General features: G+C 40.2%; 2 protein-coding genes across 7 annotated transcripts; one reads left to right on the top strand and one right to left on the bottom strand.

The window, feature by feature from the left end:
- Positions 1-8478: 8478 nt before the first annotated feature.
- Positions 8479-101999, bottom strand: IKZF3 (IKAROS family zinc finger 3). 4 transcript variants are annotated; one of them, XM_027517825.1, is made up of 9 exons: positions 101909-101999; positions 98245-101634; positions 76168-76221; positions 74083-74184; positions 37768-38028; positions 36560-36727; positions 34418-34534; positions 24130-24246; positions 8479-14744 (listed from the first exon to the last, which is right to left on the bottom strand). In XM_027517825.1, exons 2-9 carry the CDS (start codon positions 98249-98251, stop codon positions 14041-14043), a joined length of 1530 nt encoding a protein of 509 aa, XP_027373626.1. In that variant the 5' UTR covers positions 98252-101634; positions 101909-101999; the 3' UTR covers positions 8479-14040. The 4 variants fall into 4 exon arrangements, with proteins under 4 accessions (XP_027373626.1, XP_027373627.1, XP_027373629.1 ...); XM_027517826.1 differs by lacking the exons at positions 34418-34534; positions 36560-36727; positions 37768-38028 and having other exon boundaries at positions 101909-101987; XM_027517828.1 differs by lacking the exons at positions 34418-34534; positions 36560-36727; positions 37768-38028; ... (2 more) ...; positions 98245-101634; positions 101909-101999 and adding an exon at positions 24481-24606.
- Positions 102000-102096: 97 nt separating this feature from the next.
- Positions 102097-111844, top strand: ZPBP2 (zona pellucida binding protein 2). 3 transcript variants are annotated; one of them, XM_027517829.1, is made up of 8 exons: positions 102097-102336; positions 102483-102548; positions 103694-103819; positions 104464-104625; positions 106408-106626; positions 107441-107523; positions 109791-109971; positions 110685-111844. In XM_027517829.1, the coding sequence occupies exons 1-8, from the start codon at positions 102288-102290 to the stop codon at positions 110777-110779; spliced, it is 981 nt and encodes a 326-aa protein (XP_027373630.1). In that variant the 5' UTR covers positions 102097-102287; the 3' UTR covers positions 110780-111844. The 3 variants fall into 3 exon arrangements, 2 of the variants coding, with proteins under 2 accessions (XP_027373630.1, XP_027373631.1); XM_027517830.1 differs by having other exon boundaries at positions 102120-102227; XR_003506775.1 differs by lacking the exons at positions 106408-106626; positions 107441-107523 and having other exon boundaries at positions 102132-102336.
- The last annotated feature ends 14796 nt before the right edge of the window (positions 111845-126640 follow it).

The raw sequence follows: 126640 nt of genomic DNA on the forward strand, positions 1-126640 counted from the left end.
CTGGGAGACCCAAAACAGTCTCATTTACTATGGCTGGTAGTTGGTACTCATGCTGCCTAGACGTGCAGCTGAGGTTTTTCACCAAAGGTCTTTGATGCTCCTTCATTTGAATCTTGGAGAAGGCAATGGCACCCCACTCCAACAGTCCTGCCTGGAAAATCCTTGGACGGAGGAGCCTGGTAGGCTGCAGTCCATGGGGTCGCTAAGAGTCAGACATGACTGAGTGACTTCACTTTCACTTTTCACTTTCATGCATTGGAGAAGGATATGGCAACCCACTCCAGTGTTCTTGCCTGGAGAATCCCAGGGACGGGGAAGCCTGGTGGGCTGCCATCTATGGGGTCGCACAGTCAGACCCGACTGAAGTGACTTAGCAGCAGCAGCAGCAGCATTTGAATCTCCTCCTAGGGTCTTTGAGCTCCTCACATTATAGCTTTCGGATTCTAAGAAAGTGCATTCTACTAGTGTTGGAGGGTCTCCTGTGGAGGTGTGGGTCGGCACTGGCAGCAGCAGTCCTGGAAGGGACCCCTTGGCCTAAGTTCTCTTCTCAACTTTGTTTTTAAAATAACCTAGAGGTTAGGGGAGAGAGTGTGAGCATAGTCATGACTATGCGTTGACACTGTTTGAAGCTGGGTAATTGGTACTTGGTGATGGGCTTCCCTCATAGCTCAGTTGGTAAAGAATCCACCTGCAATGCAGGAGACCCCGGTTCAATTTCTGGGTTGGGAAGATCCGCTGGAGAAGGGATAGGCTACCCACTCCAGTATTCTTGGGCTTCCCTTGTGGCTCAGCTGGTAAAGAATCCGCCTGTAATGTGGGAGACCCCAGTTCGATTCCTGGGTTGGGAAGATCCCCTGGAGAAAGCAAAGGCTACCCACTCCAGTAGCCTGGCCTGGAGAATTCCATGAACTGTATAGTCCATGGGGTCGCTTCCCTGGTGGCTTAAGAGGGTAAAGCGTCTGCCTGCAATGCGGGAGACCCGGGTTTGATCCCTGGGTCGGGAAGAACCCCTGGAGAAGGAAATGGCAACCCACTTTGGTACTCTTGCCTGGAAAATCCCATGGACAGAGGAGCCTGTTAGGCTACAGTCCATGGGGTCGAAAAGAGTCGGACATGACTGAGCATACATGTGATTCGGTACATGAATGAATTGGTACAATGAATCAGTACGTGCGATTCATTCTTTAATTTTGTATAAGCTTTGTCTTTTCAATTGGTTGGGCACGACGTGGTATCCCATTTTGCAGGTGAGGAAACGGACTCCTCAGAATGGCCCCAAATCACAGTGGGAGAGCCAGGTCCTGGCTGTTCTTTTCCCCCACGACTGCCTGACTGCCAGGTGGAATTCCTAAACCGCCGGTAGGGGATCCTCCCTGGAGAGCCCCTCCTTCTCTGCAGCCCTCCTGCTGGCAAGTGGTGTTGTCCTAGGGGGACTTTGAGAAGGACCAGCCACCACAGCCAGCCATCAGGCCAGACTTGGCAGGCCCAGCGCGGCCACCTGTGACCGAAGCACCCCAACCTTGGCTAATCCTGAGGAGAGGAGAGGCCGGGGAGTCAGGCCTTTCAGACAGAGATGGGCAGACAGGCTTCATCCATGCTCAGCCTGGAACCTGCTGGGGATTTACCCTGAAGAAAGTACTGCAGTCCAGAAATGAGAGGGGTGAAGATTTTGTTTCTTTTTAGCAAGATCTGAGGAGCCAGGGACCAGTGCAACCTGCCACCTGCCATGGTTCCCAGAACCATCTCATCAGTGGCTGCTCCTTGGGCTCGAGCTGGCTGGTACTGGCTTATGTGCTGGCCATGGATGCCCAGCACCAACTTCCAAAGTATGGGTGCGAGGGGTCCAGGCTGGGGTGAGTTACAGGGTTAGAATGAGTCACTTTTTTTTTTTTTTTAGTTTATTTATTTGGCTGGGTTGCAGCACGCAAGATCTTTCCTTGTAGTGCATGGACTTTCTAGTGGTGCGCAGGGTTAGTTGCTTCACAGCTCGTGGGCTCTTAGTTCCCCAACCAGGGAGCAAACCTGTGTCCCCTGCATTGCAAGGTGGATTCTTCACCCTGGACCACCGGAGAAGTCCCCGAGTCCCCTCTTAAGCATGTCCAGGTATTTAGGCTGCATAAAGATAGCACACAGTGACCTCTCATCGCCTGAGGCACAGGGCAGGAGACCAAGCCTTTCTATGTCAGGCAGTTAGTTGGAATATGTGAGGTAGATATCATTCCCATTTTACAAATGGGAAACTGAGGTTCAAGGAGAGTCCCCCCTGCCCCCTGAGGTCATAGATACAATTAGGGACAGAGGTCAGGCTCAGCCCATCTCACGAGTGGTGAACACAGTCCTTCCCTGCCTTGTCCTTTGTTCTCTGTCCCTATTCTTCTCAGTACTGGCCCCTCTGACGAACCTGGGCTGCTGGGGGCCTTTGGAGGTAGCTGGCTCAGCCTTGAGCTGGATACTGGAAATCAGCAGCCGGACGTCCTTGGTGACTGGCTGAGATCGCTGGCTTGCTGGAGGAGAGCCAGCAGTTGACAGTGTGGGGGACGAGGGACCCTCAGGTCACAGAGGGACTCAGGGCAAGATTCCCCAGCTCCAAGGATGCAGCATGACCCGCAGAGGCCAGACAGCAGAAGGGACTGCCAAGGAGAGCTGCCGTGCCGGATAGCGGAGGCCTGTGGTTATAAGGAAATCTGGGCTGGTGGAAGAAGGTAGAGGAAGTACAGGCTAGAGCCTCAGATAATGTCTTTTCAATTTTAAGTTATTGGGTTTGATTATCTTTAAAAACGTGCTTTTTAAAGAACATTTCAGAAATCAGAAAAAAGCTGTGGGAAAGGAAAGGAAATTCCCCATATGTCCCCCTGCTGAAGAGGACGCAGGCCCTGAGAGAGGGTGATGTGGGGCCTATGCAGCGGGTTGGCCCTGAAAGGCCTGCTGCACATCATGGACACATCATAGACACCAGCTCCTGGGGCTAGTGTGGCTGCTGTGAGCTGGGCACCAAGGTCTAGAGCTGTCCTGGGTACACCTGGACCTGTGGGAAGGTGTGGCCACAGGGTGGGCCTCCCTGCCTGCTCACGTATGGAGGTCAGAGAGGGCTGGTGCCAACTTTCTGGACTCTGGGAACAGATGCCCAGGATTCTAGGGGAGCCCACCTCTCTTAGGATGTTCTGGGAAGGTCGTCCAGACAGACAAAGCTCTGGCCAGTTCATTCTCTCCCTGCTCCCCAGACACCCTGGTCAATGAAACGTAGGCAGCCTCCAAGTTCATGGGTGGAGGACCTCCCAGTGCAGGCCTAAGGGGTCAGCTTCGGCTCAGTGGCCCTGCCTGGCTCCTTCCTCTTGCTCCAGTGCCAGGCACATTGAGGAGGGAGGGAGGGAGGAAAAGAGAGCGGCAGGGGAGTCCAAGGCCACTGGGAAGGATCCTTTCTTCTGAACCAGCTACATGAGCACTTTTCTAACAGTGTCTGGGAGCCCAAGGGTTCCAGTAGGGGTTTTAGGGCAGGCTGGGGAGCTCTGGGGGGAGCACTGTCTTTCTATCTGGGAGTTTGGCGTCATGGTGTATTTAGAAAAAGTTTTCAAGACTGAACCATTGATCTGGTCTGGCAGGCAGAAAAGATGACCCAGAGAGGTCAGGGATTGGTCCAACTTGCCCAGCAGTGGGGTGGGGTGAGGGGTCAGTGGCAGAACCTCAGCTTTGGGGCTGGGGTATGAGGGGTGCAGTAGTCTCTTCCCACAGAGCTTCCAGCTGGGGTGGGGAGTTGGGGGCGGGTGGGGAGAAGGAGGAACTGGATCTTAGGGAAGTTGGGTGTTGAAGACTGGAATCTAGGGCCTCAGGGGAGTGGGTGATCCTGGGGGCTGAGGCTGGCCCCCAGGGGTCCCCCATGATCTTTATACAGGAAGGGGTGTTGGGAAGTGGGGGTACCACTTGGGCTGAGAAGTGTTGTGCTGTACCAGGCCCTAATGAGGCCTGAAATTCAACTGCATATGGGTTGAGCTGTGATGGCCTCTGGCGTCCTCTTACAAGCCCAGGTCTGTTCCACTGAAGGGGCCAGTTTTTCTTTGCTGGGCATCTGGAGGGCCGTTTATCAAAAACTGTGTTTTCATGGCAAGCAGTTTGTTTTTACTTGGATTGGGTTTACCTCGAGGTGGTTTGGGGGAGACTGAGGAAGAGTGGGAGGTCAATGCTACTCCTTCCACCCCATGGGTCCCTCTAGGGATCCCTGTAGTGGAGCTGGGCCCTGTGACCTTTGAGTTTGAGGGGAAGCTGTAGGCAGGGACAGAATGGGCCACCGACACCCCACAAACCTGCAGCCAATGGGCATGTTCCTCTGCATCTAGTGCCCAACTGGTGCCCTGAGTTAGATCCACAGCAGAGTAGAAGTGGGCATTCCTATCTCGGTTTTCCAAAAGATTCCAGCGTATCTCCTCTCTCCCAGCCTTGGACCACCCACAGCCCTCTTACATGGATCAGATCAGTCCCATACAGGTTCCCACCTTTTGGTTACCTTCTCCCAAGCTGGTCTGTCCCAAACATCCAAGGGATGAGCTAGGGGTGGGAAGGGGCGCCTGGGTGAGTAGGAGTCATCCGGGGACTCAACCAGCAGTAGCTCTGGCTCCGCAACACGTGATCTGCACCCACCGCCCGCCCTTCCTTCTCCCTTCTCCCCTGCCTCCTCTAGATCTCTGGCGCCCGACGGGCCGAACCCTCGCGGAAATGCGGGCGTCTGGCTCCAGAGAGCCACCTCCGCCTCTGCGGCGGAAAGGCCGGCCCGCCTTGCCAGGGGGCGCGCTGGGTTGGGGAGGGCTGACTTTCAGCTCACCGGGCCCCGCCGAAGCCATCGAAGATGCGCCTTTTATTCCCGGGCCAGCAGCAGGAGGCTCGCGCGGCGCCCCAGCAATGAACCCATCCGTCGCGGAGCAAGGGGATTATTAGTTTGCTCTTCATGGAGAGTCGGTGGGCTGGGTGAAGGCCTTGAGAGATCGGGTGGGTGGAGGGAGGTCTGAACACCGCATCCAAGCACCACGGGGCCTCTAGGGGCGAAGCCCAGGCAGGACCCCGCGGGCGCGGCAGGCTCGGGTCTGCCCGCTCCCTGGGACCCGCGCCGGGTCCTCCCGACGGCTCCGAGCCGGCTCAGCCGCGCGGCTGCAGTGACACCCAGTGGCGGTGGCGGGAAGTGCAGGCGCCTGTCCCTCCGCTGCAGTTAAGGTCCGCGCCTCTCGAGGTTCCCACTCGTGGTTACGAGCGGGCACCCCCAGGAGAGAAGGCCTCGCTTTGCAGACTGCCCCGTGGGGCACTTCCCTTTCCCCTCCCCCAGTTTCCTCCCCTGCAGTCGCCCGAGCACTGGGAGATCCTGCAAGGCTGCAGTGCCCGGAAGGGCGGGGCGGGGCGCAGCGGCGGCGCTGGGCTGTGACCCTGAGCAGTTTCACTTCTGGATCCTGCTTGGGGTGTGATGGGAGAGTACCTGGGCTGGGGGAGGAGGCGGGGGACACACGGCTCGCCGAGGTCCAGCGCTCAGGACCCCGAGTAAAGGATGGGTTTTTACTTCTGGGGTGTCACGCGACCCACGCCTTCCTCCATTTTCCACCCCGCCCCACGGGTTCCACTCCGCTGTCCCCGGAGCTACGGCTCCTCCCCAGCAGCCGCCGCCTCCGCGGGGGCTGCCGACCCCCGGAGAGGCCCCGAGCGGCGTGGGCGGCAGGAGGAGCGAGCTGTGAAGCCGCAGGCAGGGGGTTAGGCTGCGGGCTGCTGAGACGCCGAGCTGTTTCTCAGAAGTGCAGTTGCCCCTCCCCTCACACCCCCCTCAGCTCCCACCTCGCACCGCACCCCTTCCCCCTGCCCCCACCCCGGCCTTCGCTGTCCTCTCCCAGGAAACCCCAACCCGGGAATCTGGTGTCTGGGTCCACGAAGATTTAAGAGAAGGTCCTGAGAGAGGACGGCGCGGGCAGGGCCGAGGTTCAGACCCAACCTCTCTGCTCATATTCCCAGCCTCCCACCATGCCACTGCCCTGTCCCCACCCCACCCCCAGCTTGTGGGCCAGGGTTGGAATTTTATAGAACGGGTTCCTGTGACCACTTGGGAAAATCTTAGGCCTCCAGTCTCCTGGCTCCAGCGCCCCACCTCCCTCCCAGTGCCTGAGTTTTGGGGGAGAGAAGGAAGAGCGGACAAAACCCTGTTTCTCTCCTATTCTTGTTTCTGGACAATGGGAAAGCCCTGGCTAGAGCAGTGGGGTTGAGGCCAGGCTGAGTCTGTTGGAAAAGAACTTCAGAAACCCCTGACTCCGGGCGGGGTAGGGTGGGGGTGGAATCTAGGCGCAGAGAGAGAAACCAAAGTGCCCAGGGTGACCCAGAGAGCGGCAGGGCTGAGGTTGGAACCCAGGAGTCTGGACACTCAGCTGGAGTTAATGAGGCCGGCGTTTGTTTTTTGGAGACTTCAGGGCTCTGCTGGATTCAGTGATTTGGTCTGCTTTCTCCCGCTTTCCCCCATCGTGGGCACACACACACAGTGTGTGAGGAGAGGGAGGTGGAGGTGCTGAGGATGTGATTCCAGTGGGGGTGGCATGGGGATGGAACCCCTGGAAGGATGAGCCTGGGGGAGGAGGCGGCATCTGCCCCCCTACTTCCCATCCACCAGCCACCCCCAGAGCTGTGGTTTATTTGACTAGGCAGCCCTTCTGGGCCCGGGGGTGGGGGGCGCTGGGGGGTTGAGGGGAAAGGCGAGGTGATGGGAAAAGGCTGCTCTGGGGCTCCCTGCCCCCTTAGTCCTGGGGAAGGGGGATGCTTGACATTACCCGCAGGCCCTCTAACCCCATTCTTTCCACTGCAGGCTCTTTCCTTGGGTATGTTCAGTTATTCTGGGGGAAGGTCTGTTATTTGGGGGGAAGGGAGGCAGCTGCCTACTTCACAGGTCAAGACAGAGTTAAAAACAAAACCGCAGCAAATTCAACACCCCGTGTCCTTCAGGGACTTTCCATGACACCTTCCTTCCCCCTCTCCCCTCAAGCCAGGGAGTACCTCCCCAGAGGGCCTCCCCACCCCAGGTGCAGTGGCTTTTGGCTTTTATGCAAACAACTGTCTGACTGGGAATGCTCTGCAGCCTGACCTTGTGTGCCCTGCCGCAGGAGCTCCTCTGCCAGCCCTCAGCAGGCCTGGCCTTCCCAGGACTCTCACCCTTTGCCCCCAACTCTTCCTCAGACTCTGGATTCCAGGGGATGGGAGGGAGGCCAGGAAGCCAGGTCCTTGGCCCTCTGCCTGCCCTGGGGTGGCAGTTGCCTGCAGGTGGAGGCTTGCACCGCAGCAGCCAGCAGCCAGGGTGAATGGCCTGGTTGTGTGGAGAGATGGGGGAGGGGGAGGGTGCAGGTGTTGGGTGGCCTCCAAGGCCAGGCCCACCCTGCCGCCTCTAAAGCATCCACTCAGTTCCTAAGAATTAGTAAAGGAAGCTATCCACAGGCTGGAAGAAAGGAGCCCCAACCCCAGCACCAGTCAACTGCTCAGCTGGCTCCTCAGCCAAAGGGGAGTCTCCCTGCCTCCTTCTCCTCCTTTTCTCTCTCAGCTGCTTCGGCTTTGGGAAGGGAGTGAGGATGGGAAAGGCCGCAGACCATCCTCTCCAAGGCTACCGAGCGGCCATTTTTAAATGTATTCAATGCTCCCAAACACGAGCAGGCTGCAAAGCTGTTCTTCCCTCCCTGGCCTTAGTGTTCAGATTGGAAAACCAGGTGGAGAGCCTCAGGACAGCCTGGTGATGCTGAAGGGAGGGAGATGGTGCTGAACACAGAGCCATGAAAGCTGCCACCAACCTGGCCCCATGTTAGCTAGTCCTGACCTTCAGCAGCGTCTTCCTCCCACCTCTTCCCCAGAGGAAGGGAACAGTGCTCTGGGTGAGGCTGAGCAGAAGGCCAGACCAGCTCTCAGACTCTTTTCTGAGACAGAATAGAGGATATCAAGACAGGAAGAGAGCCACATGATCCCAGCACCATTCTCCGAGGAGTCAGCCCCACCGGCACCCAGCTTGGGCCTCCAAGTACCTACAGACTACATCTCAATGTGGTGGCTGAGTTCAACTGCAAGTTGAGTTTCCCAGAGTGGATGTTTCTGAGACCCCAGAGATGGAAAAATCAGGAGTTGCCTATCCTTTAGGAAGGATCCCTGCTGGGAAGGGAGGGCGGGGTCGTGTCTTGGAACTGGGAGACACCATGCCCAGTGTGTCTGTTTGCCATGCCCAGGCCCCCAACCTCCTCAGGTCCCTTTAGTGAACTAAGGGCCAGTGGACCCAGAGTCCCACCATGGGCACACGGGGCCAGCAGCAGGACACCAGCGGCAGGTTGAGCAAGACATCAGGCAAGATGTTTTAGTTCAATGATAATTCTGCTTATCTAAGTATCTGAACTTTAAGAAAGAGCCAGAGGGACTAGATTAAGAAAATATACCTAGGGGCAGAAGGAATTCCATTTTCCGACAACAGCAGCAAGTGACAGGCATGCGCGAGGATTAAACACACCAGTATTTTTTATTTCATTTTTCAATGTAAAAATCAAACATAAGAAAGAAACTTTGAAAACTATCAGCAGGGTTGTTTTCAACGCGGGAATGCACTCATTAGGGTTCTGGCAAGGTGAGCATTGCTACATTTCAGAAGCTGAACCTGTACAGTCTTTACAGAGGAGTAGGGCGCTACAGTGCTCCAACGGGTCGGACTCCAGGGTCAAGAGGGAAGGTCACTGCTGGGCAGGGAGGGCATTTCTGAGAAACCCAGACGAGAGTGCTGTGAGCACAGGCTGTGTCAAAACCACTCGGCAAGGTCTCCCTCCCTCACTCCTGGTGGGAAGGCAGCCCTGAGCCCCAAACCACGGTCCCTTCTCCGCCCCCTCCCCCACCCCATCATTCTGCAGACAAGGGTCATCCACAGACCACACGTGTGGTGGCTTTGGCAGCCAGAAATTAAAAATAAGCTACGGTTTTTCCAGTAGCCAAAATGATCCCTCACCAAAGCTTACAGACTGAGAACTTGAGCATGCAAAACCACAGTCTGGGTAAAGGGATGTCTGCTTTTCAAATGACCTGCTAATTCTTTGCAACCCACAGTAATTTGGTTTCTGTGAACCCACAGAAGCAGGCTCACTGAAAAGGGCCTTGTCTGCTAACCTGGAAAAGTCCTTGTGTAAATGAGTCACTGGCAATGGGATCAGTCATTTTTAAGGCTGCCCCATTTTCCTAACATGTCAAAAGGTCTCTTCTCAGTCTTCTTAGGAGAGGAAGAAGCAAAGCTGCCCCCACATACAGAAAATGAAGTAGGCCCCACAGATGTGTGACTTGGGCTTGGGAGAAGGTGGGTGACATCATGGGACTGCTCTTGGGCTTTCTAGAGTGGGATTGATGGAGAGATGGATGGTGAGGGCCACTTGAGGGAACTAAATCGCTGGGAGAATTAATGGTGGAGGGCTCATAAGATGGTGAGGGAGCAAAGCCAGTCTACTTATCTGACAGCAAAATCATGAAGTTTCTGTACCGTGTGGTTCATACCCATTGGTTCTAAGGTTCAGCATATTCTTTACTCTTAGGCATTAAAACAATATGATGCAAACTGTGTGTTCGGGATCAATTGCCTCTAACAGCAAGTGAATTTCTATCATGGTCTTAGTATGATTTTTGAATATTTTCCATGTCTTTAAATCCAGATACAGAAATACGTGGAAAATCTACAGCCACCCAACATAATCCACCCCCTTCCCCCCAAAAAACAAAGTAATGTTACCTAATAGACAAAATTACATAAAACCTCACAACATCCTTGGGAGGTAGATATTGTTATGTCCTTACATTTTTAAAAATCAAAACATTAACATTCCAGTTTCAAATAACAATTCAATATCAGCATATGACAGTTCACTATTGTAATATTCAGAGGAAACTTGCATCCAGCTTCTTCAAAGTGCAAAGACCTGTTTCTCATGTTGACGACACGGTGTGGGACAGGCTATATACAGCTTGGGTCAACAAAGGCACAGTCTTGTGCTAGGAGCTACACAAGTCGAAAGTCTAGACCTCTCTTCTAGGCTCTTCCAAGTCCACAGTCACTGATCATTCTCAGACCTTTTCAGTCGGTTAGGCTTAGAGACGAGTCCTTTCCCTGGGATGGCCCAGGTTTGGCTTTTGGTTTTAGGTCAAAATTGTCCTTTTCACAGGCACTTAAATCCCCAATCATTCTGCTTCCTGAACTCTGCCTATAGAGAGTCTCTGAACTGTACTGTCTGAGCACAAAAATAGCTTTAAAATTCTTTTAAAAGATGAGGAAGATCACTGCGTATCTCTTATCTCCTGCACAGCCTGAGTCCATTTTCTAGGGCAAACTTTTCATCACTCCCCTTTCTTTTCTCTTCTTGAGCTCAAACTTCTAATTCTCTTTGTCAAAGAGCCTGGACACTCCGAGGACTCAAATCTTGAGTGTTTCCAAATCTCCACTAGAGGCCAACGTACCTACTCATAGTGGGGTACACTTTAAAGTCAGGACTTCAAACACTAAACATTTAACATTTACACTGCAGTCTTACTGCCGGTCCTAGGATATATATCAGAAGTATTGCTTTTTCCCCCTAAAAACATTCTAAACCTCACATTTAGCTGAGGGAAAAAAAAGCAGAGGAGGGGAATAAAAAGTGATACAGAAGCTCCTTGGAAAAAGCATTATGCTGATGCTAGATTTGTTACTAACACAGTGTTTCAACTGAATAAAATGTTGTGTTTTTAAACATCTCTCTTTGCAAAAGAAATCTGAGGTCATTTTACTTCTGGGTCTGGCAAAATGTTAAATAAACCTTGCCTTTAAAAGGTGAGACATTTTGTCACTGATAAAGTTGGAAGCTGAGTCAGGAACAGCTTAGAATGGATAACAAAGCATAACATTAGCTAGCTTATCTGTGTCAAGGTTAATATCTTCTTGGAAGACTGACTTAAGGAATCTAAAGACTGGTGGATTTATTAACATTTTTTCCTGGTGGTGGTGTGGAGTGTAATAGGGGAGACACTTCTACCAGGGAACTGAAGGAGGGAACACAGGCAACACTTCCAATAACAATCAAGAACGTTTGGGGAACAGCTCTCTTCCTTTTCCACTCTTACCACCTTGGCTGTAAGGGAATTTTTCACAGGTTTGGTTGCTCCTCAGATTTCGGCCTCCTGGGTGTGCCGTGGGGGCCTGGCTAACAAGAGGATTGGGGAAAGTGAAGGAGAGAGAAAACCTACACAGCTCACAGTCACAGGGACTCTGGCTGAGAAAAGAACTGTGTTGTCAGAAGCTGACGAAGACCTCACTGTAAGGCAGGGTCAGATGTAAATCTTAACCTGCCCTCCTCTCTAGGCATCTTGCTAAGGTTCTTCACCTCCTTCCCAACCCCAAGCGAGGGAGAGGGGTAAGTAGGATAAAGAGTGTCTGCAGAAGTGTTTACCTGTGTTGTGGCAACTGCTACATTCCACCCTGTTCCATTTCAAGATTTAAGAATGTGGAGTTTCCACATACACATTTTCTCTGGACTTGACATGTCCCAATCCAAGGCTCAAAATGCAACAATGAATGTGCAGCCTGTGTGAGGGGTCATCTCACTCATAAAACTGACCTCAGAACGATGGAAATCATTCAGAAAATCCATTAGTCACAGAGACAACCAGGGTCATAGCTGCAGAGTCCCCATCTTGGTGGGAAGGGCTTTAGTTTCACTATCCTAAGGTGCAGAAGACGATGTCTTCTCTAAAGACTCTCCCACTAATCTGGTGGAAATACTCGCCTTCCCTAGCTTTCTCTTCTGCTAATCCTTGCTTCCGAATTCTCTTCCTTTTGTCCCCTGAAGAGTCAACAGGATGTGTGGTATTTCAAAAATATAACAAGCAGGTCCTCTTTCACAATGGGTGTAAGCAACCTGGTGTGGCTTGGGGTCTAGGATCACAGAGACACAGGGATGTTCAGGATCCCGCACACTGAAATCCAGCTAGTCTTCTGGCTGAAATCCCAAACATGTTGGGACTGTTGCCATGGAATTTCACAAAATCTTTTTTTCCTGAGACAGACGCCATGCTACAAAGAAGGATAAGCCATTTGTGCAGTCTGAGGTGGAACATTTAAATTACTGGCAGCACACAGACGCATTGAGTTTGAGCCTAATGCATAAAGCCCTTTCGAAATATCAAGGCAGATACATAAAACACTGTTCTACCAGGAACTGGGGATTCTTGCCTCTGCTAGAAATGTTCACACAACTGACTCTTAATTTGTAAAGAGGCTCCATGAAGTGGTCCCCGGAAGCAGCATTGATTTTTCCTAACACGGTTACTTTCAAAGGAGAGAAAAATAAGGCTCTGTAAGCAGCCGCAGGCGCCAGTCTGTGCGCACACTCGGGGGCAAGATCAAGATGCCTTCCTGTTTTTTGTTCCTCCCCTTCACACTCACAACTCAGTGGTTACAGGAAAAACTTAACAACACTACCATTTTCACACCAAAGAAATGTGGAACATATATTCACATACACTTACTCTTCTGCTCAATACCCATACACCAAGAGGCTCAAAAAGAAATAATTGTGGTTACTACACAATCACATAAATGTAAAGCTGGAAAAGACCTTCAGAGAACATCAAAATCCAATCCAACCCCTAACTCTATGGTTGAGGAAACTTAGTTTTAAGAGTTAAGTGATTTGCCCAAAGTCATTCCGCTAATTAGTGGCAAACATGGAATTCAGCTAACAGATTGTGTGACCCCTATTCCACTGCTAATTTTACAATTATCACAACACTTTTCCTTGACAGCATGTCTCCCATAATTAATGAGAAAGACGGCCAACACATCTGCAGAACCAAGAGCAAATTTTTAGGAAACTGTGGAATACAACAGCTCCATTTAAAGTGTGTGTGGGGGGGGCTGGAGCCCCCAACCTGCCTGATGGAGGACAGCCGCCGGCAGAGCTGCTCTCTCCTCACCCATTCTGAAGCTCAGCTCTGATCATGGTGTCTAGCCTTGATTCCTTCCTGTGGGGTGGGGGAGACTAAGTCATACTTTTGGTATGATTCTTTGGTTTTTGTTTTTTTGTGTTTTTTTTTTTTTTCAAAAGTCATTGGCAAGTTTGCTTTGGGTTTGTACACCAATACTCCACGAAGGAGATAAAAAACTTCCGGGTGGGTTGTTCCTCCCTCCCTCCATCCCTGGTGATGCTGCTGAATCACTCCCCCTTCAGAACCACGCCTGCCAATCTCCATCGTAGGAAAAGGATGCCATCATCCAAGCAGACAACCTCCTGGAGTTCCAATGACAGACAGTCTATGTTTAAACCACTGGTTCTTCTGATACAGAGTTTCTTCTGTGCATGGTTTAACCCAAAGCAGCTTTAATGGGACAGGGGAGGATAAAAAGTAGAAGTGGAAGTATCATCGGAAAACTTGGGTTTTTTTGCTTGTGTGATAAGAGGTGGATCTGATGCTTGGAGAGTAGGGGCTTTTGGTAACTTATTTTATGGCTGTTCTTTTCCTTACTGTTAGACTGTAATTTGGGATGGAGAGTTCACATTCTAACCCTTCAAACTTGTGTGAAGTGCACATGGGCTGGTTTCCCAGCAAGGTTAGCTGGTCAACAGTTCTTCTCTGTGGACCCGAGCATAGGACTATGAGGCTTTTCCACAAATGGCCAATGTATTTAGAAAACAATGTCTCACACAGCACAACCAGGGGACTCTTCTGATTGGCAATAGACTCCAAAGAACGCCTGTCTATTGCTACAAAAGATTATGACCAAATATTTCATTGGCTTTTAAATATAAAATTCATTGGCTTTTAAATTTCCCTGATGGGAAAACACAGGTTTCACAAAAGTAGTAACATGATATATCTGCAAACGATTTCTGAATGGGGACAGCATTTCTCTGCTGCCCACGTGAACGTGATCCTTTGGACACTAAAATGTTGTGGAAAGGGGTTTGGAACTGAGTTTGAGAGTGATTTGTTAGGCATTATCAGTTTTTAAAAATGATATGGAATGATCAGGTGACACTCATCTCTGGGCCTGGGTGTTCACTTCAGCATGGCTCTGTGTTCTCCTCTGGCTATATGAGACGAGAACTCATAACGATCATGGCTTCGATATCCACACATGTTACACTCAAAAGGGTCACGAAAGCCATGGCAACCCATGTGAATAGTGAACATCACATAATCCAGGAAGAGGACTCGGCAGTGGTCACACCGGTACACATCCGTCACCTCCCCTTCTTTGTTGATCACTTTGATGGAGTCTCTTGGGCAGATGGGTGGGGGCTTGAGGAGTTCATAAGAGCGGGGGCCCTCCTTCAGAAGTGGCATCCCATTGCGGGCCCGAGGAGGGACCATGGGGTTTTGCTGATAGATGTGATTCTGGCGTTCCTCGTGGTTGCTGTCAGTGTCCGTGGAGTCGTGGCCACTGTTGGTGGGGGATAGACCTCTTTCAGAAGGCAGGCTCTTCTCTGGCAGGTGGATGTTCTTCTTTTCCAGCTCCTGGGGGGCACCATTTGGCATCTCAGAGCGGGTGAGGGCTATGGGGTACATGCTGCTGATAACCGGGACCATTTCTGAGGTGGGAGCAGGTGGCGTCTGGACCAAGGGGCGCAGGGCTTCGGCCCCGAGATAGCTGATGGCGTTATTGATGGCCTGGTCCATCATCCGGGTCTGGATCATCTCACTCTCCTTCTCGTACATGTAGCTAGGATTATAGCTGACATCAAAGCAGTGGCGCTTCTCACCTACAACAAGGGAAAGAAGCGGTGACAAAAGGAACAGCACAGAGGCACAGAGTTTTTAAAATGATTTTCTGGAGTCCTTGAGAAATGAGGAAGGACAAGTTGCCTGCTTAAGAACACTCAGCCCAGGTGAAATGGTCCTGCACGGTGCTGAAGTCTCAAGGGACAGTGGTTGACAGCACATGTTTGGACAGTCAAAATAACTGAAACCAGCAGGCAAGAGGGAGTCAGAGATGTCACTAAGTTGAGGCTACAATGTGAGTTGTTTCCACTGCTCATGTCAGAGGGGAACCCTGGAGAAAAGAAGCAGGAGAACATCAGGAGGGGGCTTAGGAGGGGGTGGGGAGTTGCCAGTGTCAGGAGCGTGGGGGCTTCTGTCTCTCTACTGTTCGTGAACTCTGAAGATGCAGTCCATTCCTGAACTCTTAGTTTGCTTGTTCTTTTCTGCTTGTAATAGTAGGGAGCCAGGGGGCCGGATGTGCTGCAAAAAGTGGGGATGCTCTGACTTCGGCAGTTTTTTAAATAGCTGCAGAGGCAGAAAAAACAGCCCCCAAAACTCCAACTTACCACTCCTGAAACACATCGGTTATTAGATGGACTGAGATTTAAATAAAAGCGCTTCAAAGGCAGGGAGTTTTAGAAAGGCTCTCTTGATGAAAGATCGTGATGTTTGTCCTCATAAAGTGTGTTATTCTTCTTTTGTTTGAAAAGATGTGTCATTGATACATATGTGATCATTAGGACTTATCTCACACTTAACTGAAAAATTTATTTGTGGTCACCCTCTCCTACTTCTCATGTCAAACTGCTGAGAAATTTTGAAAACAGAGTTTAGCCACCTTCAGGGCGTGTGGGTGTTCTGTTAGAAAACAGGCTCTTTGGCCACAGGGAAGGCACAAGCTGGGTCTGCAGTGATGGCAGGCGTGCTCGATGGTGAGTGGCTGGTGGACGCACGAGAAAGTGGGGAAGACGTGTCAAGGGCTGGGAGTGAGGTCACTCCTGATGCTTTTTCATTCTGTAGACACTGGATTCTGAGAGATCTGGCAAACGAAAACCTCTCTTCCCTAACATTTCCGAAGCATGTTATGCTTGTTCCAAAACTTGTCACTGCCACACAGTAAGGGCTTCAGGGAGGAAAAAACACAAAAAGGATTGAAAGAACCAGCTTCTGTTCTTGAGGACTCTCCAACCTAGGGAGAGAGAATAGTTGGAACTGGGGAAAAATAAATGCTAAAAGTTTAGAAAGGGCTGCCTTGCTCTACAGAAGCTTATATTCTAAATGCCATGTTTGAGGCATTTAAGCGGGGGTCGGGGAACATGTCTTCTGTATAAAGGATTATAAGGCAAAGGCAGGGCAGTCTGGTACAAACTATCTATTTAAATGTTAAGGGAATACAAAAACTTCAGGAGTACTTTCGGAAGGGAAAGTATTCTTGGAAAATCTAAATTTTGAGAAGGGTCTTGATGAACTGGTTGGATTTAGATGTTCAGAGACACAGAAGAGAAATCCTAATTAAGACAGGAGCATGAATCAAGACAGACACGAGGGACCATCCAAGCTATGAGCAGGAAGGAATGAGAGAGTCTGGATACAGCAGTATCAGGAAGTATGGAATAAAGGATTTCTCAGACTCCACTTATCCCTCCACACTGTGCAGCAGCAACAGCCCTGGGCAGTGCAGAGGCTGCGAGCAAGAGCTCTAGAGTCAGATGGATGGATTTGATGTTGCCTCCTCATTACTAGTGGTGTGAGCTTGGGTAAGTTCCTTCACCTGTCTATGGCTCCGTGTCCTCATGTAAAATGGGGATAATAATTGTATCTACTTTAATTAATAAGAGCTTAGAACAGTACCTGGCACACTGAAAGCACTTGGTAGACATTAGGGTTTTTTTTTTGGTTTGAATCGGCTTGTGTTTTCTTTCTTTCCTTTTTTGCTAAAAGAAATTTGTTTTTTTAAGGAAACTTTATATCACCAACATAAATGGAAAACCAGAGTCACTTGCCACAAATAGAAGGTAACTATGAAAAATAAAGACAATGAAACACAGCAATTTATTAAAGTTTGATCAGATACTGTAAGTACCTGTAGACAAAGATCCCCTCTTTCTTTGCTAAAAATAGAGTTTACGAGTGTGCGATTAGTGCTGAAGACAACTAACATAAAGTCAAAATCTTTCTTCTTGGTATAATCGGGAAGATTCAAAGAGAACTAAAAAGAAAATCATTTTCTAGCCATGTAGATCAAGGTTTTCAAATGCCCTGTGAGCCTCCCAGCCTTTTGCCTCCATTTTGGGGAACGTTGAAAAAAGGTAACACATGGTGGGACCAAACGATACCCACTCTGAACAATCAACAGTCGGGCTTAGATCTGGACAACGGCAAACCTCTAATGCTTTGGAACAAGAGAGGCTTGCGGTCAGAATGTTATTTTAAGGATATTAATGTAACAGCAATGTGTAGGGTAGACCAGAACAGTGAGAAGTTGGAGACAGAAAGACTTGCTAAAAGACCTAATCAGACCGATTTGTCCTGCATCCCCACTACCTTAAGGCCAACTTGACAGCTTCCAGACAAATACCTCAGAGAAAAAATATGTTAAGAAAATCACCATGCCTTAACTACTCAATAAGTAGTAGGAAGACCTTTGCCAAAGTAATCAATAGTTCTTCTTTCAAGTGCCAGACTGGCTGTGTCTCTGATCAGAGCTGTTTGGAAGAATGAGACTGGAATACAAAAGCTGGCTTAAGTCACAAATATTCATTCCCCTGAAAGTGACACAGAAATGATGAACTTTGGTTTCCTGGCCTTTTCAACGTTACTGATGATTTTTCAGTGGAGCTAACTCTACTCAGTTCCTCCAAATACCAGGACTCTCTGGAAGTCTTCTTTTTGCCTATCAGAGAGGCTCCAAAAAGTTTCCGAGATGGGGCAGGCACATCCCAAACTCTACTTTTATTCTTTCTCCCAAGAGTTTGTTTTGCCTACTTAGGCCAACGATTTCACAGTCTCTACCACCTGCAGCACATGTCAGAAAACAGCTGAGTGCTAAGGTTGTAAAAGGCAAAACAGCAAGAGGAAAATCAGCTCTGGATGTGGAAATATGTGACTGAGTTCTGTGGTTAACGCAGACCATTGTTCATTTTTAAGAAGATGGGAGAGCCTCAGATCTTCACGTGCACGCAACCTGCCCTCATCAGATCCCCTCATCTCCGAGTTACGGTAACTTGAATAGTGCAGATGATTATCAGTCACCTGTAGACACGATGACTCAATGTGTATGAAACTCAGGAGGGGTAAGCTACAGTAATTGAAAAGCCAGCAGCTCACGTTTCTTTAGTAACACACTCATAAAAAAGGTTAGTCAAACCACAAGAGTGTAACTGCTCCCAAACCTGCTCAGAGCCTCCAGTCCAGCTTCTAGTCAAAATCAAACCACACCTCTGCGTGATTAATGAGAGCAGCTTCGGGCTGAAGTGGAGGTTTTCTTCCAATGAGAATACAAATGGCAACAACAAGTGCTAAGTTTAGAAACCCAGGCTGCCTCATGGGGCTGTTCCCTACCTGTGATTCCTTTTAAAGGTGTCAATCCCTACTGCCTAGGCTTTTGGTAACCCTGAACTGAGCATCTGCCCATCCTGAGTTGTGGCAATGTGGTGAGGGCATATGGTTTTTGGCTGCTAAGTGCCAACCTGAAAGTACAGAATCACAGCCTAGAGCTAAAAGGGACCTTAGCTGGGCACGTGGGTTCAGACTTCTGCCCTGGGCATCCAGGGACAAGATCCACCCCTCCAACCTGTTTACTTCTCTACTTCACAGTACCAAGCACTGGGCCTTATGTGTAAATACTAAGAAGAATAGCTACTATTTATTGAGTCCTACTATATACCCAGTGCCGTCCCAGGTACTTAGCATATTGTCTCATTTAACCTAAGATGAATTATCATCTCTTAGTCAGATGAAGGACCTAAGGCACAAACAAGTTGACTAATTCGCACAGGTTGCTCAGCTGGTAAATGGAGATGTGATCCAAGGGCCCATGTATTTCAGTAAGTGTTTGAGCATTAACTGTTTCCTGGCTGCTACCTTACCCGTGTCTCAATCTCACCACCAGCAATGACTCTGGATTCTCTGCTGGGATGGTTCCCATAAGCATAGAAAAGCAACTAAGCTTTGTTCTATATGGACCAGTACCATGCACTCAATAAAGATCTAGATGCGTAGAGTTGTCATGATGTCCATAAGTGCTTAACAGAGTACTGGCACATGTGAGCACTCAATAAGTGGTAGATCTATTATTATTATTGTTGTTAGCTTCATACCATGTTAGGTGCTTTGAAGAATACAAACTTAGTTGCAATCCAACAGGAGATGTAGCATGTACACAATTTCATTACACACTAGTATCCTTAATACTATGTGGTGGAACAAAGTTTAGAGTAGCCAAGATAGCAGAGAGAGGAAAATACATACCACACCTCAAATATACCAAATAACATGGGACAAATATTAATTTATTCTTCCTCTAAAGTCTGCTTGAAATCTGAGGTGGTGGAAGTGATGGTGGTGGAGACAGTTATATCATGAAAAGCAGACTGTTAAACCCGCCTGGATTGCAGGGGGAGGACAGAGAGAGGACTTAGGACAGTATGGGAATGTAGACCACGTGGAGGTTTAGGGCAGATGGGAGGGAGGGCATTCCAGACAGTGAGCATGGAAAGAATGATAACACAGAAGTGGGAGTAGTTCATTATGGCTGAATTAAAAGATTAGTTGGCTGAAATGATACATTTAGAAAAGACAACTTAGAGACAGATTGTGAAAGCCTCAGAACGCCTGGGTGGTTTAGATTTTATTCTGATGAGAAGCCATTGAAAGATTTTTTTTTTTTGACGAGGAGGAGAAATGATTTTGACATTAGAAAAATAACAATTCCGATGTGATAGTCATCACAACAGGGTAATGTGAAACACCAGGGTTTTCATTAAGTCTTTAAGCTTCTTCAAATCACTTAACTGTATCTGCTGATACTTCATACCATTTCCCACGTGTATCATCACTTACTCTTACTCCAAGCACATATCCTCCCCCTAAAAAAGGGCAGGTAAGTAGGGTAAATGGAATATCTGATGATGGTGATGGCTCTGATCTCACTCTAAGTGAGACTGAAGTGGCTAACACCTCTTCCAGGAGGAGGAGAACAGAGGGTAGGAAGCCACAGAACAAGAAGCAGGAAGGAGGAGAGAGAAAAGAGAGAGTTGTGGGGGTGGCAGTGAGGAAAACTGAGCTGGAGACCACGTTCGGTTGCTGCAGAAGCCTTTGTCCTCTGTGAGTCACCATGAAGTGCTATTTGGTTGTCATCTGCCCTGATGGAGTCACCACAGCTCTTTTCTCAAGAAAACACACCCTTAAGAGAGAATGACTGGCCTTCAAGAATTTTTCTTCCACCAGCTTTCAGTGACGAGATCCTCCCCTTTTCAAAGCCCCCATGTAGCACACACGACATGTACGGCTCTGGGTGACTTTCTGCGGAAGGAAGGCCTTGGACTGCAGCACATTCTAGACCCAGGCTCTGGCCCTGCTCTGTCACCCACGAGCTGCGTCTCTCCATCTTTCCCATCCCCCTTCCTCCCTTAATGAACAAACTTCACCTACTGGATCCTAATATTCCTTCAAGTTCAAAAAGGCCATGACTTTTGGAGGCTTATAGGATTAGGGATTTTGGCCCTTTGGGAAGGGACAGGAGAAGATACTTTTTGCTTTTAGAAATAGGCATTAAAACTGCTTCCTGTCACTCTGTTAACCAAAGCAGACAATTTCTCATTAGTTAGTTCACAGGGAGAACCGACAGTGTTTGCTGAAGTGTCAAAACCTCACGACATGTTTACCGGGGGTGAGTGAGATCTTTTTTCATGTTCTTTTCAACGTGAAAACTTCCTTTAATAAAGTAATACATGAAATTAAAAAAAATAGGGAGATGCTATGGTAACCACTTTGGTCTGAATAACACATCTGTTTTTGGAGAAAGAATGAATATCAGAAAAAGAAATATGCAGAAATGTAGTCATTTTCCTCCTCCCTCCAGGAGAGAAATCTGGCCTCTATTTTGAGCCAAGTATTTGAAGATGGCCTAGTTAGAAGTATAGTCAAGCAAGTCTTGAATAAGATTCAGAGAAAAGACACTCCCTAAGGGGGTTAGGTGCTAAAAGCAAGGTCTCTTGTCCTTTGGAAAGAACAACTAAGAAGAATTATTTTGATGATGTAAAGATGCTGATTTCTAATGAATGTGCGTCAATTTATTTCCCATTTTATAGAAAGTGATACAACATTTCTTGGGGAATTTAAAAAAAGGTGATTCATTTTTCTCCTCTTTGGGTGATTTTCTCGTCCTTACTCTTCAACAGAGGCATGTTTTTGTGTTTCTAAATGCATTTAGACAATACAATCCATCCTGCTTCCTCCGTTCACCTCTAATGGGTGAAAATGTTTTCTATGGGTAATTATCTCAAGCCTGTTAGGAAAGTAACAGGCTGACCTGATGGTATAATCTTCACCTTTACCCTCACAGTTCAAGAGGTCAGAGAAGTCAAGGCTGGTCTGGGAGCTGTGCAACCATCAGCCAGGATTAAAGGGAGTGACTCATTCTTCCTTCACATTTAACCCATTGCCATTTCCCTGGCAGCTGAATCCTTTCAGAAAATGGTGCCTTGGAGAGGAAATGGAGGAGAGAAAAGAGGGAGGGAAGATATTAGCTCCACTAGTCTTACATCACTACATCCTGAATACTGCATGGTGTCATAATGTTCCTTTAGTTCCCCTTTGAAATTATTCTTTTCTATCAAAAAAGTTGATTAAGTTAAGTGATTCAGAGAGTTTTATTTAAAAAAAAAATCTCTTAAGGTTCAGGGTATAAGCTAATGCTAGAAGATGAGAACAGTGCTAGGAACCAGACTATCACACACATGGCAGGAGCTCTATAGACATTTGCATGATAAATGAATGGACAAAAAGAGTGGATGAATCGGTAGTAATATACTAAGTAAAGTATGTAAATGTTGAACTAGTGTAGATGTCTTATAGATACTCAGGTTAAATGACACCTTTCTGAAAAAAACACCCTAAATTATATGATATGGTTTATAACATACAACAAACATATAATAACATATCATATCTATACAATCTTGAGAAAAAAAGTTATCTTAAGTTATACATATTGACTTAAAGTGGTGCTCATAATTGCTGGCTTTTATACTTCATCTTACAGACTTACAGAATGATGGAGCTGAGAGGGACCTTCTGGATCACTTCATCACCTGCTCAGTCTATTCATTTCACAGATGAGTAAACAGAGGCCCAGAAAGGTTATGTGATTTGTCTAAACACACACAGTTAAGAAATGACTGAACTGGAATCAGAACCTGGTCTTCTGGCTCCTAATCCAGTGTTCTTCCTATTGTACATTACCACAATTTACAAAAAGAAACAAAAAAATTCCCCCAGCTATTCAGGGCCCCAAAGTCCTGAAGTTGCTACCTCAGCTCAAATCAAGAGCTAACTAGACTGGGTTTCCTGATGCCAGCAGAGAGAACATGATGGTTCAGAAGATGAGAGAAATCAGTACCTACCAGATCAGCATCCCTCCTGAGTTTGGAAATGGAAGAGTGAAAACCCTCTGGTCATAATGGTCTTAAACAAATGGAATGGATCCCTGATGCAATAAGCAGAATGGCATGGACTTGGACATACGAAACATGTGTTTTTAAACCCATGAAAATACCAAAGCAACTTATTAAGTAGGGGTTTAGTTCAAGGACAGGTTTAAGGAAATTATATGAACTAAGTACCTTCTCTCATGTTTTAATTCTCTTAGACCAACATGCCTTGACCATAAGTGGACTGAAATTGTCATTTTACATTTTTTTATTGCCCATTTGTCCCCATATTCCTCCACCTACATCAGCTGCAGCCATTTCTACAGTCAAAACATCCCCCAAATTACATTATACTCATGGCACAGAATAATAATTCAAGCTTCCTTTTGTACTCCAGCCAGAACCTCTTTACATAAGTACAGCTCAAAAGATGTATGAGCAATATTTTAATATAATATCTTGGTGTCATGATTGGTCCACTGTGCCTAAACTCCATATGGAAGTCACTGCATGTCCCCTGACACTTCCCTCCAGGAGAGGGAAGTTGGTAATGAGGAAAGAGTCTCTCTAAACTGAAATGCACCAACTTTAGTCTGACACGATTTATTCTTACAGTAACTAAAAGGATACAAAAACTTCTCAGCCAATCAACATAAAATAAAAAAGCATAAATACCAAACTGGATAGCTTTGGAATATATGGGTTCCTTCAATATATCTCTATAATTCACATAAAATTAAAAAAACTAATTAGACCAGAATTTAAAATTATCTAGACCAGAATAAAATTTAATCAGATTAAAAAACCAGGCAGGCGCTTGATATCTGTAAAAGCTATTGAAAAGAATAAACACAAAAGAACTGAAGTAAAAAATCAATAGTAGCAACAGCTTTAGAAAAACAAACTGACAGGTTTCTAAAATATTACTGGTGTTGAAAAAGGTCTATTTTTGTGTGATAACTATTTTTGTTCAATATCACTGACTTTCAATTTATAGCAAAACCGATACATTCAATTCAGCTGCCTACTCCACAAATACAAATCTATTTTAAATATCATAGTCACATTTATGTAAACATCTGGGAGAGTTCAACAAAATATTTCTGCCATTTGGCAGTCCTAACACTTTAACGGACATAATTATTTCTTAGCCATCTCATTCTTGCTGTGTTTTTTGACAATGTGAAAACCAATGGTATAAAAATTAACTCCAGTAAGACAAGTGACTAAATCAAACCTTGTTATTTAAATCTATGCATTCTCAACCACATTCTTTTAAAACCAATTCTCAATCAAATTCAAGAAAATATAGCAATATATTTTAGAGCCTGAAAAAAGTTTGAGCATGATAAGGGAACCAACTTGTAAAATATAATTACAAAAGATTACAAAAATGCTATCTTGAACATCTTACTGGTGTAAATTGCACAAACTCTCTCATGCAACATATGTCATTCAAAATAAAGAGGAAGGAACAGCATTTCTAACACCAACTTCATTTAAGATACTGGATACCAAATACTCCTCTCTTTAGTAGTTAAGATTTTTTAGTTAAAAATATTTTATTTTATTTGCTCTAGTTATCAAAGTGAATACCGAAGAATAAAACTTGTAAATGGAAAAATCAATTATCTTAACAGAGATTAAACTAGGAAAGGCCTGGGTAGCAAGCATCCTATGTTATCTCATTCAAACTATCTGCTAACAACAGCAGGAAAAAGGGTTGTATTCTTACCAATGAATTTCTGAGGCATTGAGCTTTTTCGCTTTGCCACATTGCTTGCTAATCTGTCCAGAACGAGAGCTCTTTCACTTCCCATCTCTGCTTTGATGTGTCTTGCCTCCACACTTGCTGGTTTGGAAAAATGAAAAAAGAAGAGGGAAAAGAACACGATGATAAATGGAGAGAAAAAGAAATACACTGGAAGGAAAACTGTCAGAGGTCTGATGCTGTTGTTACCTGTTATTACTGCTCAGATTCTTGCTTGGGGTACCTGCTGTGGTCAGTGAAGCCAACACCAGGGCACATTCAAATCTTGCAGTCTTATGCTGACATGGGAAAGCCCGACCCATCCCCAACCAGTACCTTCATTAGCAAGAGGAAGTATTAAATAAACAGCCTGGACGTGGTTGGTTGCAAAAAGATAGATAGATGGAGATCTTCTAACCCCCGATCAGCCTTCTTTCTGATTCTGAGTAACTGCGTGTGACACCTGCAGACTGATATAATTCTTCTTAACAACTTTGAAAAAAAAAAAAAAAAAAGGATGGTGCCCCAGATTTACTGCTCTGTTTATGTTAATAGCACTTTTGAAAATAGATACACTTACCCAGACAGCAAGAAATCTACTCAGTGATTTGTGTATTGAAATTCTGAGTGGTTTTTTCTTTTTCTTTTTCTTTTTTTTCCAGCATGCTCCTTTCAGTTCCTATCTTTTAAATTCTATTTTTCTGGTCGCGGCATTGTCTGTTTCTTATGCTCTTCACATTTCAAAACCGTCTCAGTTAAAATTTCCCTGAGCAACACTTCTGTCTTGAAATTATAGAGCAATTTGTATAATGGATCTTTATTATATTTCTAATGAAAAATATGAATAAAAACGGACTAACAATATGGTCTGATTGTCAATCCACAAACAGACCTTCAAGTGGTATAGGTCTGTAGTTCTCAGACCTGCCTGAATATTAGAATCACCTGAAGAGCATATAAGACACACTTATGCCCAGTCCCCTTTCAGATCAGTTAAATCAGGACCTCTGGTGTAGGGGCCTAGGCAACAGTATTTTTAAAGCTTTCCAGATGATTTTTAAGATGCAGCAAGAATTGAGAAGCACTGAAATAATATATAAATAGTGCCAACATAGAATCAAACTGGAATAAATGTAGTATAATTTAGTCTGGTACAGCACACAGTACCCAATAAGAGTTTACATCTGAAGTTCAAAGAGACACCAGCTGCTCTAAACACAAGGCTTTACATTTTAACACTTGATGCTAGTCCAAGGTAGGGGTCAGTAAACTTTTTCTATAAAGGGTCAGAGAGTATTTTAAACTTTGTGGGACACATGCAGTCTCTGTTCCATACTCTTTGGTTCTCCTTACACTTTACAAATGTTCAGCCCTAAAGTGCACAAGGAGGTTGCTGACTGCATTTGGCCTGAGGGTCATAGTTACGCACACCCCTGCCCTAAGCAAACATGGTGTGATGCTACAAACATTTCTCTCTGTTTTATCATAAGCATTTCTGGAGGTCCATACTAAATGAAGTATCCATACATTCCCAATGTCTCTAAGGAAAAAGAAACTGAAATCAGTTTAAGGGACCAGAGTAAAAAGCAAGTGATGAGTGCACAATGGAATTTCCCACCCCCACAAATATATACACAGATTTAGGAATTGTCAGTATTCATTCTGCAGTTAAAAGAGTTTATTGTATGAAGAGATTCTAGGGAGATGGTGAAGGACAGGGAAGTCTGGTGTGCTGGGGTCACAGAGTCGGACATGACTGAGCGACTGAACAACGACAATATACAGAAATTGTTTCATGATCTCTGGGACATTCAGAACCACAAATGGACACACTCAGAGAGAAGAAAACTGGTCATCTCTGCAGTAAATGAAAGACAAAGAAAGACCTCAAGGGTAAGACTGTCAAGAATGGCCAGGGTGAGAGTTTAGAGCCAAATCAGAAAAAAAGAATTCAAAGTATTAAATAGTTTTCATTTTATTATTAGCACCTTTTTGGCTTTGCTTTTTAAAAACTCCTTGCCAGTCATTACACGATAAATTATAAAACTCAATTCAAGAATAAAGTTCAAGAATAAAATGAAATCTGGCTCCAAAAATGAATAAGAGAAGAGATTGATAACAATGACCATATTTACTAGACTTTGTTTCTTATCAAAAATAATTCTGTCCTCTAAAGAAATAAATCCAAGCCTCCAGTTTAAGCTATAATAACACTGTTTGTATAAATGAAGATAAGGATAAAAATAAGGGGGCTGGGCAGCTCTGGGGCTAGTGGTAAAGCACTGTGACTTCAGCTGACAGATCGCTGTAAATAACGGGTTCTTTAGTGACAGGACGCTGCTACTGAGCGAAGTGGGTCAAATTCTGTCCAGCACAAGGATAGGTTTAAATGACCAAACAGGAAACTATTATACATATTATTTCCTTTCACACAAACCACCACCAGATGTGGCACTACCCAGAGCCCCAAGAGCAGAGAGATGAAAGACAAAGGCCTGGGATTTGAAGTAAGCTCCTGAGGCTGTTATAAGGAGGCTTTTCTTAGGAGTGTCGAAGAGGCAGCTCAGTTTGTGCTTTGACTTGGTTCCAGCAACCTTGAGGGGATTAAATCTAGGTAAGATCCTCCCCCACCCCACCCCTGCCCCATGTATTAATTATCAAAAAGATTCATAGTAAAATAAGAATGAAAACCAGTACTTTGGGAATTTTAAACTCTCTCCCCATCTTACCACTACTCTCTTTTAGTCTTTCAGTCACTCCTCTAACGGCCCCATTATCACCCAGAGATCTGTCAGTCCCAGGACTTCCTGCAAGCATTGTGCTGTCAGTTTGGTTTTCCCGTTTGGCTCTCAGGAGTCCCTGTCTACATTTTACCAAAGTCACCATCAATCACCACAAGCATCTTTCTGAAGACACATATTCTATACATTTTATATCTGGGAGGATGCAAAAGCGGGTATACAATGACCTGAATAACATAACTGGGGCCTGTCACTAAATGGCAACCTTTAGAGATAACATCTTCTTTTATCCCTGGTTACTCACCAAGCTTGTCTTGACAGTCATTTCCAGGTAAATCATACTCTGGAAATCAGTGACCAAATGCCTGACATTTAAAAAGATAAAATTCTGGAGTGTTGATGGATACACAGATAATTTGAGGCAAACGGGGAGACTTCCCCATACTCTACAACTCTGATTCGATTGAAAGGAGTCCTCTGAAACTACTAATCTTCTTTTCTTTTGCCATACCAAGAGGCCTGTGGGATCTTAGCTCCTCAACCAGGGACTGAACACCCACCCCCTGCATTAGAAGGCAGATTCTTAACCACTGGACCACCAGGGTAGTCCCTGAAACTCCTAATCCACAGGGCTGCCATCTACCAACACCCTCCTGCAGGGCCATTCACTCAAAATATCAGCTTCATGATGCCAATCCTCAGTGTATATGTGCATATACTCTAGAGATTAAGTTAATCTTCACTAAGTTAACTGTGTTTTCCAATTGGCAAGTTAGGCAAAGGCTACAGTTTCAATTGATTATGGCTTGGAAGGAAAGTTATGACCAACCTAGATAGCATATTCAAAAGCAGAGACATTACTTTGCCAACAAAGGTCCGTCTAGTCAAGGCTATGGTTTTTCCAGTGATCATGTATGGATGTGAGAGTTGGACTGTGAAGAAAGCTGAGCACCGAAGAATTGACGCTTTTGAACTGTGGTGTTGGAGAAGACTCTTGAGAGTCCCTTGAACTGCAAGGAGATCCAACCTGTCCATTCTAAAGGAGATCAGTCCTGGGTATACTTTGGAAGGAATGATGCTGAAGCTGAAACTCCAGTACTTTTCCACCTCATGCGAAGAGTTGACTCACTGGAAAAGACTCTGATGCTGGGAGGGATTGGGGGCAGGAGGAGAAGGGGACGACAGAGGATGAGATGGCTGGATGGCATCACTGACTCGATGGACGTGAGTTTGAGTGAACTCCGGGAGTTGGTGATAGACAGGGAGGCCTGGTGTGCTGCGATTCATGGGGTCGCAAAGAGTCGGACACGACTGAGCAACTGAACTGATACTCTCATTTTCTTCCCCCAAACTTTCAGTCTACTGCCTTGCAGTTATTGGACAACTGCTGTACTAAATGATGCACCCTGTAAAACACAAAGAACTGCTTTTGAGTCGAGACCATCTCTTTGGGATTACAAGGAGTCCAAGCAGTAGACTGAAAAGGGAAAAAAAAGGACTTGAAGTTTGGTCCTCTGCTTCAACTTTAAGACCCAACTGTCTATTTATACAAACAGTCTAGACGTGTTATCTTGCCACATCATGTCTCAGAATTTAAGTAGAGGGAAACCAGTTTGGCAAGATAGTGAGGGAACAAGATAATGGGTTTAAATGACGAAATAGGAAATCCGTTCCTGGGTGGTGTTTGGCAGTTTAATGTTGCAAGGGGTGGGTGTGGGGAATATGGGATGGTGGCAAGGAACAATTTGCACACTTGGTTCATGAGTGAGCATAGTAGGAGTAGGACTAATTCTGGGTCAGTTCCCCTTCATGTTACTTGCCTATTAGTATACAGGGGAGATAACTATTTTCATTAGCAAAATGGTTTTAATGACATATTGGAAAAATAATCAAACTCATCCTAAATCAAAATTATAGAATACGTTACTGTCTTTAATCTCTGTACAAGTGTTAATAGTTCGTCTGTTTTTTAGTTAACTGGTTGCATGATGTCATTTCTATTTCAAAGTGATTGTAGATTTAACTATATAATTTGTTGTGTTTTTGTTCAAAATCCTTCATTAGATCTTGAAGTGTTAAATGGAGCTCAAATAAGAGACATTGCTTCCTGTCTCTTCTATACTGTGGTCAGCCAGTAGCTGATGGAGAGTACAAAGGGGTGATATTATGCAATAAGAATTGTCTAACAAGAGATTGCTATCAAAGAGCAAGCCAGGTTCTAACAAAAAAGTTGCATAAAACCGTTGCCTTGTTGAGCATGTACAATGAATACTACTTGTGAGTTACTACTGACTTTCTAAAAAGAATAATCTGTTGGGAAAATAGACATTTAAAACATTTTAAGCTCTTTCTTTGGACTGCTATTTGGTAAAAGTATGGATTTTTTTCCTGAAATTCTCATGCTTGTATTATCTCAACCACAACAATGAGGATGAAGATAAAAGGTTTTGACTTCTAGATTCATAAATAAATATAATTACTCAATTACTTTAAAAATCTTGTTATTGCTAGAACTCATTGTCATACAAAAATATGTCCCGCTCCAAGTATTCATAATTTGTGTGAAATGAGGCTAAATGAATCTACCAGCTGTTAGTCCCTTTCTGGAATAAGGATCAAGCTAATGAGAAAATGAAAACTGTGGTCGTCTATATTCATTCTTCTTTTCATATATACTCCATTAAGACAGCAGAATTGGGAGTATCTTGATGATGTCTGGTATAGAAACTTGAGCTGAAGTAATACCATTACGTGTGTCTGTTAGACCTTTATATTATATTAATAGATCCAGTGCTCAGTCCCTTGTTGGACTGAGTTCTTTGAGGGTAGGGGCTTAACCTCCACTCATCTTTACAAATAGCTCTGACACAGAGCCTAGTCCAGGAGAATGCAATGAATGCTATCAGAACAAATGAAAATGATCAGCAAAGGCAGGAGTCTTGTTGTCCAACACGATCTTCTTTTGCAGACTGGTCTCCAATCCAAGGTCTTTTCATTTGTCCTGCTTCCATAAAGGCCTGATTCCTGACTGGGGCAGGTTTGTCCCAAGGCTCAGCTCTTACAGTAGGCTACACTTCAACTTACTTGATGAATGGTTGGACAGCATCACTGATTCAATGGATAAGAACTTGGGAGAACTCCAGGAGATGGTGAGGGACAAGGAGGCCTGATGTGCTGCAGTCCATGGGGTCGCAAAGAGTTGAACATGACTGAGCAACTGAACCTCTTGCCTGGAAAATCCCATGGATGGAGGAGCCTGGTGGGCTACAGTCCATGGGGTCGCTAAGAGTCAGACATGACTGAGCGACTTAACTTTCACTCTTCGCTTTCATGCATTGGAGAAGGAAATGGCAACCCACTCCAGTGTTCTTACCTGGAGAATCCCAGGGACAGGGAAGCCTGGTGGGCTGCTGTCTATGGGGTCGCACAGAGTCGGATACGACTGAAGCAACTTAGCAGCAGCAGAGCAACTGAACAACACTTGATGAATAAGTGCCACATCCACAGTAGAGCATCATCCCTTTAAAAGCTAGTAGTAGGATTTCCTCAATGGTACAGTGGATGAGAACCCACCTGGCAAGGCAGGGGACACAGGTTCGATCTCTGGTCAGGGAAGATTTCACATGCTGCGGAGCAACTAAAGCCTGTGCACCACAACTACTGAGCCAGCACTCTAGACCCACAAGCCATAACTACTGAGCCCATGAGCTGCAGCTATGAAGCCCGCACACCCTAGAGCCTGTGCTCCACAGCAAGAGAAGCCACCACCATGAGAAGCCTGTGCATTGCAACGAAGAGTAGCCCCGGCTCACTGCAACTAGAGACAGCCCAAGTGTGGCAATGAAAACTCAATGCAACCAAAAAGAAAAGAAAAAGGAAAAAAACCTGGAGATGAAGGGATAAGAGGTACCACTGGTGATACTATATTGGTCAGGTTCAAAATGGAACACTATGTCCAGACCTGGACTCCCAATTCTAAGAAGGAAACAATAGAAACCATGTAGGGAGCTGTGACAATAATCAAAGGATTGGCTTGTGTTCGATTAAAGATTCTTTATATTTTGGATTTTAGGAAAAATCATAAGAACTATTTGAAATATCAAAGATAGACATGGCATGCAGTGTTTACCATTCTTGATTAAGCTGTGACTTTATACATTTTCTAACCTGAAACCACCATAACAATATATTTGTTTTTTTTTTTTAAATCAAAACTTGCTGACTTAGTTAGCCTTTTATTTTTTTGCTGAGACTTTAAGTGTTTTGCATGCATTCATCAAACCAACCTATGAAATGCAAATTAACTCAACCTCTGTATTTCAGTATTTCCTGAATCACTTTATACCACTGAAGATAACAAAAAAAGATTCTTTGAACACTTTTCTTTTTAAAATTAATTTAATTTATTTCTGTTTGGCTGTGTTGGGTCTTCACTGCCGCCTGGGCTTTTCTCTAGTTACGGCGAGCAGGGACTCGTCCTTAGTTGTGGTGTGTGGGCTCCTCGTTGCAGTGACTTCTCTTGAGCACAGGCTCTAGGATGTGCGGGCTTTAGTGGTCGTGGCACATGGGCTCAGTAGTTGTGGCTCCCAGGCTCTAGAGCACAGGCTCAATAGTTGTGGCACACAGGGTTAACTACTCTTGAGGCATGTGGGAGCTTCCCAGATCAGGGTTTGAACCCGTGTCTCCTGCATTGGCAGGCAGATTCTTTACCACAGAGCCACCACGGAAGCCCCTCTACTGCCACTTTTCTAATTTGAAATTCCTAAAAAGGTCATGGGGATAGGAAGTAAGGTGGTAACCTTGCTTCAAAATCACTAATTTTGAACTTATTGTTCATAGAGGATATTTTACTCATGTTTTCCCCTACTTCCAGGACAATCGAGACATACATACATACGAAAGTGTCTATTAATTAGTATGTGTGCTATTCTACTTTTGCTAACTAAATAATATATAACCTTCAAAAATACATAACTAATTAAGCCATTTTTCCAAAAGTAGAAAAAAACTAAATCCCATTAACTAATAAATGAATGGATAAAATGCAGTGAATCCATGTAATAGAATATTATTCAGCTATAAAAAGGAATGAAGTGCTACCACATGGATGAACCCTGAAAACATTATGCTGAGTGAAAGAAGGCAGATATAAAAGGCCACACATTTTATGATTCTCTTCATGTGACATGTTCAGAATAGGCAAATTCTTAGAGACAGAAAGTAAATTAATGGTTGATGGGGGCTGAAGAGGGGAACACGAGTGACTGATAAGGGGTACAGGGTTTCTTTCGAAGTGACAGAAATATTATGAAATTAGAGTGGTGATGGTTGTATAACTTTGTGAATACATTAAAAACCACTGAATTGTACACTTTAAAAGGGTGAATTTAATGATATGTGAATTATGTCCCAATATGTCTTTGAAAATAAAAAAATAGCTAATCATGAAAACAACAAAAGTTCTATTGATTTTTAAGCAAGTCATTGAATTTCTGATGAGTTTCAGTATTCTCAACTCTAAAATGAAGAGGTGGGATCAGATGCTCTCTTTAATTTGTCTTGCTTTAAATATTAATGATTCTACTTGGAATATAAGAATTTCATAACTTGAGAATTTCTCATAGTAAGAGCTTTGTCTATTGTCTGAAATATGGAACTTCAAGTAACGATGCCCAGGTATTACCTGACTAAGCTTAAGCATGTTGCTTAAAGATGTCAAAATCCAAGTTTTAGGTTTTTAAGAGTAAACATTTCTCTTTAGAAATAAGGAGGAAATCCAACTCCTTGATAAAACTGAACATGCCATCAGGATAAAAAGCAGAAGCAGTGCACACCAACGGAATTCAGTTGGCCAGCTCCTAACACCATAACATAGGCTTTATCTAAAACAAAAGTTTCCTTTCACTCAAAACGGATACAGTTAAACTACTCAAGATTTCCACTCCATTTTTCCTGAGTTTCACATTATTTCTGTCATATTTTTGTAATGTTTCTGTTTTAAAATTTTCAAACTATTCAATTGCAACCACTACCATCAAACACCAAATCCCATGAAGATTTATACCTACTCTAAGCAACTGGTTCAAGTAACCAAATAAAAATAGCAGGCAATCCAAGCTGCAGAACCAGTGAAGTGAAAGTCGCTCAGTCATATCCAGCAACCCTATGGACTATACAGTCCATGGAATTCTCCACTGGAGTGGGTTGCCATGCCCTCCTCCAAGGGATCTTCCCAACCCAGGGATCGAACCCAGGTCTCCCACATTGCAGACAGATTCTTTACTGTATGAACCACTAGGAAAGCCTAAGAATACTGGAGTGGGTAGCCTATCCCTTCTCCAAGGGATCTTCCTGACTCAGGAATTGAACCGGGGTCTTCTGCATTGCAGGCAGATTCTTTACCAACTGAGCTATCAGTGAGGAAGCCCAACCAGGTTGATGGTCAATTATATGGGTCAAAGGACAACTGCAGGGATGTTACACAAAAAGGTTTCAGGTCGTTTCAACTCAAGAATGAAAGGAAATAAAACCACAACTGATACACGGAAAGACATCTGGTGTTTCAACCAATTGCCACCCGGCATGTAATTCAAAACATGGAATAAAATATGAAATTCCCAGAGCCAAATATAAACATCACAATAAATCATATGAGTGGACAAGTACATGATTTGGGGGCCCTGTGTAAAGAAAATCCTTGTGGTTTTAATGAACTCTGCCCTAGCCACCCCTCAAGCTGCCTCTACCCTCAATCTTTGCCATTTCAGTCAATGGCAACTGCGTTCTTCATCACACTGCACATCAATCTGTTAAGAAATCCTGCTGGTTCTATCTTTATACTATATAGAGTTAGAACACTTTGCACCACCTCTACAATTACCAAGACAATTTTCTTTTGCTTGAATTATTGCAATGGCCTCCTAACTGGACTGCCCAGTTTCTAACCTTGCCTCCAATACAACCTATTCTCGGTAGCAAGTAGAGTGATTTTTTTTTCAAATGAGAAGTCCAATCATGTCACCTCTCTGTTCAAAACCTTCTGAAGATTTTTAATTTTATGCAGAGTAAAAGCCAACATCTTTACAATGGCCTACAAGGCCTAATAAGATCTGGCTTCCTATTTCCTCTCTGGCCTCATGTCCCACTACTCACTTTCTTCCAGCCATACAGGACTACTTACACTTCTTTGAATTCAAGCCCCAGGGCCTTTGCACTTGCTTTTTCCTAGTGATCTGTAGGGCTCTCCCCTCATACTTTTAAGTCTGTTAAAAGGTCAGTTAGCTGATGTTTCTCCTAACTCACCTTCAGCCCCCAGTACCTGCTTTATTTTTCTCAATTGCAATTACTCCCTTACAAAACATCAGACAAAACTGCATGTTACTTTTTCATTTTGTTTCTAGTCTGTTTTTCCCAATGAGAATATAAACTCCATGCGGGCAGGGTTTTTTGTATTTTGTTTACTATTGCAACCTACCACCTAGAACAGCAGGTGCTCACTAAGTATGTCCAGAACAGGTGTTGCATGAACTCACCAGTCTCACCCAGGTCAGTGCTCTGAAGAAATGTACGGCAGCGCTCCTTGTGCTCCTCAAGGGAACTTCTCTGCTTGTAACTCCTTCCGCAAAACTCACATTTATAAGGTTTCTCAACTATAAGGAGAGCACAAGGGGCACTCAGTGACCCTCAGGGGTTATAGAACAAACGGTGTATTGGGGCCCTGTGAAAACTGTCCCCTAGGAAGGAGACTGCTGAGCGAAGCCAGAGTACTTGGATACTCGTGCATCTACTTTACTTTTAAATTCAGTAAACTGAAACAAGGTTATGGCCTATGATTAATTCTCATGAACCCTTTGAAAGGATAGGTTCCTTCCACAAATGAAAGGATTTAGACTTAATCACTATCCTGGAGCACAGTGTTTTGGCTCCAAATCCAATCTTGCTTTTTCAGGAAAAAAATACAAAAAGGAACATTTTATTTTTCAAGGAGATTCGTGTGGTTTAAGAATGAAGCAGGAAGAGATCCTGTATTCTGTGACATCCAGCTGCCTGTAAGTAAAGAATGCTGCAATTTGTGGGTATTAGCCACTAAAAGTCTTTTTAGAACATTGACCTATTTCAATAAATGTAGCTTATCTTTGCCCAGTGGCTATAGCAAAGTCTGGGCTCAAGTAATAAAAACTGACCTAACCAACTGAGGATCATTTTGAATAACAGAAATAAGAAGAAATTTCAAAAAATGACTTCATCTTAATTTCTAAGATAAAGCAAAAATTTCCTCAAAAGTTCAACCATACAGTACAGGCCACCTTTAATCTCCTAACTCCTCCAAATGCCTTACTGTTATAAACAATAACTTCAACTCTGTGTGCAGGGCTCACCTTTCTGACTTGTCAATAAAATGTACACCAGAAATTTTTCAGAATTTTAGGGACTGAGATTTTTTTTTTTTTTTTCAAGTCCTCTTGCTCTGTTTAAAATAGAGCCTTTGGGGCTTAAAGCACTGAAAGATCCTTATGGAATCACAAATTAAAATAAATGCAGGTTTTCTGGGGCTAGGAATGTTAAGTTTCTACATAAATTGAGGTCCTCTAGAATCTTAAAAATGACTGCTGTTGTTGGATTTTACCTGGAAAAAGCAATAGAAAACAACTACTCTAATTTTTTGGACCAAACTCAGCCTTAACTCATTACTTTGAACAATGAGCTGTAAAAGAAACCCTTCTTTTACCCTTTACCATCTCTCACAGTGGGTTTTCTTGGGGCTGATTTGTTTAATCCTTAGTCTCTGAATTGTGACCAGTTGCGGGTTTAGGGCTGGGTTTTAGTCAAAGCAGAATGTGGATTAACATAAAAACAAGCCCTTTTTTTCCCCCTTCAATTAAAATTTTGTCAGATAACATCAAGAACATGAGGTCCCAAATTTGAAAATAAACCCAGTTTTATTTTTCTAGGAGGGAAATTCTAAATGTTAGTTTAATGTGGTTAAAATAAGGAGTGAAAACATCAAGAGAGAACATAGCTTTTTATGAATTCTTATTGCTGCTCATCTTTTAGAGATTAAAAATAAATTGGGTGATCAAGAAGAAAGTTAGGTTTAAGAAATTTAGCTCATATACACCTAAAACGAATATAATGTTGTATTTTTAATTATATCTATTTAAAAAAAGAAAATCTAGACCAGAATGGCCCAAACTCCCCAAATTAGCCCAAATTAGCCAAAATTTACCCTCAACAGATATTCATACCCAGTTTACAGTTTTATACAACTTACAAACTGTACATCATTTACTTTATCCAGACTTTTGAATGAATAGTATGTGTGTATATTTTTAGGAAAATAATCTTTTAATAAAGTTTGCCATAAAAATACTGATGGCTATAATGTTTTTGCAAAAATTAAAAAAGCATTTTTACAGTGTAGGCTTCTCCTGTCTGACTGTGTTGTTCTCTAGGGGTGCAAAGATGGTAAGGAGATGTTCATCCCCATTGAGCCAGACGGAGAGCAATTAATGTCTTAATGGAAGTGTAATTAGCCCTAGAGGTCTCTGCTGTTGTAACCCTTCAGAACCGGAGTGACAGATTAAAACCTCCATACTTAACTCTTTCTAGTTTCCTCAATGGGCACGGAGAAAGACATATTTACTAGATATGGAATGCTCATTGCTCTCACTTACCAGAATGTGTCCTAAGATGACCTGTGAGTGCATCTCTTCTCTGGCATGCGTAGTTGCAGAGGTGACACTTAAAAGGTTTTTCCCCTGTGTGCAGTTTAATGTGGCGGAGGAGGTTACCTTTCTGAGTAAAAGATGCCCCACACTGATTACACTGGAATGGGCGTTCACCTTTAAAAAGGACAAAAAGGAGATTTCTGATCACCCGGCAATTGGCGAAGCATATGCACAGATTCGATGCCTATGGCAAAAGCTCATTTTTTAGATAGTTTCTGTTCATACTGGGATAAGATGGGAGCTGTATTTCAAGGGAAGCCTAGGACTGACTTAAGGAATCTTCCTTCTAGAAGAGAAAAAACATTCATCTGGCAAGGCTAGGTATCACCTTGCCTTGGATCAGAGCAAAAAAAATGAGTAGCTTTAGAAGTGCTTTCTAGACTTAAGTTTTTGCATTACTTAGCATTCCTTTTAAATAATCTCAATCTATAAAAAGAGTCACAGACTGAAGTCCTAATAAGGTATAGAGAGCCAGAAATGCTTTTTTTTTAATTGAAGAAATGCTTTTTAAAGTTTCCATATCCTATGTTAGATGAAATCTATAGGGCTTGGTGGGAGTGTTAAGTTTGCATGCATCTCTATAGAGTGCCTTTTGTTGTCTGAAAATAAATTTTTTAAACTGTTAATAAAAATTGAATCCTTTGATCTACCAAATTTGAACCCAATACAATAAGGAGATCTGCTGTTTTAAATGGGTTGCCATTTCCTTCTCCAGAATTCTTGCCTGGAGAATCTGAGGGACGGAGGAGCCTGGGGGGCTGCCGTCTATGGGGTCGCACAGAGTCGGACACAACTGAAGTGACTTAGCAGCTTAGCAGCAGCTGTTTTAAAAGTTACACAAAATATATGCAAGATGCTCAAAAAGCATATCACACAATTTAACTCCCACTTGTTACTGAAGAAAAATATTTGGCTGACCTAGAACACTGTGATCTCTACAGTCTTATTCATAGCATTTGTGATATGCTTGACAAATGCATGGTGAAGCAGGAATAAAAATCACTAGGTAAATGGAAATGCGGAGAGGGAGAGAGATATCAGAATCATATAAAAAATCAATGAAAAGTAATCAAAAGTAAGTTCTAAATTACACCACTCCTTTTCTTATGTGGTTGAATTAGGACAGTTTTCAGAACAATGGATAGACTATTTACCAGTATGGCTCCGCTTATGAACCATTAAGACATTGAAGCTAATGCAGGATAATCCACACACATCACAGTTCATCTTGCCACTGGTTGGCCTGCTACTATCATATGAGACAACGTGTCTCTCCAACTTAATGTTTTCATATTCATTATATTCTCTTGAATAGCTGTAAGGAATTTCAGGCTCTTCTGCATTTCCCATGGGCTCTGGCTTTAAAACATTCTCATCCCTTTCACTGTATTCATCTTTCACTTTCATTGAATCATCTGCAGGGAGGAAAATGCAAGAAATGAACAATGATTGTTTTTGCAGCTATCAAAGCAGCTCAAAGAACAGAGACCCACAACTGATAATTAAATACCAAATGAAGCTAAAAATATTGTACATCTACAAAACAAGAAAACACCATTAGGATGATCACTGATTATTTGAATTCAGAGCCATAGTCAGGGGAAAACACAGACACACGTGCACACACACACAAACACACACAAAATAGATGACAGCATTTTAGGCCATTCAGAAAATTAGAGATAACAGATTTTAGCTATGACTGCTCAGAGCAACTATGAAAAAAACATTTTGAGCACTTTTTCTCCAGTACTGGGGGAGAAGAAAGGTTCTCAGATTTAGTACCTTTTTTGGTGGCTGCAGTTGCAAGGCAAGGTGATGTGCTCTTTGGTTTCAAGAAGAAAATACTATTTTAATTCTTCAATTGCACTCAATTTAAGCCACTAAGACTGAGAGTTAACAAGTTGTTTTTTTTTTCCTGATTTTAAGCCATGCCTTGCCTCTTCCCCTTCCATGTATACAAACTGCTAAAATGAGTCTTATCTCTCTCTCTCTTGGAACTGATAAAGAGACAACGCTGAACATAGAGGAAGCTGGCAGTACTAGTGAAATACTGTTGAGAAAGATAAAAGGAGAAGTAATCCTTTAACATAACCTTCTAAGGAGTCACTTTCATTGACGCAGGTAAATGAAGCTCAACCTAAGCAAGGGGAACAGCACCAATAACCAATACCCAAGTTAGGGAGAGCTAAACTCAAAGCCCTAGAATAAAGTGCTGGATAGGAGAGGTGTGGCTGGCCCAAGTGAGTTGGCTGATCAGGTACTAACTATTTCAATAAGAGCTGCGACACTCTTAAGCTGAAGAACATAAGAAATGAAGAAGGCAAATTTATGTACTGATACTAAGAAAACCTAAAATATTTGCCTAATATAATAAGTACTTATAAGGGATTTTTCATATATAAAACATGCTGCATAAATGCTCACTTTTACAAAAATTCATTCTTAAAAACTGGAAATTGTAATGCTCCATGGGAATCATAGGTCAATGGGATTTCAGGGCTGGAAGAGAATTTACAGATCATCTGATCCAACCCTTGTTTTTCAGATGAGGAAATCCGGGAACAGAGATGTTATCGGGACTAGCCCACAGTTACACAGCCAGTTAATAGCTGATGAACTGGAATTAGAACACTGAACTTGGATTTGCCCTTGCACTCTGACACATAGAGTCTAATTTGCTCTTTATATCATATTGCACACTCCCTCTTTAGTGGTGTAGATGTTAAAGACCAAAACACTCTGAAGAAAAGATATTTAAAAAAATGACATCCCTTCCAAACAACACCAGTAAGTGCTGCTCCTGTTGCCACACAGGAGGAAGTATAACTGCAGCTGTGCCTGGCTTGCTACCTTCTACTCAAGTTTCAATTTTCACTTCTATCAAGGTTACCTTTCATCTATATTAACTGTGTTTGCTTAATAGAGCAAGACAGGGCCTAACCACCAACAGAGGAGCCATTGCTGCGGCACTGTTCCACTGCTTCTCACCACGGTTCATGGTTCATAACCTTTTACTCTTTGATTAGAAGAGATGGAGGGCTGCAGGCAACATCCAGCGTGTTTCAAAGTGGCCCATCCTATGCATCTGGGTTGTATATGAATTGATGTCTATTTCCTACATGGAGAGAGAGTCATCCTCTTCCTTGGACACATCTTGCCTGCTTTTAGATGGAATGAGTTTCCTTAAGTGGTTTTTGCTTTTTAAATTTTTTTTAAAGAGAAGGATGCACCTGAAGCTTGTACCCTCCTCCTCCTCCATCACTCCAGCTGCGGGTGATATCCCACCAAAGCTTGAGTGCTCTTCAGTTTGCATGTAGGCGTTTAAAACAACCTCAACGGAAAACTTCAGCTACTGAAAACCAAAAACAGCATATAGAAAAGGCCAGCAGAAATGGATCCTTTTCATTTGGGTTATAAAATGTTAATATGAACAGACTCAGGCTGTTCTGTGGTCCATGATAATTAAAATCTGGTAAGATCAATGTTTTGAGTCTTTCTGAAAACACAAGACATAAGAAGGTTGCTCCTTCTCTCAGGATTTTGGTTTTAATGGGCTTGACCTAGAACTCAGTACTACGCCGACCTAGCTCACAACAAGTCCTTGGCTTTTGTTCTTGAGGACTCAGCTGTAGAAAAAGGAAGACAGTATTTGAGACTCAGGACTCTAAGGGAACAAATCCAAGCACATGAACAGGAAATTGAGGCAGTCCCTTGGACTTACTGGACCAAGAGAGTTCCTGATTTGCTCTTGGGGTCTTACCAGTTTTAGATAAAAGATCTGGATGGCCTCTCTGCATGGTTACTGAGGATCAACAATTCATTATTGTTTACCATGTGAAGATAAACAAAGCTGAATACTAATTCACATTAGTATATAAGACACAAAATGGATTACTGAGAGATTATTAGGCTTAGCACCTAGTCTCCAAATATAGTCCACCAAAACTACCAGAAAAGAAACTAGTCTGCTCTAAGGACTAAGAGATTCATTCCAACCCTTGGGAGGAAAATTTGTAGGAGCAGAGGAAAGGGAGTGGGAGGGACATTCTACTTAGTGTCTCTTGAAAACATTAATAAATATATCTAGTGGTAAATAACCCACCTGCCAATGCAGGAGACATAAGAGATGCAGGTTCAATCCCTGGATTGGGAAGATGCCCTGGAGGATGGCATGGCAACCCACTCCAGTATTCTTGCCTGGAGAATCCCATGGACAGAGGAGCCTGGTAGGCCCCAGTCCATAGGGTTGCAAGGAGTCAAACACAACTGAAGCGACTTAACACATGCACACACTAAAATCAAACTTACCATTTTGAACCCCAAACTGCTTCTAATGCTTGATGTCTTTTTTTTCCCATCTGTACCTGCAGCATTCAGGATCTTAGTTCCCCGACCAGGGATCGAACCTGGGCATCCTGCATTTATTGGGAGCTCGGAGTCCTAACCACTGGACCACCAGTGTAGTCCCTATGACGTCTTTAGAGTCACACATGGCATCTTCCTTTTTCCATTCTCCAAATCTTGAAACTGGACGACTTTTCCATCCAATCTCCACATCAAGTCAGGCTCCAAGACCTATAGATTCTATGTTCTCAAGATCTCTAGATGCCAACACCTCTTTTCTATTCTCTTTGAAATTTACTTTAGCCTCTCATCCCATCACACCCAAACTCTCTCAACATTCCCTTTCTAGATAGATTTAATACAAAAGTAACCTGTGCTTACTGTCTCTACAATCTCAAAACTGATATAAAATTGCCTGTAATCTGGATTCTGTCTTCTTAATTCACTGAATCTGCTCCCCTAAAGATCTTCAATAAACTCATGATTCTTAAATCCAGTGGTTTTTTTGTGTGCCATTCTCCCCAACTTCTCTGCAGCCCTTGATACTGTTGACCACCACTCCTTCTTCTTCTGTATTCCTACTTCTTCAGTGAAACTTCTTTCCTCCCCTTCTGTGAGTGAGTGTGAAAGTCGCTCAGTCGGATCTGACTCTTTGCAATCCCATGGACCATACAGTCCAGATTCTGTATGGCCAGAATACTCCAGGCCAGAATACTGGAGTGGGTGGCCTTTCCCTTCTCCAGGGGATCTTCCCAACCCAGGGATCGAACCCAGGTCTCCCGTATTGCGGGCAGATTCTTTACCAGCTGAGCCACAAAGGAAGACAAGAACACTGGAGTGGGTAGCCTATCCCTTCTCCAGCTGATCTTCCCAATCCAGGAACTGAACTGGGGTCTCCTGCATTGCAGGTGGATTCTTTACCAACTGAGCTATCAGGGAAGCCTACCTTCTGATTACTTCCTTTTAGCTCCTTTCCCCGTTTTGCCTCCTAAATGCTGTCTCTATCCTTCTTTCTTCTTCCCGGCTAGACCTCCTTCCCTATGGCAATTTTCTCCACATTTAAGACTTCAACTAGCACCCCGAATATATATCTTGAGGTACAGTTTCTCTCCCCTCCTTCTGTCCCTTTCCCAAAGGCCTCTTCCATATCTCCACAGTTACTCAGGTCAGAATCTTTACAGCCATCTTTCCTCCCGTTCTTTTGCGTCCCCACGTTTAATCACTCATTGGTTCTATTTCTGCACCCTCTCTCCAATCTGCTTCTCCTCCCCACTATTTTGCATGCTCATTATCCCAAATCTCAAACGCTGATTGCTCTCCTTACGATCTATTGTGGTAGCCTCCACATGGTGCTCTCTGCCTTCTTTCTCTCTCCTTTCCAGCACATCCTATGCTCTGCCACCAGATGGTTTATGTAAACGATAGCTCTGGTCACATCATGAGCCTGTCCAAATTCTCCAATAGTCTCTGCTGCCAACAACATGAAATGCAAACTCAGAAACAAAGAATTTAAAAGACCTTTCAATATGTGGCCCCAGCTATCTTTGTAATGTTGATTTGGAATACTCAGGTATCTTTAATGAAACTAGACAACTTACGAATATTCTTCCTTTTATTATTTGCACTGCCAAAAAGATCTTTCTCCACAACTGCCAAAGGTCCAAATCCAACACATCTTTTAAGGCTAAATTAATTTGCCATTTTCCTCTATTATGCCTTCCCTGTTCCCCCAGCTGCAAAATAATCCGTTTCTTCTTTTTCTGAGTTACTTATAAAGTCACTTCACCTCCCATATGGACATATAAGCTATCTGAGGTCAGAAGTTACACAGGTTTGTTTTTTTTTTAAACTCAGTATTCCCTATGACACTGCTTGAAGGTTGTGGGGTTTTAAAATACAAATTTTAGGGGTCCCAAAACTTCAGGGTGTGAGGACTGGAAACATGCATTAAAAATATGCTTTCCAGGCAAATCTTATGCACAATGGAGTTTGAGAACCGCTGCTCTAGAATATGACAGAGCGCTCTGTGTAAAGTACATACAAAGTAAATACTTAGAACATGGATCTACTACTATGTTAGCCTCCTAACTGGTCTACAGCGGATACGACCTCTCTTTTAGACTATATCCTATTATCGAATTAATCAGCCTGTAGTATACTAAAACCCTTGTTCAGAAACTTTCAAGGATTTCATTTTGTTTACAGGATCCAAACTCCTTAGTGAGACATTCAGGGGCCTGTCTAGAACCTGCCCTGAGCTGATCTGACCATCTCATATCTCACTAGATTCCCTGAATCACCCTTCTCTCTAGACTAGAATCTTGCCTATTCAAAGTGAGGTCCTTGGATCCACAGTTCCAGCATGCCTCCCAGGAGCTTATTAGGAATGCAGACTCTTAGGCTTCACCCCAGACCTACTGGATCCAATTGTGCATTTCAACAAATCCTCAAGGATTCTTATACACATCAAAGTTTGAGAAGCACAGTAGTCATCTTACTAAATGCAGCTTTCCAAGCCTCTTCTCCAGTCTTTTCTTTACCTAAAATGCCCTTCCCCACATCAATATTCTATTCAAACTTGCAGATGCTGTTTAAATGCCATTTCTTCTGTGAAGTTTTCCTTGATACTTTAAACTAGCAAAAAATCCTCCTGTTTCTGTTTTCATACAGCACTACACATAAAATCAATAATATTGTTCCACAGATTTATATTATACATTCAGAGATGTTTATCTTCATTTTTCCTTGATTTTTCAATTGTCAGTGACTAGCAACACCTGAACTGTTAATAAAGGCCGAAAATCTTAAAGATCTGGCAAGAAATACTTGAATATACTTGAGGAATAGCCCCACAGTAACCCAAAGTCTTTTGTACAGTGAACAGACCTTTTGTAATAAGAATAATCTGCCATTTCAATTTTGTAAATTCTAGTCTCTTATTATATGTATCAGGTTTCTTAGACACATGACTTCGATTGCCACTTAAAAGACTATCAAGAATCTTCTTAGGCACTAGCAATATTTTATTTCTTAAGCCAGGTGGTGGGTCCATGGATGCTTGTTGTTATTCTTTATACATGTAAATATATTTGCCTTTTTGTATGTATCATATACTTCACAATAAAAAATGTTAAAGGCTCCTCAGTAAATTTTTTATAATCGAGCTTGTGGAGAAAAGAACACACCAAACCACAAATTGCTGATAAAGGTAATTGCTAAACATTCCCAGAGGGGGGAAAAAAGATGTCTAAATTGAATCTAACCCATAGAAAATTAGATTAGGTTGCACTTCTTTCTAAAGGAGCTACTCTGGGGTGCAATTGCTCCCATCTTTGTCTATGTTCTGGAGGCCACTTAGGAAGATGACACACACTCACACACACACACACACACACCCCAGAGAGAATTTTGTAGGCTGAGGAGAACAAAGGCTTGGCTCACTGGGGCTGATGCACATGGTTTCATTTCCTGGGGTGATGGTTATCACATGAAAGGCTTGCACTCCAGAGCAGACATTTTTGGTTTCACCTGAGACACTGCAAAAACAATGGGTCTTGGAAAGGATCCAACATCTCAATCCTTCAGGGGCAATAGCAGTCTCAGCCAACTGTGCCTCAGTTTGTTTTTACAGGCACATAAAATGCTCAGTTGGAGAGAAGAACCTATCAAAGATGGCAAACAGAAGAGGCAACTTGGATGTCTTGGATAGTATGTTTTTAGTATGAACTTCCCAGTGTAAAAAGCGGGTTCTGAATTTCCACTCTGAACTACGAGATCTCAGAATCCAACTCAAAGAACAAAGTTTGGAGTAATAGCCTCTAGTTTGCCAGAGATGTTGTGAGAAGGGACAAAACCAGATAGCAGCTTTAGACAGGGAAGACACAAAAGGGGATGTTGTTTAAGTGTTTTACAAGGATTGGGGGTCATAACCATGAAATCCTCGGCACATGCAAAAGTCAACTGGATAACAAAGAAGCTTAATCATCTTAATGTGGCATTTTAATGATGCCACTGATTTGCTATGCCAATTCAGAGATAATGAGGCCCTAATGCTACAGATGTTCAGCCAGGCTAAAAGAAAAGGGGGGTGGGCTTTTCTAGCATGCCATTTTCTAACTATCCAATTAAACAAATTGTGAAAGCATCTAAATAGTTTACCAGGTTTTGACAGCTGTTAATAGGATTTAGAAGCTTGAAGCACTAAAGAGCAAAATGGGAAATACATGTACTGTAGGTATTTAGTCTATAGAGTTTGTTGCTATCACCCAATATAGCAAAAATAGATTAACTAGAACAGTTTTCCTTATAAAATTAATGTCTGTACTCCTTTCCCACAATGGCTTCTTTGTAGTACAAACAAGAACACTGAAATTATGGGTCATTTTCATTTTCTAATTTACATTTTTATGTGAAAAGTGAGGAGGGAGAAAAACCAATGATATTTTGAGAAGTAGAGAATATGAGAATTTTCTAACCAGTAAAATAAAATTTCAATGAAAATAAAACTTTTGGTCATTGATATATAGTATCCATTATGTTTTTATCCTTCTCTTCCTTTAAAATTTAAAATGATAGGCATCTTATGACTTTAAAACACCTATTTTAAAATTAGGAAAAAATTGGTAAATATGAATCAGACTAAGAAGAGATAAAATATTGATATCAATAGTGATGAGATAAGAGGTAGCAGTTTGGATAATATTTGATTTAAGTTCTCATTAAAACATATTCTTATCAGACTTTAAATTTGCCCTTAAAGAATCTAAACTGGTAATTAGTAAATCATGTCACTTCAAATTCAAGAGCATTAGCATGAAAACATGAAGAAAGTTTCAGTTGCAAGGAACCACCCTTGATTTTACTAGAGACATTAATCTTTGTCTAATTATCTGACTATCAAATAGCTCATTCATTGCCATAATAGTAAAAATAATTTTGCTTAATAATTTCAGTGCGACTCTTGCTTCTCCATTAGAACAAGAGGAGATTTATTACTTTTAACAAGAACACACTACATATCAGCAGTAGATATCATCCAAACTGCTACCTCTTATCTCAACACTATTGATATCAGTATTTTATCTTATTAGCCTGATTCACATTCTCCAATTTTTTCCTAATTTTAAAATAGGTGTTTTACAGCCGATCAGCTGGGCTAAGTTCTTCAGCTACCATCAAGCCAGGTGAATTTTTTATCTTGAATTGTTGTGAGGGCTGAAAAACATGATGTGTGGGAGTTCCTTCTAAACTATAAAAAAAGTATACAAGTACATTTTTTCATGTCTGTCCATTATAGCTACGAACTTTCTCTACTGTGCGTTTATTATTTTATATTTATATTTCTGAGAAAGAACTGCCATCCACTGAAAAATAATGATTGAAAAAAAAATATATTTAAAGAGGTTAAGGTTTTAGATGTTGCCTAAACATACTAGAGATAGACTAAAGTATGGATCTGGTAGATATTTCATTTATAAATCCAGAAGAAAAAGCTTTCTTTTCATTCACAATTTTCTTGTGTATAGAATATTCACTTTTTATCTTTCTACCTTTTTAAAAACTGAACAGAGCTTAATCCTAAAAATTTAAAGTATATTAAAACATAATTCTTAGGGACTTCCCTGGTGGTCCAGTGGTTAAGAATCTGCCTTCCAATGTAAGGGACACAGGTTTGATCCCTGGTTGGGGAACTAAGGATATGCCTCAGGGCTACTAAGCCTGTGTGCTGCAACTACTGAGCCAAATAAATAAATAAATATTAAAAAGAAACATAATTCTTAGAAAAATTAAAAAATTGTTGTCCAAATACAATTAAATTGGTTAAAAATATCCTGTCATAACACCAAACTCAGGATCATGGGTGACAGAAGGAATGAAAATGTCTTCTAAATATATTCAGAGCATCAGCAGTTCTTGTTATACATAGTACATATGTGTGTTATGTTAACTGTACAACATTAACATGTTTATTTATTATTTATTTCCCATACAGATTAGAAGTATCATCAAGGCAGAAGCCAGGTTTCAGTAATATTCGTGTCCCTAGAACCTTTCAGAGGACTCACTTATTGAATGAAAAAATGAATGAATGAACAAACTCCTTGGGCAGCCTGAACCAATTTAATGATAATAAAAAGGCCAGCCAAGGAAGAAGTCATAAGAGAAGAGGGTTCCATCCCTGGGTCAGGAAGATCCCCTGGAGAAGGAAATGGCAACTCGCTCCGGTATTCTTGCCTGGAGAATCCCACAGACAGAGGAGCCTGGCGGGCTATGGTCCACAGTGTCGCTAAGAGCTGGACACGACTGAACGACTACACACAACATGGAAAGGAAGGAGTCAGTCCATTTGCTGTACCACCCCTAGTTTGTCTACAACAGTCTGCAAATGAGCTGTGCTATGAAGTTTCTCCTCATGATACATTAGGAAAAACCCCAAGCCCCACAGTGATAATAGGTTTTCTAGCTGATTTCTTTGCCAAGTGTGGTCTGGCTTCAGGCACTCCTATTTCGCTTCTTTGGAGCAGGCTGCCACTGACCAGCCCCAGCTCCTTGAACCTCTTCCCTGAACTCTATTCATTCCTTCTTCTCTTTCTACCTCGTTTATTTTCCATGTTTACTTGTCTTTTTCTGTCTCCTAGGTGTGAACGATCTCCAGGGGTCTGTTTCTTGAACTTTTTGGTTTTTTCACTTTACATATTCTCCTGACCCAACTTTTTTTGCTAATGACTCCCAAATCTGTATTTTCAGCCAATCCTGCCTGCTGAAACCAACAGACACTGCCAACCACCTCTTGGATTTTTTATGTTTGTTTCATATTCAGTCTAATGCACTGTTCCTTTCTTCTGTACTTTCTTTCCACATCTGCTCCCCTATGTTAGTTCCCATTTTCTTCTCTGTGTAGCAGCTCCTTGATGTCAATGTCTACACCCTCAACATTTAGCACTCTGCTGGGTACAAAGTTTAGCAACCATTTACCAAACGAACAGAAGGAAGGAAAGAAAGAAGGCAAGAAGGAAGGAAGGAGCAAAAATTATTTGTCATTTGCTTAGAGTACAAAATTAAGGCTGGAGATGTTTCCAAAATACTGCACAGATTGTAATTTTGCTTAAGGCTAGTATCTTAGGCCATGGCAGAGGAAAACAATAAATTGTATTTCTAACTTAAGGTATACCAACCAGACACAAAGGTTATAGAGGATTCTTGAAAGAGAGAAAAATGAATATAAGGATTAAGAATGAGAAGATTCTTGCTTTTTTAAACATTAAATTAAAACAAAATATATACAAATTAATATAAAATTTACCACCCGCTACACATTATTTGGACTTTTCTTCCTCTCTGCTTCATCCATTCCCCTCTCTCTGTTTTCCAAATGATGAAATTAGAGCACTAAGAAACATTGGAAGGAACTCAGTACTGATTTGTCCTAGGTAAATGTACATTACAAGCACATAAGGGAATGAGCTATTTTGTCACTGGAACATGTTAGTCCCTGAGGGTAAAGTATAACTGCTTAACAGCTGCCCAGTGACACACTTCAAGACTGCAAGCAAGAAATGCATCCTAGCTCCACCAGAAACTGTGGACGGAATATTGCCTGGCAGAATAAAACCAGGACGGAATCCAGCCAACAAACTGGAGTACAAGCCCCTTTCTATTTCAAAAGGCAACTTCCAACGATCACAAATAGAGGTTTCTAATAAAAGTATTCAAATAGCACCAGAATGGGTACTAATAATCATAAAGAAAGGACAATATCATATTTCACTCTCATTCTGCCCACTGAAAATAGATTTGAATGTCTTTTTTTTTTCAAAGTTCTGATGAAAGAGCATGAACTTCAGAGTAACACAGAATCTAGGTTCAAGTTGTACTAAGTAGCCATGTGATCTCAGCAAGTCACTTGACTTCTGTGAATTTTCTTATTTGTGCAATGAAGATAACATCTACACCTAACAAGATAGTTACGGTAATTAAATTAGGCAAAATAATGTATATAAAGGCCAAGCATATTAGATGACATATAATATCTTTGTGACCTTGGAATCGATTTCTTACATTCGATACCAAAAGCATGATTCATAAATGGAAATATCTTACAACTCAATAATGAGACAAATAACGCAATTTGAAAATGTAGAAAAGATCTGAATTGACATTTCACCAAAGAAATTACACAAATGAACAATAGGCAAACGAAAAGATGTTCAACATCATTAGTTATTAGGGAAATGTAAATGAAAACCACAATAAGATACCTCTTCACACTCACAAGAATGGCTAGCATCAAAAAGACAGATAATAGTGAGTGCTGGCAAACGCATGGAGAAAATGGAACCCTACCTAGTACACTGTTGGTGGAAATGAAAAATGGTACAGTCATTTGGGGAAAAAAAAAGTTTGTCAGTATAATAGGCAACCTTCTGGAACTGTTCCCAATAATCCCTGACTGCTAGTAGGCATATCTTGTGTAATCTCGCCTTGCACGTGGGTTGGATGTAGGTGACGTGCTTCTAATTAATAAAACACAGCAAAAGTGATGGGAAATCACTTCTGTTTATTTTAGATTTTTTTGATGTGGACCATTTTTAAAAGTCTTTATTGAATTTACAACATGCCTTCTGTTTTATGTTTTAGTTTTTTGGCTGCAAGGCAGGTGAGATCTTAGCTTCCTGACCAGGGATCGAACCTGCACCCTCTGCACTGGAAGGCAGTCCAACTAGTGGGCCACCAAGGAAGCCCCCACTCCCTTTATTATACTGTAAAAGAATATGACTTCCATCTTGTTCTCATTCTCTTACTCTCTCTTTCTCTCTCTGGTGCTTCTCACGAGCTTCTCTAATGAAGTAAGCCAGACAGCTCACATGGCAAGGAACTGAGGGTAGTTTCTGGCCAAACGACAGTGAGGAAAAGGAGGCCCTCAGTCCAAAAACCTTCAAGGAACTGAATTCTGACAAGCACACGAGTGAATCTGGAAGTTGATCCTTCCTTACTTAAGCCTTCAGATGAGACTGCAGTCCAGGTCAACACTTTAATTGCTGCATCTGAGATTATGAAGCAGAGGAACAAGATAAGCTGTGCCTCTGTTCCTGAGATAATAAATCTGTACTGTTAAGCTTCCAAGGTTTGGGATAATTTGTTATATTGCAACCAATAACTAATATAGACTGTTTCTTACAAAATTAAACATAGATTTACCATATAATCCAGCGACCCCACTCTTAGGTATCTACCCAAAAGAAATGAAAACCTATGTCTACACAAAGACTTGCACACAAATGTTCATAGCAAGATTACTCATAAAAGCCAAAACAAAAATGGAAACAGAGTATCCATCAAATGGTGAACTAATAAACAAAATGTACTTTATCAATACAATAGAATACTATTCAGAAATAAACAGAAACAAAGTAACGGTACATGCAACAACATACATACACTTAAAAACATTATGTTAAGTAAAAGCAGCAGAGCAGAAGAGTACATATTGTATTATTCCTTTTATATGAGAGGTCTAGAAATGCTAAGTCTATAGAGACAAAAATCAAATTAGCTGTTGCCTAGGGCTGGGAGTAAGAATGGGAATTGACTGCCAACAGGTACAAGGAATTTTCTTAGGGTGACAGAAATGTTCTAAAACATGGTTGCCCAACTCTGTAAATTTACTAAAAATCACTGAATTGGACAGTTAAAGGTATGGAAATTATAACCACACTATAGCTGTTTTTTTTTTTTTTTTTAAAGAAAATTATAAGAATTTTTTACAAAATCAACAACTAATAGCTAACAACACTGATAAATACTCTCTCAAGAGGGAAGAGTTTAGCAGCTCATTCACCAATTATTATAAGAAACATCGTGACAAGTGTAGCTTTTGAGCAATGATTAAGCTAACATGAGAAGTCCTCATAAGACTATCATTAACTCCTTTTATTCTTGTGCAACTAATTTCATGCCCTTTTCAAAGAATTTAATAAATTCTGTATTTATTCTTGTGTATAAAAACACAAGACGTATCTGCTAATTGGTAGTAGGAAAGAAGCTAAAACAAGCAACTGTAAGAGTTGGCCTCATAGGACATTTCTACAGTACTTAATTATTTTATTATCTACTACTTCAGATAATACCTAAGTAACTATTGATTTTTGCTTTCTAAATTGTACTAATATCCATAAAAATCCAGACTTTCTAACTATATTAGTTCTTTGTCACATTTTGTGTTTTTATGTCTTTTTATGTGGTTTTATGTCTCACTTTCTATTCTGTTAATGGTTGAGTATGCTTTACTAGGCTATGACTATTACTTGATTAATGAGTGCTATCTCTGACCTACAAGTTAGCAGTGGTATAAAGCAAATGGGGAAGCTCTTTGAGGATTCACTCAGGAATGTGAGAGTTGAGTTCTCCCATTAGAGAATAAGAAAATAAAGAACTATCTTTTCTATATAGTCTTAAGAGAGAGAACTAGTACAACCTGAAGGACAAGAACCGGAAAATCAAGTTCATGGTGAGTTAAGAGTTCATATAAAAATGCCAGAAACAGTTCTGGACTGCAAGTAACGAAGAAAGATAATAAAGGTACATTAAAGTGGATGAGCGTTATGGCCAGAAGCCTAGGCTGACTTAAGAGACGTTAATAAAGAGCCCTTCTATATTTTCCAGGGCTGCTATGAACTTCCTTGAGGAGTAACAAAGGCATGACTGGGATTTCTGCTTCTGCAGACGCAGGTGCAGAAAAGCCTGGTCCTAACAAATCTTCTCAACGTTTTTAATGCCACCAGACTGACTAATATAGTGAAACATCTACCTCCATCCTGTTTTTACTTATTCAGTTGACATAATTAACAAATCTATTAAGGGTAAGGCCACAAATTATTTTTAATTATTAAACCGTGGAGTTCCACATGTAATGTTTCGACAGCATCATTCACTGCAGAATAGTTTTCAAGACTGTCATTTCTGCAGCCTCAGATCTAGATCCAACTGCAGTCGGTTAAAAAGCAGATTTCAACCAGGCAGCTGAATGAGAAAACATCTGGACCTACCAGTCAGAATGAGAAAGGTCACATGTTAAATCCAGATAATCTTGTTTATTGGTGTTTGAAGGTTATACACCAAGGGCTGGATTACCAAGGTCCTCCTTTAGGCCTGGCTCTGACATCTTCATTCATCTGCTCTGTGTGTGACACTTGAAAATTCAAAGCTTTAAAACTACTGTGTTGTCAGTCACTTCCAAAAGTAATTTTCCTAACTCTAAGCCTGAATACTATGTCAACCTACTGCTAGACTGCTGAATATTAAGTGCTAGGAGAAACCACATAACAGAATTGTCAGGGGCAGATGATGTCTATTCTTCTAAAAACCTGTTTTCCAAGTTGCCACTCGGCATTTTTTGTGGATGAAGCATTTCCAACATTCTCTATCAAAACTTAAAAAAAAAAAAGGAAAGGCTTTTGAAACAGCAAGGAATATAATCAAAAGGTTGCCCTAGGGTAGGGTTCAAACTGGTGATGAAGAAAGAAAGAGGACTGTGCCTATTTCATGATTTTCATAATTAGTATATATCAGTATTATTTTATACACACAGGAATGAACCAAAATTGTTTATGTTGAAAGCATAGAGACCATTATATAAACTATTAAAAAATAGCAAAGTTAAGAAGCCTTAAGACCTTACACATGTTGGTCAGGGATTTTTCATCTTTTCTAGGTTGTGGATCTACCTGTGAGAACTATATTGTACATAGAAAAATATACACATACCAATAAACAAAATTTCATATAGTTTTGAAGAGGTTTTCAAACCTTGAGGTATCAAGTCTATATTAGGCTTTTAATCAGGTCCAGTCTTAAATTGATGGCTCCTTATATTACATTGTATATGTTTTACATGATAGCAGTTGGTCTTCAATTTTTTGCTTGCATAGTCTCAAAGAATTTTGAAAAATTATATTTACCCTTGATATATAGTGGACATTAAGTGGATATTAAGTTGACATCTATAACTTATCATAATTTAAAAGTTTTTAGAACAAAAACACAGTTTGTTTATTGTAAATAATGATGGTTAAAACTCACTGCACCCTTTCAAATGGGCGTAATGGAATATAAATATTAGTGATTTGATTTACTCCCTTATAAACTTAAAAATACATAAATAATCTTTAAAAAATCAGAAAATTTCTCCTTGAACTTCTATTTCCATTTTCCTTTTCCATAGAGTTTTATCTTTATGCTATTCGTTTATGCTTGAGTCTTCTATTGCTCATTCTATCATATGTCTCTATAACAAAAACAACTATAAAAAGAAAAGAAAAAACAACTATATACAAAAATAAAAAATTTTTATTACCATGAAGTGTTATGTGTTAATAAAATTTCTTTGAGACTGAGTTATCATTAAAGTTATCAGCATAAAATTGATGAAAATAATATAGGTATGTTAAAAATCTTGATCAATAATTATTAAACATAAAAAGTAAAATGTTGGGGATGCATCTCTAAATGAAATGAAGGGGGCATGCATTTATGAAAGTTTGAGTAGAGGAATTATCTCTTGACCCTTTGTTTGATATCTTGGAAATATATATATACACATACATATATATATATATATTTTTTTTATTGGAGTATAGTTGCTTTACAATGTTGTGTTAGTTTCTGCTGTACAGCAAAGTGAATCGATCACATGTATACATATATCCCCTCTTCCTTGGATTTTCTTCCCGTTTAGGTCACTGAGTATAGTTCCCTCAGCTATACAGTCTGTTTTCATTAGTTATCTATTTTATACATAGTAATGTAAATATGTCAATCCCAATCTCCCAATCCATCCCACCACATCCTCCCCACTTCTTGGAAGTATTTACACTTTAGGGCAAAGAATTAAGATTTGGGATGGGTGAGAGATGTGCCTTTCTTCTATAAAGTGAGGAAGGATCACTGTGAAAGGGGAGGTGGGAAAGAAGAACCTCAATGACAGCAGCCTAGTAGGGGAGATCAGTTCCAGGAAAGAGAACATGATGAAGATGAAGACATAGAAACCGATTCTCTTAAAATTATCCACATCCATGTAACCCTTGGATGTCTCCCTATATCCTGGTTTGGGGAACACTGCTGAAAAAGACCTCAAGGCCAAAATGTACTCACATGCTCTTCTTCACTTAATCAACTGACAATTATTTAGTGAGCACTGGCAAGGCAATGGCACCCCACTCCAGTACTCTTGCCTGGAAAATCCCATGGATGGAGGAGCCTGGTGGGCTGCAGTCCATGGGGTCGCTGGGAGTCGGACACGACTGAGCGACTTCACTTTCACGCATTGGAGAAGGAAATGGCAACCCACTCCAGTGTTCTTGCCTGGAGAATCCCAGGGACAGGGGAGCCTGGTGGTCTGCCGTCTCTGGGGTCGCACAGAATCGGACACGACTAAAGCGACTTAGCAGCAGCAGCAGGGGACAGTGCAGATGATGAATGGATAAATGAATAGTTGGATGGAAAGGCAAAAAGAAAAATGGATAAATATTGACCATTTACTGTCAATAAATATTGATCACTTGGCATAAAAGGAGAAAGAGACTAAAAAGACTGTCCTTGACATGTCATCAACCCTTTGAGGTCAATGAAGTACAGTAAGATCCCGCCACAATGCATCAATTTGAATATTACAGGACTAGTGATTGCCTGCAGCTGTCCACTCTTCCTTTTTCTGACAGGAGCAAGCTAAAATTCTTATGTTATGAGATTAGGTAGGGAAGCAACTGCTTCATGATTACTTGAGACTTTTAAAGTTTAATATATGGCCAGTAGTGTCTAGTCTAAACTTCACTGTTGTTGCTTTGTGCTTTTTGTAATATTAATACTATCTACCAAAAAATCTATTATTTCATTAACTCTGTAAAAATGTGACCCCCATATCTTAAAGACAAAATTTCTGGATCCTACCTACTATGCTGTGGAGATATTTCACATACTCTTCTCCAACACTATTCGCCTTTGTGCAAATTACAAAAAAAAAAAAGCCCCTTTGACAAGTTATGAAAAGTGATGACCTAGTGAGCCAGCACAGGGTTTCATTCGGTCCTTAGTCCAGTGGTGTGCTGGGAAATGCTTAAAAACCCACTCAGGGCGGGCCAGAGCTTCTTCATAGCATTTGCTGATGTCAGTGGTATAAATATCATAGCCTATTTCAAGCCATCAACATGAAGTCAGCGGCTCACTGAAAAACTTAACAAGCGGTTATGAGCTGCCTCTGGCACATCACTGGGACTCCTCTTACCCCTCAGCAGGGTGCATTCATGTGGTTACCACAATGTACCAGGGCACAGAATGGCCCGGTCACCACGCCTGGTGCCAAACTCAGTTTGAGCAGCTGAACTCCCTTGGCAAGAGCAGATGCTGGGCGAGTTACTGGGCACAAATGGGTGTTTCATGCATACTGCTAACCAACTGAACTGGAATCTACATTTCATTTCACTCCTCTTGCCTCCACTCCAAGGAGGCGCCAGTATTATTGTTCCACAGTTAAAGGGAAGTCAAAGGAGGGGGAAGAGTCTTGGAGAATCCACTAAAGACAGTGGGCAGACTATTTTTCTGTCCATTATTACAACTGTACATTTCTGTGAATGACAAATATCTTCCTATAATTTCCTTTTGGTTCACTGTGCCACAGAGGTTGGTGAGGAAAAAAAAAAAAAAGAATCCTGGGGTGTTTTTTGTTTTAAAAAAAGTCAGGGAGGGGTGTCTGGGTTTTATCACCAACAGAACTTACCCGTTTGACACAGTACGAGCCGTGAAGCCTCTCTGCCCATTGTGAGCACTTACAGAAATCCCCTGTGAGTGAACTTCTGCAGCAAAGCACTGCTGATTTTGTAAGATAACCCCTGCATCCCATGAGCAGCAGGTCTTGATCTGGGCTTGAGAGATGTAATATTTTGATAAAAAACGGCACTTCCTTTTGAAGCATGTACTTGCGTGTGCTGAGCAGTACCGCTGGAACCTCAGTGAGCGCCTAGGCGAGACTGACTCGGTCTCTCCCAGCTCCCTCCAGCCATAGACCCCTCCTTCACACATCTAAATGTAGCAGTAATTAGCATCCATAGGCCACAAATGTGGCTTGTCTTTTTTTTTCCCTCTTTCAGAAGCATCAAAATAGTTTGTATTTCTCATGAGTGCGAAAAAGTTGTACATCTCAAAAGATATTGAGACTCTGACATGGAAAACTACTGAGGACGGGAGCTCTAGCTCCTAAGGGGAGGAGAATGATTTGTTTTCAGCAAACTTTCTAACTTAAGTTCTTATCTTTGACCTAAGCATAGCATCACCACAGAGAAAATTTAAGGCCTTTCAAAAAATGATCAGATTCAAGTTTTCTCATGGAATCAGTCACGATCCTAACTCTTACATAAAGGAATAATTAAATAAATACACTACTTGATCATTGCTGCTGCTGCTAAGTCGCATCAGTCGTGTCCGACTCTGTGCGAGCCCAGAGACGGCAGCCCACAGGCTCCCCAGTCTCTGGGATTCTCCAGGCAAGAACACTGGAGTGGACTGCCATATCATTACTGTATAATTATTTAAAAAGAAATCTATTTCACAACGAGAACCAGGTATACCCAATATTTGGTCCTAAAGACTCTGAAGATGAAGAGTGTACCCCCAAAGTTCATGTCTGTCAGAAATTTCAGAACGTGACTTTATTAGAAACTGGGTCATTATAGGTGTAATTAGTTAAGAGGAGGTCACACTGGATGGGCCTTTAACCCAATGACTAGTGTTCTTGTAAGTAGAAGGGAAGACACACACCAATACACTCAGAGACGGCCCTGCGATGATTAAATTGGAGTTGTGCTGGTACAAGCCAAGCAACACCCAGGATTGCTGGGAGTCACCAGAAGCTAGAAAGAGGCAAGGAAGGATTCTTTTCTAGAGCCTTTTAGAGGGACCATGGTGGTGCTAACACTTTCATTTAGAACGTCTAGCTTCCAGAACTATTAGAGAGTAAATTTCTGCTGTTTAAGCCACCCGGTTTGTGGTAATTTGTTATAGAAGCCCTAGGAAACTAATACGAAGGGTAAATGTGCCACTTAAGCAGAGTAAACAGCCGAAGCTGATGGATATTGAGATACACTGTGTACTTTTTGCCCAGTAGCAGCTCAAGAACAAACTGCTAGCCTAAGTAGAAAGAGATGGTGGTTGTTAGGGGAATGCTGAAAAATGGAGGCCAGTAGTATATTAAATGCAGGGTACTGGTAGCCAAATTTATATTCCCTAATTATTCAAAGAAGAAAAGCAATGCCATCCACATATTCAAAAACTCAAAACATACAGATGATGGAATTTTCCCTTCACTATTCTAAGTGGGAAATGGCAAGGGATAGGGATTCAATTTCAGAGGAAGAAGGACTGAAACAAAAAGCTATGAGGTTCTATGTCAGACATTCTTCCTTTAACTGTATTTCTTTTTCACAGGGCCCTGCTGGGATGACATCCCACCATTTGATGTGTCGTCTCTACCTAGTTATATCCTAGGTACACCACCATTAAAACACATTTTACCTCTAACCCTGATCTCCAGAGGCTTTATTTTATTCTTCTGTGATCACAGGCCAGATACAAACAATAAGAATATTTTCTCTTGTGATATATTATGATTGCTTTAATTTCTACTTTTGACATTATAATATCTCAATGACATTTTCAATCCAATAGGAAAGCCCCAATATCCTCTGTATTCAGTGAAGTTCCTATGATACTCCCAGCAATCATCCGGTGCTAAACAAAAATAAAGACCTGGGGAACCCTTGGTTATTTCTTACTGCTCAAGATCAGTTTGACTCAGGGGAGTTCAGGGGAGAACGGATCCATGTATATGTATGGCTGAGTCCCCTCACTGTTCACCGGAAACTATCACAACCATTATTTGTTAATCAGCTATACCCCAAAGTAAAAAAAAAAATCAGTCTGACAACAGTTGGAGTTGGTCACCACTAAGAAGAGAAAAAATTGTTCACAGGAGTCAATGACTAGGCTGGAAAACTCTCAATCTTTTCAAAAATCCAGGTGGATTATATTACTTCCTGCTGCTGCTGCTGCTGCTAAGTCGCTTCAGTCGTGTCCGACTCTGTGCGACTGCATAGACAGCAGCCCACCAGGCTCCCTCATCCCTGGGATTCTCCAGGCAAGAACACTGGAGTAGGTTGCCATTTCCTTCTCCAATGCATCAAAGTGAAATGTGAAAGTGAAGTTGCTCAATCGCATCCAACTCTCAGTGACCCCATGGACTGCAGCCTTCCAGGCTCCTCCGTCCATGGGATTTTCCAGGCAAGAGTACTGGAGTGGGGTGCCATTGCCTTCTCCGATATCACTTCCTAGATGAGTATTTTTGAAAAGATGTAAATGTGGGCCACGAGGGTTGTTTTTTTTCTCAAAAAGTTTATAATGTAATGGGGTGAAAATTTGTCATGCACAAACAAATCCAGATAGAGTACAATAAGGCTTAAATAAATAGTAATTAAACACACACCCAAACGTCAACTCTAAGACCATACTTGAGGAGGCAGGGCTTGGCACAGTACAAGAAGGCCTCATGGAGGAAATAAACTTGAATTGATTTAAATATCTCTAGTGCTTCAGTCTACTAGATTTACATTTTCAGGAAGAAAGGAGGAACCAACTGAGTGCTAGACACAACACTGAATCCACAAATGGTTTTATTTGTGACCAACTGGCTTATATAAACTGTAGTGGCATAAAGCTATACCCACAGTACATGTGCGTGATAAACAGAGCTGTTAGTGATGTATATTTTTCAAATTCAAAAAATAATCCCGTTAGACCCCAACTGATGCCTTTTTGGTATGGTTACATGAACCCTGTTCCTTTCAAGAACAATAGCTTTCTTAAGCTATCACACAATACATGCATACTCTAGGCCAAGAGTCAAGAAACTATGGCCTGCAGGCCAAATCTGACCCACTCAGTGCCTGACTTTATAAGTAAATTTCTTGAAGGCCATGCACATTCAATTCTGCACCTGCTACAGTTGCTTTACATTACAACAGCAGAGTTGAGAAGCTGCAAAACTGTGTTGCCCACAAAGTCTGAGATATTTACTACCTGGCCCTTTACAGAAAAAAAAATTGCCTAGGGAAACAAGTATGGGAAACAAGTAAACATAAGTTAAATGTTTACACCTTTTAAAAGTTTTTTTTCCCAAATATTTTATTTTGTTTCTCAAACAACAATACTAGTTGGGTAAAGCCTTTTCCCTCTAAAAATTTAGTCGGTCTTTCCACAAGAGAAAAATAAAGTAAGTGTTTCTAATTTTTCTATAAAATAATTTTCTAAGAGTTGGAAAATTAGAAAGAGGCACATGACACATTTAAATATGTACATTAAACATGATTACAATTATTCTGAATTTAAAACATTCCAAGATTGGTCTGGTCTCAGTGTCTAAAACTTTTCGGAGGACATTAAAATACACTTCCACAAACTTAAATAAATTAAGATCCTCTAAAGCATACTTTTAAAATAATCATTATTACCATGCGGGATCTTAGTTCCTTGATTGAACCCATGCTTCCTGCAATGGAAGTCTGGAGTCTTAACCACTGGGCCATCAGGGAGGTACTCCTAATTCCCTTTAAAAATATAATCCTAACTCTAGTCTTAATGTTTCTCGACGCTAAATATGGGGCTTCCCTGGTTGCTCAGACAGTAAAGAATCTGCCTGTGATATGGGACACCTGGGTTCAATCCCTGGGTCAGGAAGATCCCCTGGAGGAGGGCGTATTCAACCCATGGTGAATATGGCAGAAGTGCCTTAATATACCGATATATTAAGATTCATTACTATATATCTTTTCTCAGGCAATGTTACTTTTCAATTCTGTTATTTCATATTTTAGCATGTATAATTTGTATATACTGATCATATGGTATCTTTTCAAAAAGCAGACACCTGGTAACAATCTTTCCCAAGGTATATGACCCCGATCAAGTGCCGGCATTATGTTACATTACAGTACAGTAGTCTGCTTAATCATGAAATGATGAATTAATCTTTCAATGCTAAAGGTAGCCTATTCACTTCTAAATTGGACTTAACTGTTTCTTCTCTTTCTCAAATTATTCAGAATGATTGATAATATCTTCTAGTCTTTACCAAGAACCACATGACACTCCCAGGCCCCTAACAAGTGAGAAAAATAGACAGATATTCCAGTAATCCACTGACACGTAGCTGGAGATGACAGCAGTTGGAGATGACCCTTAGAAGCACTTCTTGATCAGGGTCATAAAGGTGTTGCATGGACTCCTCGAGAAGTGCTACACCACATGGCTTTTAATAATATTTGTTTTAAATTCCTGTAGTTGAACAGAGTTATTTGGTTTCTTCTTTACATTTCAATATTTAATCTTTTCCCCTCAACTATCTGAAAACATAAAACTCAAAGGCTACTTCTGAACCCAGAGCATATTCTAACATAAATTGTAAATTCCCAGACTGAAAGTAGTATAGGGATAGCCATTTCAACCCTAGACTTCATGGTGTTATCCACCAGACCTCAGAAACCCTAACTTGGAAAAATGCAAGCCAATGACATGGTTATCATTTGCCTTATTCTGAATGTGACTCCATGGTTGTCACCTTCAGAAAGTTGCACAAAGTTGGTAGAACACCATATGCCTTTCCTCAGCACAAATGACCACATCCTGTGCCAGGCAGCAATTTTCAGTCTCTGTGGTTAAGAACTGGTACAAATTAATGTATAGTTAGGCAGAGCTGGAATGTTAGTTGAAGCTGTGATTTGAGTCTCAGAAGTTTTAGATATAGACCTTCATTTCTGGGGCCTTAAGAAGCTAAGACAAAAGAAGATGATTCAGAGAAACAATTTTTGTCTTTTTCTTTTCTTCCTTTAAGGAAAAAGTGTGTGTGTATGCGTGTGTGTATTTTTAACCGAACAAATGTTTACTGCACATCTACTCCCAAGTACTATTCTAGGTACTGCAAATACCTAGAGCAAAAAAGAAAACTCAAGATCCTAGCTCATGAAGGGTGGAAAAAGAGACACAATAAACAAATAAAACTCCAAAACTATCCATTGCAAAGTGCCACGCAGAGAATTAAAATAGGCTACTGTGTTAAAATAACTGGGTTGTCAAGGAAAGTCTCTCTGAAGAAATGTCATTAAGATGAGATCTGAGTGATATTCACAAAGCAGTACTGATAATATTTATCAACATAAATATTAATACAAAATGCTTACAATGCTAACATAAATATAGTGCTCAAAAGTCACAAAAACAGTCTGGAAGTATTTCATATGCTAATACAGACTATATTTGAGTGGTAGATCAGAAGTCGATTTTTCTTTTTTCTATTTCTATGAACTTTCTGAACTGTGGTAAAACACAAAAATACATTTAGTCTTTGTCCCCAATTCCTTACTCAGAGTTCCTAAAACCCTTGAAATTTCCTGAGTGATAGGAGCATCTTTTGCTATTCATAACAAGCTCCTTTCAATCATACCTGAACTTGTGCTACTGAGGTAACTTGGGGTGCAGCCCCCAGATAGCCTCAGGATGGGTTCGTCACCAGAAACACCAAGTGATTAGAGGACTGGAATTTTCAGTGCCACCAACCAACCTCCAGAAAGGGAACTGGAGATTGAGCTCTATAAATACTTTTGAACGGTAAGATTCAGAGAGCATCTGGTGAGGACACCAAACTGCTGAGAAGGTGGTATGCCCAGGGAGGGCATGGAAGCTTTGCACCCCACCCCACCCCCCATCCCATAGCTTGTCCTATGCACCTCTTCCATTTGCTGTTCCTGAGTTGTGTCCTTGATGATAAACCAGTAATAATATGTAAAGTGCTTTCCTAAATTCTGAGTCATTCTAGCAAATTATCAAACCTGGGAGTGGGGGGGGGGGCGGGCAGAGTTGTGGGAAATCCTAAATCTGTAGTCAAACTGGACAAAAGTGCAGGTAACCTGGGGACCTGGTACTTTCAACTGGTGTTTGAAGTGAGGGTAGTCTTGTAGGACTGAGCCCTTAACCTGTGGGTTCTGTGCTAACTCCAGAAGTTAGTATCAGAATTGAATTGATGTCTGGAGAATCAGTTGTTGGTGTTGGAAAACATCCTAGAATAGGTGTCAGGAGTGGGATTTGCTAGAACAGTCCTTGTTCATAGAACATATAGTTTGGGAAGAAAAAGAGGGGAATGAAGAACCTCTGATTCTTGGCCACATGGTCACCCATGTTACAGAGCAGCAGTTATGCTAGGATCAGTTACTATAAAGTAAAATTGCTGCTACTGCTAAGTTGCTTCAGTCATGTCTGACGCTGTGCGACCCCATAGATGGCAGCCCACCAGGCTCCCCTATCCCTGGGATTCTCCAGGCAAGAACACTGGAGTGGGTTGCCATTTCCTTCTCCAATGCATGAAAGTGAAAAGCGAAAGTGAAGTCGCTCAGTCGTGTCCGACTCTAGCAACCCCATGGACTGCAGCCTACCAGGCCCCTCTGTCCATGGGATTTTCTAGGCAAAAGTACTGGAGTGGGGTGCCATTGCCTTCTCCAATGGCAATGGAGAAGTAAAATTACCCAGAGTATTCAGAGATGGGTCCAACTCTTAGGAAGCTGATTCACTGGATATGTGCAGAAATGCAAACTGATAAGAAAAAAGTGAAATGCATAATTCCTTGGTCACTGTTATTGGCAAGAGCTGAAATGAAGAGAGTTCTGGGTCAGACCTTGAGGACTGATCAAGCTCAGATTTCAGTTGGATTCTGCTTCAGATACAAGGCTCAAAGTTTCCCCTAAAAAGAAAAACTATGCAGAAATGGCAGAGAGTACCTCTAAGAAGGTACTTCATGTGGTAGGAAGGCAAAACCAAGAAACTACTGAAACCAGGGGGTAGAATGTGAAAGAGTTGTCTTATTTTGTGAATCAGTACCATCAGTTTCCTGGAGAACTTTTAGTAAAACAGATTGTGAGAGTGACTAATTTAGGGGCACTGTCTTTAGTTCTGAATGCTATAGAGTGGAAGAGCATGTCTGGGTTGATAAAGGACCCACTGCTCACTATGAAACAACTGCAGGTGGTTAAGACCCAGCCAGACACACAGCATGTTTTCCATGAGGAAATGGTCAGCTTGATGGACTGGATAAAAGCCACCATAAGGTCTGCTTACGCTGAGAAAGAGGACCATCCAACTCCCTCTGTAAGTGCCAAGTAGAACAACCCAGATGAAGCAGCTGATATGTTTCATATGTAAGCCAGATGACACTGACTTTATGACAACCAAGATAGTCACTCACTGAATATGCCTATTACCGAGGTCATAGTAAATGCTATTGGTTAAGGGGGTGTTCTGATTGATTTCAAACATATACAGCAGTAAGTGGCAGCTTGCAGCAAGTAGCAGTAAGCAGCAGCTAGAAGCAAGGTCTTAGTTTCCCAGACTGGGAGTCCTAACCACTGGACCACAGGGGTCAGCAGTTAGGGTCTGAGTCCCTAGTCTTTGTCTGCCTAGTCAAGAACAAATTCAGGTGAGGAGGTAGAAGGTGAAGAGTAAAGTAATAAGTTTATTAAAAAGGAAAGTACATGCAGAAAGGCACACAGGTGAACTCAGAGAGAGAATCACACCTTTGGGAAGTTTAAATTCTTTATAAGGGGGCAGTTTTTCAGGTCTTTGTCTTCCCTTAGGCCAATCATCTTTTTTTGTCCCCTCCCACCAGCCCACCAGTTAATTTGTCTCAGGACTCTCCCCTGAGGTGTGCAAACACCCTTAGCCAAGAAGAATCTTGAAGTGAAGGCTTCTTGGAAAAGCAAGACTCATTATGGCTTGGCATTAACCCCTGATTTTTGACCCCAAGGAGCCTTTCTGAGCATGTATAGTGTCTTCGTTGTCCCAAAGTGTGGGGGCGGCAGGGGGGTCTGAGATCCTTTACTCTTTCACCCAAACAGGGTTTTGCCCCTCTTTGTCCTTGCCATGCCTATTATTTTAAGGTTTTTACAAGAGACGAAGACTGGCTATTTACCCTGTTTCTTCTGTTACTTGCATTTTGGAGGGCAAACAGGAGGCTGATTGTAAATGCCTTAACAATTTAAATGCCCACCTATCTCTTGTCTCAGGAAATGCAAACAGGAGGCTAATTGTAAGTATCCAGCCTGAAGCCCACTTCTTCCTGCCCCGTGAAATGCAAACAGGACGCCAGTTGTAAATGTCTAACCTGGAGCCCATGTATCTCCTAACTCATAAGCATGCACATGTTGTATATAGCATGGTAAAGTTACTGCAGCCACAGAAGGAGATGAGAATGAGGCCTGAAAGGAAGAAGTTTATTACATTCATATGATCCATAGAAGGGGTCACCACATAACAAACAGGGCCACAGGGGAAAGCGCCGGTGCCAGTCAGAATACAGAAAAGAGCAAGGAAAATCCTAGGCTAAGAGCCTTCATTGGACTTTCAGAGAAAAGGCAAGGCAGGCAGGATAAACAGTTAAGGACTGGTTGGTTTGAATAATTACAGCAGGCTTTGTGACAAGTGGTCTCTAGTTGTCTGGTACTTGGCCTTGGATTGATTTCAGGCAAGGGAAATATTAGTTGAGTTCATGAGATTTAGATAAGGAGATAGTACTTGGGGGGTACAGACTCAGGATTTGGTTGGTTTGTATATGAAAAACATGCTCCTGGCCAAGTCCTTTGCTATCTCTAACAGAAACAGAAGAGATTAAGAAGAGGTGGCAAGAATACACAGAAAAGTTATACAGAAAGTGTCTTAATAACTTGGATAACTACAATGGTGTGATCACTCATCTAGACCCAGACATTTTGGAGTGTGAAGTCAAGTGGGCCTTAGGAACTCCAGCTGAGCTATTTCAAATCCTAAAAGATGATGCTCTTAAAGTGCTACACTCAATATGTCAGCAAATTTGGAAAACTCAGCAGTGGCCACAGGACTGGGAAAGGTCAATTTTCATTCCAGTCCCAAAGAAGAACAATGCTAAAAAGTGTTCAAACTACCATACAGTTGCACTCATTTCATATGCTAGCAAGGTTATTCTCAAAATCCTTCAAGCTAGGCTTCATGAACCAAGAAATTCCAAATGTACAAGCTGGATTTAGAAAAGGCAGAGGAACCAGAGATTAAATTGCCAACGTCTGTTGGATCATAGAAAAAGCAAAAGAATTACAGAAAAACATCTACTTCTGCTTCATTGACTACACTAAAGCCCCTGACAGTGTGGATCACAAAAAACTGTGGAAAATTCTTAAAGAGATGGGAATACCAGACCACCTCACCTGGCTCCTGAGAAACCTGTATGCGAGTCATGAAGCAATAGTCAGAATCAGATATGGGAGAACTGACTGGTTCAAAACTGGGAAAGGAGTATGACAAGGCTGTATATTGTCACCTTGCTTATTTAACTTATATACAGAGTACATAATGTGAAATGCCAGGCTGGATGAAGCACAAGTTGGAATCAAGATTGCTGAGAGAACTATCAACAACCTCAGATATGTAGATGATAGCACTCCAATGGCCAAAAGTGAAGAGGAACTAGAGAGCCTCTCAATGAGGGTGAAAGAGGAGAGCAGAAAAAGTTGGCTTAAAACTCAACATTCAAAAAACTAGGATGAAGGCATCTTGTCCCATCACTTCATGGCAAATAGAAGGGGAAAAAGTGGAAGCAGTGGCAGATTTTATTTTCTTGGGCTCCAAAATCATTGTAGATGGTGATTGCAGCCATGAAATTAAAAGACACTTGCTCCTTGAAAGGAAAGCTATGACAAACCTAGACAGCATACTAGAAAGTAGAGACATCTCTTTGCTGACAAAGATCCACTAATTATTAGAGAAATGCATATCAAAATTACAATGAGGTTCCACTTCACACTGATCAGAATGGCCTTAATGAAAAAGTCTATAAATAATAAATGCTGGGGAGGGTGTGGAGAAAAGAGAACCCTCCAACACTGTTGGTGGGAACGTAAATTGGTGCAGTTACTATGGAAAACAGTAAGGAGGTTCCTCAAAAAACTAAAAATAGAGTTGTCATATAATCCAGCAATCCCACTCCTGGGCATATATCCAGACAAAACTATAGTTCAAAAAGATACGTGTGGCCCAGTGTTCACTGCAGCACTATCTACAACACCCAAGATATTGAAGCAACCTAAATATCCTTCTCCAGGGAATCCTCCCCACCCAGGAATCGAAGGGGAGGCAGATTCTTTACCACTGAATCACCAGCCTCAGACAAAAAACAGAATGAAATAATGCCATTTGAGGTAACATGGATAGACCTAGAGACTGTCATACTAAGTGAAGTAAGTCAGACAGGAAAAGACAAATATCATATGATATCACTTATATGTGGAATCTAACATATGACACAATGAACTTATTTATGAAATGGAAACAGACTCATAGACTTAGAAAACAAACTTATAGGTTACCAAAGGGGAAAGGAGCTGAGGGAGAAATAAATTAGGAATTTGGGATTAGCAGATACAAACTACTATATATAAAATAGATAAACATGCAAAACTGAATACCAGTCCATCTTATCTGTCTCCTGAGAAACCTGTATGTGGGTCAAGAAGCAACAGTTAGAACCCTGTATGGAATAACTGATTGGTTCAAGATTGAGAAAGGAGTTCAACAGGGCTGTCTGCTGTCACCCATTTGTTTAATCTATACGCTGAGCACATCATGAGAAATGCCAAGCTAGATGAGTTAAAAGCTGGAATCAAGATGGGTGGGAGCAACATCAACAACCTCAGATATGCAGATGATACCACTCTAATGGCAGAAAGTGAAGAGGAACTAAAGAGCCTCTTGATGAGGGTGAAGGAGGAGTGTGAAAGAGCCAGCTTAAAACTAAATATTAAGAAAACTAAAATCATGGTATCCAGCCCCATTACTTCATGCAAATAGAGGGGGAAAAGATGGAAGTAGTGACAAATGTCCTCTTCTTAGGCTCTAAAATCACTGAGGATGGTGACTGCAGCCATGAAATCAGAAGACATTAGCTTCTTGACAAAAAGCTATGACAAACCTAGACAGTCATTACTCTGTTGACAAAGGTCCATATTGTCAAGGCTATGGTCTTCCCAGTGGTCATGTACGGTTGTGAGAGCTGGACCATAAGGAAGGTGGAGTACCAGAGAATTGATGCCTTCAAACCGTGGTGCTAGAGAAGACTCCTGAGAGTCCCATGGACAGCAAGATCAAACCAGTTAAGCTTAAGGGAAATCAACCCTGAATACTTATTGGAAGGACTGATGCTGAAGCTGAAACTGCAGTATTTTGGTCATCTGATGCGATTTACAGTGGACTCATTGGGAAAGTCCCTGATGCTGGGAAAGATTCAGGGCAGAAGGAGAAGAGGGCGTCAGAGGATGAGATGGCTGTATGGCATCACCAATGCAATGCACATGAACTTAGGCAGGAGGTGGTGAGGGACAGAGAGGCCTAACGTGCTGCAGTCCATGGAGTTGCAAAGAGTCGGACATGACTGGGCGACTGAACAACATGTACACCTGAATCACTCTGCTGTATACCAGCAACTAACAGAACATTGTAAATCAACTATACTTCAATTAAAAAAAAAAATGAATATAAGGGTTAATGGATTAAGGTGAAAGTTTGGAGGAAAACTGGTATGTCCTAAGTGATTGCAACTCTTTTACCTGGATGTATTATGGGAATGGTTGCTGTGTCTGACCAGGGAACTCTTTTGTAGAACAGGAGGCATGAAAATCTATCCTTCAAGTAATATTAATTGGACATGCTAAATGAGGATGAATAAGATTGCCCAAGTCCACACAGGGTAGAAGAGAAGCTGGAGCACTGGCGTGGACAAACTCTATGCAATAGTTCTATGTGGAGCACAGACTGGGGCTTATGGCAAAAACCTGGGAGTGCTTCCTAGTGACAGCTATGGCGATGACAGAATAGAGAATTTCTACTTGAGGGGAAAGTAGTGGGCTTATATCAGACATTAATTGAAACTTCCCCAATGATTGCAGGACAAACAATAATCTCAGTATCTGAAATACCCATGGTATCTTAGATGGTATCAGAAAAATGTTCTAATGAGGAGGGCAATGCCCAGAAGAGTGCCACAAGAAAATGGAAATGGCTTACACAGGATTATGCTACAAGAGAATGCAAGCTGCAGATATAAGCAGGGAGCCTCTTTTCTATTAGGACTGACTTTGGAACTGTGTAAGGAGCTGCCAGATTCTATCATCACTTGGACAGTACCCTATAAACTGCTCTCTTTTTTTTTAAAGCTTTTTATTTTTTATTGGAGTATAGCCAATTAACAATGTTGTGATAGGTGGACAGTGAAGGGACTCAGTCATACATATACATGTATCCATTCTCCCCCAAACTCCCCTTCCATCCAACCTGCCCCATAACATTGAGCAGAGTTCCATGTGCTATACAGTAGGTCCCTGTTGGTTATCCATTTTAAATATAGCAGAGTATACATGTCCATCCCAAACTATCCCTTCCCAGCATCCTCTCCCTGCCCCAACCCCAGCAACCATTAATTTATTCTCTATGTCTGTGAGTCTCTTTCCCCTATAAACAGTTCTTGTGTTCAGTCACTCAGTTGTGTCTGACTCTTTGCAGCCCCCGCCAGGCTCTTCTGTTCAAGGAATTTTCCAGGCAAGAATACTGGAGTGGGTTGCCAATATCTACTCCAGGAGATGTTCCAGACCCAGGGACTGAACCCAAGTCTCTTATGTCTCCTGTATCATAAGATTCTTTACCACTGGTACCACTTGGGAAGCCCAAACAGCTCTTAACTGACCAACAAAGGTCTGCTTGATGTATGGATGGCAGTCTAAGGTAAATGGCCAATATCCTATTTGAAAGACCTTCTTCAATCTTCTGATTGAAGAAGGTAAAAACAAATCAGTTTGGTGGGATGAATTACATGCTGCTTTCCTAGCAGTGATGGAAGAATTGAACAATAATGAAAGCCTCTATGTTTTGGTTTTTACCTGACTAATGTGTGATGGTCAATGACCTGGCCATATTGATAGGCAGAAGGCGATAGAAATCTGGCCTATTAAAGGGATGCCCACATGGAGTAGAACCCTGCAGAAATCACTATGGAAACTGGAGAGTACATTAAAGCAGGACAGGTTGACGTTCAACAGAAGAATCTCCTTCCAGACTAGATGATGATCAGTCATCCAGTTTATATACTGGTATACTAGCTTGAGATGGCAACCTGGGTCCATGAAATGAGTAGACATTTGGGGACCAAAGTAGTGCAGAGGGCTGAATTTGGACATATTCCTTTTGCACTCTTTGAGGCTCAAAATGCCAACAAGAACTGTTCAGTATGCCAACAAGAGAAACAGAGGCTGCAGATGGCTATGGGGGGATTCCTCAGGGGGAAGACCCCACACATAGCTGGTAGGTGGATTACACTGAACCAATGTCAGTAGCCCCAGCAGGGCTACAAATGGGTTTTGACAGACTAGACATTGACTCTCTACTGAGTTTTGCTTACCTGGTGATAGAAGCAGAGTCCAAGTACTATAAAAGAATCGCAATAGAAGATATTGAACACATTTGGATCATCAAATCACATTTTATCAGAGAAAGGAACACACTTTACAGCTCATAATGCCAAATAATGAATAGTCAGAGAGATTCTTCTCGGAATAAGTTTCATAGAAAATTGGAACAAGCATTTGAAATACTCCTTGTTTAAAACAGGGGGAGATGGAGGCATGAGGGTTTGGTTAACGTGTTTTCAACAGTAAAAAAAAAAAAAAGATACAATCTGTTTGTAGGATATATATTAAATTTTAAGTTGACCTTAAAATGCATTCCAATATACATCAGGTGGTCACAGGACCAGGGATGCAACTACAAGTGCCAGAAACAGGCAAGAAATTGTAACTATAGTTTTACACCTTTATGTCAGGATTCCTAAAGGCCTGGCAGGGCAGGTAGTGCCTTCATTCTATTTGGCAAAATCAAGGTTAACACTTGAAAGTAGCTATTGCCCCGTGGTAAAAATAAATAGCCCAGTGGTTATGTAGCTAAGTAATTCTACCCTATATGACTAGAAAGGAACTGAAGGGGAAGCACTTACTACACTAGTATGTTGCCTGAAATCTAGAACAGCACAGTTGCTAAATCTAAAGTTCCTTCCAAATGTGGAAAAGTTTAGGTATAAATAAATGGAGAGAAGGAGGAACAATAGTTCAGGGTAAAGGAATGAATCAATGGGCTATGCAAATGAAGGAAATCTAATATCATATTACAATCTCAACAGAGGCTCAGAGCAAGGGAATAATACCATCTTTTAGCTCAATTATGGGCTTCCCTGGTGGCTCAGAAAGTAAAGAATCCACCTGCAATGCGGGACAGCAGGGTTCAGCTCCTGGTTTGGGAAGATCCCCTGGAGAAGGTAACTCCAGTATTCTAGCCTGGAGAATTCCATGGACAGAGGAGCCTGGCAGGCTACAGACCATGGGGTCATAAACAGTCGGACGCAACTAAGCAACTTTCACTTTAGCTCAATTACACCAGATGCTTGAAAAGATGAAACCATGTATTGCTGAGACTACTTGTGGCTTTGGAACTTGACAAGATCAAACGGAAGCACACAAATCTGAGTGGTCTCACCCTTGAAGACATTTTCATATGATATGATGATGGACTAGAGTAATTAATGACTGAATGTGACTCTAGTGATGTACCAGTATCTTTTGACTTATATGATGCTTTTGCTATAAGAGATTAGTGGTCAGAGACAAAATATACATTTGGTCTCTGTCCCAGGTTCCTGGTATGAAGTTCCTAGTTCAGTAAGTCACTCAGTCGTGTCTGTCTCTTTGCGACCCCTGGACTGCAGCACACCGGGCCTCCCTGTCCATCACCAACTCCCAGAGTTTACTCAAACTCATGTCCATTGAGTCGGTGATGCCATCCAACCATCTCGTCCTCTGTCATCCCCTTCTCCTCCCGGCTTCAATCTTTCCCAGCATCAGGGTCTTTTCAAATGAGTCAGTTCTTCCCATCAGGTGGCCTAAGTATTGGAATTTCAGCTTCAGCATCAGTCCTTCTAATAAATATTCAGGACTGATTTCCTTTAGGATGGGTTGGTTGGATCTCCTACCTGTCCAAGGGACTCTCAAGAGTCTTCTCCAGCACCACAGTTCAAAAGCATCAATTCTTCGGTGCTCAACTTTCTTTATAGTCCAACTCTCACATCTGTACATGACTACTGGAAAACCATAGCTTTGACTAGATGGACCTTTGTTGGCAAAGTAATGTCTCTGCTTTTTAATAGGCAGTCTAGGTTGGTCATAACTTTTCTTTCAAGGAGCAAGCGTCTTTTAATTTCATGGCTGCAATCACCATCTGTAGTGATTTTGGAGCCCCCGAAAATAAATTCTCTCTCACTGTTTCCATTGTTTCCCCATCTATTTGAAGTTCCTAAAACCCTTGGAATTCCCTGAGTGATAAGAATGTCTTTTGTTATTCATAACAAGCCCCTTTCAATAATACCTGAGTTTATGCTACTGAAGTAACTTAGGTTGCAGCCCCTAAATAGCCTAGGTCACCTGAAACACCAAGTGATTAGAGGACTGGAACTTTCAGCGTCACGCACCAACCTCCAGGAGGGGAACTGGAGATTGAGCTCTATAATACTTTTGAACCGTAAGATTCAAAGAGTGTCTGGTGATGACATCAAGCTGCTGAGAGTGTGGTTGGCCCAGAGAGGGCATGGAAGTTTTGCACTCCCCACCCCACAGCTTGCCCTATGTACCTCTTCCATTTGGCTATTCCTGAGTTGCATTCTTTATGATAAACCAGTAATAGTATGTAAAGGGTTTTCCTAAGTTCTGTGAGTCATTCTAGCAAACGATCAAACCTGAAGGGAGGGTGGTGTGGGAAATCCTAAATTTGTAGTCAAGTTAGACAGAAGGGCAGGTAACCTGGGGACCTGGAACTTTCAACTGAAGTCTGAGTGAGGGCAGTCTTGTGGCTGAGTTCTATGAGTTCTGTAATAATTCTAGAAATTAGCATAAGAATTGAATTGAATTGTTGGATGCCCAGTTGGTATCTAGAGAACTGGTGGAAAACATCCTAAACAAACTTTCTATCATGAATATGTATTACTTTAATAACAGAAAAGAGTAAAATAAACATGTTATTTTAAAAAATGAAATATGAAAAGACAACCAACAGAATGGGAAAAAATATTTGCAAAGTGACCAACAAGAGATTAATCTCCAAAATATACAAATAGCTCATGCAGCTCAATATCAAAAAAGCAATCAATTGAATCAAAATAAGAGCTAAAGATCTAAATAGACATTTCTCCAAAGAAGACATACAGATGACCAAAAAAGCACATGAAGAGATGCTCAACATCACTGATTATTAGAGAAACACAAATCAAAACTACAATAAGGTACCACCTCACACTGGTCAGAATGGCCATCATCAAAAAACTTACAAACAATAAATGCTATAGAGAGTGTGGAAAAAAGGAATACCTCTTATGCTATTGGTGGGAATATAAATTGGTACAGTCACTACGGAAAAGAGTATGAAAGTTCCTCAAAAAAACAAAAAATATAGTTACCATATGATATAGCAATCTCATTCCTGGGCATATACTCAGAGAAAACCATAAATTGTAAAGATACACGAAACCCAATGTTCATTGCAGCACTATTTACAATAGTCAGGACATGGAAGCAAGCTAAATGACCATCACAGATGAATGAATAAAGAAGATATGGTGCATATATACAATGGAATATTACTCAGCCATAAAAAGGAATGAAATAATGCCATTTGCAACAACATGGATGGACCTAGAGATTGTCATACTGAGTGAAATAAGTCAGATACAAAGACAAATATCATATGATATCACTTATTGTAGAATCTTTAAAAATGTTACAAGTGAATTTATTTACAAATCAGAAATAGAGTCACAAACATAGAAAACAAACTTATGGTTACTGAGCGGGAAGGAGGGGAGGGATAAACCGGGAGATTGAGATTTACATATGCATACTACTATATATATAAAATAGATGACTAATAAGAACCTACTGTTAGCACAGGGAACTCTACTAAATACTCTGTAATGACTTATATGGGAAAAGAATCTAAAAGAGTAGATATATATTTATATTTAACTGATTCACTTTTCTGTACAGTAGAAACTAACACTTGGCACCCCACTCCTGTACTCTTGCCTGGAAAATCCCCTGGACGGAGGAGCCTGGTAGGCTGCAGTCTATGGGGTCACTAAGAGTCGGACATGACTGAGCGACTTCACTTTCACTTTTCACTTTCATGCACTGGAGAAGGAAATGGCAACCCACTCCAGTGTTCTTGCCTGGAGAATCCCAGGGACGGGAGAGCCTGGTGGGCTGCTGTCTGTGGGGTAGCACAGAGTCGGACACGACTGCAGTGACTTAGCAGCAGTAGCAGCAGAAACTAACACAGCATTGTAAATTAACTATACCCCAATAAAAGTTTTTTTTTTTTTTAATTTATTTTAATTGGAGGCTAATACTTTACAATATTGTGGTGGTTTTTGCCATACATTCACATGAGTCAGCCATGGGTGTATATGTGTTCCCCATCCTGACCCTCCCTCCCACCTCCCTCCCCATCCCATCCCTCAGGGTCATCCCAGTGCACCAGCCCTGAGCACCCTGTCTCATTCATCAAACCTAGACTGGCAATCTATTTCACATATGATAATATACATGTTTCAATGCTATTCTCTCAAATCATCCCACCTTCGCCTCTCCCACAGAGTCTAAAAGCCTGTTTTTCACATCTGTGTCTCTTTTGCTGTTATACCCCAATAAAAGTAATTTAAAAAATTTTTTATGAAGTTATTATAGCTTGAACACTTAAATTCTCAAAATCTGCTGATATCCTACAGCAAATTATTAAATGCAAATATTTGTAAAGTGAATAAAACTGAATTCCTCCCAACTCAATCCACATATATAAGTTTTCCTGATTTCTTCTCCATACTGAGCCTCAACCGTCTCTTTAGTTCTGGTCTGTATACTATGGCTCACCTCCTATGTCTTCATCCTCATTGGCTGGGCCTTCTGTACCATCCACATTTTCTGTTTCATGAGCTTTGGTTAAATCGTAGTCATTCAAAAGCTCTGAACCTTCTAGAAGATAAAAAGAATTTTAACTATGAAGTAATTTGAAAGGATTTTTATAAACCTGTTTCAGCTTTATCCAATCCCTAAGTAATAGACAATATCCTTTCACATACACCCAAGCAAGATATATGTGACATTTTAGAAATATGTCCAAGGTTTATTTGCCTTTCAATTAGACATCATTTTCTTGAATAGTTCTTTCACCTTAAATTCCACTCAAGTTCCTTCTGGATAGAAATTCTCTCTCCTTTGGTGTATTTCAGGATATTCAGTAAGATGTTAAGACCAAGAATATTAACATATAGTGATGAGAAATATTGAGCCTGAGACTACTGGCAAAATTCAATTTGGGAAAGATGCTTTCCCGAGAGGAAGCCTATAAGCTTCTGAACACCAAATTCTATTTTCCCTTTCTGTTCACATTATAAATATGATTTTGTGGAAAGCATACTAGCCCCCAAATTCTTTTATTTCTTCAAACATTTACTAAATGTTGACAAGGCTACAGATATGAATAGGTCATAATTTCTGTATTCAAAGAGCTGATAATTTACAGATGTAGATAAAACAAACCCACAAATACAATGCAAGATTCAGACAAGAGATAAGTCTAAAATGTAGACTTGGACAAGAGATTAAGGGAAATACAAAGTGCTATGGGAGTTTCTAAGTAAAAGGCAGTAGATATGATAAAAAGCATGGTTAAATAAACAACAAACTTGCTAATAATTAAGTTTAACAAAGACACAATTTTTTACAATAAATATCGAAAATACTAGAAGTAAGGAAGAAGGCATGACATAGCTAGAATTTTTTCACATATAAGCATGGTAGCTTAATAAAAAAATGATAACAAAAGAAATGAACAGAAAAGACCCACTTGCCATCAAACTCCTTCCCAAGAGTCAATAAAATATTTGCTGAGAACCTATTACATGCAACAAATAGTCAAAAACACTGAACCCTGCAGCACTAAGGAGCTGAAACAGGAGAGGTGATGGAAATTGCAGTGGCTTCCTTTCTGCCGCAAGCATGACTGAACACGGGGAACAGGACATTTTACTGGAATATAGGAGTAAAATGGAAACGTATCACACAAGATACATGACGAAGAGGTCCTGAAAATGCAGTCGTCATGGATTCAGGTGAAGTTTCTCATTTCTGCATATCATATACTCTTAGACACTAAGACACTGCTCTAAACAACAGTTTTCTTTTCTCAAGCCTGAAATGATAGATTCACAGAGCCCTGTATATGAACAACTGATATGAGGTACATGTTCAATTAAAACATAAGGTTACAACTCAGAGTAAAATAAAGACACCTGTGTGGTAAATTTTGTAATATAGCAAAAGCTTTGATTCAAACAAAGTGAGTATATCAATAGAGAAACACAGAATTTATTTTTAGGAAATAGATTATTTTAAGTGTATATAGTTTATTCTGGAGCAACGGTCAGCAAACCATGGCCTAGGGCCAAATTTAGCCATGGCCTATTTTTATTAATATATAGACCCAGGAAGTAGGAATGGTTTTACAGTTTTAAAGATTGTAAAAAATATAAAGAAGAATATACAACAGAGACCATATACGGCCCACAAAGTCTAAAATATTTACTCTCTGGCCCTTTACAAATAAAGTTTACTGACCACTGTTCCTGAGTGAAAAGCACAAGTTTTATAAGCTATGATATTGTTCAACAAAAGCTGTCTTAATTCAAATGAGTCAGCTGAAAATTTTTTTTAAGAAAAAAAAAAAAAAAACAACAGTGAAAAAATAAAAAAACATTGGGTGGGGTGGTTTGGCTCTGTGATGTCAGATAACTTATATGATCTAAACGGATGCATTATTTTTGTATCAGGAAGACACGACTTCATTTTTTCCACAACCCATTTCCATAGCATGTATATTGCAATCAGAATATTCCCCTTCATTTGAACTATTCAGTAAAGGTATATTTTTAGAGAGGAAAGATATGATGTTGTTACCTGTGGGCACAGACTGCTCTTGAGTGCTTTTCAGTTCCACATTTGGTTTTATATCTGAAACGAAAAGGATTATAAATATTAGCTTTTTAGAGTAAATTTTTTTCAGATTTGAGCATTCTAAATTTAATAAGGATACCACTTTGGAAGATTTAGTTGCCGATTTCCTCTCCAGAGCAGGACTATTCTCTACATCCTTCCTAAAAAGTGTCTCAAGGAGAATAAAAAGAATCCATGCAAAAATTATATTTTAAAGTGATTAAGAGGAAAAAATTACTATTCTGCATTTATTCTGGTATTTTTATTTTTTCATAAAGACCCGAGTTCCTATCTGGTATTGTCTTGTTTCAGTCTACAGATCTTTCTTCAGCATATCTACTAGTGCAACTGTATGAATGACAGCTTTTCTCAACTTTCCATTCATTTGGAAATATCTTTATTTTGCCTTAAAATTTAAAGGATATTTTTACTTGACATAGAATTATGGGCTGACAGTTTTCTTCTGTCACTTTAAAGATGGCATTCCACTATCTCCTTATCCTCTATTGTTTCTGATGAGAAGAATATTTTCTATCACTGTTTTCCTTTATATATTCTTTTTCTCTGAATGCTTTCAAGATTTTCTCCTTAGTTTTTAGCAGTTTAACTACTATATGCCTAGGTGTGATTTTATCTGCATTTATCTCACATGGGTCCACCAAACTCCTTACCTGTAAAATTGTGTTTTTCACTAAACCTGGTAATTTTTCAGCTATTATTTCTTCAAATTCTTTTTCTCCTCCATTCTTTTGCCCTTTTTCTTCAAGGACGTCATCTACATTAGATTTTTTCATATTCCTACATTTTCCTGAGGTCCTGTTCTTTTCCCCTTAAAGTTCTTTTCTCTGTTGCTCAGATTGAATACTTTCATTAATCAATCTTCAAGTTCATTATCCTTTCTTCTGTCATCTTAATGTACTATCAAGCCTATTCAGTGAGTTTTCTATTTCAGATACTGTAATTTTTAGTTCTAGAATTCTATTTTCATCTTTTTTATAGTCTCTCTCTGGGGTAGGAAATGGCAACCCACTCCAGTATTCTTGCCTGGAGAATCCCATGGACAGAGAAGCCTGGTGGGCTACAGTCCATGGGGTCACAAAAAGTCGGACATGATTACGTGACTGAGCGCACTACACAGTCTCTCTGCTAGATTTCCTATTTGTTAATTCATTACAAGCACATTTTCCTTTGCATCTGAGTATAATTATTATACTTGTTTAAGAGGCTTGTCCTCCAATTCTAATATCTATATCATTTTGGGGTTAGTCACCTATGATTTCCTTTTCTCTTGAGTATGGGTCACATTTTCCTGCTTATTCAAATAACCTAATAATTCTGGATTGTACCCTGAAAATTATAAAGATACGTTACAGAATTTCTGGAGTTTGTTATGTTCCTTTGAAGGATATAGGAGATTTTCTTTGTTTATTTTACTTTTTAAAGCATGTAGTTAAACTCATATTCTGTTTCATTTGTGGTGGGAAGCATCTAGGGTAATCAATTGTCCCAGTACACCTGGGACTGAAGGTTTTCCAAGACTACAGCACTTTCACAGCCTTAGGAAAACTGGCACAAACTGGTACTCTTGCAGAAGCGTAAATCTCTGTTCAGTTACTTTCACCTCAGATGGACTGCTCAGGGTGTGACTCATACAAGTATAGTTCAAGGAGTAGCTAAAGATTTGGTCCAGCTAGAGCATTTATACACAAAAGGCCCTCTCTACCCTCTCCACTCTAGGATTTCCCCCTTTGCTTCCTATGATTGCTTGTGATTGCTATGGTTTTTTAAGCCAGTAAAACTGTGGATTATCTATTCAAGTTTTGGTCACCCAGATGCTAAAACTGGGACCTGCCTTTGAGCAAAACAGCCTTAAAAACAGGTTGGTTTTGGTTATTTTCCAATGCCTGCAGGTAAAAGATTTTTCATATTTTGTCCAGAATTATAATTATTATCTGCTGGAAGGTTGGTTCAATGGGACCAACCTCCTCTACTACTAGAAATTGAAACTCTCCATTTGTTCTTTATTTCAATGGTGATCATATACCCATAACTGCTCTAGATACCACTAATTTCAAATAATCTGTATTTCAGACATGTTTTAATTTTTGTTTTGAAAAATACAGTCACTGCATTTACATTCTATCCTAATATTAAAAGTTTAACACACCACCCATTAGATGTTAGCAACAAAGCTTAAGTGCAGGAAAAATACAAATATTTTTAAAATAAACAAGCATTAGTCAGTCAGTCAGTCATGGCCGACTCTTTACGACCCCATGGACTATAGCTCACTAGGCTCCTGTGTCTATGGGATTCTTCAAGCAAGAATACTGGACTGGGTTGCCATTTCCTACTCCAGGGGATCTTTCTAGCCAGGGATTGAACCCAGGTTTCTTGCACTGAAGACAGATTCTTTACCATCTGAGCCACCAGGGAAGCCTTTTGTAAAATAAGCAAAGGGGCAGCCTAATATGCAGTGTTAAAACCCAAGATGGGTGAAAGAAACGTCCATACAAGGAATAGGGACAGGCCAGGGTAGGCTGTTGGAGACCAACCAATATGAAAAGTGTGCCTGTGTGGGATGCACATTTAGCATGAGATGAGGAGGGATTCTACATGAAGGGCAGACAGATTGGCAAGTCAGAGCCTAAGCAGGATGAGAAGGGCAGGAGAATCACCTGGGCTGGAGTGATGAAGAACGTATCCAAGTAAGAGATGGCCTAGCATGAGGAGTCAGAGCCTGAGCATAGAGAAGAGGCCATTTATGCCTGGGGGTGCTCTCATTTCAGGGAGTAGACAGGGTTAGCAAGGCACCCACATAGGGACAGTGGGGGCACCAAAGAGCCCAAATGGAGTGAGGAGAGTTTCTATGTTTGGGAGTATCCAAGGCAAAGTGTCAGAACTTGATTGGGTTGAAGAGGGCATCCACATATTAAGGGCAGCTTTGCACTGGGATCTGTGCTGTGCTTAGTTGCTCAATTGACTCTTTGCAACCCCATGGACTGTAGCCCACCAGGCTCTTCTGTCCATGGGGATTCTCCAGGCAAGAATACTGGAGTGGATTGCCATGCCCTCCTCTAGTGGATCTTTCCAACCCAGGTCTCCTGCATTGTAGGTGGATTCTTTACCGTCTGAGCCACCAGAGAAGCCCAAGAATACTGGAACAGTTAGCCTATCCCTTCGTCAGGGGATCTTCCCGACCCAGGATTTGAACCAGGTTTCCTGCATTGCAGGTAGATATTTTTACCAGTTGAGCTATCTGGGAAGCCCATCAGACCCCAATAGAAAAGGGTATCCACATAGGTGAGTGCCTGCAGTACAGGATGTCAGAAACCAAATGAGGCAAGGTAAGAATCTTCACTGAAGAGGAAATGGCAGTGGCAGTGGATGACTGTTTATACAAAGGAGGATTGATTAAGTAAGAAAAACATAAGGATAATGAGACCCAGGTTTTTCTCTGTCAGAGAAGGGAGTTATAAATATGGAAACCTGTGGTCCTATATTGGAAATGGAAGTACTGGCAGGAACACATGGCTTTGACTATACATAAACTGATACAAAATATAGATGGAAATGTGTGTATATGTATGGTATAACACACCTGGTCTCTAGCTCTGTCCACTGAGAGCCCCTGGGAGCAGTGACATCACAACAGCTTTCAGGATACGGATATTAACTTCTAAGTATCATTCTCAACTTATAGAAACCATATTCCTTGGAGAAATGGCTGACTCCAGCACTGGGGGAGGGAAAGTACAGATGAGTCTGGAACATTTTGTTGTGCCAGAAAGCAAGGAAGTGCTCACAGAAACAAGAGCATATATTAAAAGGATATGGAAATTATTTTGAAGGGGTTCCCACTGGCCAAATCTGAGACAAGGGAGCATAAAAGTTATAATGATAGTATTGGATTACAACCTATTAAAAAGCATAAATTCATGAGTCCATATTGACATTAATAAGTAGTTGATAAATGTAAAGTCCAGTAACAAATGGAAAATTTACATAGTTGCAAAATGCTTCTTCTCAAAATATTATTACAAAGATAAAAAGAGAAACTACATAGTGAAGAACCTTGTAGACACCACTGTACTGAGTAAAGTGATCATTATCAGTAATGGGACAAATGAAAATTATGTGTCCACTGATAATGAAAAGAACACAGCTTCACTTCTGTAATATACCTGCCAGACATGCACAATCTAAATCTAACCATGAGAAAACTAACTCTAATTGAGGGATAATTTACAAAATAACTGGCTTGTAATTCTCAAAAGTGTCACAGTCATGACCAACTGAAGAACTATTCCAGACTGAAGGACAGGGAAGAGACGTGACAACTAAATGCATACGTGATTCTGAGCTGAATTCTCCTGAGGTAAAGGGCATTAAAGAAGCTACTGGAGAAATCTGAGTGGGGTCTGAGGATTAAATTGTAGTAATGTCCCAGTGTTAATTTCCTGGTTTTGATAGTTGTTTCCTGGTTATGTAGGAGAAGGTAGAACACACACTAAAGTAGTCAAGGGTGGATAGGGCTTTATGTCAGCAACTTACTCTCAAAATTTCCGGAAAAAAAAAAGTTTTTTTGTACTGTATTGCAACTTTTCTGTAAGTTTGATAGTGGGAGTTTTTTAAAAGCTTTTTTTTTTTTTTTTCAGCTAACTGTGAAACTTTTAACTGCACACTAAAGGGATTCTGAACAAAAAACAAAAAGAAAAGTAGCTCAAAAGTTTCACACGAACAATCTTCATGTGAAAACACATTTTAGTTATTACAGAGCAAGATGGCTTTTGATTTGGTGACCTAAAGAAAAAAGGTCCTAGTCCCCTGAGCCTCTTAAACTCTCTGACAATGACATTTAAATAGCTCTCAATATTTTTTCAAGCAGCCTTTGTGCGGCGTATAACACCAGAAGGAACTGAGTATAGTTTCCAAGAAAAAAAGGAGATCTGACTATCCGAGTATTCAAAGTTTGAAGGAGACATTTAAACCATCTATGACTTCCCTGGAAGTCCAGTGGTTAAGACTCACGTTTCCACTGCAGGGGACACAGGTTCAATCCCTGGTCAGGGAACTAAGATCCCATCTGCTGTGGCACAGCCAAAAAGAAAAGAAAACCATCTATAATCAGGCTATATGGATGCTCTTCTTAGGTGCTAAAAAATACTTAAAATACAGGAACAAAGGAGACTGAAGTGTATTTTCCCCTCTTGAATGTAAACATCTTTATAAAAATGTGAAGTCTAGTAGTGAATAGATGATAAAGGAATTCCCACCTGAAGACCAGAAACCTATTAAATATTTATAAGTGCAGCAAAAGTTTTACAGTTTTTAATGGATAATTTTGTCATTCCTTCATACTTCAGTTCAAAAAAGACTCAAAAATTTCCATGGTGGGGTCCATTTGGGTATTTTTAATGTGTTGGCAGTCAACATAGTTTTAAACTATTTTCCAAAAAAAAAAAAAAAAAAGAAAGCTAAGAAGGAAAGGTCCCTATGCTTCTTTTGAGAAAAATATTAATTCCCTTTACTGATATTAATACATATGGTGCAAATGATGGAAAATTCCAAAGTGGATTAATTCTGTTGAGATAGCATTCCTGTCAGTTTTCTACCTCTCCTATTACTTGAACTGGGTAAACCATGTTCCTGCCTCAGGACTTTTGCTTTTACTCGTCCCTCTGACCAAAATGCTCTTCCTTCAGATAGCCACCTGCCCTACCTCCTTTCTTCATTCAGGTGTGTGCTCAAAAGTAACCTTATAAAACCAGCTTTACCTAACTACTCTATAATAAGATATCATCCTTCATTGTCACTTTTTTCTCTTACTTTATAAAATTTTCTTCATACAATTTCTTCATTTTCACCACCTGACGTATATTTATTCATTTTTTAAAAAGTATTTATTGATTTGGCTGCGCCAGCTCTTAGCTGTGACATGCAGAACCTTTGATCTTCATTGCAGCATGCAGGCTCTTTAGTTATGACATGTGAACTCACAGTTGTGGCAGGTGGGATCTCGTTCCCTGACCAGGGATGGAACCCAGGCCCCTTGCATTGGGAGCACAGAGTCTTAGCCACTGGACCACCAGGGAAGTCCCTATTTGTTCACTTTTAAAATGTCTCCTCCCCACCCCACCAGAATGTAAACTTAATGAAAACATGGATGTTGGCTGTAATTTTTATTGCTTTTTGCTATATTTTCAGCTCTCAAAATAGTACCCATTGTGACAGCCACTCAATAAGTATTTGTTGAATTAATACATGAACTTTTACATCTCTATCTTTGCTACTTATAAATACTCTAAGTCAAGGTTCTACAAACTACAGCTTTCACCTGTTCTTGTATGACTTGTGAACTAAGAATGAGTTTACATTTTTTAATGGTTGAAAAAAATCAGAAAGATTCATTTCATGCAACTTGAAAATTGTGTGGAATTCTAACATCAGTGTTCATAAATAAAGTTTTAATGGAGCACAGCTAAATCCATGTTGTCTACAGCTGCTTCTGTATTCCAAGAGCAGAGTTGAGTACTTGCAAGAGACTATGACTTGCAAAGCCAAAAAACATTCACTATCTGGTGACCTTTTAGAAAAAGTTTGTCAAGACCTGGTCAAATCTATTATTAATACTAACACTAATACTGCACTGTCCAATACAATAGCCACTAGCCACATGTGCCAATTTGAGTTTAAATTTAATTAAAGTTAAACATTTAGTTTCTCAGTTACCCAACCACATTTCCAGTATTCAACAGAACATGTAGCTAAGGGTCTTTCATATTGGAGAACATAGATAAAGAATATTTCCATTCCCATAGAAAGTTCTACTGAAGAGCACAGCTCTAGATTTTAGAATGTCTTGTTGCCGCTTGGGATACTGCTAACTGCAAAGTTATTTAAAGCAAACATTAAAACTTTGGGTCAGGAAAGAAACCACGTATAAAAGTTAAATCAATGAAAATTCTAAGGAAATTATACTAGGAAACAGCTTAACAATGATCATCTTCTATCAGTGTTTTCTAAACTCCTGCAACTGGAATTTCAGGGGAAAGCACTTTCTATTAATGCAGTCATCAAAAAGGTAAAGGATATAGACAGCATCTTCATATAAAGAACTTTATAAATTTCACTGATTAAAAAATAAACGTGACTCTTTGAAGGGTTAAAAAAGAAAACCCACATGATGCCAAACATCCAGATAAAATATTTCTAAATGTACCTATATGGGGCTTCCCGGGTGGCACACTGGAAAAACAATCTGCCTGTCAATTCAGAGGACATGGGTTAAATCCCTGGTCTGGGAAGATTCCACGTCGTGTGGAGCAACTAAGTCCATGTGGCACAACTACTGAACCCACACTCTAGGGCCCATGAGCCACAACTACTGAGCTTGTGCTCCGCAACAAGAGAAGCCACCACAATGAGAAGCCCACGCACCACAACCAAGAGTAGTCCCCCACTCACCATAGCAGAGATAGCTGAGCAAAAGCAATGGAGACCCAGTGCAACCAAAATTAAAATACTTATATATGTGTATACAAAATAAACTCAGCATGTACATTAGAATTTTTGTATCATTAGATAAAATCATTTTTCTTACCTCGTTTAAAAGCCAAAATTACAATCCTTACTTAACACTCTTATGTATATCAATTTCCCTCCTGCTCTTGCCATAACTAAATAATCTCCTGATATATTTTTAAATTAAATAATTACTGTTTTCCATTGACACTGGTGTTGTACTATGTTTTCCAATGACATTTTACCTCTTAAACAATAAATCTTATGGACAGAGTCTTAGAAAAGTTCAATCTTCCAAGACTGGGTGAAGAATAAATAGAAATTATGAACAACCCAATTGCAAGCACTGAAATTGAAGCTGTGATAAAAAATCTCCCCAAAAGCAAAAGCCCAGGACCAGATGGCTTCATAGCAGAATTCTATCAAACATTTAGAGAAGAGCTAATGCCTATCCTTCTAAAACTCTTTTAAAAAATTGCAGAGAAAGGAACACTTCCAAACTCATTGTACAAGGCCACCATCACCCTGATACCAAAACCAGACAAAGACAACATAAACAATAAATCTTATAAAAAATACATAGCTTCTGTAACTGATACAGTTCACAAATATATTGGACTGTTAAAGTTAAAGGTTATTTCTTTTGTAGTTTTCCAAGCACTCTACATATTCAAAGCTTTATTAGCAATCTCAAATTGTTTTCTGCTGCTGCTAAGTCGCTTCAGTCGTGTCCGACTCTGTGTGACCCCATAGATAGCAGCCCACCAGGCTCCGCCATCCCTGGGATCCTCCAGGCAAGAACACTGGCGTGGGTTGCTACCAGAAGTGAAAACAAGTCTCATCATATGCTTGCTGAGAGATGACAATTTCAAATTTGTTTTTACTCCTTCAGATTCTCTCTTTGACAAAGATGCTGTTTAAAAAATTTCATGAGTTAGAATTTTTGTTAAATATACCAAGATTTTTCTCTGAGATTCTAGCATTTTATGTGCTACAAAATGAAAAGGGGTAGATTACAAATAAAATTTAAAGCTGAAAATGTTAAGGATCTGGTTAATTGAGATTTCATAAAAAATCACACGTGAATAATATACTATCTATGAACAAAATCAAATATTTACATTAGCAACAAAACATGCAACCATATTTTTAATTCGAATGATTACAAACTCGTTTTCATTTTGTTACTTTAAGTAATTATCATTCAGTAAAGGATATCCGCTAATAAACATGGAACTCTGCTCAATGTTACATGGCAACCTGGTGGGGTGGGACTTTGCGGGAGAATGGATACAAGTGTATGCACGGCTGAGTCCCTCCAATGTTCACTTGAAACTATCACAACACTGTTAATTGGCTATGCTCCAATACAAAACAGAAGTTAAAAAAAGAATACCAGCTAATATAATTCTGTTCTTCATTTCAGAGATGAGATTTCCACTTGCTGGTCTGTCTTTCCAGCATAGCGTAGAAGCTAAAGGAGAGCAAAATGTCAATCTCAGAAGAGCCCTGCACTGACTTTGCAGCTGTCCTCAGCACTGGTGCCTGACAGCAGCCAGAAAGTTGTCTTTGAACGTCAGCATTTCCCTTTACCTTCATAACAATAAACTGATTTCTCTATCCCCATACCTCTTTCTTAAATTTAAAATGTCCATTTTTACTTTTTAACAAAAAGCTTTGGAAACTGAGTCACTGACTACAAAACGATCCTTATAATCAATGAAATTAGAAACGTTGGAATTGAAGTAGATATCTTACCTACCTTATCTCTTCTTTCCCTGCCACTTGATATTTGACTTTTCTCCAATATCCAACTATTTGGATTATGAAGTCTCTGCTTAGACACTTCCAAGAATACAGAAGTTATACTTTTCCTTTTCAGAAAAATTCTAATGGTTTAAAAAGTTCCTCCTTAAATACAGTGGAACTCAAAATTTCCTGAACTGTCCATTTCAGGTCCTAGTTCAGCCTTCTGGGAACATCCAGAATAAATTATTACACAAATGCTACCACTCAGTTCCCTAACCATGGTGAGAGCTTTCTTCTGAACCTGGTTTTGTTTGCCTATGGTCCTCCAAAAATGTGGCATCAAGCACTTAGCCCATGAGTGCAAATGAGACTTCATATTATCTCATAGCATCTCTGGAAAATAAACAGGTACAATGGCATTTATTATTCTTCTCATTTTACAAAAAAATTTAAGACAAAAGAATGACAAAAAATATAAAGTCATGTAATTGTTCAAAGGTACAATGTCAGTGGCACATTATGAAGAGAAGCAGGATTCCTCTCTTGAGTTTCAACCTTTGTCTCAAAGAATTTAAATAATGTTTTAAGGTGTTTTCCTACATAGATTATAAATCTTGGAAGAAGGTCAGAACTAGAAGACATTTTAGACCCAATTAATTTCAAATACCTCAAGTGAGAGGAAAGGAAGATATTAAAAAGGAGGGGGCATGCCTTAAAATGAGAATAGTCTCTCCAACCATGAAATCCTTCCTTTCCTTCCTCTTTGGACCAAAGTAAAGGTTAAGAGACATCAAGAATACTTCTCTAAGAACATCAGATCAATACAGCCCACGTTACCCTCTTTTTTTTTAAACAAAATATTCCATTTTCCCTGGATTAAATGTGAAGAAATTATAGACTGCAGGGCACAGATCTTAAACAGCAAATTCAATATCTAGTGTTTTTTTCCCTGAAAGGTCAGTTACTATAAAGTTGTAGAAAAATATACTTATATTTTACCATGGGTATCACGTGCCAACAAACATGCAGAGAGAAAAGGAAGAATGAGCATTTCATGCCACTGATACTTTTAAAAATTGTCTGTGCTAAAATGACTGAATCCAACATATTACAAGTAAGATTTTCATTTTGTACCTGTAAAATGCCTAGTTGGTTATAAAATAACTGAAGTTAAACACAAAATATCAATTGAAGATGGGTGACAGACTTAAATGTGAAGCTAAAACAACCAAATTTCTAGAAGAAATTATAGGAGAGTATTTTCATGGCCTTGGATAGGCAAAGACTTAATCCCAAAAGGAAAAAAAAAAAAGATAACTTTGTCTTCATTAAAATTAAGAATTCTGTTTATCAAATAGATTAAGAAAATAAATAAGCAAGTTACAGATCCAGAGAAAATATTTGCAATACACATCTGATGAAGTTCATGCTTCTAAATTTTAAATGCCTATAAAATCAATAAGAAACATATAAACAATCCAATTTTTTAAAAATGTACAGAAGACTTATGGCACTTCAAGAAGAAGAATATGTAAATAGCCAATAAACATACAAAAAGGTACTCAACATCATTATTCATCAGGAAAATACAAATTAAAACCACAATGAAATACCACTACACACCCACCAGAATAGCTAAAATTTAAAAGACTGACAACAGTAAGTGTTGACAAGATGTGGAACAACTGGGGATCACCAGTGAGAGGGTGAAAGTCCAACCACTTCAGAAACTGTTTGGCAGTATGCATCAGACCTAAGAACACACCCACACTATGACCTAGAGACACTAGTCCTGGATATATATCCAAGAGAAATTAATGTATATGTCCATCAAAAGACATGTACAAGAATATTCATCATATAGATAAACAATGGAAACAAATCAAATGTCCATCAACAGTACAATGAATAAACAAGTTGTATATTCATACTACTCAGTAATAAAAAAGAATGAACTATTAATAAATATAACAATGTGGATGAATCTCAAAGGTATGTTGAGTAAAAGAAACCAGATGCCTAAAAAGTACCTACTGTATGATTTATGCAGAATTCAAGAACAAGAAAACTGACCTATGGTTACAGAAGTCTGAATAGTGCTTTACTTGGTGTGCATGCTCCATCACTTCAGTCATGTCTGATTTTTTGCAATCCTACGGACTGTAGCCCATGAGGCTCCTCTATCCATGGGGATTCTCCAGGCAAGAATACTGAACTGGGTTGCCATGCCCTCCTTCCGGGGATCTTTCTGACCCAGAGATTAAACCCATCTCACTTATGTCTCCTGCATTGGCAGGAGGGTTCTTTACCACTAGTGCCACCTTTTTACCTGGTGTAAAGGGAGGTTTTGTAAATGGGCACAAAGGGAATCTTCTGGAGTGATGCAAATGTCCTGTATCTTTTTCTAAATTTTATTTTACTGAAGTATAATTGATTTAAATGCTACGTTTCTGGTATAAAATGTTTCCTATCTTGACTCTGAAGGAATGCATATAGATAAAAATTAATCAACCTGTATATGTAAGAAACATATACCTCATTGTATAAACTATTCCTTAATTAAAAATAAATCTATTGAACACTGCTGCTGCTGCTGCTGCTAAGTCGCTTCAGTCGTGTCTGACTCTGCGCGACCCCATAGATGGCAGCCCACCAGGCGCCTCCGTCCAAGGGATTTTCCAGGCAAGAATACTGGAGTGGGTTGCCATTTCCTTCTCCAATGCATGAAAGTGAAAAGTGAAAGTGAAGTCGCTCAGTCGTGCCCGATTCTTAGCGGCCCCATGGACTGCAGCCTACCAGGCTCCTTCGTCCATGGGATTTTCCAGGCAAGAATACTGGAGTGGGGTGCCATTAATATCTAAAACACCAAAGGAGTTCCTGGAGGTCCAGTGGTTAGGGCTTGGCACTGTCACTGTTGAGGTTCTGGGTTCAATCCCTGGTCAGAGAACTAAGATCTTGCAAGCCACACAGTTCAGCCAAAAAAATAAAAGCCCAAACCTTAAAAACGCAATTATAGCAGTATCTTCTCTCTTTTAAAAAAAATTTGAATTTTGGGGGATTTTCATAAGTTTTCTATAGTCTTTATGGACTATATCCATGCCAAGCATCCTGTGAATGGGCACCATGTAAAAATTCTTATGGTGAGGAAATTTATTTACATGTTATGTACCACCTAAATATGGAGATATTTTCAGTGATAGCTAATTCTCCAATCAAATTTTCCTGAGGATTGAGATTTCAAGATTTGTTTCAATTTTGATCTTTGATTTTTTTTCTTTTTTCACTAAGCTTAGGCTACAGATAATTTGTGTCATTCATCTTTGGAAAACAAAAACAAACAAACAAAATCTCTTGATCCACATCTATGCTTCTCTCCAGCAATAGCTCTACTTATTTCTCTGCTAGCTAAACTTCTGGAGAATATGACCTGTACCCAGTGATTCTACTTCTATTCCCGTTCCTGCTTTAATCATTTCGGTCTGGTTTCCATCCCCACTCTACAAAAACCACTTTTGTTAAGGTCACTAGCAAGTTTTACGTTGCCCAAAACCAGCCCACACTATTTGTCCTCACTTTACTTGACTTTCCAGCAACAGTGAACATAGCTGTTCACTCTCTCCCCTGAATTCCGTTACACCACACTCTGTTGGTTTTTTTACTTGTCTCGCCATGCTGTTTCTCTTATGTGAGCCCCTCCCCCTCTACATGACCACCTAAGTAGGATGCTTCTCAGGGCTTGATCCCGAGCCCTCTTCTCACAATAGGTGGCCCCAATCATTCTCATGGCGCTAAAGATCATCTATGTGCTGAGGATGACCAAATTTCTATCTCTAGCCAGACTTTTTATTCAGAGGAGAGGTGCACCAACCCTGCCCTGACCATTATTCTTCCTTTTAGCACTGTTCTTTTATAACCCTTCAAATAACTCAAATCTTTTCAATGGGGATTTATTGTTTGGGAGCCTACCTTCCTCAGATCAGTTCAGTCGCTCAGTCGTGTCTGACTCTTTGCGGCCCCATAAATCGCAGCACGCCAGGCCTCCCTGTCCATCACCAACTCCCGGAGTTCACTCAAACTCACGTCCATCGAGTCGGTGATGCCATCCAGCCATCTCATCCTCTGTCGTCCCTTTCTCCTCCTGCCCCCAATCCCTCCCAGCATCAGAGTCTTTTCCAATGAGTCAACGCGTGAGGTGGCCAAAGTATTCGCGTTTCAGCTTTAGCATCAGTCCTTCCAAAGAACACCCAGGACTGTAAATTCCAAGCGGGCAAAAGCACTGTTGTCTTCTTCACCATTGTATTGCCAATATTTTGCATACAAGACACATAACAGTCAGTGAACAGTTTTTGAATGAAGAATGAATGAATCAAGATTTCTGACTTTTGAATTACCTTGCTATTAATATAAATGTTATATTACAAGGTAAGTCAAAATCAAATGTTATAAAAACTTTCATTGCTCAGCTCTCTTTTAAAACCAGCATATAAACAATAAAAATATATTCTAAAACAATGGGAATACCAGACCACCTGACCTGCCTCTTGAGAAACCTATATGCAGGTCAGGAAGCAACAGTTAGAACTGGACATGGAACAACAGACTGGTTCCAAATAGGAAAAGGAGTACGTCAGGGCTATATATTGTTACCCTGCTTATTTAACTTATATGCAGAGTACATCATGAGAAACACTGGGCTGGAGGAAGCACAAGCTGGAATCAAGATTGCCAGGAGAAATATCAATGACCTCAGATACGCAGATGACACCACCCTTATGGCAGAAAGTGAAGAAAAACTAAAGAGTCTCTTGATGAAAGTGAAAGAGGAGAGTGAAAAAGTTGGCTTAAAGCTCAACATTCAGAAAACTAAGAACATGGCATCTGGTCCCATCACTTCATGGGAAATAGATGGGGAAATAGTGGCTGACTTTATTTAGGGGGGCTCCAAAGTCACTGAAGATGGTGTCTGCAGTCATGAAATTAAGACACTTACTCCTTGGAACAAAAATTATGACCAACCTAGACAGCATATTAAAAAGCAGAGACATTACTTTGTCAACAAAGGTCTGTCTAGTAAAGGCTATGGTTTTTCCAGTGGTCATATATGGATATGAGAGTTGGACTATAAAGAAAGCTGAAGGAATTGATGCTTTTGAACTGTGCTGTTGGAGAAGATTCCTGAGAGTCCCTTGGACTGCAAGGAGATCCAACCAGTCCATCCTAAAGCAGATCAGTCCTGGGTATTCATTCGAAGGACTGATGTTGAAGCTGAAACTCCAATACTTTGGCCACCTGATATGAAGAGCTGACTCATTTGAAAAGGCCCTGATGTTGGGAAAGATTGAGGGCAGGAGGAAAAGTGGATGACAGAGGATGAGATGGTTCAGTCGCTCAGGATGAGATGGTATCACCGACTCAATGGACATGAGTTCGGGTAAACTCCGGGAGTTGGCGATGGACAGGGAGGCCTGGGGTGCTGCGGTTCATGGGGTTGCAGAGTCCGACACGACTGAGCGACTGAACTGAACTGAACTGAAAGATATAAAGATGATCTACCACTAACCCAGTATATGCTATGAAAGTGATGTTTCACTAATACTTTTCAAACTGTGGGCCATGTTTATCACATTTTAGTGTGCACAAGAATGCCCTAGAAATCTCATTAAAATGCAGATTTTGATTCAGCATGTCTGGCCTGAGATTCTGCATCTGTAACATGTCCCAGATGTTGCTAGTGGTACTGGTCCACACACCATACTTAGATTAACAGGTGTCTAAAGGATCTTTGTAAATGAATTATGAATTAAACTGAACATGTGCTGGATCCTAACTTTACTTCTAGCAGAATGCAAGGTGATTTTTGTACACACCATCTTATTCAGATTTGCTGGTCTCTTGCAGTATTATAAACTTAGAGGAGTTCTCAACCTTATCAAGACTAAGTGCCCCCCTCTTTTAGAAAAAGTATTTTATAATACCTCTTTACCCCAGGTTGACCCCTGGGTTGAGAAGATCCCCTGGAGAAGGGAACGACAACCCACTCCAGTATTCTTGCCTAGAGAATTCCATGGACACAGCAGCCTGGCAGGCTACAGTCCATGGGGTAACAAAGAGTCGGACGCAACTGAATGACTAACATACACACACACCATCATAAATTAAATATAACCTATCCACACATTGAAGTTTTCTAAAAATAAAAACCTAACTGTAACATAAATGTGAAATAAATTTAAAAAATGTTTTAATATGTAAATATACTAGTAAATTATAGTAAGAAGGTAGTCAGATGTGTTTATAGAATCATCATGAATGCAAGAGACAAAATACGCAAGATATAACTTGCATCAATAATGGCAAAAGTCTTGGCTCCAAACTAAAGAAAAAATCATCTTCCTTTGATTTATTGGGTTGGTCAAAAGGAACCCAGACAAACTTTTTGGCCAATCCAGTAGACAGCAGTTTTATTCTTAAACAATTTAGATTGCATTAAAACCATGCAAGAATACTTTATGCATAAAATACAGTTAGGTTCTAGCAGTCATTAGAGGACATAAAATATTACTAAGTTTCAGAAAAGCAAGAGATTCCAACCTAGAATAGGAAACAGCTTCCTAAAAGACTGCCAGTTGCTGATCTGTGGTAGAGGCAAAGGGTCAATAGCTAAGTAGATCCAGCAGTGGTCCCTATAGTGATATCCTTACCTAAATAACTTTACATGAGCACATATGCATAGGAAAAAATATTCTGTGGATAAAAAATGAGCATGCTCAATAATCAACTTTTTATGAATGTGGAGTTATATCATAGCTGATGTAAAATATAATAGCTCCACTCTGAAAAAACGGTTTTTGTAATATTTAACAACTAATCATTTTTGCCATCATCTGCCTTTATCTCTGCAATTGAAGATCATGTTATACACTTGTGCATAGTGTAGACAGTAGCACAAATGTATATCAGAGGCTCGATTTGACTTTCATGTGTATCATTTACCAAATATTAATGCATTGAAGATTATCCCTATAAAATTTATATTTGGACCTCAAAATAAAACTTTTTAACCAGCTCTTTGAAAATATTAAAAATTTATAAATGTGACATAAGATCGTGGTTGTACACTGGAATTTTTTTCCTGTGCATATTTGCTCATATAAAATTGCTCTGATGTTCTAAGTATTCTGCTATGTTAACAGTCTCTAAAACAGATAATACTTTGCAAAAAATTGATTGTGGTGTGATAGAGAAATCAAATGAAGTAAAATATGGTATTCTCAACTTTAAAAAGCAAAACATTTGTTGTGAAGAAATAGTTTATTGTGGCTTTCTGAAACAGTGCAAAAAAATGTAGCAAAGCCAAGGATTAGATTTCCCTATGTTATTTTGCCCAAAGTTAAGCCAGTATTGGATCAGAAAAAAATAACAGTATTCATCCTGTTGAATTCAGCCAACATTCAAAGCTCTTCTATCAAACTTTTAATAGCACCTCTGACAAATTAACCAGCAAAATTAACTAGCTTTCATGTCACTATTTTCTTTACTATCTTTACCATAAAAGTTGAACAAATAGTCAAATGACCAAACACAGGCAATTTATTAGTTGATTTATTCAATAAATGACTGCAGTCCTACTATGTGCTAGGGACTAGGCTGGGTACTCGTTATCACTGGTGATAAAAAGATCCCTACACTTTGGAATCTGACAGTTTAGACGGGGCAACAGGTGTACTAGTGACCAAAATATGCAAGAAATCTAGTTAAATAATCTTTAAATAATTAAGAGTTAAGAGTAAAAAATACAGTTTTGCACTGCTTAATCAGTGATGCTATTGAAATGTTTTCCATTTCTCTTATTTTAAAAAGTTTTCTTTATAAACCCACAAATAACCTGATGTGCCAAAAATGTTATCTCTAAGAACAGTTGCTAATAAATACAATTTGTGATATGTTGCCAATTCCATTGATATAATAAGTCAGGAGGTAAGCCGCTTTTGAATTTTTGATGCATAAAAAGCACTGCTTAATAAATGCTTTTATTCTGTTTCATATCTATTATTAAACATTTAGTTTTTTCTGTCTTCTAGATGGGCTACATGTCCAATATAATATGGTATTGACTCCAAATTATATTGATTTACTCTACATCACTTTGTACTCTAAGAACTTTAATTCTGGATGCAAAAGTAGATTTCAATTAAGGCTGAAAAAATTACCTCATTCAGGATCATTAGGGATTATTTTGACAGATTTTACAGCAATAATAATTAATAGTTTTATATATATATATATATATGTATATACCACTTTTCAAATAATACCCCTATAATAGAAATATAATCATTGTTTCATTTCGTCTTTTTTAAAAAAGTAATTCAAAGGCCTTAGAGTCATCCTTATGATTTCTAATTATTATGAATGTGCCAGTTAATGGGAGAGTTGTACTTTCAAAAGGCTTAATAGCAGCCTACTCCATGTTCTTGTGATGTTTAGAATCTTTTTCTGCAATAACTAATGTATGTTTAACACATTCAAAAAGCATTTATTGGGTATTTACTACAGGCAGCTTCTGTGTTAATCACTCCTTTTTCACACATGGTCTAGAACCACAGCTTGAGTTAGGAGCCAATTCATACTGGTTATCTGATAAAAGACCTACCGATAATCTTTTAGTCATAAGTGTAAATACATACACTGATGACAAACTTTTAACAACGTATTAAAAAGGTATCACCAGGAAAATGTATGATAATTTTATGATACCATTCATGCATCTTACTGACTGAGAAAGTAAATTTCCCCTCATATTTGATCCATGTTTTAATGGACTAATATGTCATCCTGAAATCTGCTCATGTAAAGTTAAAAAGGTAAGGTTTAGCATTAAGTAATATGCTAGTCAAAAAATCAATAACATTTTTGTTTTCTAAGTTTTCCTTTCTGTTATACCATTTTAAATATTTAAAAATTTTTCTGAGTTCTAACAAGGAATTGCTAGCACCAATCCCTTATTCACAAAGAATAATAAAAGGCATCATAATAAAGATATTGAAAATGACTTTTAGCACCATTTTTTCAAAGTTTTTTTATGTGGACCATTTTCTTAAATTCTTTATTAGATTTGTTACAATAATGCTTCTGATTCATGTTTTGGTTTTTTGACTGTGAGGCATATGGGATGTTAGCTCCCTGACCAGGGATCGAACCTGCACCCCTGTACTGAAAGGCAAAGTCTTAACCACTGGACCATCACCAGGGAAGTCCTTTTTGGGCACCATTTTGAAACTTTAATGCAACAAACTCTGAGGATCTTTTATAAACCAGGAACTGCTCTTTGCACTGAGTATACAAAAATAAGACATAGTTTCTGCCTTCAGAAGCTTAAAGACCAGTGGGGGAATAAACACTTAAATCGGTAAATAATTTCAATGTAATTGGGAGAAGTATGCATAGTAAGGAAAGGCCCTTAGCCCAGGTGGATGGAGGTGAGGGACTGAATAGAATGACCACCAGAAAGCACCAGGAAAAGTCATGAGAAGGAGGTCCTTCATGGTGATAATGCATGAAAAGATGAGTAGGCATAACAAGGTAAAGAATGGGATGAAAATTTTAGCAAAGACATGGAAGTATGAAACAGCATATTAGATTGCAGGAAACACAACCAGAAATTTTCTAAAATTATGTTCTACCAGGACCCCGTGACCTTTCTGTGGCTTTTGTTCCTTTGAATTTTATCAGTTCAACCTTCACATGTTCATAACGGAGGGCTAGTAAACCACCATCTGGAGGCTGTATCTATGTAAATACCATCCATCCAGAACAGAGAAAGGAAGCTAGAAATGAAAAAAAATGGCTACCACAAAAGCCATGTGGTGGAAAGCTGACATCAAGAAGGAGACAAAAACTACACAATAACCTAGGAATATTTAGCGTAGGGGCATTCAGCTTTGCACAGTTCAAAAACCCCATGAGAATATACTACAGAACAATATATTACCTGATAGTCTGAATACTGAATCTGGGTCCCTAAGATAAAGTTTTCTCTTGTGGACCTCACTTATAAGGGGTCTGTGTAACAAATACTCTTAGAAAGATTTCTTCCCAATAATGTTGAAATAAAAAAGGTTTTTAAAAATATTTATTTATTTAGCTGTACTGGGTCTCAGTTGTGGCACATGAGCTTTTCTCATGGCATGTGGGATCTTCATTCCCAGACCTGGGATCGAACCTGCATCACCTGCATTGGAAGTGGGATTCTTAACCATCAGACCACCAGGGAAATCCCAAAGGTTTTATATTAAATAAGAAATATGCCAATACCTGTAAAATTTGTGAACTACCCATTTCTCAACCATCAGACAGAAGGGATATTATTACAGCACAAATAACAAAATTCAGTAACATAAAGAATCTCTGTGTAGAAAATATTCAGGATCACAAATTGGGAGAAAAGAAAACAATTCTAGTTCTCAATTTATTACATGCATTAACTCTTCACCTTTATATGACAAACTTTCTATTTCAAAAGCTTATTTCATCTGACATCTTCACACACAGAAATTCTCAATAAATGTCTGGTGATGAATGAAAAATGAATAACTTTTTAAAAAGATTTTATATTTTGAAGAAATATCGACTATATAGTTTCACATTTCACAATAAACCATAGCATATTAATCTGGCCCCCAAATTAGGCAGAAAATAAAAGTACTTCATCAAGTATGCTTACAGTGCCAAGACATGACAGGTATACACTATAGGTCAAATTCTAAACTGGGACCAAAATATCAAAATAGTATAAAAGTACTTTATTTAAATATCAAACACATGGGCCAGATTAGCCAATCTTGAGTGGCTATAATAAACCAGATATTTTATTACACCAAATACTCTGATCCTCAAGGATGTGATGTTAGAATAGCCAAATTCACATCACTAACCTTTCTGTTAATCTTAGTTTTTTATTTAAGTGTGAAATATTTGCATCAAGCATACCATATAACATCCATCTCCACGGATTATGAATATAATCTACTCATCTAAACTCACCTAGTGATTCAATTCTGTATTCTCTTTCCATTTATAGCCTGTACATTCCAAATAAAATTCTACACAAGTTTTCATTCCCTTTTTATTCAGCTTATCAAAAAGTCACGGTTAGGGTTTTAATATCCTGAATTATGCTATTTAGTTAATAATTTCTTTATTTCACATTAAATAAATGAATTCAGGAGTATTAACATTTATAGAGAAACATCCCAGTTTCCACTGTCTTACACTCATTCATATGTTATTCTTGAGAATGAAATGATAATGATTAAGACTAGGAAAAAACAGTGTTGGAGTATTGATCTATCACTTCACAAAAATAAACTCAGGAATTCATATGAAATAATTAAAGCCTGAGTGTTTTTTAAATTATTTTTTCTAGTGTACAACAACCTAATTTTTTTCTGTTGTTGGCCAATGAAATCTTTACATGATAAAAATTACACATCATAAACCATTTTAAAAATATTCAAAGTGTAAATTTTTAGATTTACTTTTAAACCTTGATTTAAAGCAAAAAGTTTTTCATAAGAGAAAACCCTTAAAATATTTTTCAATAATGATCATTAAATTTTTTTTTTACAGAATACTAAATATGTACTGTGCATCATTTGGCGCTCTACTTAGAGGGAAAAAAACACGTATAAGTGCCAAGTCAGTTTAAAATTATAAACATACCCATGTGTAAATTAAAGATTTACAATCACAGTACTGTGCTCAATTATACATGAAACAAAATTTATTTTGTGTCCTGACATATTCAATCAAGTTTTAATAACTTCATAGACCCTAGACCTAAAGCGGCCAAAGATCAAGGTATACTGGTAATAAGAGAGCCTTCAATCATTATGAAGAAAATATCCAGGCTATTGATAATTATTTATCAAGTTAACATTTTAATTAGGTGTCAGTATCTCATTTACTAATAGAATGAATACATTTCTCACAAATTCTGATTTTCTATTTTCTGATTTTCTCCAACTTGAGATGCACCTGCCATTTTCAAGGTTTTAGAAACACTTGTTGAGAAGACTGTTGAAAAGTTTAAAATAATACTGTGAAACTTTAGTTATCCCAAGGAAGTATATATATCCCAATAATACTGAAAATTTGAGGGGAAGTGAGGATAGGTTAATGACTTTAAAAACTAATTCAAATGAAACTTTTCATGTGAGCTTGATTTTTTGCTTTGAGTAAATAAGTTATCATTAGAAGATTGAGTACCAAGGGAAGCACAAATGCCATTACTTAAAAATTTACCTTCCCATATGACAGCATTTACCCTTAGAGGGTAAAAAAAAGTCACTTTTCATCCCAAAGAAGTCACTCAGGTTAGCCCAATTCCAATGGACATTGAAGCCATGGACGAAAAAATCATGCAAAAGGATTAGTTATTCCACCTTAGGTTTGCTGCCATTTCAGGGACACCCCATAAGTACTCCTCCTCTGCAGAATCAGAGTTGACCCCTGACAAACCCTAAGAGGTAAAACTGCGGAGAAATTATCACTGTCCAAAGTTAGGTTGGGGGTGGGGGGGCAGGTAGCAAATGAGAGATGTATGAAAACCGACACGCTTTGCCCTCTGAAATTTACTTTTTTCAAATTTACTTTTGACAAAAGAAATAAATAGAAGCAAAACCGAGATTCAGAAGGAACTCTCTCTGCTGCGTGCACCGGTTGAGCATTTCAAAGACCCCTTAGAAAAGAAGCAGGCTGGAGGCTCACCTTCCATCTCGCCGCCGGGCTGGGCTGGAGCTGCCGCTCTGGCTACCCAGCCGCTCCACGTGCTCCTGCCGTCGCCGGGACTCAGCGCGCAGCTGGCGGGAGATTCCCAGCGCGGGGAGTCCCCGGGATCCGGCCGCTGAGTCGGCGCAGATTGAAAGGGGCAGGAGCCGGCGATCGGACTGTGCGCGGGGTTACAGCGGCGCTGGCTGGCGGCGGCTTTAAAGGACGTTCCCCGCCGAGGTATCTACCGCGCCTCCAGCCGCCTTTTGAATGTCAAAGCCGAGAACCCCAATAGGAAGGAAATGGCAAGGCAGTAAATTGTCTCCAAATGTCTATTTTAGAAGGATAATGGATAAGAGAGTAATATCACATGGAGGGAGGGAGGATCTGGATTGCTTTCTTGCAAATCTAAGTTCAAAGAGGTTTGTCTTGAGCAAAATCTGGAACTTTTGGTCTAGATTCAGGGATGATAGCCATGAATGCCATCAATGAGCACTCTATTAAATGTAATATGTTTTTCTTCCTCAACTTTTCATCTCACATAATAAAAGTTCTTGGTTCAAGTTTTCAGGAAGTGCTAAGACAGTTCCAAAGAGTGTTGGCACTTTCATCAACTCAACTTTTTCAATTTTGGAAGCAATATTCTCACTTTATTTTCCCTTTTGGAAACTGCTTGGTTTATTTCCCACCACTCACAAAACACTACACATTGTATTTATGTGTGTTTATTTTCTACTACCTTACCTTCTTCCAAATAGGATCTGAGACAGCTTACAAAAATACATATATAATGTATCAGTGCTAAGAGATTAGGGTGGTAAGGGGAAGATACACTAAAGACAGTAAAATTGACTCAAAGATGTTAGTTGTACACAGAGTGAACATCTTTTCCCAACATCCTTCCCACATTATAGAGATCAAGCACACATTTGACTATAGGGAGAGGGAAGGGGAGGTGAACACATAATTTTTAAAAAACAGAATTTTTCTTCACACTAAGGTTGAAGGGACATTGTTCAGGTGAGTCCTCTTAAAGTTACCCAGTATGTTAAACATGTAAATGATTCTCAAAAAGACCATTTTGCCTTTGTTAGAAACATATGTGGTTGGTATATACAAGTATATTTGAGACTTAAGGTTGGGCGTTCATGCATCAGAAGGCCATACCAGAGTAAACCCATTCTTATCCAGTTAAAGAATACATATTGTAATTTTATGAATTTTAGTTTATTTTAAATACGCCTTGGTATAGGAGACATATATATAGATATAGTATATAATTTTTAAATGAGTTAATAACTTGTAATGGCTTTGTTTTACGATTATGGCACCATGACAGCATCTCTATAACTTGTATGGGATGGAGTTCTACAGGATAATAACAATTTCAGAGAAATACTCTAAACACTAGGTCTAATTTTAGTATCGAAAGGGGAAATTTGTTGTTTGTTAGTTTCTAAAGGCAAAAATAGCACATCAAAAGTAGCAGAAGAGGAACTGTAAAATTTCACAGGGATGGTGTAAGGATGAATAGTTATTTGGTTATTAAAAGTTTTAGAAGGTGTTTAGCTTCCATTACAATGTTCTTTATACTTATCAATGGAATGTGTTACTACTCTGTGAATAATTAGCTCAGTATTGAGTATTTCGGACTCAAAAACGTGATACTTAAGGGGATAGATAAAAAGTAAGTGGGTAAAATAATTCATGCAGCTATTTCACCCTCAAGAAGGTAGAGCATAAATCCCCACTCCTTAAGTGTGCGATTCACTTATGGGTGTTTCTAGTGGCCTAGTGATTAGGATTCCAAGCTTTCACTGCCATGGCCTGGGTTCGATCCCTGGTCAGGGAACTGAGATCCCACAAGCCACACAAAGCACCCCACCCCCCAAAAAAGGTGTTTTTTTTTTTTAAAGAATGGTATTCACATAGTGACATCCTTCCAAAGATTACAGTATGAAAAGGTACAGGAAAGAGAGTAACTTTATATGACAGAAACCAGACAAACACTACCTCAGGCAGGTGATCAAGTTAACAACAACAGTGATATAAGGCATGTGACAGTATGTGCCCTCGATACATATTTGAATATGGTACTTCACCTCCATAGCCTTCCATCCATTAACCCTAACCTAGAGGGTTAACCTAGACTGGTTAAGCTCCAGTCTAACCTAGAAGCATTCTGCAAAGAGCCTGACCAGTTCAGATCAAGTCAATGTCATCTCAAAACCCATTAACTGTCAAGGTCATCAAAACCAAGAAATGTCTGAGAAACTGTCACCGCTAAGGAGACTTGATGACTAAATGTAACAAGGGATCCTGACTGGGATCCTGGAGCAGAAAAAGGCCATTAGGTAAAAACCAAGGAAATCTGAATCAAGTATGGACTCTATTTAATAAGGTATCAATATTGGTCATTACTTGTGAGAAAAGTATCATAACAAATGTAAGATGTTAATTATAAGGAAATAGGTGGGCATACATGAGAACTCGGTACTATCTTCGCGATTTTTCTGTAAACGTAAAACTATTCTAAAATTAAAAGTTTGTTTTAAAACAGTAGACGGATTCTTTGAACAAATCACTACTCATTTGGTTAAGTCTCTTCTTACAGTATTCAAAGTTGATCACCCAAGGGTTTACAAGGATCAATTACTTATAATTGGGAAGCTAATAAAATGCTGTGGGTTTAATGATAAACTTCCAGGGAATCAGAGATAATGCCTAAATTTGTCTTCATTATCATTACTTTAATAAGGGAACAGTTGAAACTAAACCATGAATCTAGACACGGTAACTGACAAGGGTGGATCTGACTCACCGAATCACATTTCATGGCTTATGCTATGTAGTAAAATTAACAGTGACTAAAACTGAAATCACTGACAAAGGCTGCTCCTGGACCATCTGAGATAGTCCAAGTACTGACTCGGCTCAAAGGAAATAAAACTGAAAACTCTTGATCTCACCCCAAATAATCATTCTGCACCCTGTCTGAACCTTGGGCTCTCTACCCACCAGCCTACTCAAAACCACGACTGAGGGTGTCCCGCTGCTAAGAAACAGACAATACACAGGGCTTTCCAGGCCACTAAATGAGTAGCCAAGAAGGAACCATGAAAGACACTGGCCTGGTCTCTTTTGGAGCTCGCTGATCTTGACTGAGCATCCACCCTGCAAAAAACAGCATCTGGAGATCTTGCCTTTCAACTGGGCTTGTGTTTTTGTTTTTGTTAAAGCAGGCTTACTTCACAACCCCGGATACATTTGCAAGTGGAGTCTCTCAACATCGTATGATGCTGGAAGTTGACAATGAAGGTTAAACGTTCCTCTAGAGTGCAAAGCCCTGGAGACGCCTTGTTGGTGCACTACTTCTTCAGGTTCTTCATTCTGTGGGTTAGAACACAGGTGGGTGAAAACTGGGAGTTAGGAATTTGAAAAGGATTGTGCACACAGTTCCAGACAATTCATAAGAAAGGCATAGGGAATTCGCACGCGGGGCTCTCTGCTTCCTGTGAAGTGGAAGCTTCTCCTTCCTCAGATCCTAATGTAATCTCATCCCCTATCCGCCCTATCCCATGGCGCCCACCGTGTTCCTCTCATCGATTTCTTCAGCTTCTAGACTAAGGAAATGACTAAAACGCCAAGGCTTTTCTTCTCTCACCGATTGCCCAGAGAACGAAGCGAACAAGAGCGCGGGAAAATGGCGCCAGGTTGGAGGCGCGAAGCACCGGAAGCATCCGCATGACAGCGACCGCGTGCGCGCGAGGGGCGGGGCGCTCGTCTCCTGTGCACCTGCCAAGGCACTGCCCTCTACACACGCCCCGCCCCCGGCCCCATCCGCGCGCGACAGGCCGCGGAGCACTCTCGCGCTCTCCTCCGCGTCCGCTCCCTTTGTAGCTACGCACGGTAGAGGGAGCGGACCCTGGCGGTTTGCTCCGCTCGGTGGAGGAGAGATGGGGAGGCGTGGCGCTGGGGCTGAGGTAGGAAGGAGCCCGCCCCTCGACGCCTAACCCTCCCGCGACGCTAGCCCCTGAGTCGTGATGCGAGCGTGGGTCCTACTCTCCGCGGTGCTCTGGTACCTCACAGGAGGTGGGGCTCCTCCCGCCCGGCCCCCAGGCTTCCCGCAGCTTCCCGGTCCAGCCTCCCAGCTTCGCCCCGCCCCGCCCCAGTCTGAGCTCCGGCTCCGCTTCCACTTGGTCAGTGGGTTGTTTTTTTTTTTTTTTTTCCCTCCGCAGTTGGATGGCAGCGTAATTCCGAACGCACTGAGAAAGGCTTCATTTATGGCAAGCCGGGACACCCAGGTAATGAGGACCTCTTCACTCGCAGAGTCCATCCGAAGAGCCGGGGGCCCCGTGGCTCTGCTGAGGTTTTTCCCGAGCAAGGAAATGGAGCAAAAATGTATAGAACGTCTACTGTGTGCTCTGCACTTCCTGGAGGTTGTTTCATCCTTATAGCAACGCCACTGCGCCTCAGTTGCGTAAAGAAGAATCTCGCCTAAAGAAGCACGGCTCGTGAGGAGCTAAGATTCAATTTATAGCTCTTTCTCTGATACCACCTCTCTTCAGAATGTCCCTGCTGCTTTGCAACCTGCGAGACCAGCTCAGAGGAGTGATTTCCAGGGCTGGAAGTCCCTCTGTTTGGAATGTCCTTATCCCTTCATTAACTAGAACTCCTACACATCATTTCCGGCTCATCTTAAATGTCATTTGTCACTGTGATAAAACTTTCACACTCTCCCCAAGGAAAATTAGTCACACAGCTAACTTTAGATGACTTTGGGCCGGTTCGTAGCATTGGTTAGATTTGGAATCGCTCCGTTTTTGGAGCCCCTCCCGCTCCGTGCCACCGCCGAATTGTGGTACAGTATCTTCTTTATAGGTTCACAGCCCGGTGTTCAGCAGGCTTTATAATTAGTATCTTGTGGGGCAGTATTGTTCAAAGCACATTGTTGCTGCTTCCATCAAATCCGAGATAGAGTAGGAATTGCAGAAAATCTTCCTTATGTGTCCCACATAGACTGAATTATTGTTCCTTGTTAGGAGCTAAATATCACATTTGCCTTGGGGATGATAATGATCATCTTTAAAATAGTTTTACAAGCAAAAAGATTCTTTTCTCATCTTTAAGTTGATTCTACCAACTCTTCAAAATTTTTTGATTCTCGTTCTTCTGAATCTGTACATTAAAATGTATTATGTACACTTTTATAAACACTATATTATCACAGAAAAAAAAATAATGACTCTCTGGCAGTCTAGAGTTAAAAGTCTATGAGAAGTAAAAAGGACTTTAGTTTTCCACATGTTATAATGATATGCTGATTTTTAAAACCGTGAAATCCAAAGAGAACTAATCAAAGTAACTTTGGGACAGAATGGTAGGAAGTGTGTTTATTAATTTAAATTTTGCTATATAATGTAGTTATATACTGTTTTATTTGTCATAGTGAAAGTATATGTAAAATTACATCACAACAGCCCAGTCCTTGTCTGTATGGACTTTAAACGTGCCGAAAAAGAAACAGTGGACCCCACATATTTATGGGTTGGGCCTAATGAAAAGCAATTATCAGGTAAGTTATTTGATTTTAATATCTTCTTTTTTTAATGATGCAAACCTTTTTTTTAGAAAAGCACTATTATTTATGAGAATGAAAAAGTTGTAACTTAAAATACTGACGTTTCACTTACTCAGTATTTAGACAGTCATAACCTGGTCTGTGCCTTATTTTCTCCTTATTCATAAAACTGAAGCAATAATTTTTGTACCTTTCCTCCCAAAGCCTTATTAGTTCAGAAGTTTTTATAGAACCTAAAATTTATCTTTGCAGCATCTGTGATAGGAAATGAGGTAACTAATTTGTAATTTTTCATGATGTTAGAAGGGTGTCTTAGAATGTAAGGATTATTAATTTCTATCTTATGTGAAATTGCATCATACTATAAGGTACTATAATCTCATTTACTGAATTACTGGTATAAATCAATTGAAATTAGATGCCAAGAATTAAAGAAAACCAAAATATATTTCAAAAGTGTACTTATCATGTGGTTTTCCATGGAGTAATACAGCAGAATTAAGACTTTGTTGAATTCTTGAAGTTAAAATTGTCCGTTAATTTATAAGTCTTCATATGTATTAGTAACCCCAAGTTTACTAAATAGTGTTTGAATTGTTACATGTTAGATAACAAACTCATTTACTCTTTCTGTTTAGGAAGTAATAGAATAAATATAACTAATACAGGAAAGCTGACGGTGAAAGACTTTCTGGAGCCTTTGTCTGGACTTTATACATGCAGTTTTTCTTATAAGACTATCAAAGCAGAAACCCAAGAAGAAAAGATAGTAAAGCAGAGATATGACTTTATGATCTTTGGTAAGAATATAAGCACATTTTAACTTATACATTTAGTTTGGATCAGAATTAAGTATATGGTTTCTTCATTTAGTGTAAATGAGTCTGTTATATATAATCGGTATGGCTTATAGAGTATTTTAAATGTGGCTGGTTCCAAATAGGAAAAGGAGTATGTTAAGGCTGTATATTGTCACCCTGCTTATTTAACTTATATGCAGAGTACATCATGAGAAACGCTGGGCTGGAGGAAGCACAAGATGGAATCAAGGTTGCCGGGAGAAATATCAATAACCTCACATATGCAGATGACACCACCCTTATGGCAGAAAGTGAAGAAGAACTGAAGAGCCTCTTGATGAAAGAGGAGAGTGAAAAAGTTGGCTAAAGCCCAACATTCAGAAAACTAAGATCATGGCATCCAGTCCCATCACTTCATGGCAAATAGATGGGGAAACAGTGGCTGACTTTATTTTTGAGGGCTCCAAAGTCACTGCAGTTGGTGATTGCAGCCATGAAATTAAAAGACACTTACTCCTTGGAAGGAAAGTTATGACCAACTTAGACAACATGTTATAAAGCAGAGACATTACTTTGTCAACAAAGGTCCGTCTAGTCAAGGCTATGGTTTTCCCATTGGTCATGTATGGATATGAAAGTTGCACTATAAAGAAGGCTAAGCACTGAAGAATTGATGCTTTTGAACTGTGGTGTTGGAGAAGACTCTTGAGAGTCCCTTGGACTGCAAGGAGATCCAACCAGTCCATCCTAAAGCAGATCAGTCCTGGGTGTTCATTGGAAGGACTGATGTTGAAGCTGAAACTCCAATACTTTGGCCACCTGATGTGAAGAGCTGACTCATTTGAAAAGACCCTGATGCTGGGAAAGATTGAGGGCAGAAGGAGAAGGGGACAACAGAGGATGAGATGTTTGGATGGTATTACCGACTCAATGGACATGGGTTTGGGTAGACTCCAGGAGTTGGTGATGGACAAAGAGGCCTGGTGTGCTGCGATTCATAGGGTCACAAAGAGTCGGACACAACTGAGTGACTGAACTGAACTGAAATGTGTCTGACCAAGGAACCTCAAATTGACATCAAAATAGTGTGTCCTAAATAATCCTCTTTCAGCCTCCCACTTCCCACTGTCTAGGTATGCAGGCACAATCAGCATTATCACAGTTTTGCTAGGTAATTTAAAAATTGATGTTTAACTCCATAAAAGCAAATTAATGATCCTTTTCCCTGGATAGTGCTGACACCAATGATACTTCTGTAAACTAAGACTCTCCCCACCAAAATCTTATTTTTTTCTTGATACTTTTAACTTACATATATAGGGCACCCACAGAAGCTATATCTTCTCTTGTACTGAGTATATAATGTATCAGACAAAATAACTTTTTTCATTAAAGTCATTAGTTTTACATCTCTTCATGAGGACAAATTGTTAAAACATTTTGTGCTCAGTTGCTCAGTCATGTCTGACTCTTGGAGATCCCATCGACTGTAGCCTGCCAGGCTCCTCTGTCCATGGGATTCTCCAGGCAAGAATACTGGAGTGGGTTGCCATTTCCTTCTTCAGGGGAATCTTCCTTACCCAGGGATCGAACCTGCATCTACTTGCGTCTCCCACATTGGCCACTCCTGCGCTGTGCCACCTGAGAAGCCCTTAAAACATTTGATTAGATAAATTAAGCTTCTTTGGTGGTTTGTAAGATTGATGGTATTTAATATTACATGTTATTTGGAAATTGATGCTAGGCACAATTGTTTTATTCTCATCTTTTTTTTTTTTAAAGCCTATCGGGAACCTGACTATTCATATCAGATGGCTGTACGTTTTACCACAAAATCTTGTGTAGGAAAATATAATGATCTGCTTTTTCGAGTCCTGAAGAAAATCTTGGATAATTTAATCTTTGATTTGTCATGCCATATCATAGAACCATCATATAAATGCCATTTTGTTAAAGTTCCAAAACATGGCCTCATTCATGAGCTATTTATAGCCTTTCAAGGTAAAAAATTTTAATATTTCTTTAAATTCATGAGTTTTATCTTATTACAGAATTAATTACCATATTAATATGAGAAATAAGTAGTAGGCTTTAAATGCTTGTTAAGCACTAAAATCTACTGTTGTCCTTAGCCTGATTGTGGTTTTAAAAATTAACACATTAATTATTTGCCTTCAACTATGATATATTAGGAAAAGCCAATGGCACCCCACTCCAGTACTCTTGCCTGGAAAAATCCCATGGACAGAGGAGCCTGGTAGGCTGTAGTCCATTGAGTCGCTAAGAGTCGGACACAACTGAGTGACTTCACTTTCACTTTTCACTTTCCTGCATTGGAGAAGGAAATAGCGACCACTCCAGTGTTCTTGCCTGGAGAACCCCAGGGACGAGGAGCCTGGTGGGCTGCCGTCTATGGGGTCTCGCAGAGTTGGACACAACTGCAGTGACTTAGCAGCATGATATATATTGTTGCCTATTTTTGAGAAGTCAATAGCATTTTATAAATATGGCCTTTAACTATGCAGCTAATATTTAAGTTATAACTTCTTATAGAATTTTAAATTGAGAACTTGACAAAAGGGGGAAACCAAACCAAATTTATTTCTATTCATTTTAAAGCCTTGTAGTTACCTCCATTAGCCCCCAGATGGAGTGAAATCATAATGTATAAAGTATTCAAATTGTGCACCTTTCTAGGATTACATAGATTAAACACATGCACACATGTATACTGAATTCAGCATTTGGAACGTTCTTGGAATGTTTGGAACTTTTTGGAATTGTTTTGTGAAGATGTCATTTTTCCCCCCTCCAGTTAATCCTTTTGCACCAGGGTGGAAAGGTACATGCAATGAGTCTACTGACTGTGAAGATACCACTAATCATAATATCCTCCAGGTGAGAATTTCAGTGTAGGGGGAAAGTATTTGAATAGTAAACAAAGCTGTTTAAAAACTTAAGCATGAAATATTACTGATATTAGTTTCAGTTTTATAAACTGAGATTGTGAGAGTCTTAGCTATTTTAAAATGTTTTGTCTTGGAATAGTATGTTTGGAATATTATATAACTCCCCAGGTTAATATTATGTATTTTTCTTATGATAGAAGAAGGATGGATCACTGGTCTTTGTTCTCCAAATGTAACCAAGCAGCAGCTTGAAAAACAGCTTTACAGGGCTTCCTTGGTGGCTCAATGGTAAAGAATTCACCTGCCAATACAGGAGACACAGGTTTGATCCCCGATCCAGGAAGACTCCACATGCTATGGATTCTGAAAGAGATGGGCATACCAGACCACCTGACCTGTCTCTTGAGAAACCTGTATGCAGGTCAGGAAGCAACGTTAGAACTGGACATGGAACAACAGACTGGTTCCAAATAGGAAAAGGAGTACGTCAAGGCTGTGTATTGTCACCCTGCTTATTTAACTTATATGCAGAGTACATCATGAGAAACGCTGGGCTGGAAGAAGCACAAGCTGGAATCAAGATTGCAGGAAAAATATCAATAACCTCAGATATGCAGATGACACCAGCCTTACGGCACAAAGCAAAGAAGAACTAAAGAGCCTCTTAATGAAAGTGAAAGAGAAGAGTGAAAAAGTTGGCTTAAAACTCAACATTCAGAAAACTAAGATCATGGCATCTGGTCCCATCACTTCATAGCAAGTAAATGGCAAACAATTGAAACAGAGACTTTATTTTTTGGGGCTCCAAAATCACTGCAGATAGTGACTGCAGCCATGAAATTAAAAGATGCTTACTCCTTGGAAGGAAAGTTGTGACCAACCTAAATAGCATATTGAAAAGCAGAGACATTACTTTGCCAACAAAGGTTCATCTAGTCAAGGCTATGGTTTTTCCTGTGGTCATGTATGGATGTGAGAGTTGGACTGTGAAGCAAGCTGAGCGCCAAACAATTGATGCTTTTGAACTGTGGTGTTGGAGAAGACTCTTGAGAGTCCCATGGACTTCAAGGAGATCCAACCAGTCCATTCTAAAGGAGATCAGTCCTGGGTGTTCTTTGGAAGGAATGATGCTAAAGTTGAAACTCCAGTACTTTGGCCACCTCATGCGAAGAGTTAACTCATTGGAAAAGACTCTGATGCTAGGAGGGATTGAGGGCAGGAGGAGAAGGGGACGACAGAGGATGAGATGGCTGGATGGCATCAGCAACTCGATGGACGTGAGTTTGAGTGAACTCCGGGAGTTGGTGATGGACAGGGAGGCCTGGCGTGCTGCGATTCATGGGGCTGCAAAGAGTCGGACATGACTGAGTGACAAACTGAACTGAACTGAACTGAGGCCTCTGCACCACAATTACTGAGCCTGTGCTCTAGAGCTTAGGAGCCGCAACTATTTAGCTCACGTGCTGCAACTACTGAAGGCCCTGCGCCCTTGAGCCCAAGCACCGCAACAAGACAAGCCACCACAATGAGAAACCCATGCACTGCAACTAGAGAGTGGCCCCCACTCTCTGCAGCTGGAGAAAAGACTGCCCAGCAATGAGGACCCAGCACAGCCAAAAATAAATCATTTCAAAAAAATGAACAGCCTTATAAAAATAAATAAATAATGAACAGCCTTATAATCATGTCATTCTAGGTTAAAACAATTGGTTTTTCCAAAACTGTGTCTTTATTGATCATGATAGTTGCTCTCTCCTCTGCCTTATTTGAGGCTCAGGACATAGTCTAAAAAAATACCTTCATTCTCCTCCTCTAGTCCTTAAGCCCATACCCTTAACATTGTGCATGGTTTATGGGTTATTATTAGTTACTATTTAAGCCCTGTGCTCAAAAAATAAAATTTACACCATTAGTCTGTAATGCTAATTAAAGTTTTGGTTTCCATCTTGTTTGGCTCTTTGGAGTTAGAAACAATCAACTCCCAGTTATCTACATATGGGATAGACATGCTGCAAATAATTCAAAACAAGTGCTTTTTAACCTCATTTTAATTCTTCTTAACTGTTGTACATAAAAACTGACAATAATTGATAAGTTCAGGCTAAACTAATTTTGGTATTAACATGCAACTTTTCAGGAATTCATCTGTTGTGTAAAGCAGTGCCATGCTTGTATTACGTTTCATTGCCTCTGATATAGGAGAAGAAATTTGGTTCACAGTTTAGTAATTGTACTTCTCTCTGGTGTTAATCTTAGGCAAGAAATCGAATAGAAGAATTTTTCCGGAGCCAAGCATATATTTTCAACCATGATCTAAATAAAACTCTACCAGCCATGCATTTTGTGGATCACAGTTTTCAAATAGTACGTATGGATAGCTGTCGTCCAGGCTTTGGAAAAAATGAAGGTCTACACAGCAATTGCGCTACCTGTTGTGGTAATTATAAAATATACATATCTAGTTATTTAAGTTATATAGTCAGAATTCTCTTAGCATAATTGAATTGAATATTTATAGTGATTTTCTTACCAAAGAAAGGTATTTAGTTAAAGGGAAGTAAAAATTAGAAGCCCAAATTTCTAAACATAGTTATCTTCACGGATATTAATTCTGCCTAGTATAATCTTTTGTATTACAAAATATCTCTATAGCATCCTGACTTGAGATACTGTACTATGAAAGGAAACAAAATGGCCCTGCTGGGAAATTAGAAATAGGAACTAGAAAACAAGAAATAGGAACTCATAAATGGAGCAATGCACAAGTTATTGGAAGATGCTACTAAAGGAAAAAGTAGCTAAGATTCTAACTTTCTTTTACAGTGTTACCTAAGATCACCAGATAACAATATTTAAAACTCATAAACAGGGAGTTCCCTGACAGTCCAGTGGTTAGGACTCCACTTTCACTGCCATGGCTCCGAGTTTAATCCGTGGTTGGGGAACTAAGATCCTACAACCGCTCAGCAGAGCCAAGAAAAAAAAACAACTCATAAATAATCTTCCACAGTTTAATTGGTTGAACATTGCTGGTAGTAGAACATAGATATAGAATGTCAGTGGTGTGACATTGATGGCAATTTGTATTATTGGTATAAAATACCTTTAACTGAAATTATAATATCTGCTCCATTGTATTTTCCTCTGCAGTGGTTTGTAGTCCTGGGACTTTTAGTCCTGATGTTGATGTTACATGTCAGACCTGCATTTCCGTCCAAATCTACGGAGCTAAATCATGCCAGTAAATTTCAACATGAAGACTAGGGGTGAAAGCATCATTACTTGCTTGTGGAGGTGGAAGACATAAGATGATTTGTTCACATCCCAAAGTGTCATAGGTATTTTCATTAAGGAAGAGCAGTAAGACCAAAACATTGGAAAACGTACATTGTAAAAACCGTAAAAAGATAGTCAACATGGTATTTCTAAGAAGGCATTTAATCTCAGTGGATGATTTTTAATGAAATATGTTTTGTTGCTTACAAACAATCTTGTTTCTTTGTACCTAAAACTATGTTAAGGTCAAGAAGAGTAGGTGAGTATAATATAATAAAATTTTGTACTTTCCATATATTATTTTGTTTGATATCACTCATATGATATAAAGGCATATGTATTACCTTTATAATTAGAACCAAAAAAGTTATTTCTTCTACTCTCTTTGCTTTTAGTCTATTTATTTTAGAATAATAGATTTTATTTTTTAGTATAGAGTTAGGGTTACAGAAAAATTGAGCGGATATTACACAGAGTTCCATATGCCCGCTTCGGCCCACACCCTCACCCCTCCCAGTTTCCCCTATTAGTAGCATCTCGCATTAGCATGATACATTTGTTATGATTAATGAACCAATGTCAATACATTATTATCAACTATAGTTAGTAGTTTATATTAAGGTTCATTCTGCGTGTTGTATAGTCCTGTGGGTTTTGACAAGTATATACTGACATGTGTCCACCCCTACAGTTTCACACAGAACAGTTCCACCACCCTTAAAATGCCCTCTGTTTTATCTACTCTTCTCTCTCTCTTACCCCACAGCCCTTGCCAACCACCAGTCTTGTTCCTGTCTCTACAGTTCTGCCTTTCCCAAAGTAGATTAAACTTAGGGCCATGCAGTGTGTAGACTTTCCAGACTGGCTTCTCTCACTTACCAATATTCATTTAAGATTCCTCCATGTCACTGTATGGCTTTGATAGATCATTTTTTATTGCTGACTAATATTCCATATCATGGGTGTATAAAGGACATCTTGATTGCTTCACGTTTTTGATGATTATGAATAAAATTGCTATAAATCTTTGTGTACAGGTGTTTGTATGGACATGAGTTTTCAAATCAATTCGTAAATGCCTAGGAGCGTGATTGCTGGGTTGTATGGGAAGATAATGTCTAGTTTTGTAAGAAATTTCCAAACTGTGTCCCAAATGGGTTTACCATTTTACATTTCCACCGCAATGGATGTGTTTCTTGTTGTTCCTCGTCTTCACCAGCTTTTGGTATTTTAAGTTTTTTTTATTTTGGCTATTCTATTAGGTATTAGTGATAGTTCATTATTGTTTTAATTTTAAATCCCCTAATGACATCTGGTCTCTGCATTATTTCATGTGTTTATTTGTCATCTGTGTATCTATCATTTAAATCTTTCTCCTTGTTTTTATTGAATTTTTCATTCACATTGTTGAGTTCCAAGAGTTCTTTGTATATTTTAGATACAGATTCTTATCAGATATGTGTTTCTCCAATTTTGTGGTTTGTCTCTTCTTCTCACAATGACTTTTACTGAGCAGAAGTTTTTAATTTTAATAAAATCCAGTTTACCAATTTTGGGCTTCCCTGGTAGCTCACTGGTAAAGAATCCCCCTGCCAAAGCAGGAGACACTGGTTCAGTCCCTGGTCTGGGAAGATCCTACATGCTGTGGAGCAACTAAGCCCACGCACCCCAACTATTGAGCCTGTGCTCTAGAGCCCAGGGACCCGCAACTGCCGAGCCCTCACGCTGCACCTACGGAAGCCTGTGTGCCCTGGAGCCCACGTTCAGCAACAGGAGAGGCCACTGCAACGAGAAGCCTACACACTGCAACTGGAGAGCAGCCCCCGCTTGCCCCAGCTAGAGAAAAGCCTGGGCAACAGGAAGACCCAGTGTAGCCAAAAATAAATAAAATATAGTTTACCAATATTTTTCCATAGATCATGCTTTTTATGTTATATCTACAAACTCATCACCAAGCCCAAAGTCATGTAGTTTGCTCCTGTTGTATTTAAGAAGTTATTTAGTTTCATGATTTACATTTAGTCTAAGATGAATTAGTTTTTGAGAAAAATGTAAGTTGTATGTTTAGATTTTTTTTTTTTTGCCTATGGATGGTTCCAGCACCATTTGTTGAAAAGACTGTCCTTCCTCCATTGAATTGCCCTTGCTCCTTTGCCAAAGGTCAGTTGACTACATTTGTGTGGGTCTATGTCTGGGTTCCCTATTTATTCATGTAATCTTTCCTCAGTATGGTTCAGTTCAGTTCAGTCGCTCAGTTGTGTCTGACTCTTTGCGACCCCATGAATTGCAGCACACCAGGCCTCACTGTCCATCACCAACTCCCGGAGTTCACTCAAACTCATGTCCATCAAGTCGGTGATGCCATCCAGCCATCTCATCCTGTGTTGTCCCCTTCTCCTCCTGCCCCCAATCCCTCCCAGCAACAGAGTCTTTTCCGATGAGTCAACTCTTCACATGAGGTGGCCAAAGTACTGGAGTTTCAGCTTCAGCATCATTTCTTCCAAAGAACACCCAGGACTGATCTACCTTGATTACTGTATAGTAAGGCTTACATTTGGTTGGTATCAGTCCCCTGACTTAGTTCTTCCTCAGTATGGTGGTTAGTTATCGTCTTTTGCCTTTTTATATAAACTTTTTAAAAATTTTTATTCATTATTTGGCTCTGCTGGATCTTCATTGCTTCACACAGGTTTTCTCTAGTTGCAGCAAGTGGGGGCTACTCACCAGTTGTGATGCTTGGGCTTCTCACTGAAGTGGCTTCTCTTGTTGCAAAGCATAGGCTCCAGGCACTCAGGCTTCAGTAGTTGTGGCACACTGGCATAGTTGCTCTGTGGCTTGTGGGATCTTCTTGGACCAGGGATTGAACCCATGTCCCCTGCCTGGGCAGGTGGATTCATAACCACTGGACCACCAGGGAAGTCTATGGTCTTGTATTTTTAATTTCAAATTCCAAGTGTTTATTGCTGGTATTTAGGAAGACAATTAACTTTTGTATATTAACCTTACATCCTATGATCTTTCTCTAATTGCTATTAATTCCAGGAGGTTTTTTGTAGTTTCTTTGAGATATTCTACTTAGACAACCGTGTCATCTGCAAACAAAACAGTTTTATTTCTTCCTTCCAATCTGTATATCTATTACTTCCTTATCTAATCTTACTGCATTAGCTAGCACTTCCAGTATGACATTGAATAGTAACAGTGAGTGGGCACATCCTTGTCTTGTTTCTAATCTTTGAGAGAAAGCATCCAGTTTCTCACTATTACATGTGATGTTAGGTATAGTTGTTTTTTTTTAATAGATGTTCTTTGTTAAGTTGAGGAAGTTCTCTAGTCCTCTGTTTGATTGATATATGATATTTCCATCTTTAGTCTGTTGATGTTGATAGATAAATTGATTTTCAAATGTTGGAACTATTCTTCTGTATTCAGAATAAATCGTTTTTAGTCATCGCTTCAGTTCAATGTTCAGTCGTGTCTGACTCTTTTCAAACCCATGGACTGCAGCACACCAGGCCTCCCTACCCGTCACCCAACTCCCGGAGTTCACTCAAACTCATGTCCGTTGAGTCAGTGATGCCATCCAACCATCTCATCCTCTGTCGTCCCCTTCTCCTCCTGCCTTCAATCTTTCCCAGCATCAGGATGTTTTCCAGTGAGTCAGTTCTTTGCATCAGGTGGCCAAAGTATTGGACTTTCAGCTTCAGCATCAGTCCTTTCAATGAATATTCAGGACTGATTTCCTTTAGGATGGACTGGTTTGATCTCCTGCAGTCCAAGGACTCTCAAGAGTCTTCTCCAACACCACAGTTCAAAAGCATCAATTTTCAGTCATAATGTACAGTTATTTTATACATTGTTGGATTTGATTTGCTAATATTCTGTTGAGGATTTTTGCATTTATTTAATGAGACATATTAGTCTGCAGTTTTCCTTATGATACCATTATCTGTGTTTTAGTATTAGGGTTATTTTTTGTTAGTGTTAACATTGTAGGTATGTGTGTCAGTCAGGTCCAATCAGGAGACAGAAAACATGAAGCAATTTGAACAGGGAAATTTTAATATAAAGAACTGTTAACCATAACGGGATTAGAATAACAAGGACTTGGATAGTAAGATGTGGAGAACCCTAAAGACTCTGCTACAAAACCACACAAGGAAGAAGGGTTGGTGAAGCTGCTGGCCACCGTGCACCGCAGGATGTGGCCAGTGGAGACACTGCACGTGCCGCAGGGGCCTGTCAAGGGAACAACCTGCTGCTTTTCGATGTCAGCTCAGTTTGGCTTTTCCTTCCTCTCCTTAGAAAATCCTGCAGCGTGTAGGCACTGCTCTTGAGTTTGAGAATTTCTTTTTTTTTTCTAAGCCAGAAAGCAATTTTCTCTTTTATATTTTGCTTTACATCCTCCAGGGCCCCTGTACTGTTTAGGTTGCTGCTGTATTTGCTTCTTAACTTTGTTCACCGTTAGCAGGCTTCCCTTACCCCATAGTTCTTGCGTCTGATAAATGTTTCTCAGGCACTTCTTGATTTCCTCCTTCAGTTTCAGAAGCTTCTTCATTCCCTTGAAAGGAAGAACATAGATAAACTGACAGATTAGTATGATTACCTCTATGAGTAGAAATAGTTTAATAGTCAAAAGCAAAACCTGATCTCAAGAAACATTAATTTTTAAGTTACAATAATGGGGGAAAACATATCACTACCAGGTTTGTGCAGATGTCAGTGGCCTAGAATAGAAGTTATTTTCTATCACAGCAGGCTTATTATTTCACCAATAACCCATTCCTCAGAATTGAAAATTAAGTAGCCAAGGAAAGAATTTTTGTATTTCTCACTGGGCCAGAGATTGTAACTATCACAAAGTAATATAACTGCCACAGCTCTTGCACAGTAATGAATTATGTAGGTCTGAAGGACCCTAAGGTTGCAGAAACATGATTGGTGCCAAAGTATGGTTGCTGAGTGGCAGTGCTTATTTTGAAGACTGCTAGATATGTGAGTTGAAGTTTGGATAAACAGATACAGTACTATCACTTTGGGTCATCCCAGGGTAACACATTGATACCTAGTATCAGAATCTGTAAACAAATAGAGCACAGTGAAGGTATTTGGAAAACAAAGATGGTAAGGAAGTTGGGAAGCAAAAAGAAAAGAAAGTGGCTTTAAGCACAAAACTTGGGCTGGAGAGCTCTAATTTAGGCTCCTGGACCCTACCTCATTTCTGTGGAAGTTATCTGGAATGTGACTCAAGCAGAAGAAAGTCAACAAATTTTTAAATGCAGAGGAAAGACTAAACTGAGGATGGAGGTGTGTGTGTCTGCCTCCCTCTTCTTTCTTATGGCCCAGCTGATGAAGTCTAATGTCCAATGTCCAAAGCATCTTGCAAACTATGTCTCCCTTGAGTGACAGAAAGCAAGTGAAAAAGATGTCTGCAGTCTACAATTTGAAAGACCCTGGCTTTCTGATTCTAGTCCTGACTCGATCATTTTCTATCTTGGCAAAGACCATTTTCTCATCCCTAATGTAGGGAAACTAATTAATACCAGGCTCAACCCCTCTTAAAATATAACTTTATGTAATCTTATCATTTATATGAAAGAGCTATGTAGACCATAAAACACCAACAGTTTTAAGGCTTTGTATTAGCTTTGTGGTGGTGGTTGTTGCTCAGTCACTCCTCCTTTGTGGGCCGGTGATAAACAATGAAGTAATTCTACACAGCTAGGAATCTAGAGCTTTCACCATAATTTGCATTATTGTTGTTCAGTCACTCAGTTGTGTCCGATTCTTTGTGACACTATGGACTGCAGCATGCCAGGCTTCCCTATCCTTCACCATCTCCCTCCCAGAGTTCGCTCAAACTCATGTCCATAGAGTCAGTGATGCCATCCAACCAGCTCATCCTCTGTCGTCCCCTTCTCCTGCCTTCAATCTTTCCCAGCATCAGGGTCTTTTCCAGTGAGTCAGCTTTTTGCATCAGGTGGCCAAAGTATTGAAGCTTCAGCTTCAGCATCAGTCCTTCCAATGAATATTCAGGGTTGATTTCCTTTAGTGTTGACTGGTAATTTGCATACATTCTATCAATAAGCTTTTATTTACTATAGGTCCAGTGTTCAGTAGTTTCGGTCTCTGTCACCAGGAAGGGCCCAGACTAGTGTCTGAGACAAATAAAGCACTGCAATTAAGGCCGCTGTGACTTAGTAGCTCTGTCCTTTGGATGTTTAGGTGGTAGATTTGAGGGAAGATTTCAGAAGACAGGCAGAGGAAGGATTATACTGCCTCAACATACAAAAAGCTTAAAATGAAATGATAAGCATCACCATTCTCTTTTTTTTTCACCACTGTTATTGTGAAATATAACATGCATACAGAAAAGTGCATTAAACACTAATTTACTGTTTAACATACTTATCAAATAAACATTTGAAATACCCACCACCCAGCGAATAAATAAAATATTTCTACCATCCTCAAAACCCACCCCTTTCCCATGTGCCTGTCCCTGATCTTATCATTCCTCCTCCATAGTGGAGGAATGATAGTAATTATTTCCTGCCTTTTCTTAGAGTTTTACCACCAAAGTTGGATCCCTAAACCATAAAGTTTCTCTGTTTTTGAATATAATGGAATCATAATGGATATACTTTTATGCCTTGATTCTTTCTAAAGACTACTCACACATAGAGTTAGTTCATTTATACTCATTGCTGTATAGCATCAGTTCAGTTCAGTCACTCAGTCGTGTCCAACTCTTTGCGACCCCATGAATCACAGCACACCAGGCCTCCCTGTCCATCACCAACTCCCGGAGTTCACTCAAACTCATGTCCATTGAGTCCCGTGATGCCATCCAGCCATCTCATCCTCTGTTGTCCCCTTCTCCTCCTGCCCCCAATCCCTCCCAGCATCAGAGTCTTTTCCAATGAGTCAACTCTTCACATGAGGTGGCCAAAGTATTGGAGTTTCAGCTTCAGCATCAGTCCTTCCAATGAATACCCAGGACCGATCTCCTTTAGAATGGACTGGTTGGATCTCCTTGCAGTCCATGGGACTCTCAAGAGTCTTCTCCAATACCACAGTTCAAAAGCATCAATTCTTTGGCGCTCAGCTTTCTTCACAGTCCAACTCTCACATCCATACATGACCACTGGAAAAACCATAGCCTTGACTAGATGGACCTTTGTTGACAAAGTAATGTCTCTGCTTTTCAATATACTATCTAGGTTGGTCATAACTTTCCTTCCAAGGAGTAAGTGTCTTTTAATTTCATGGCTGCAATCACCATCTGCAGTGATTTTGGAGCCCAGAAAAATAAAGTCTGACACTGTTTCCACTGTTTCCCCATCTATTTCCCATGAAGTGATGGGACCGGATGCCATGATCTTCATTTTCTGAATGTTGAGCTTTAAGCCAACTTTTTCACTCTTCACTTTCACTTTCATCAAGAGACTTTTTAGCTCCTCTTCACTTTCTGCCATAAGGGTGGTGTCATCTGCATATCTAAGGTTATTGATATTTCTCCCGACAATCTTGATTCCAGCTTGTGCTTCTTCCAACCCAGCGTTTCTCATGATGTACTCTGCCATTATATAAATATACCACAGTGTTTTTATCCATTCTATTATTGGGGAACACTAAAGTTGTTTCTGTTTTGACTGTTACAACATCCTACTAAGTAAAATTCTTCATATACCATGTGATGCATATGTTCACAAGTTTTTCTAGAGTTTATACCTAGCAGTCAAATTTTGGGGTTATAGGGTACGTCAGTGTTCCATTTGTAATGATGAACTGCTATTCAAAGAGTTTGTACTAATTTATCTTCCCAATGGTAGTATATGGAAGTTCTCATTGTTTCAGATACTTACCAACATTTGGTATTGTGAGACCTTTAATCCTTTTCCAGACTGGTAATTGAGTAATAGTATCTCCTGGAGGTTTTAATTTAAGTTTTCTGATTACTAATCAGGTTAATCATCATTTCATGTTTGTTAGCCATTAGGATTCTTTTTCCAAATATTCTTTAGAACACTTTTGACTCTCTTTGTATTGAGTCGTCTTTTTTATTGATTGGTACAAGCTCCTTATACTGGATCTTATTATTTTGTAAGTTACATGTTTTAAATATCTTCTCCATGCTATAGTTTGTCTTTTCACCTCTTTATGATATCTTTTGATAAACAAATGTTTTTGTTTTGTTTGGGGTTTTTATTTATTTATGTATTTTTGGCTGTGCTGCACAGCTCAACTTGTGGGATCTTAATTCCTTGACCAGGGATTGAATCTGCGCCACTGGCAGTCAAAGTGCAGAGTCCTAACCATTGGACTGCCAGGGAATGCCCTTGAACAAGTGTTTTTAATGTTAATATAGACTTGCCTTAGATCTAAACTCTATTTAGATCTATTTATCTAAATTCACATTTAGATCTAAATTCTAACTGGAATTAATTTTATATATGATGTGTGCTAGGCATCATTTATAATTTTTTATCTATGTGGTTACTCAATTGTACTGACACCACTTACTGAAAAATCTAGCCGTTCCCCAGTGCTCTGCAATGATACCTCTCTCATATAGCACATGTCCGTTTATGCATGAGAATGTCTGAGATGTCTCTTCTATTTTTCTATTTGTCTCTCCCTGCTCTAATGCTTGGAGAAGGCGATGGCACCCCACTCCAGTACTCTTGCCTGGAAAATCCCATGGACGGAGGAGCCTGGTAGGCTGCAGTCCATGGGGTCTCGAAGAGTTGGACATGACTGAGCAACTTCACTTTCACTTTTCACTTTCATGCATTGGAGAAGGAAATGGCAACCCACTCCAGTGTTCTTGCCTGGAGAATCCCAGGGACGGGGGAGCCTGTTGGGCTGCTGTCTATGGGGTTGCACAGAGTTGGACACGACTGAAGCAACTTAGCAGCAGCAGCAGCAGCTCTAATGCTACACCAAAATATTACAGTTTTTATCTGGTAGAGCAAGTTTTTCCATCTTGTTCTTCAAGAGTATCATGGCTATTTGTGCCTCTTTGCACTTCCATATAAGTGGAAGTGGATAACTTATTAAGTTATATGCACAGAAATGTTGGGATTTTTGTTGAGATCGCATTGAATCCATAAATTATTTGGGAAGATTTCACATTTTTGCAATATAGTGGCTTCTAACTCTTCAACATAGTATTCCATCTTTAAGTCTCCTAGGTCTCTCAATAAGAGTTTATAACTTAATGTGTCTTTCAGGCTTTTTGTTAGGTATATTCCTAGGTATTTCACATTTTTGGTGCTATTATAATTGGTATTTTTAAATTTCATGTCTTCTGTTGCTGATATATATAAAAATACAATTGGTTTATATATGTTTTAGCAAATTACTAAATTATCTTACTCCTTTTAATAATCTCTAGATTCTTTTTGGGGAGAAGGCAAAGGCACCCCACTCCAGTACTGTTGCCCGGAAAATCCCATGGATGGAGGAGCCTGGTAGGCTGCAGTCTATGGGGTTGCACAGAGTTGGACACGACTGAAGCGACTTAGCAGCAGCAGCAGCCACAGACTCTTTTGGACTTACTATATACAAATTAGATCATCTGCAAGTAATACAATTTTCTTTTTAAAACAGTAACCTTACATATTTTGTTTCTCTTTTGGCTTCCTATACTTGCTAGGCCATCTATGTAGTGTCAAATCGATAAAGGCAGTGGCAGTAGGCATCCTTGTCTTGCTTCTGATTGAGAGAGAAAACTTACAACATTTCACTCCATTAAATAAGATATTTACTGTAGGTATTTTATAATATGTGTATCAGATTAAAGACATCTCTTTTATTCTTGTTTTTCTAGTAGGAATTTTTAATGTACTTTTTTCCTCCAAAACAACTTTTAAAAAATTTTATTCAAGTATAGTTGACTTAGTGTTGTATTAGTTTCTGGTATACAGCAAAGTGATTCAGTGATATATATATATATATATATTATACACACATATGTACATCATTTTTCATACGCTTTCCTATTATGGTTTATCACAGGATATTGAATATATTGAATTGAATATATTGAAATCAATATATTGAATATATTGATATTGAATATAGTTCCCTATGCTATATAGTAGGACCGCTCATCCATTCTCTATATAACAGTTTGCATCTGCTAATCCCAAACTCCCAACCCATCCCTCTCCTATCCCTTCCTCCACCTTGGCAGCCACCAGCCCGTCCTCTGTGTCCATGAATGTTTCGTAGATAGTTCACTTGTGTCATATTTCAGAGTCCACTATGAGGGATAGTAAATGGTGGTAAAGCAAACAGCCCTGTATTGAAGTCTAGTTGGTATGCAGTATTGTATTAGTTTCAGATATACAGGAAAGTGGTTCAGTTATATACATTCCAGAAATACATATCTACTCTTTACAGGTTCTTTCCCACTATAGGCTATTACAAAACACTGACTATAGTTCCCTGTGCTATACAGTAGGTCCTTGTTGTTTATTTGTTTTATATACAGTAGTATGTAGCTACTCCTAATCTCAAACTCCTGATTTATCCTCCCCCACTCTTTCCTCCTTTGGTAACCATAAATTTATTTCCTATGTGTGTGAGTGTATTGTAAATTATTTCATTTGAATCATTTTTTTAGAATCCACATGTAAGTGGTAGTATATGATATTTGTCTTTGTCTGACTTCACTTTGTATGATAATCTCCAGGTGCATTTTAGGCATTTTTATCAAGAATGAAAATTGAATTTTATCAAGTGCTTTTTCTGTATCTATTGAGGTGGTCATGTCATCTTTATTCCTAAACTTTTAATGTGATGAATTACATAAATTGATTTCTTACTGTTAAGCTAACCTTGAAGTCCTAGACAAACCTAACTTAGTCTTAATGTAGTCTTATTTATTTCTTGATTTGGTTTGCTATTCATTTTCTATTTTTGCATCTAAGTTTATGTGTGAGACTGGCCTGCATTTTTCTTTCTCTTGTTCTTGTTAGATTTTGCTAGCATTGTAAACAATTTGGAAAGTGTTGCCTCTCTTTTAATTATCTGGAAGAGTGTGTATAATGTTGGAATTCTTTATTCTTGAATACTTCATTGAATTTACTGGAGAAACCATCTGGACTTAGAATTTTTTGTGAGAAGATATTTTACTGTTGACATAATGTCCTTTGTAGTTATAGGATTTTTCATATTTTCTATCTCTTCTTGGGTTAGTTTTAGCAGTTATACCTTTCTAGGATAGTTCTTATTTAATCTAAAATCTTAAATTTATTGGCACAATGTTGTTCTAATATCCTTTTATCTGTTTAATGCCTGTAGCATCTATAGTGGGCTTCCCTGGTGGCTCAGATGGTAAAGAATCTGCTGCAATGCAGGAGACCCAGGTTCAATCCCTGGGTTGGGAAGATCCCCTGGAGAAGGGAACGGCAACTCACTTCAGTATTCTTGCCTGAAGAATTCCATGGGCAGAGGAGCCTGTTGGACAGGGATGGGGTCGCAAAGAGTCAGACATGATTGAGCAACTGACACACACATAGCATCTATAGTACTGTCTCCTTTTCATTTTTGAAATTGATTATAGGTGCTCTTTCTCCCTTTTTCTTTTTATCACTCTTCTCAGAGGTTTGTCTATTTTATTACTGATTTCAAAGATCCAATATCTGTCTTTATTGAACCTCTTTATTATTTATTTACTACTTTATATTTGGTGTGCCCTTTATTTTCTTTCCTTCCATTTATTTGGATTTATTTTGCTAATATATTTTTTTAGCTCCTTGACATAGATACTTAACTCTTTTTTTCTTTTAAGCTTTTATTCTTTCACACAAACAATTAAGGTTATACATACATATTCTGTCCTCTAAAATATCACCTTTAGCTAATCTTACAAGTTTGGGGGTTTTTTTTAGCTGCCCTGGGTCTTTACTGCTGCACTTGGGCTTTCTCTAGTTGTGGTGCTTGGGCTTCTCATTGTCGTGACTTCTCTTGTTGCAGGGCACAGGCTGTCGGGCACATGGACTGCAACAGTTGTGGCCTGCAAGCTCAGTGGTTGCGGTTTGAGGGCTCTAGAGCGCCAGCTTAATAGTTGTGGCGCACAGGCTTAGTTGCCCCAGAGCATGTAGGATCTTAGTTCCTGGACTGGGGATCCAGTTGATGTCCCTTGTACTTGCGGGGGGACTCTCAACCCCTGGGCCACCAGGGAAGTCACCTTACAAGTTTGATATGTATACTTTTATTGCTAAAAGTTTTATTCTTCAGTTATTGTTGGGTATAGCTTCCTAAATATGTCCATCAGATCAAGTTTGTTAATTATGTTGTTCAAATCATCTGTATTACTGACATTTTAGCTGCTTATTCTATAAATTACTAAGAGGAGTGTTAAAATCTTCACAGTAGTTTTGTACTTGACTATTTTGTTGTCTGTCAATGTTTGTTTTCTATATTTTGAGATTATACTATGTACATAGCAATTCAAAATTGTTGTATCTTCTTGGTAAATTGAAATTTTTATCATTGTGAAGTGGCCTTCTTTGACACTAATAATGCTTAATGCCTCAAGTTTATTTTGCCTAATATTAATGTAACTATACCAGTTTCTTCTTGGCTAGTATTTACAAAGCTAATGTTTTCCCACCACTTTATTTTCAATATTATATATCTGATTGTTATTTAGATGTCTTACAAACTGTAAGTAGATAAATTTATCCATTCTGACAATATTACATTGTCGCTGCATCATTTAGCCCTGTATACATGTAATTTCTAATACATTTGGATTTCATTCCACCATTTTCTTTTGGGTTTTTTGTTTCACCTGTTTAAGGTTTCATTTTCTCTTGTTTCATGTATTCTTTTTGTTGATAATCTTTTTATCACTCTGCTTTTTTCCCTCCACTCATCTGTTCCCTAGTCTTTTGATGGTTACCTTAAAAATTATAGAATACATACAATAACATCAAAGTCTAAAAGTAAACAATATCTTTTCTCTTTTCCCAAATAAGATAAAACCCTTTAGAACACTTTAAATTTACTATATTATATTATTTTATTACTATTATCCTGTATTTAACATTAAAAGATGCTATTAATGGTTTTATTATTTCTGTATATAATTACTGCTCATTTAGATGTAACCATATATTTACCAGGATAATAAATAACCTAGCTTGACACTACCAGAAACAAGATTGGCATCACAATTCTTTTTTTTTTTTTTAATTTTTTTTTATTATTAAAAAAATTTCAGGTATACACGTGCTCCCCTACATCACCATTCTTGAGTGTTTTTCACCTATTCCACATCGAGAAGTTTTTATTATTTCATCTAGTCTCAGTCTCTTTCTGCCTTTCTTGTGCTTCTCCTTAGCTCCATTCTCTCCTTTCAATGTTCCTCTCCTCCATCTTAGGAGCAAAATCAATAAATTCCTCAATTTGTTACCTGCAAGGTAGTTTTCCCTCTTCTCCAAGACATGTTGACATCCAACTCTATCTATCCTAAGGTGGCTAAACTTGCATTTTTCCAAAATGGTTTCCTTCCCAACAGGGTCTCTAGCTCAGATTGGAGAGATGTTGAAACTGTCAGAAGTGGATACTGCTTGAGCTAAGAGTTCAGAAGAATGAGTAAGAGTTAGTGGAATCTCTCACATCCCTCCAAGCTCAAATAATGACTGTTCTAACTGTCCGCATTTCAAAACCATCCCCTTCCCCAGTTTCAGCTTCTGGAGCAGGAAATTCCTTACAGACTTAGCAATTAATGTATTGAGTTTCATTCTGGAATCAGAAATGTGAGATGAAAAGGAGAGAAATCAGCAGATCAAATATGGACCTCAGATTTCTGGGTTAGTTTAATCTCCCTTAGGCAAGTAGTCCCTTGCTTGCACTCTAAGAGGACGGAAAAAAAAATCTTAATGACAACTGGTTGAGAGAGCCTCATGAAATTCTGAATGTGTCTCCCAAACTTCCCCCAACTCAAAGGCACTTTTGAAAAGGGCCCTAGTAAAGTGGCTCAGCTGGTAAAGAACCCACCTGCGATGCAGGAAACCCGGGTTGATTCCTGGGTTGGGAAGATCCCCTGGAGAAGGGATAGGCTACCCACTCCAATATTCTTGGGTTTCCTTGGTGGCTTAGCTGTTAAAGACCTGGGTTCAATCCCTGGGTTGGGAAGATCCCCTGGAGAAGGAAAGAGCTACCAACTCCAGTATTCTGGCCTGGAGAACTCCATGGACTGTATAGTCCATGAGGTCGCAAAGAGTCGGACACGACTGAGTGACTTTCACTTTTCACTTTTTCAGTAAAGAAAAGTAAAATTTAAAGTAAAGCCTGTTCTCCAGAAGCTTTCACATCAGTGGAACAGACATATGTGTTAATAATTTCAGTATGGTATAATGAGGCCTTAGTAGAAATGTATTCAACATGCTCTGGGTCAATCAGAGGAAGAAGTAACCAAAATCTTTGGGAAACTGGGATAAATACTGAAAAAGAGATATTTAAGCCTTAGCTTAAGAAGTGGATATGGTAGGGGAAGGTAATCCAGGCAGAGGAAGAATGCAACCTGTATTAAAAAAATCACAGCATTGTAAAAGTGCATGTCATATTCAAATTGAAGACCAATAGTTTGGCATGGCTAGAATCAGCATTTAAGGAAAAGGGAAAAAGACTGTCAGAGGTAAGATGGGACCACCCTGTTACCTTTTATTAAACACTCTCATAGTACCCTGTATTTTTTATAACACTTTCCTACTTTGAACTTCTTGTTCAGTGTCTGTTTTTTCACAACATTCATCCTTAATCCTGGGTAATCAATAGATACTACCCATGGCTCAGATGATAAACAATCTGCCTGTAATGCAGGAGACGTGAGTTGGATCCCTGGGTCAGGAAGATCTCTTGGAGAAGGGAATGGCAACTCACTCCAGTTTTCTTGCCTGGAGAATTCCATGGACAGAGGAGCCTGGCAGACTACATATAGTCCATGGGGTCTCAAAGAGTCAGACACAACTGAGCAACTAACACTTTCACTTTCTTTCAAAATTAATAAATCAAGAATAAATACAAGAATGTCATTTTTAGTTGTAATAAACACTAAAATTATTAACATGGCTATCACAAGGAAGTGAGACCAGGTGATAGGGTTAAGGGGTTTGAGAGCAAACTTTTACTTCATTTGTTTATATTCCTCTGAACTGCTCAAATCTGTTCTCGTGTGTTTTCATTATATTTTTTAAGTTTTTATTGAGATAATAATTCACAGTAAAGTGTGCAGATCTTGTGTTTAGCTTAATAAATGTTTACACATGTAAACGTGGTTACACATCCATGTAGCCACTATCCAGATCAAGATATAAAATATGTCCAGCGCTCCAGAAGAGCTTGTCAGTACTGCCCCTTCCCAGACATACTGCACCCCCCAAGGCCACCACTGTGGTGACTTCTTCCACCACCGTGTAGTTTGGGTTGTTTTCACCGCATTTACATGGAGCTATATAATATGTACTTTTTCAAGCCTTTCTTATTGATGTGTAATACACTTCCATTAACATATCCTGATCTTAAATGTTGGCTCAGTGAATCTGGATATATTTCCAGCACTCCAGAAGATTCCCTCATGCCCCTTCCCAGGCAATAACGTCCCCACTAAGATAATCACTATTTTGACTTCTACCACCATTGTTTTGTCTGTTCTTGAGCATCATATAAATGGAATCATACAGTCTCACAGAGGGCACCACCCGGATTTTCTTTAGGAGAACCTGTTGTAGGAAGCAGCTTGATGAAGGACCTCTAACCCACCCTACAATAGATCTGCCTCCTGAGCCTCTCCTGAGCAGCTTTCTGCC

This window comes from Bos indicus x Bos taurus, chromosome 19 (assembly GCF_003369695.1).
Source record: "Bos indicus x Bos taurus breed Angus x Brahman F1 hybrid chromosome 19, Bos_hybrid_MaternalHap_v2.0, whole genome shotgun sequence".
Lineage (NCBI taxonomy): Eukaryota > Metazoa > Chordata > Mammalia > Artiodactyla > Bovidae > Bos > Bos indicus x Bos taurus.

Bases quoted from the DNA above. Each gene is read 5' to 3' on its own strand.
- IKZF3 (XM_027517825.1), bottom strand. The intron at 74,185-76,167 runs GTAACAACATCA...TTTATCTTCTAG, and splicing joins AGAGCAGTCTGTGCCCACAG to AAGGTTCAGAGCTTTTGAAT. The intron at 14,745-24,129 runs GTAAGAATACAA...CCCTTGTTGTAG, and splicing joins AATGCCTCAGAAATTCATTG to GTGAGAAGCGCCACTGCTTT.
- ZPBP2 (XM_027517829.1), top strand. From the start codon at position 102,288: ATGCGAGCGTGGGTCCTACTCTCCGCGGTGCTCTGGTACCTCACAGGA. The intron at 102,549-103,693 runs GTAATGAGGACC...TATTTGTCATAG, and splicing joins TGGCAAGCCGGGACACCCAG to TGAAAGTATATGTAAAATTA. The intron at 106,627-107,440 runs GTAAAAAATTTT...TCCCCCCTCCAG, and splicing joins GCTATTTATAGCCTTTCAAG to TTAATCCTTTTGCACCAGGG.